Source organism: Tenrec ecaudatus, chromosome 2 (genome assembly GCF_050624435.1).
Source record: "Tenrec ecaudatus isolate mTenEca1 chromosome 2, mTenEca1.hap1, whole genome shotgun sequence".
NCBI classification, from domain to species: domain Eukaryota; kingdom Metazoa; phylum Chordata; class Mammalia; order Afrosoricida; family Tenrecidae; genus Tenrec; species Tenrec ecaudatus.
Genome location: NC_134531.1, coordinates 205,048,406 through 205,192,584, shown reverse-complemented (window position 1 = coordinate 205,192,584; position 144,179 = coordinate 205,048,406). Strand labels below are relative to the sequence as shown.

Genomic DNA, 144,179 nt, shown 5'->3' with positions numbered 1-144,179 from the left:
AGAATCGATGCATTTGCATTGTGGTGCTGGAGAAGAATATTGAAAGCACCATGGACTGCTGAAAGGACCAATTGATCTGTCTTGGAAGAAGTAAGGCCAGAGTTCTCCTTAGAAGCGTGGATGGCGAGACCTCCTCTTATCTACTTTGGGCATGGTGTCAGGAGAGACAAGTCCATGGAGAGGGACGTGCTGTTAGGTAGGGTAGAGGGCAGCAAACAAGGGGAAGACTCTCATGGGGACGGGTTGACATTGTAGCTGAAACAATGGACTCAAGCATGGGGACAACTGTGAAGATGCCATAGGACCGGCCAGTGTTTTCTTCTGTTGTGCAGGTCACTGTGAGTTGGAAGCGACTTGATGGCACCTAACAACAACAACACGCACAAATGACAGGTCCTGCACCAACCTGACAGGGGTTGCTGTTTGAGCCCATTGTTTCTGCCCTTGCCGGAAGCCATCTCTTTAAGGGCCTTCCTCTTAGTCACTGCCCTTCCACTTCACCAAGCATCGTGCCTTTCTCCATGGACCGACTTCCGACGACATACCCCAAGTACAGGAGATACAATTTTGCCATCCCAGCTCCTAAAAAAACACTCTGGCTGTACCTCTTCCAAAACAGATCTGTTTGCTCTTTTGACAGTCCGTGGTACTTTCAATGTTCTTTACCAGCACCGCACTCCAGATGCACCGGTTCTTCTCTGGCCTTCTTTATTTAATATCCAGCTTTCACATGCACATGAAGACATTGAAAGCATCACTGGATCAGTCACATCTTAATCCTCAGAGTGACATCTTTTCTCTGCAGTACACTAAAGAAGCCTTGTGCAGCAAATTTACCCAGCGCAATGCATTGTTTGATTTCTTGACTGCTGCCCCCATGAGCATTGATTGCAGATCAGATAATGATATTAGATAATATGGGGGTTCTTAGAAAAATATCTTAGAAAATGGGGGGGTTGTCTCCATTTCTCTCTGTAGCATTCTTGCTTCATGAGGGCCTTAGTGGAGGTCATTAAATGAAACCTGTTTTGTGCTACCTTCTGTCCTGATTGGTGGCCTTGGACATTGGGAAGCTGGTGGGTGAGGATGTAACTGGTCACTCGGTTCCCAAGCTGAGCTCGGATGAGTTGCCAAGCCCTCCATATGCCTAGGGGCATACTAATAATGATTTCCCCTGAAAATTATTCAATGATGTACAATGCAAAAGGATGTTATACTCGGGTAAGTAAAAAACCATCGCTAAGGTCCCAGTTAATATATGCATGAGCGGTTCTCAACCCGTGGGTCGCAACCCCTTTGGGGGGTCAAACGACCCTTTCATAGGGGTCACCCAATTTATAACTAGCAAAATTACAGTGGTGAATTAGCAACTAAAATATTTTATGGTTGGAGGTGGTGAGGAACTCTATTAAAGGGCCGTGGCATTAGGAAGGTTGAGAACCACTGGTTTAAATAAATAAGTAAGGTGTTAAAACATGTCTCTGAAATCAGTAGATGGCTGGCTACACACATTTTTTCCCCAGTAATATACTTGTCCTTGAGCAAAAAATTCAATAGAAGTAGCAGCTTCCATGGGGATCTGCTGGGCCCGTTAAATTCAAGGCAGTCAGACCCACTCCCCACTCTGTATGAACCCAAGGATAGATACTGGAAGCCAGTTGGAGGGCTCTGAGTGGTCTAGACTCTGGGTCTGATACAGCCTTTACATCTCTGGACCTCAGTTTCCCCTGGTGTTAAATGAGGGACAGCAGGAGGTCATCAGTGGGGCGATCACATTAGGGCCAGCTCTCCTTCAAGGCATGTTCTCACTCCCACTCCCACCCAGCACAGGCACAGCTGTCTTGGATTAGCCCGCTCAGCTCCCCGCACCCACCAGGCAGAGAATTAAGTGAACATGTCAGGCAAATGAGGAAACCAGAGCTGCTACCTCTCATCCCACATTCCTACCTCAGCGTCAGTACTGACTCCTGCCCTGCATCCATGCCCTACCCGGCCCCAGGTCCTTCTGCGCCTGCTCACCCTCAATCAGAACTGAAGCTGCTCCTGGCTCCAGAGGGCCAGGCACCAGGCAAGGCGAGAGCTCCCAATGAAGTAATGTAAGCACACACTTAGGGCATCAACAAACCAGGGGTATTAGTTGTCCAAAGCAGAGACCCATAGTTACCAAACAGATGGAACACAAGGAAAAATGAATTTGGCAGTGGAAGGGAACTGGCAGGGCACTAAATGAAATTGATACCAGCTCCAGTATGTGAGAATGCGCCAGCCAGAAATAAAGTTTATGCAGGGTCACAAAGGTGCCCATGCACAAGATTTTTTAAGCCATAAGACACCACCACTTCAACGCCTTCCTTGACATCTATCTTGCATGGTCTTCTCCATGTAAGAGAAGCTCCATATCTCAGTAGGGCTCATGGGAGTCTACTTCTTTCTAATAAACAAGAGGTGAGCTATCAACTCTAACTTTTGTCCTTCTTCAGGGACTGTCTCTCCTGACAACATGTCCAAGTTATTATAAGAGGAAGCCCTGCCATCCTTGCCTCTTAGGAACACTCTGGCCCTATTTCTTCCAAGAAAGTTCGGTTTCTCCTCTTAGCAATCCGTGGTACTTTCTCCAGAACCACAATTTAAATGAATGAATTCTTCTTCAGTCTTCCTTGTTCAATGGCCATCTTTCACATGCATAGGAGGCCATTGAAAATACTATGGTCACCTTGGTCAAGTGCACCGTAGTCCTCAAAGTAACATCTTTGTTTTTTTAATACACTAAGGAGGTTGTGTTCAGCAGATTTACATAATGCAGCATGCCTTGATCTTTTGACTGCTGCTTCCATAAGCTCTGATTGCGGATCCAAGGAAGGAAAAAGTCCTTGATAATTTTAACCTTTTCCCCATTTGTCATGTCGTTACCTATTGGTCCAGTTGTGAACACTTTTGATTTCTTTGCATTGAGTTGTAAGTCATTTTGTAGACTACGATCCTTGATCTTCATCAACAAGTACTTCAAGTCATGCTCATTTTTACCAAATAAGGTGGTGTCATCTGCATATTGAAGGTTGTTAACAAGCCTTCCTCCAATCCTGATGCCACATTCTTCTTCATATAAGCAGCTTCTCTGATAATGTGCTCAGCGTACAGATGAGAGGATACAACCTCTTTCCCCATCTTTCCTGATTTTAAACCATGCAGTGTTCCTGCATTCTGTTTGGACAGCTGCCTCTTCATCCAAGTACAGGTGCTGCATGGAATTCCTATTCATCTCAAACTTATTCACAGCTTGTTACGGTCCACACAGCCAAATGCCTTGGCATAGTCAATAAAACACAAGTCCACATCTTTCTGCTTTCTGTATACTCTGCTTCCAGTCAATGTCCATCTGTGGTAGTTACATATCTGGTGTCAATTTGGGACTTGAGAGGATTAAGAGTGAAGGGGTGGAGTCTAGTCTGTCAATTAGCTCATAGCCAATAAGGTCTTTGTGTGGGCATGGCCTTCTCCTGAGAATTCTGGGAACTCCTGTTTTTCCTCCCTGGAGGTAGGAGACACTCTCTTAGCTCACTCCCTGAAAGACACTCTACTGGCAAGACACATGGTACTACACTGATAGACCCCGTGCCCTGGGAACTGGACAAGCCCTGTGGAGACCCCTGCCAGCGCTGAGATGCTTACACCATTGGACCCACAAGACTCCCCACCCACTGGCCTGTGATCTTCTTGCATTCAGCACCGTTGCATATGTTCTGTGAGTCTGAAGAGGACTTTATAGATTAATATCAGACATATGGGCTGGACCTATGGCCTTGATCTGGACTGGGTAGGGATGTTTTCTTAATGTTCAACTGCTCTTGTATATTAAGCTCTTTCTTACACACACATGACTGTCTTTGGATTTGTTTCTCTGGTCTACCTGGACTAACACACCACCTAACCTCAGCAATGATAGCCTTGTTCCATACACGCTTCTGACTGTGACCTGAACCTCTGGCAGCTCCCTGTCAATGTGCTGTGAAACCATTGTTGGATGATCTTCAGGAAAATTGTACCTGCATGTACTATCTGTGATATTGCTGTAGAATTTGAACATTCTATTTGTTCACCTTTCTTTGAAATGGGTACAAATATGGCTCTCTTCCAGTCAGTTGGCTGAGTAGCTGCCTCTCAAATTTCCTGGCATAAACGAGTATCTGCTTCCAGGGTTTCATCAGCTTGTTGAAACATGAGGATTGGTATTCCAGCAGCTCCTAGTGCTATTTTTGGCTACTGTTCTCAGTGCCGCTTGAACGTCTTCCTTCAGTACCATTGGTGCTAGCTCATATGCTATGTCCTGAAATGGTGGAATGTTGACCAGTTCTTTTGGGTCCAGTGACTGTGTGAATTCTTTACATTTTATTTGGATGCTTCCTGCACCATTCATTGTTGTTCTTTTTTGTCCGTAGAATCTTTCAATATTGCAACAGGAGGCTTGAATTTTTCTTGATTTCTTTCTATTCCAGAAATACTGAGCACATTCTCCCTCTTTTGGTTTCCTAACGCTATGGTTTTGAACATTTCATTAGAATATTTGCTGTGTCTTCTTGAGTTGCCCTTAGAAACCTTCTATTCAGCTCTTTGATGTCTTCATACCTTTCATTTGCTTTAGTTATTCCACAATGAAGAGCAAGTTTAAACGTCTCTTGTGAACTCCGCTGTGATCTTGTCTTTCTTTCCTGTCTTTTGCTTCATGAGTGATGTTCTTCGTATCTTCCCACAGCTCATCAAGTCTTCTGTCATTAATGTTCATGAGATATTCTTGAAATCCAGGTGGAATAGACTCCAGGTCGTATTTTGGCTCTCATGGACGTGTTTTAACTTTCTTCAGCTTTATCCTGAACTTACATATGAGCAATTGATGGTCTGTTGAGTTTCCACATCATGTCTTCCCACATATGTAGCTCATTTTATTTTTGAGTATTCCATCTAGGGAAGTCTGTGTGCATAGTCATCTTTTTTGTTGTTGAAAAAGGTATTTGCTGTGAACAAGTCATTGTCTTGCAAAATTCTACCCTGCGATCTCCAGCTTCATGTCTATCACCAAGTCCATATTTTCCAACTACTGTTCCTTCCTCTTTGTTTCCAACTTTCGCATTCCAACCACCAATAATTATTAACATATTTTGATAGTACATTTAATCAATTTTCAACTGAAAATGTTGGCAGAATTTTTATAAATACATATTTATTTAGTGGAATAAGTGAGCTTATTAAGAAGGCATTTTGGTATAAAACACCAAATGGCCCCAGATAATCTGAGAAGCCTCAGTAGAATTCTTTAACTTCTTCATCACTAGCTTGAGAGGCTGGTGCATACATTTAAATATTATTTCTATTGACTGGATTTTCTTGAAGGCAGATAGATATAAGCCTTTCATGGACGGCATTGAGTTTCAAGATCGATTTTGAAATGCCCTTTTGACAACACCGTTCTGCTTGATGGTGTCAATCGTGGAATAAGAAATCATGATTTTCTGATTGGATCATAACAAACTAAATAACTGTGAGAAGAATAGGAATTTCAGGACACTTCATTGTGCTCAAGCAGCACCTGAACTTGCATGAAGAAGCAGCTGTCGGAACAGAATGAGGCAATGCCACATGGTTTAAAATCAGGAAAGATGCTGAAAGACCAGTCCATTTCAGCTCAGTAACGCCTAGGATCTCGATTTTTATGCTCTCGATTTCATTTCTGACAACTTCTAATTTTCCTAGATGCGTACTTCACACATTCCAAATTCTGATCGTTAGCAGATTTTTGCAGCTATTTCGTCTTACTTTGATTGATGCTCCATCAGCTAATGAAGACACCGAAGGCTGCACTCCCAGACATCAGCCTGCTCGTGTCACCGTGGTCAACTCCCCTCTGGGAAAGCAGCTCCTCCTGGCCATTTCAAGTGCCCTCCAACCCGAGGGGCCCACTCTCCGGCGCTCTCTCCAATAGTGTTCTGCTTCCACTCCTCGGGCTTTCAGTATCTGCCGATGTTTCAAAGTTACGCAGAAGGTGTTCAGTGGTTACTTCCTCGAAACTGGACAGCCAATTCTTCCTTTGTCGTCTTGCTTTTAGTCTGGAAGCTCCGCTGAAACCTGTTCCCTTTGGGTGACCCTGCTGGCGTTAGAAATCCCTGTGACAGAACTTCCAGTATCACAGCCACACTCAAGGCGGCATGGTCTGACGAAGTGACAGACAAATGATGGTTGACATAATATTATCCAACTACCACAGACAGGTTTTCTGAATAGGCAGTAGGTGTAGGATCCATTTTCAGAGAACCCTCTTGTATATCTGTATGTGCTGATTCAGCAACTCTAGCCAGGCGGACCAGCAATGTTCTTTGCCAGGATACAAATCCAAACTTGCTCATATCCTGGAAACAACCAATGGGGACTTCAGTACCGGATGCTGCATGAAAGTCAGGGAACTTGAATAAGTCAACTTTGTTATAAATCCAACCAAGTTTCCTTTTGACCACATAGCATGTGTGTACAGATTCATCTCCCTGATTTTGTAAACAATAACATTATAACTTTAATTTTTAAGTGTTTGGCATATACACAAACAAAATCTATTCTAAATTCCATTTAATATAATACAATACTAACATAAACTCAGCAAATGAAAACAAAGAAACAAAAACAAACTGACCGCCGTCAAGTCCACTCTGATTCACAGCAGCCCGACAGGACAGGCTAGAGCAGGGCTGGGGGTTCCTGGACTGTACACTTTTATGGCTGTAGAAAGCCTAGCCTCATCTTTCTCCCAAAGAGGGGCTGGTAGACTTGAACCTGGCCCGGTGTTTATCAGTCCAACATGTAACCCACTATGCCATCAGATCTCCATGTTTACTCATTGTCACAATAATTTTTTGTGTTAACATCCAAAGTTGAATGTCATTTTTATAAGTTTTGCTTTTAAAAGAAATTTTGCCTGATGGTGCCTGGCTATCAAAAGATATAGCACCTGGGGTCTTAAAGGCTTGAAGGTAAACAAGCGGCCTTCTAGCTCAGAAGCAACATAGCCCACATGGAAGAACACACCAGCCCGTGTGATCATGAGGTGTCGAAGGGATCAGGTATCAGGCATCATCAGAACAAAAAATCATATCATTGTGAATGAAGGGGAGTGCAGACTGTGGACACCAGACACATCTGTAGGCAACTGGACATCCCCTTACCAAAGGGTCTTGGGGAGGAGATGAGTCAGTCAGGGTGCAATGTAGCAATGATGGAACATACAACTGTCCTCTAGTTCCTAAATGCTTTCTTCCCGCGCAACTCCACTATCATGATACCAGTTCTACCTTACAAATCTGGCTAGACCAGAGGATGTACACTGGTACAGATAGGAACTGGAAACACAGGGAATCCAGGACGGTGATCCCTTCAGAACCAGTGGTGAGAGTGACGACACTGGGAGGGTGGAGAGAGGGTGGGGTGGAAAGGGGGAACCGATTACAAGGATCCCTGGGGGACGGAGAACAGAAAAGTGGGTGAAGGGGAGATGTTGGACAGTGCAAGACATGACAAAATAATAATTTATAAATTATCAAGGGCTCATGAGGGAGTGGGGAGAGAGGTGGGGAAATGAGCTGATGCCAGGGGCATAGGTTGAGAACAAATGTTTTGAAAATGATGAGGGCAATGAATGTACAAATGTGTTTTAGACAATTGATGTGTGTGTGGATTGTGGTAAGAATTGTGTGAGTCCATAATAAAATGATTTTTTAATTTTGCTTTTCACAATTGTTCAAATGTATTTGCTATGGTACCACCAGATTTTAAAAGTGATATCATTTTGTATTATGTCATTTGAACTCAACATAAAAGGAAATGACAACATTTAAGCGGAGCACAAAGATAAGAGCTTGCAGAAGAGAGTCTTATAGGTGGCCAAGGAAGCCTTATCTAATCAGGGGACATCGTCCCGTGCTCATCAAGAGACAGAAAAGAGGAGCAGACAGCCCTCAGTGGAGTCATTCACTCACTGCTCTCACCGGTCCTGACTCGTAGTGACCCTATTGGCCATAATAGAACAGTCCCTTTGAAGTTCCGAGATTTTTTACATCCTTATAGGAGCAGTGTGTACTTTGCATAGTGCACTATAAAGTGGAATCACTTAATAGCATTATGACACTATAATTGGAATGAATAAAAGTTGCCCGGTCCTGAATTATCCTCATGACTGAAAGTATTTTGGGCCCATCATTAGGGTTCGTGTGTCAATCCAGCTCGTTGAGGGTCTCCCCTTTGGCCTTTTCCTTCACAGAGATGATCGCCTCCAGAGACTGGTCTCCCTTGATGACGTGGCCAAAACAAATGACGTACTCTGGGAAAGCCAGCACCATGTCGTGAGAGCATCCAGGCAGCGCTCAGCAGAGAGTTTCACGTGACAATAGCACGTAAGTAAGCATGCGATCTTCCAGCCCCAATCAAACTTTCAGATGATGGCAGCCCCCGCTCCCCCGCAAGATTAAAAAAATAGAAAATAGTCTTTAGGTATTCTCAATCACAGAAATTAAAAAGAAAAAAAACCAAAAACATGTGCATACCTAAAGACACTTCCAAAATTAATTAACTTTCTTTTAAAAACATAATGAATTCAAAGAAACTTCTTCCATTGAATGCCCAAATTTAATGGCCATAAATCACTGCACTAGTACAAGTGCTAAAATTACTAATAGCAATATGAATTTACAGGATATAGAAACTCTGCATCCATTCCTTACTATAGTAAAAATACTAATAATGGTATAGAAAGTGAAACTATTTTATAAATTAAGTTATCACATCTGCAGACCCTGTAAGTAACAGAAATGCAGATCTTTTCTTTTTGGATTAATATTTCTTCTAATTAAGTAAAGATCTGGATTTGAAGAGGGTCAGGTTATTGTCAACAACACAGGACCATTTGGAAATTCAGGTTAAACGTTTTTGAAGAGCTGGCCAAGTTTCATAGCCAGAATGTCTTTCTAGGGTGCAGAGCTAATAGTGAAAATTATAAGAGGGAGTGGCTACCAGCCTCCTAAACCATCTTTGCGTATTGTTTTGCTTGGGAACTATTTATCCCTAAATTATTTAATTCTGTAATCACTACAACTGAGTGTAATAATTGGCATGACTTGAATATGAAGGATAGGCAGAAAAACCATTCAATTCACAGAGATTATGCGTTGTATTTAAACTGAGGCTTGGGCTTAATTCGTGAACTTTAAACAAATGGATGAAGAACATTAGCACTGGAAAGCCATTTTACAAGGTGCTCTTGGTGTTGGTATAATAACTGCTAAATGTGGACTCTCTTTTCAAGGAAGAAATAAAGCGTTTGAGTTAACACCAGATGAAAAACTGGGGGATTTATTTGATCTTGTTGCTCAGTTGATACATTTTTTGCAAGTTATATCTCAAAATATGGTAATTCAGGAAAGGGAAACCATCATATATGTCTAAAATAATATGCAAGGAATTAATAAATCTAGCAGGTGATAAAGTTCAGTCAGCTCTTTTCACTGAATTAAATACAGCTTGAAATTGTTGTTTGTCTCTAAATTCCACTTCTGATCTTTCTTACACAAAGCATCTAAGTATCATTTTAGGCTAAATATTTTCAACAGATGAAACACGTGCTGGTGGTTCATCCTAACACTAGCCTACAAAGTCATACGGTGAAGAAATTCCAGATCAAGGGCTTCCCTATTTGCATGAAGTTTGCAAAACTGAATTTTCTTAGTGCAGAGACCCACCCTATGACAATATTTCCAATATGTCAGGGAGTCTAAAACACAGGCAGCAGAACCGCTTAGAACAAAGTGAATATGGCTTTTAACTCACTTACTTTTATAGGACGTAGCGTGACAGATTACTGTCTAAAAGGAGCTGACTTTGCCCCTACTGTTCAGTTACTTTATCCATTTTTGGCCACCTCTACTTCAGTGTCTGAACAAGGACATCGTGCTTGGTAAAGTGGAGGGGCAGCAAAAGAGAGGACGACCCCTGACAAGATGGACAGACACAGCGGCTGCAGCAACAGGCTCGAATTTAAGAATACCTGTGGGGATGGAGCAGGACCGGCGGCATGCCGTTCTGTGGTCCACAGGATCACTGCAGGTTAGAACTGACTTGGTGCCCGCTAAGGACAACTAGTCACCAAGGGGTGAGTCTGCATAGAACATGTGTAGGAAGGACTGAGTATTGAAATGCATTTCTTTTTAAAAAAAATAAATCATTTCATTGGGGGTTCTTAGAGCTCTTATAACAATCCATACATCAATTGCATCAAACACACTTGTACGTATGTTGCCATCATCGTTTTCTTTCTGCTTCAGCCCTCGGTATCAGCTCCTCTTTTTTCCCCTCCCTCCCTCCCTCCCCCTCGGGAACCTCTGATAAATTATTATTATTTTCATGTCTTACACCGTCTTCTGTCTCCCTTCACCCACATTTCTGCTGTTCGTTCCCCTGGGGGTGGAGTGGGGTGGATTATATGTCAGTCATTGTCATCGGTTCATTTCTAATACACATTGGGAAACATGTGCTGCAGCAACGAGTACAATTCTGGAATCATATGTTCAGATTCTAGATGCCTTAGAAAATATTGCTGAATACCATACACGAACAGGGAATATGAAAGGAGCAGCTGAAAACATGGCTACCAACCTGCAAACAGTAGCGTAGGTATCTCTGTTAGTGATGTGCAGTAAGGTATTCAGTGGTGGGATTCGGCCTGTTTGCGCCGCTTCAGCGGAACCAATACCTAATTTTCTGTGGCGTCGACAAACCAGTTGTTAAAATGGCACTTGTAATCTAAGTTGGGGGGCTGGGTATCCCGCCCAATGTGGAAATAACAGATTTTTATTCCTTATTCTTTTTTAATGTTCACCTGTGCAACAGTGCCCGCTCCAGCCATACCCAAAAAAACCCCAAAAAAACTAACTCACGGCCATCCAGTCAATGCTGACTAATAGCACGACCCCGCTGGATTTCCGCGATGGCAACGATGTATGGGAGTAGAAAGCCCAGCCTTTCTTCCGAGGAGCTGCTGGTGGTTTCGAACTGCTAACCATGTGGATCACACCCACAGGTATAAAAATGTAGATGGAACTATGCTTGTACGATTTATTTTTCCATTTCATAAAATTCATTGTATTTTTGGTGAAATACCACATTGCATTCCCTGGCATTTGTTCCTTCACTAAACAAACATATGCCAGCAAGAGGAAAAGTGCCAACAACCAGAGGCTGGCACTGTGCCATTCATTTCAGCTTTGTGTTATGTCCCACAGTCCCACAAGCTATGATGAGTGAACATGCAATTCCTAAAATTGCAAAGAGCTCAAAATATCGTCTGAACAATTGCTGTAAGTTCAGCAGGAGCGGAAAGGGGGTTTTCAAAGATGATCATAATATGTTCAGAAAGGAGGAGTGGCCCGTTTCTAATACAGCGGACACAATAATGACTGCTGTGTGATTGGCCTACCTCTTGGAGAATGAGATCCTGCTCCTACAGTGAAAAGATGGGGACGGATAAATCTCACAGCCGACGATGCTCATGTAAAAGCGAAGAATTCTCCAAGTGAGGGTGCCAATCCAGAGCAATGTAGAGAGACGTAAGTGGACTCATGGGTCCTTGGGGGAACGGCAGGGGAGGTTGGGGGAAATGGGGAGCTAATAAAGAGTGCAAGAATGAAGGAAACGCTCTAGAACTTGATTGTGGCGATGAGTGTACAACTCCTCTTGATGTGATTGAACTATTGAATTGTACGACATGTGAAGTATATACCAATAAAACTGTTGGGGGTGGAAAGAAGCAATATGGAAATAGCAGTTTATTATTTTGGGGTCAGGTATTATTTAACATTTTTTAATTAATATTTTTTAAAGTTTTTCTTATAACAGTCTCATTTTGCGTATCTTTTATTGTTCTTACTGAAGTATATGGTTTTCCAATACTCCTCAGAAGAGCGTTTATTACATGAGCGAGGCTGCGCAGCCAAGGCCCCGGGGGATGTGACAGCCGAGGGCATGCCGAGCACTTCCCAGCTGAGGATGATGTGTTGTAGCGCATGAACCCATGAAGGATAAGAATCCGGATCAGCACCAAGCTGGTTCTGATGAGGTGGATGTCAGCCATACCTCTGTGCTCCATTTCTGGCAGCTGGCACCACCCCTGCCCCCCGGGATTCTTTCCGTCTGCTGGGTTTGACACTGTGCTGCAATAGCCAGAGAGCTCGCAGGCCATAAGCACAGTGACATGGTGACTAAAGTGACCGTTTATGGCTCAGGATGGGGATCAGGGAGCACATGGGCAAGGTCTGAAAAGCTCCCTCCCAGGAGGGAGAGAGCACATCCCTTCCTTCTAGCTGTACTTCCTTCGCAGTCCAACTTCCCATCAGCAGCTCTCTGCTGTTAGGCCTCATCTCTGCTCTATGCCAGCTCATGGCCCCCATAGCAGACCGCTCAAGTCCCTTTGCAGTTCTCTGCTGCTACTGGTCTAGCTCAGCGGTCAGCAAACCGAGGCTCTCAAGCCATATGCGGCTCTTCTGGTACGTACACGTGGTTCTGACGTGAAACTGAAACATGTTAAAGGATCTATTCAGATAATGGTGATTTCATTCCTTTGTAAAACTATGTTTTTGGTTCCTGAGTGATTTTTCAATTGTTGTGAAGGACTGGATTGGCCATTAGATCTCAAAAGTTTTCCACCCACTGGTGTCGCTCACTGCTAGGGTCGCAACTTGCTCAGCTCTCTGGGCTGCTCTCTGACCCCAGCCTCTCTGCTACTAAGTGGTCCGGGTCAGGCCACCCAGCTCTGTCAGCCTCTTTCTGCTGTAAGGCCTTTCCGCTGTCAGCCTCTTGGTCCCGACCTGGCCCGGCTCACAGCCAGTGAAGCAGCTTCAGAACTGCTGGGTTCCCGTGGATTCCCAGGTGGCTCTGCCAGTCTGCCGACCCAGCTGTCAGTCAGCAGCTTTCTCAGCTGCCACCGGCTCTTTTCTTTTTGGAAAGCATGTCTAGTAGAGGCCTTCAGTCCCAGAGGACACACTTCACTCCCAGCCCCCATCAACGAAGAGACCGCTGAAGATCTCTGCCTTCCAGCCAGTGACGCATCTTAGTCCACGTCTGTTACAAGGCAAAGGAGCCCCTTCCCTAGACCAGAGTTCAACCAACCTCAGTGTTCAGGACAGGTCAATCAACTCAGGTCGTGTAGAAAAGTATCGTCTGTCGGCAGAGACCAGTCCCCTGGGCAAAAGGACTGACTGTCTGGGTAGAAAGCGCCCTGGTGGGTCCCTCAGGTTGCTTCTTCTGCACAAAGGTAACCACTCAGAGGGCTCCTTGTTGTTGCTGTTGCTTTTACACCCCCGAGAGTTGGTTCTGCAGCGTAGTGACCCAATGGACACCAGAATGGCCCACGGCCCATCCCTGACAGTGGTTCTAGGTGAACCCATTGTTGTAACCACTGTGCGACGCATCTCCATGAGGGCCTTCCTCTCTTCCGCTGACCCCTATGTGCCAAGCATGATGGCCTTTTCCAGCAACGTGTGAGATGAAGGCTCAGCATCCTTGCTTGCAAACAGCATGCTGGTTGTTCATTCTGCTGGCTATCTGCAGCACTTCCAAGATTCTTTGCCAATGCTGTAATTCAAATGCATCGAATCTTCTCAAAAATTCAACCAAACACTGTCATCAAGACGGTGCCAACTTAAAAAAAAAAAGGGTGCCAACCCAGGTCTTCCTTTTTCATTGTCCAACTTTCACTGACATAGGAGGTGGTTGGAAATACGATGGTCATGGCAAAGTCAGGCGCACATCAGTCCTCAAAGGGGCGTCTTTGCTCTTTGACACCCTAAAGAGGTAGGTCTCGTGCACCCGATTTATCCAATCCAATGTCTTTTCTTGACTACTGCTTCCCTGAACATTGCTAATTAACAATGTCAATTAATGTTAGCTGTAGCTCCAAGCGAAATGAAACCTGATTCAGAAACGAGCCACAAGTTCGCAAAGCTCAACACAACTACTTGCCTTTTAAAGGATAAATCATGAGAGCCAGCAAGGCACGTCCAAAATGCACAAGCAGCATGCGTGATGAAGAAAGGCATTTCATTCCAACATGTGTGGGTCACATAAGAACCCACGTCCAAAGACACGTGGGGTAGGCGAGCCGTTAGGACACCTGTAAACAAGGCTCTCCCGGCTAAGGGGCACCCACCACAGAGGATGCTGCCCACCGTCTCAGAGCGCCTCTGCGTGGCCTCTGTGAGAGCACCGTGCCAGAAACAGCCCGCTGACTCCCCCCTTTACCTGAATATATATTTACTGACCTCGCTGGCGTTGGCTCCAGGAAATCCCGTCGAAAGCGTCATATTCCTGGCCAATTTCACCATCTCCCTCCTCTTCGGTGAAGCGGTCAAAGCCCTCTCCCTTGCAGGTCAATGTTAGCCATTTCGTGTAGACGTTTTTAAGTCAGCGTAATCCTTTTTATGAGAAAGTCAACATATTTTTAATGAGTTGACTGAAGCCTTAATTAATGTCCCTTGAGTAGTGTTCATCGGGAGGCATGCCTGCCCTTGATTCATTCAAAACACTGGCTGACTCCCCGGGTAGGCTGGGGTGCTGCTGCTGAGTTCTGCACCCCTCCCCCAGACGAGGAGGCTGTGGTGGGTGGCACTGCACTGGCCAAAGCCCCCTGGGGACTTTCCGTGCTGCTGGGAGAGGGCCGCCCAGGGGGGATGTGTGCAGGGGTGCACGGGACAGGATGCGGGGCCACGTGGGGCACGCGGTCAGGGAGCTCGCGAAGGCCTGCAGCCTTGATGGACAGCGGTTGCCTGGCACCCACGCCCAGAGGCCCCACCTCCCACTGGGGGCTGGGTGTCAGTGCTGTTGACAACAACATCCCTTCCCCATGAATGAAGGCCTGTTCTAAGCGGGCCACCCAGGGAAACCAGGAGGAGGGAGGCTTGGACCGGACTGGGTGGGGCAGCTGGGGCTGCTGGGGCAGTCAGACTCCTTTGGGGTCCCAGGCCCAAGACCGGCTCCACATCCTGGGGCGGGGGGGGTTGGGGGGGTCAGTCACCTGAACCCGACTGCTTTTGCTCTCTCCACCTTGCGCGCCCTTTCCCCTCGGAGAACTGTGGGGGGTGCCCAGTGCAGGAAGGGCGATGGTTTCTGGTGCTTCCCTGCTGCCTGCCAGTGGTGGGGCGCAGGGCAGTGGGGGCGGGAGAGGGGGGTGTCATGGGAGATCCCGCCCATGGCCCTCTGCGAGGGAGGCCCATCCTTTTCCACCACGCCACCACCAGGCAGGCTCCACACCTGCACTGGCACCGTCCCTGTCCCTCCTGGCTGCCCGCCCCTGTCCGCGCCCAGCTCCTCCTCCTCCGGAGCAACTGGGTTGGTGGTAGTCAATCCATTCGTCTAAAAGGCTGAGACAACCTCCACCCCACCCCGGGGCGGGGTGGGGGGGGCTTTCTTTAGCTCCCCGCCCATCTTAGACAGGAAACAGAGGCCCAGAGAGGGAGAGGGGACCGCCCAAGGCCCCCATGCTCAGCAGCAACCCCGCGTTTATTGCTTTTCAGGGCTGCAAGGTGATTTCCTTAGATGCCAGAAAAATACAGGGTGACACACCCAAGGGGACGTTTACAGACGACCCCTGAGGGGGCGCTGCTGGACAGGGCCCTCCTCCTTAGCCACATTCTTATTTCGCTGTCTTCATTGAAGAAGCAAAAAACAAACAAACAAAAAAGCCATATATATATATTTTAAAAACCGTTTTCGGGGGGAGCGGGGAGGGAGGGGGAAAAAAAAGAGGACCTGATGCAAAGGGCTTAAGTGGAGAGCAAATGCTTTGAGAATGATTGAGGCAGGGAATGTGCGGATGTGCTTTATACAATTGATGTATGTATATGTATGGATTGTGATAAGAGTTGTATGAGCCCCTATTAAAATGTTTTTTAAAATGGTGACAGAACTTTTCAAAATGTTGATCTTGTTGACCTGTACCTATATTCATAAAATATATTGGTTGTAAAAAAAACCGTTTTCCTGGCATATATAATTCACGTATACAATCCAATAGTTCAGTGCTATTAAAGAGCTGTACACGCAGCAGCACAATGGTGTGTAGAACGTTGTCTTCCTCCTTGCACTCGCGGTTGTTCGCTGCCTATTTCCCCACCCTCCCTTACCAGACCCTCACCAAACTACGATTACTGTCTCTGGAGCTTTTCTTATCCTGGATTTCACATATAGGAAAACACACAAAAGCAGCAACAACCACAAAGTAAAACAGACCAAAGCCGCGGTCGGAAAGAAAGCAGAAGATATTCAAAACTAGAACAAATTAAAAGTGGGAGATCAAGATGAGATGCTAAATTTCACCCAACTGCCTCTGCAGTGATGCACTGGCTGCGTGATAGCAAACCTAATCACATCTCTGGTCTCTGACCGAGGGGCTTCACCCGAGGATTGAGCCACAAGCATTTTCCCCAAGCAGGTACCAGCCACAGATTATCAACCCATCCAGCTGTGATTTACTTCTGAAAAAGTAATCTTCCAATCATTGTACAGTAAGCCTATCCTACATTCCCCTGATGGACCTTGTAGGGACTTCCCGGCTGGCTGTGTGCCTCCTGTACTCCACAGAGGCCCTGTCTCAGGCACTGCTACAGAACAACTCCCGTCAACGCCGACGCCGGTCTTGTCAGCGAGGGCTGAGAACAGTGGGTAAGCAGGGAGGGCTGAGGCCCAGACCTCATTCTCCTCCCCAGCTATGCGAGTTGAGAATCACATCTCCGGAACCGGAAGGGGTGTGAGAAGTTGAGGCTACTCCCCAAAGGACTGACTGGGCACGCTTCTGTTCTCTACGGGCACCCTGGCAGCAGATGGCACACACAGGTGGGCGTTCTTACACTAAGGCAAATGCCTGAGAAGAGTAGCTCTGAGCGTCAGGAAAGCCCAAAGGAGGCTACAGGCTCCTAGACAGGACATGTCGGGGCTGGGCCTCCAGGAGGCCTGGTGAGGGTGGAGGCCCAGGTCTGGCCGAGATTGCAAGGTTGAAGAGGCTGCAGTGGGCAGTAGTTGAGTTCAGACCGGCCTCGGAGAACTCAGGGTTCAATTAGCCCAAAGAATATTTGAACTGAAAGAGTTCTTTGTAGACATTCAGCTTCTTTGGAAAACACAGTGGAGCACCTGCCCCTTCCTGCCAGGACACCCTCAACTGCAGCCATAGCCCCTGCCCATTGAGTTCTCACTGGGGTCGCCAGCAAATCCCACCAGAGCCCATAGAGCACTCGTGGAGGGTGTGAGCATGGGTCTCCTCAGGTGAAGTGGGGAGCTGGGAGCTTACCTGCAGGGCCATGTGAGGCCAGACCTACAGGGGCGGGTGTTACAGGAACACGATTTCAGGTACTCACCACACAAGCAAAAGCAAGTGTGTGTGTGTGGAGGTGGGCTGGGGGAGGGAGCTCATTCTGCAAGAGGGGAAGACCACAGCCATGATACTGCCACCTGCCAGGACTCCGGCGACCAGCATGAGGTCACAGAAAACCTGGGGCAGAGGCAACGGATGAGAGGCCCACCCTTGTGTTGTCTGGCCCCTCTGTGGGCCATTCTGCTCGTCTGTCTTTGGGGCTGTGGGGGGATAGAGGAAGCACCGAATGTCAGAGTCTTTGTGGTAGGGGAAACCAGGTGGGGGGAGGAGGGCCCGCGCTTTGGAAGAAAGCGCTCCCAATCTCCAGGACTGCAGGGAGAAGCAGCAGGAAACAGAGAGGGCTCAGCCTGAGAGGGGAAGTAATCCTCCCAGCAAACACTGTAAGAGGGCATCGTGGAGGGAGGGGAGCAGCTTGGGCTGGAGGAGATGCTGTGGGGAGAGGAAGCACCTCCGCTGCGGAGTGTCTAGGAGAGCCAGGGAAATTCTAATAAATGATGTCATGTCTAGGTATGCTCGTTTGAGAAACACAAGTGAAAGGTACGAGCTAGTGTGAAGTCACTTTGATTGACATCCTATGTCTTAACCACTGCCCCTCTCAGGCTGGATCGTGTGGTGACTTAATTTACCGAGGATCCTCACATGTAAGGTATTGGGAAGCGGGGTCCTGCTTTATCCAGGCCTGTCGTGGTTATGGCATTACTGCGGGCTGTGAAAGGGTCAAATGTTTTTACTGGATGTGAAAGTTTGGAGGAAAAGTGAAAATTCAAATGGTGATCCTAAATCCAAAAATAGGGGTTGGAAAATGGAACTGTTTTCAGTGTCGAGGTGATATAATATGTAGATTGCCGGCTTTCGGTTCAGAACCATTGTCTGTTCCTCTGACCACTGATGTCGGCAGCCTCAACTGACAGCTCAGGTGATGGAGAGAGCATCTATTTTCTTCGAATCGCTCAAAGTGGTGCGAGTCACGTGCAAACCTGTGGTGTGTGACAGCGTTAGGAGTCTGCCTTTCAATGATCGGTTGTGCTTTGCGTGGAGAATGTTTAGTTTTTAACATTGTAAATGTTGTGACTGTGTGTGTGTGTTTAAATTATTTTATTGGGGGCTCTTACAGCTCTTATCACAATCCATGCATTCCTCCAGTGTGTCCAGCACATATGTACAGATGCTGCCATCATCATTCTCAAAACATTTTCTTTCTAAGTGAGCCCTCGATATCAGCTCATTCCCCGCCTCCTCCCTCCCTCATGAACCCTTGATAATTTATAAAGTATTATTATTTTTTCATGCCTTGCACTGTTGTCTCCCCTCACCCACTTTTCTGTTGACCGTCCCCCTGGGAGGGGGTTATATGTAGATCATTGTGATTGGTTCCCCTGTGTCCCCCCACCTTCTCCTTACCCTCCTGGGATCGCTACTCTCATTATTGATACTGAGGAGTTTATCTGTCCTGGATTCCCTGTGTGTGAGCTCTTCTCTGTACCAGTGCACCTGCGTCCAGCCAGATTTGTAAGATAGAATCAGGGTCATGATAATGGGGTGGGGGGGGAGCATTAAAGAACTAGAGGAAAGTTGTGTGTTTCATCAATGCTATACTGCACCCTGACTGGCTCATCTCTTCCTGTGACCCTTCTGTAAGGAGATGTCCAGTTGCCTACAGATGAGCTGTGGGTCCCCACTAAGTGCTTCCCCTCATTCACATTGATATGATTTTTTGTTCTTTGTCTTTGATGCCTGATACCTGATCCCATCGACACCTTATGATCACACAGACTATTGTGCTTTTTCCATGTGGGCTTTGTTGCTTTTCAGCTAGCTAGCCGCTTGTTTGTCTTCAAGCCTTTAAGACCCCAGACACTGTATCTTTTAATAGCCAGACATCACCAGGTTTCTTCACCGCATTTGCTTATGTGCCCATTTTGTCTTCAGCAGTTGTGGCAGGTAGGTGAGCATTATGGAATGCCAGGTCATTAGAACAAAGTGTTCTTGCATTGAGGGGAGTACTTGAGTAGAGGCCCAATGTCCATCTGCTACCTTAATACTTAACATATAAATATATGTACATAGATCTATTTCCCTATCATTATATATAAATATATTTACATAGGTACATGCTTGTATTTAGACCTTTATAAATTTCCTTTGCCTTCTAGTTGTTTGCTCTATTTCCTTTACTTTCCTGTTGTCCCACTATCATGTTTGACCTTCATTGGGGTTTCAGTTAATTCCTCTTGGCTATATTGCCCTGGATCAAGCCCCACCAGACATCCTACACCCTCCTTCTCATCAACTATAGATCACTTGTTGTTCCCTTGTCCCTGGGTTGGTTGACATCTCCCTTCCTTTCCCCACCTTCCCCTCTCCCATGCCCCCCTGCAACCACCAGTCCTATTGTTTTCTCCTCTGAGTTGTTTATCTCACTTATCTTATCTAGATAGACATGCAGAGATAATAATATGCACCAAAACAAGACAGAGCAAAACAAAACGATAAAAGAAAAGAAAACAACAACAAAACCAATGACAGAAAAAGAAAAGTATAAATAGTTCCAGGTTGGTTTGTTGACCTTTAGGAGTATTTTCCAGTCAAGTCTGGCCCCAAAGTCTATTTTTGGTATTCTCCAGGGACTTCATCGCTGTGCTCCCCTGGCTGCTCTGTTGCACGCCCTTAGTGTTTTGTCCCAGTGTGGTGGGGTCAGATTGAGCACAATTCCTGCACTGTGTCTCTAGTGTTGTCCCCTGTAGTGCTATGGGTTAGTGAGGGACATCATGTCTCCTGGTGGGGCCAGCTCTATGGTCCTCTCTGTGCGTTGACTGCTCTGAACAGGAATATCATCCTCTGGGCGTGGTAGGCCAGGATATGTTCCACTCTCTCTCCTTCCCTCTTCATTCGCTCCTGTGTGCTCTGATCAGATGCACCCCTCTCCCTGAGTTCTAGCGTCAGTGCTGTCCTCTGAAGTGAATTTGTCTTGGGGTTGGGTGCGGGGGTGCCCTCTTGTTGGGTTTGGGGCCTGCCCTGCAGACCTCTCTATTGGTTCCCTGCTTCATGCCAGTATGTTGCATTCACATCTGCTGCATCGGGTGTGGCCATGTATTTTAAGGGTTCACCTAATGAATATGAGAATGATTACAATAGTATAAACATGACTCCAATAGCTCATATGAAAGTTCAGGTTGAAGCTGAAGAAAACTAAAAGAAGTTCAGGAGAGTCAAAATATGACTTTGAGTCTATCCTATCTGAAATGAGACTATCTCCAGGATCTAGTTCAAAAACAAAAGAATAGAACTGACCCATCGAACACTAATGACCAAAGACCAGTTGAGTTGTGGGATAACATCAAGAACATCATACATGAAAGGGGGGGGGCATTTAAGATACAAAACAGAAATCAAAAACTAAAGTGGATGTCAGATGAAACTCTGAACCTTGCTCTTGATGTAGAGTAGCTAAAGTTACTCTAAATGATGAAGTAAAAGAGCTGAACAGAATGTCAAAGGACAGCTCAAGAAGACAAAGTAAAGCATTGTAATAAAATGTGCAAAGACCCAGTGTTAGAAAACCACAAAGGAAGAACACACTCAGGGTTTCCCAAGCTGAAAAAAACTGGAGAAAAAATTCAAGCCTGAATTGAAAAATCGAAGAGTGCTAGAGTTGCTGAGAGTCAGCATCTACTTGATGATAGTGAGAGAGAGATGGGGAAATACTGAATGATTCAGAAAACATCAAAAGAAGATGCTCGAAAGCCTACACAGATTCACTGTACCAAAAGAATTGGCCAGTCTTCAGTGAATTCAAAGGTAGCGCGTGATCAAGAAACAGTGGTACTGAAGGATGAAATCCAAGCTGCACTGAGGCATTAACAAGCAAGCAAAGAAACAGAAACAAGATTCCAGGAATTAATGGAATACGAATGGAAATGTTTCAACAAACTGAAGCAGAGTTGGAAGTACTCATTAGTCTATATCAAGAAATCTGGAAGACCTTGCCCACCCACTGGAAGAGACCCCAAATTGTACCCATTCAAAAAAAAAAGCATAATTCAACAGAATGTAGGGATTGTAGAACAATATCATTAATGTCAGATGAAAATAAAATTTTGTTGAAGATAATTCAACAGCAGTTGCAGCTGTACATTAACAAGGACCTGTCAGAAATTCAAGACAGATTCAGAAAGGGACATGGCGTGATATCATTGCTGATGTCAGATAGATCTTGGAAGAAAACAGAGAACACCATACAAATGTTTTACTTGTGTTTCATTAACTCTGCAAAGGCATTCAACTATGTAGATCTGAATGAACTATGGGTAGTCTTGAGAAGAAAGGAATCCCGGAACACTTAGTTATGCTCATGAGAAACGTGCACACAAGAGGCAGCTGTGTGAACAGAACATGGGACGATTACATGGTTCAAAATCAGGAAAGAACACACTAAGAAACATAATGAAAAACATCCACACTACAGAGTGCCAAATAAAAGACAAAGATCTTCTAAAAACATGGCATTTGTGCACATCAAATGACTTTGTTAAAAGAGTTCAAAGAGAACCCATAGATTGGGAAAAATATTTATTAATGATACATCACATGAAAGGCGAATCTCCAAAATCTATAGAAAAGTACATTTTTTTCTTTTACAAAAAAAGTTTAGTAAATCATTTTATGTCAAGCACATTTGTTGCCATCATCTTTTTCAAAGCATTTTCTTTGTACTTGAGCCCTTGGAATCAGCTCCTCATTTTTTCCCTCCCTCCCCCACTCTTCCACACTCCTGAACCCTTGATAAATTATAAATTATTTTCATATCTTACACCATCTACCGTCTCCCTTCAGCCATTGTGTTAGTCTGGGTAGACTAGAGAAACAAATTCATAGACACTCACATGTGTGTAAGAAAGAGCTTTACATACAAGAGCAATTGAATATTGAGAAAACATTCCAGATGAAGTCCATATGTCTGATATTAGCCATATGTCCAGTACCAGTCTGTAAATTCCTCTTCAGACTCACGAAACACATGCAATGATGCCGAGTGCAGGAAGATCACAGGCCAGTGGGTGGGAAGTCTTGTGGATCCAGTGGCAGTGGAAGCATCTCAGCACTGGCATGGGTCTCCAAGTGGCTCCTCCAGCTCCAAGACTCAGGCTTCCATCAGCATTGCTCCATCCAAGCATCAGCCTGTCAACAGGAATGTCTCACAGGGAGTGAGCATGTGTCCTGCCTCCAGAGACCTATTTATCTCCTTAGCGCCTCCAAATGAGGTCATTGAGCTGTGACCTGATTGACAGGCTGAACTCCACCCCTTCACTTGTAACAGTCACAAATTGACAACAGATTATGCAACTACCACACCCATGTTTCTGTTGTTTGTCACCCTGGGGGGGAGGGGTGCGTGTTAATACATCAATCATTGCAATTGGTTCTCCCTTTCTGCCCCCATCTTCCCCCTTCCCTTATGGTATCCCTACGCCCATTATTGTTCCTGATGGGTTTATCTGTCCTGGGTTCCATATGTCGAGAGCTCTTATCTGTACCAGTATACGTACTCTGGCCTAGCTGAATTTGTAAGTTAGAACTGGGGTCATGATAGTGGGGTCGGCGAGGGGGGAAGCATTAAAGAAGAATGTTGTGTGTTTTGTCGGTGCTATACCGCACTCTGGCTGTTCATTCCTTCCTTGTGACCCTTCTGTGAGGCGATGTCTCACAGAATTGTCTACAGATGGACTTTGGGTCTCCATTCCACCCCCAGCCCCCACTCCCTCACGTTCGCATCGATATGATTTTTTGTTTGGGGTCTTCTCATGCCTGATACCCGATCCTGTTGACACCTTGTGATCACACAGGCTGGTGTGCTTCTTCCATGTGGGCTTTGTTTCTTCCCAACTAGATGGTCGCTATTTATCTTCAAGCCTTTAAGACCCCGGACACTATACTTTTAATAGCCGGGTATCATCCACATTCTGCACCACATTTGCTTATGCGCCCATCTTGTCTTCAGCGATTATGTCGGGAAGGTGAGCATCATAAAATGCCAGCTTAAGTAGAGAGGTCTGAGGGGCCAGCCCCAATCCTAACTACCTGAATAGCCACCCCTAACCCACAGAAGAATTTACTTCAGAGGAGTAAATTGTTACTCAGAATGTACTTGTTGTTCAGAGGAGTAAATTGTTTTGTAGCACTGAAGCTACAGCTCAGGGAGAGGGACATGTCTGATCAGAGCACACAGGAGGAAATGAAGGGGGAGGAAGAGAGAATGGAGCACATCCTCCCTGACCAAGCCTTGAGGACGATATTCCCGCTCAGAGCAGCCAATGCACAGCGAGGATCATATGGCTGGCCCCACGATGAGACACAACATTCCTCACTGACCGATAGCCCTACAAGGGACAACATTGGAGAAACAGTGTGGGAATTGCACCTGACCTGACACCCCCGCCCCCCCCACACACACACCGAGGCAAAACAGTAAGGGTGTGCAACAGAACAGCAAGGGGAACAGAGCAAGGAAGTCCCGAGGGAGTACCAAAAATAGACTTTAGGGCCAGGATGTGGCACCCCGTCAGACTTGACTGGAAAACACTCCTAACGGTCAACAAACAGACCTTGAACTATTTGCAGGCTTTTCTTTTTTGGTGTTATTGGTTTGCTGCTGTTGTTTTGTTTTCTTTTGTTGCTTTGTTTTGCTCTGTCTTGTGCATATTATTATCTCTTAGGGTCTACCTAGATAGGACAGGCGGGATAAACCACCTGGAGGAGAGCACTAAAGGACCGCCAGTTCCAGTAGGACACGAGAGAAGCGGGGCAGGGGAAAGGAAGTGATGTTAACAAACCCAGGGACCAGGGAATAACAAGTGATCCAAAATCGATGACAAGGAGGGTGTCAGAGGCCTGGTAGAGCTTGATCAAGGGCAATGTACCCGAGAGGAATTACTGAAACCCAAATGAAGGCTGAGCATGATAGTGGGACAAGAGGAAAGTCAAAGGAAATAGAGGAAAGAGCTCGGAGGCAAAGGGCATTTATAGAAGTCTAAATACAGGCATGTACATATGTAAATATATTTATATATGATGATGGGGAAATAGATCTATGTAAATATATTTATAGGTTTAGTATTAAGGTACCAGATGGACATTAGGCCTCGACTCAAGTATTCCCTTAATCCAAGAACACTTTGTACTAATAATCTGGCATTCCATGATGCTCACCTTCCCAACACAATCACTGAAGACAAAGCAAGTGCATAAGCAAATGTGGTGAAGAAAGCTGATGATGCCCGGCTATCAAAAGATATAATGTCTGGGGTCTTAAAGGCTTGAAGATAAACAAGCAGCCATCTAGCTCAGGAGCATCAAAGCCCACATGGAAGAAGCACACCAGCCTGTGTGATCATAAGGTGTTGATGGGATCAGCTATCAGGCATCAAAGAACAAAAAAATCCTATCATTGAGAATGAGGGGAAGCACCGAGTGGGGACCCAAAGCCCATCTGTAGGCAACTGGACATCCCCTTACATAAGGGTCTCCGGGAGGAGACGAGCCAGTCAGGGTGCAGTGTAGCAACGATGAAACATACAACTTTCCTCTAGTTCTTTAATGCTTGCTCCCCCCACTATCATAATTTCAATTCTACCTTACAAATCTGGCTAGACCAGGGGATGTACACTGGTACAGATAGGAACTGGAAACACAGGGAATCCAGGACGGATGAACCCCTCAGGATCAGTGAAGAGAGTGGTGATACTGGGAGGGTGGAGGGAAGATGGGGTAGAAAGGGGGAAACAATCCCAATGATCTACTACATATAACCTCCTCCCAGGGAGACGGACAACAGAAAAGTGGGTGATGGGAGACATTGGACAGTGTAAGATATGACAAAATAATAATAATTTATAAATTATCAAGGGTTCATGAGGGAGGGGAGGGAGGGAGGGCGGTAAAATGAGGAGCTGATACTAAGGGCTCAAGTAGAAAGTAAATGTTTTGAGAAAGACGAAGGCAACAAGTGTACAAATGCTTGACACAATGGATGTATGAATGGGTTGTGATAAGAGTTGTATAAGCCCCCAATAAAATCATCTTTAAAAAAATAGTGTAAAAAAGGAGGGAAAAAAGAATGCCAGGTTATTAGGACAAAGTGTTCTTGTGTTGAGGGAGTGAAAAGTACATTTTAACTAGTAAAATACAAACAACCCACTCAAAAAAATGGGCACAAGACATGAATAGACAATTTATCAAACATACAGGTGTCCAACTACTAAACGAAGAAATGTTCGTGTTCCTAACCAATAAAAGAAACATGAATTAAAAAATAATGAGACAGCACATGGTTTTGCTGAGTCAGAATTCACTAGCCGGCACCCAGCAACAATTCAGAGGCTGCTGATGGTCTGTGGGCAGAGTGAAGATGTTGATAGTGTGCACTGACTCCTTATTTTGTTGAGTATTCTACCAACCCTTATCAACATGTTTCACCCAAAACAACAAAAAGTTCCTTCAGCTCTTAGGTACTCTGACTTGAAAAATGGAATTTCAAATCACTGGATTGATTCCTATGAGAATTTTAATGAAATTGTAGAAAACAAAAGATTGTTGGTATCGTGCCGAAATGCCACTAGACTCCGCTCATCGACTGCATACTCAGCAGACATTGCAAAAGTAACTTGAGGAAATTCCATTTGGTCGGTACACTTCTTACCAAAACAACAAAAATAAACTCACTGCCATTGAGTCAATGCAGAGCAGAGATGCGCCTGGGGGCTTCTGAGATCTGCACCTCTTTACTGAGCAGAGAGCCGCATCTTTTTCCCTTGTAGCAGCTGGTGGCCCAATGCATATGCACGACACCCCAGGGCTCCTTACCAAAGACATTGGAAGGCTCTATTTCCAGCCAAATGGCCTGCACATCTTATATATAGAACTGCTAAGAGGGAGTGTGATTTGCCTACTTGTGATTGATGCCTTCACATGAAATTTTAAAGTTTTCAGCTGCCTCAAACACGCAGAAGCGCTTAGTGGGACGTTTTACTTTATAGAAAGCCACCTACGCAATGAGTGTGATGTTTGCCCGCCATAGAAAAGATGCCAATATGTGCACTTGTGGTCAAACCCTATTTTCAAACTGGAATAAGGAGAATGACTTTCTCCTCGGAAATACATGAGAGAGAGGAGGAAGATGGAGAAAACAATTCCTGTACAGCAAAGTCCCCTGGACACTGGTTGATGATCCTTGAGGAGACCAGGAAGGTGGCCTCGAGGAACGTTCATCTGCAAGGTTGACAGGAGGGCCTGTGCAGGGCCGTACATAGGAGGCGGGCACTGAGCCCAGGCTCAGGGGTTTAGAGCTAGATTGGGCAGGGGTCACCGCTCTCCTGGCTGAGCAGGCTGCCCAGCTGTGGCCCCTGGGAAGGAAGAATCCTCCTCCTTTCGACAAGTGCCGCTACCTGACCCTTCACTATGCCCATCCCCTGCACATAACATGCCCTCTACCCCTACATGCAAACCACATCCACATACCCCCAACACACATACAGACACACCCTACACCCGTGCCCCCTTGACCCCCCATCTACATGCCCACATCCACATGCAGACATCAAGCACATTCATACACACAAAACACCCCCAACTCATTCTCATACCCAGGGTTCATACCCACAGACCACACACACACACAGCCCCTACTTACTCCTATATACCCAGATGCCCACATCCACACCCACCCATGCACACTCACCTGCTCCCAGCCCACCCCCATGACATATCCATGCCCCCCAAACACCCCAACTTCACACACTTCTATACCCAGTCAGATCCTATACACACACACACACACACACGCACACTGACACACGCACCTATCCACAAAGAATCCCCACATCCACACACATGCACCCCACTCACACACACTAACACCACCCTTGTATACACATATTTTAACCAACCCACATACTTCTATGTCCCTTAACACTTTCACACCCACAAACACACACACACACAAGCCACCACATACTACTATATCCAATCCAACGCCACCTACATGCGCATTGTCATGTTCATCCCCACCCACGCACACATACCTGTGTGCACACATGTATCATCCATAACCACACACAAACCACCACATAGTACTACATCCAATTAGACCCCCCCCACGCACACATGCGCACAGTCACGTATATTGCTCACCCCGTGCACACACACTTGTGTACCTGTGGATGCGCACACACATCATCCACACTTGCACACACACTTCATGAATATACACACACTCACACATGCGCACACAGACACACACCCAGCAACCTGTGCGGTGTCTATCCAGGACATGGGACACGGACAGCCGCCAACGCAATGAAGCTCCGTGGCAGAATCTCCCTGTCCCCGCCCCTCTGCCCACTGCCAGGCTGGCCTGTTTCCTCGGAGGGAGTCCTTGCTGCCAGCTCGCCGTGCCCACGCCGAACCAGCTTGTCCAGTGCAGGGATATTCCCTGGAACAAGGCAGGCGAAGGGCAGAGCTCCTGTGGGTCTCCTGGCAAGCCCTGAAGTCTTGGACCCGAAGGGACAGATGGTCTCCTGGCCCCAAGGTAGGCTCAGCTGGTGGGCTCGGCCGCCTCGGCAGAGCTGGCGGGAGTTTCCCCTGGCCCGGTGATGTCAGCGCGGGTGGGGAGCAGGCCGGAGGCCGCCTGCCTCCAGACATGCTTATCTGGGGCTGCACAGAGTGTGGGCAGGATCTCATGTGTCACCTCAGCTGCTGTTTCCAGCTCATTCTGTTGGGCTCCACCCTGTCTCCCCTCCCAGGGCTGGGCTTCCTGGAGGGTGTGGGTGCTCTCCTTCCCCGCCCTGACACTTACTGCAAACTTCCCTCATAAAGATAACACCTCAGCATCCCGTGCTTTTCTCTGTCCTGGGGCCTGTCCTTCATCAAACACAGAATTACGGCTCCCCAGAGGGGGCTCCCCACCCCACCTCTGACCCTCCACCCAGCTCGGTGCCTCTCCACATCCTAACCGTGTTTCCTGCCCATCCTCCCAGCCTGCTCAGGCCCCCTGCCTCACCCTGTCCTCTGTCCTTCCCTCCCACAGGCCAGGGGCTCCAGGGCCACCCGCCCTGCATGCCCTCCCACCATAGGACGCAGGGCGACCAAGACCCCTGACCAGCCATTGTCTCCAACAAAGCACTTCCCTGGATCCTTTGCAGCACCAGACAGATAGTAGCTGTAGGAAAATAGGTCTCAATCTGCACCTCATTTTTATCAGACGCGGAGCACACGGAAAGAATTAAGCTTTTAAGGAGGTATCATTTCCAAATCTAAGCAAAGCCTCTTTTTTGGGGTTTTGTTTTGGAACCTTCTCCTTTGCAAAGCATGGAAAGTCAATACTGACAGGTCTGCTTTCTCCTGAAATTGCACAGGACTTTATTTATGTACCAGGCTGGGCACTGACTGGGGTGGCATCTGGAGATAAACATCTGCTTTGGGTGAGCGTCTGTGATTTAGTCATGGCAGCCCGCAGTCCTGCAGCGGCACAAGAACCAGCTGTGCGCGCTCCCTCCAGAACACCAGCGCGGGCCTTCCTCCCCGCTCGCTCGCTCTGGTGAGCGCCAAGCCAACATGGAGCTTGCTGGCCGCCCTGCCCATGGTTGGCCTTGGCTGGTGCACCTGGTGGGCTCCCATAGGTTGGGACTGCAGGGGGCCCCCTGCCCGCTGAGCTAGGCCTCCCTGTGCGCCTCTCCGCCTCTTCGCCAGGAAAGGTAGCCTGGCCCACTCGCCTTCTCTACAACCTCGCTTCCTTGCCTCCTCTTAGGACCTCTTCTCCCCTTCCCACCTCATGCTCACTCTCTTCCTCAAAGATGCACCTGAGCTGGGGTTCAAGGTTTAAGGGCCGTAAAAAGTAATTCCCAGCAGCAATGCTTTGGGAAGCCCTTATCTCTGCTTTCTAGCTCAACGGACTAGGAACTGGGACTGGGTTGGGGGAGGCGGGGGCCAGCAGGGCCTGGGCCCAGAGCTGGGTTTGGCAGCTGCTCACCTGTGCTCAGAGCCCTGGCTCCGCCACACGGAGTGGGGACTGTGTCCAGACATGCCTGCCCCCAACTGACCACCATCAACCCGCCTCAGCAGCCCGCAGCCCAGGACAAGCGGACATGGCCCTTGGCAGAGGAGAGGCTGTTAGTGCATGGCCAAGCCATGTCCCACAGGCATCCTCGCCTGCCCAAGGCCTCCGGCCCCTGTCCCCTCTGGACCCAAGGCCCTGGCAAAGCAGGTGCTCTTCTTGGCACGTGCTGGGAACTCACTGTCTGCAAGGGCCTTCCCTGTTCCTTTTCTGTCTTGCTCCCTGTGGCTGGGCGGGTATTGTTTCCGGCAGGCAGCCTTGAGGGCAGTGGAGAGCTGGGTGTTCTGGTCTACCTGGCCTGAGCCAAGGAGGACAGATCAGGGGTGGCCCAGCTCCCCCCGCCACCTGAGCACCCAGCTCCCCCCCCACTCACCAGAGCACCCCCAGGCTCCTGCTCAGAGCGCCCCTTCTCAGGATACACAGAACAAGAAAGGTCAGCGTCTGGGGCACAGCAACAAAAGCCTCTTCAACCACTTCAAGTGCCCACGCTGCTCTCCAGCCCAGACACCATGCGAAGCCAAGAGCATTGCCAGGCTGGCCCGAGGGGGCTGGCCAGGCTCAGAGGCCACGTGACACACCAGCAGGCCCTTGACTGCGTGCATCCGTGGAGGCCCCTGGGCTGCCTAGGTTTTGCCTTTTGTGCTTGCTGGTTAGAAGACAGAGGGCATTTGTCCAGCAGACAGACCACCTCTGTCTTCCTTGCCTGCCAGTTTGAGACGTCAGGTTTCATGCCCTTGACCCATCCTCCCTTTAGAGCTGCCGTGGGAGCTCTCTGCCTGCCCTCCCCCGGCCCCTCTGCCTCGAACCCCTTCCCCGCCTGTGATCCTTCCACCATAGGGCCCCAGTGAGGCCACAGTGAGGCCCTGACACCCCTCCGTGGGCTCTGAGCTCCTTCTCTCTGGGTGTCAGGTCCTCCTGGGCTCTGGGGCTGTTTGCTGCACACCGGGGTGGCTGCCAGGCCCGGGGACAAGTGTGGTCCAGCCTACACAGGAGCGCTTTGCTAGGGATCTTCTACCTCACCTTCTGTACCAACTGGGGAGGGGAGCTTATGGCTCGTGTGCGTTAGAAGTATCGGTGCCCGGCATAAGTCTGAAGAAGTCCCCCCTGTCCATCACTCCCCGAGCAGACTGTCTCTATTCCTGGCTTTACTTGTCAAGCGCTGAGATACTCTCCAGCCCTCACCCCGCGCCCCCCTTTCCCACTGGAGTATCTGGTGACGGGCAGCTCACCACTTGTGTCAGAGGAAAGCTCAGGCTGGGTGGAGCTGACACTTTCCTGGGAATGAAGAGACTGGGGAGAGTCCTGTTGCCTGAGGGGCTGGTGGGGCTTAGCTCCCTTCTGGAAGATCTCGCTCAGGCCGGCCTGCCTTGTGGGTCTGAACCAACCCTCCAAAGCACAGAGTGCCCGGTTCTGCAGGCCACTGGTTGGGAGTATTGTGGCAGAGGGAAGGTGAAGGGGTCTCCCACGGAAGCCTGGGCAGGCAACATGCAGAGGACTAGGGGCAGGCTGCCACCCATTTCCTCCAAGCAGGTCAAGTTTAAGGGCATGGGGTCTGATGCTGGTGCCATCGGAGGCCGTGAAGCCCAGGCTGGACTCCTCAGCATGGCCATGACCCCACCCTTGGGATCTCGATCGCACTCATTCCGCAGTCTCACCGTCGCTAGGCTGGTCCAAGGAGATACCCATGTGAAAGGGGAAGGGTGGGGGCTGCGGGTTCCCCATACATGCCCAGGTCTGCCCCGGCCACTGTGAGTTGGCACCGCTCCAATTGCTCAAGGAGAGTGCCCTGGGATGCCTGGCACGAAGTCTGCCCACAATGACCTCCTCCGCCTCTGCCTGCGACTCGGCTGCTGTAAACACCACTCACCACGATATAGCCATCAAATTAAAACCATGCTCAACATGTGGAACAGTTCACGGCGTTTCCGTGGGTGGGGCTGTTTATCCACCCGAGCTTTTCTGACTGCAGTCAATGGGGCCGAGCCGCCCCTCCCCACACTCCAAGCTCCCAGCCGTTGCTGTGGCCACATATCCGTCCGGGTGGCGCCCTCTGAGCCGCCTGGGCCCTGCAGTCCCCGTCCATGTCACCTGGGGTTGGCTCCTAGGACCTCCGGCCCTCGGATAGGCAGGAGAGCAAAGGCAGCAAGCAGGGCAGGTCATCTGAGCTGCAGCCTCTGCTCCGATGGGCGTGATTTGTTCCTTCGCTCTGGTCAGTCTGTCCTCCCTTCGGTCCATGGGGTGTGCATGGGGTGCCCCACCCAGACCCCTTCACTCAGGCTCCCAGGGCAGGCATGGCAGTCTCTTTACAAGGCTCCTTTGGGATCATCTTCCTGACCTCCTACAGCAGGGCCTTTGGGCAGAGTGCTAGAGCCGGAAGCCAGTGGCAAAGGGCCCACTTCTCGTATGGGATGTGGGGTGTGGGGTGGGGTGAGGGCTTTGCTGGAGGCAGGAATTCAGAGGGGGCAGACTCTAAGATGTCCCAGAGTTTTGTCCCCCGTGTGCGCATAGCCATGGATTTGCTTTGAAGAGGCTTCGCCGCCGATGTCACTAAAGCACCCTCCAAACAACCACAAACTCACTGTCCCCCAGGCCTTTTGGACCCCTAATGGCCCTCTAGGACAGGGTAGAACTGCCCCGGTGAGTTTCCAAGACTGTCGGTCTTTATGGGAGTGGAAAGCCTCCTCATTCTCCCTGAGAGAGGCTGGTGGATTCAAACTGTTGACCTTGGGGTAAGTAACCCATGATGCCACCAGGGCCTGACCTAATCACAGTAGCCCTTTCAACATACATTTTTCCTTTGGAAGGAAGAGAAAGTAAGAGATTTAACACACAAGAAGAATATGACCTGCCCTGCCAGCTCACACACGGAGGGGGGTGCATGGCAAGGGATGCGGTGACTTGTAGGAGCTGAGAGTGGCTCCCTGCTGACACCCCTTCCCCCCACCCGCACTCCGGAGAAGCAGGGACCTGGTCCTACAACTGCAAGCAGCAGAGTCCTGCCGACCACAGGAATGAGCCTGAAACAGCCCCAGACAAGAGCTCAGCCCAGGTGACACCTTCCTCTCAGCCTTCGGCCCAGCTAAGCCATGCCGGGTAGTTGGCCCACAGAAACTGTGAGAAAATAAATTTGTGTAATTTTAAGCTGCTAATTTTGTGGTAATTTGTCACGCAGAAATAGAAAACGAATACACACGCTCACGGACCACAGTCAGCATTGGTGGTTAGCCCTAAGAATAACCGCAGAGATGGGCGACTAGAAGCCGGTGGGAGCCCAGGCTTGTGTGTCTGGTGGGGTTATCTCAGCCACTTCTTAGGCCATAGTCCAGCATCATGACAGACTTACTCCTCTCCAGGGTGGGGAGACCCAAGTGAAAGAAGATGTGGCTTGGCCATGGCAGTCCCTTCTCTACATAGAAAAAGCTCTGACTTGAGGCCAAGTCCGAACCTCCACTCGTTCTTGTCCGCCGCACTGCTCAGAGAATCCTTGGAGGAAACACTGGGCCACCTCCTCAGGAGATGCAGCTAGACCAGTGGTTCTCAACATGTGGGTCGCGACCCCTTTGGGGGGTGTGGGATGACCCTTTCACAGGGGTCGCCTGATTCAAAAGAGTAGCAAAATGACAGTGATGAAGGAGCAACGAAAATAATTTTATAGTTGGGGGGGGGGAATCACCACCACATGAGGAACTGCATGAAAGGGTCGCGGCATTAGGAAGGCTGAGAACCACTGCTCTAAACCGTTGGGTGTCATAAATGTGAGGCACTCAGTAACTAGGTTTCTAACCCACACACGGGTGCTGTGGAAGACAGCAAATCCACCTGAAGACTTAAAAAGTTCCCTGGCAAGGTCAAGATGCCACCATCGGGGACCCCACTCATCCCTCCATGCGAATCCTGCAATTAGCTGGCAATATCAAAGAGCCACTCTCCTGCCCGGCACCAGGATGAACCCAGGAACTGGAGTCCTGTCTTGGCACTGAGAGGCCGGTAGAGGACGGAGCTGGGAGCCCACAGGAGTGCAGGCTGATGGAATGTGGCGCAATCCGTGCCCCCACATGGGCAGGCTATGGGAGTATCCAGGAGGCACACACAGAGACGGAGACGAGCCAAGTCTACAATGCCCACTGGCCCCGCAAAAAGAGTGAAAACCCCAAGGGAGCCGAAGAGAGGGCACACACTTCCTTAGGGAAGAAAAGAGAGGAAAACATAATGGCAAGTGTCGGGGGCCAGCCAGCTTTAGGGACCTCCGCTTCCTCTTCTGTGTGGTGAGGACCCCGGCCAGGGGTCACGGGGAATCCCCAGCCATGCTGCTATTCTGTGGGCCTGACAACTTGCCTCACCAACTATCTCAGCAGAATATGAGCCCCAAAGCAAACTGACTGCCATCAAGTGGATGCCAACCCACCAAGGCCCTGCAGGCCAGCGTAGACCTGCCCCTGCGGCTTCTGAGACTGCGGCTCTTTTGGATGTAGCAGGCCCTCTCTCTGGTGTTTTCAAACTGCTGAGTGTGTGGCTAGCATCCCGACTCCAAACCACAGCCCCACCAGGGTCCCTCTCTCAGGTGAACGGTGAGCCCTAAAATGATATGCCAACCTCCTAAGAGCTTCGAGCTTAAATGTGACCTTATTTGAAAAAAGGCCTTTCCTGATACCCTTAGGCTGAATATCATGAGATAAAGATATCATTGTCAGATGATCTAGAGGACCCTAGATTCAATGATAAGAGTTCTATATGAGAGAAGCAGAAGCAGCGGTTCTGAGGCCAGCACACAGAGGAGACACACACGAGTAGAAGGCAGTGTGAAGCAAGATGCAGCCTCAAGCCAAGGAGTGCCAGTAGCCACCGGAAGGTGGATGAGGCAAAGGACTGGCTCCCCTCTAGTCTGCTGAGGGACCGTCGCCCGGCTAATTGGGGATGTCTGCCCTTTAGAACTGTGAAAGCTTCCATTTCTGTTATTGCCAAGACACTGAGTTGGTGGTGATTTGGTTCAGCAGTCTCAGAAAACACAAACATTTTGGAATTGGGTAATGGGTAGAGGCTGATAGTTTTTAGGTATACCATAGGAAAGGCCTAAACCCATTTCTCTCTATCCAGTCAATCTTTCCTTAGAATGACCCTATAGGGCAGTACAGGGCTGCTACTACAATGCATTCTCACGAGTAAAGCTTCGTCTTTCTTCCACAGAACAGCTGGTGCGTTTGCACTGCCCACCTTTCAGTTAAGAGCCCAATGCTTCGCCCGCTGTGCCACCAGAAATCATTTTTTTAAACATTTTATTAGGGGCTCATACAACTCTTATCACAATCCATACATATACATACATCAATTGTATAAAGCACATCCGCACATTCCCTGCCCCAATCATTCTCAAAGCATTTGCTCTCCACTTAAGCCCTTTGTATCAGGTCCTCTTTTTTTTCCCCCTCCCTCCCTGCTCCCCGCCAGAATTCATTTTTATAAAACAGATTGTTAGTAGAAATAGAGAGAACGTGCCAGTGAGGGCTCAGGAGGAAGTAAGGAGCATGCCATTGGAAAGATGGGCCTTGCCATAGAGGGTCAGAGAATTGGCTGGAGTGTGTCCCAACAGCTATGTGAAAAGCAGAACTTGTAAGTGAAGAACTTCAATGTTTGGTGAGATTTCCAAGCGAAATCTTCAAGGGACAGTGTGGCTTCTCCATGTTGTTTGTAGTAAAATGTGGGAGGAAAGGCATACATGGAGGAAGGAACTGTTCAGGGGGGAAAAAAGAAACCAGCCCTCGGTGATTTAGGAAAATTTCAGAATATGCAGAGGGAGGGGAAAAAGGTGAAGCTGAGGCAGTTCACTGAAGGAAAAGCAGTCTTCTGAAAGAAGGCCGCACTTTTCCAAGAGCGATTAGATGTGTGATTCACGACTGCAGTCACCTGTCTCAGCCAAGCGCAGGCACAGCCACGGAGCCATTCTGGAAAGCTGTGGCAGACCTCTGTGGCATGGCATGGATGTCCACGAGCGGCCCGGGGGCCCCGGGGTATTGTTCGAGAATGTCCCCTCAGCAATAAAGCTGCCAGCTCTAACGGAGGGAAACAGAGACCGGACAATGTGAAGGAGGGGTGCAAACTTCCCAAATTTCATAGGCAGGAAATGGGCTGACAGAGATCCTGAGAGGCAAACGCATGCTGCCCTCGAGAGAAAGGAAGGCTGAGGCTGGGCGGCTGGGCACAGAGGCAGCAGGGTGGGTGAGGAGCAGGGAGCAGCAGCGCACGCAGGCCTGGAAGAGGCAGCCCTGGACTCAGAGCGCGAGGCCTTGAGTGGCCTCGGAGCCTAACGGGTTTCCCTGGCTGGATTTCAGTACTGCCTGGGGACTCTTTCCCCCTGGGAATGTTGCCCTACACCTGTCCCATCATTGTGCTCTGGAAGCAGACTCCTTGATTTGTCGCATGGGGGCAAGAAGAGAGATTTTGCCTCAGGGTGGATCGTGCCCTGAGTTGCACACCTGAATTCAGTGATTTACATGAGATTTGGGACACTGGTGCTGGTATTTAGAAAGTAGTTGGGATCTTTAGAAAATACTTTGCACAATATTTGAGTAGATATTTAAATAAGACTTTACATTTATAGGGATGGGATTTTGTGGGGCACTGGAGTGGCTGCATTTTGCCTTGAGATGGCTGTGAATCGGGGGTGACAGAGGGTACACTGCAGGAGGCTGAACTGTTTCTCCAAAACGGGTGTCCAGTTACTAATCGCCGGAACCTTAAAAGTGACCTCATTAGGAAGCAGGGTCTTTGCAGCCCTGCATTCAATGATAAGTCCGTTCAGGAGAGGCTCAGGGGGGTTAAGGAGGACACACAGAGAAAAGTGGACAGCCAGGTGAAGATGGGGGCAACTGGAGCGATGGGACCTCGAGCCAAGGAGCGCCTGGAATGACCAGAAGCTGGAAGCAACAAGGAAGGATTTTCATAGTGAGGCTGTCACCTTTATTTTGGAATTCTAACCTCCTGAACTTGAGGTTATACATGTGTGTTGTTTCCCACCTGATTATGAGAACATGTTACCTTAGCCAAAGGAAGTTAACATGTCTGCTTCCTCGTCTGTATTGCTTGTGGCGGGTCAGTAGATGTGGCAGGCCCTGTTCTGTGGGTGACCTGAGAAAGCCCATCGCTGTTTTCTGCTTCTATACCATTGAGGGGCCAGGGAAATTGACGCAGGAGACCTAGCCTTGCTCCTGGTCTGTGGCTCTTCTTGGAGGGGAACTGAGAGCTGAGACGGTGTGCTGATGGACAGGGTCTAGGTGGTATTCCATTATCACAGGCATGAGTGTGCAGAAAGCTTGGGGTGCACACCACAGGTTAGCCATGCCAGGACCCACATGTCAGATTTGGGCTCGGACAGGATACAAACCTGCTCTTCTCAATCACCTCTTGTCCACATAACTCCGACAAGCACACAAAATGCCTGGGACTGCAGCTTGTTCCGTGATGAGGGCCCTCGACTCTGCTCATCTCTTCCAAGCCCCTTGGCAACCCCTCTGCCTTGTGGTGGTCATTTTTGCAAACTCCCTTTATGGAGTGGGGCTCAGACTCTGGGAGTTCTGGGTAGATGCCAAGCCCTTAAGCCAGCTGGTCCCTAAAACACCTAAGCTGCCTCCTAGCACACCCTGGTCCTCCCACGATAGCAAGCTATGTGCTAGGGACTGTCCTGTGTAGAGAGAAGAGTCAGTCAGTCCCCCCACCCCCACCCCCCTTCTCCGGTGTGGCCTGTCCCCTCAGATCTCTGTACATCTGACCTTGCTCTCCATGTTGGCCTTTGACCTACGTCATCATTGCACTCCGGATTCTTGCATCTCAACTCTTCAGTGTGGCAGCTGCTCGGTGGCTACGTGAACAAACCCCCTCTCCTTCAGAATATCACCTCTATTGGACAAGGCGTCCCAAGCTCCGAACAACTACTTTCAGGGAATTTCATGCCCTCTGCTCTCACATATATCGGGGGCCACTGAGCCAGTAAACTGCCCCGAGGGAGTAAGGTCCCTGGGTTGGCACACCGTCTTCCTACACAGTTTCTAGAGCACCTGCCGCAGTGCCTTCCAGCGAGGCTCCGCCTTACTGATGGTGACACTCGCTCTTGTGGACACTAGCTCCTCCTGGGGAGGACGAGGGGGCTGGTGGGCAGTTTTAGCACTCGTGCCACAGGAAGCCACCAAGAGCTGAATCTGGGACAGGCAGGGGAGTACCACCTGCATGGAGGGCAGGGGTGCAATGGGGCTCACACGGGTGCGCTGTAGTTTATACATTCCATTAAATAGACCCGTTATCTTAACTCCTCAAAACTAGGGCAAACAAACTTGGCTCACCAGGTGCTCTGGTCAAGGCTTCTGGCACCTGGTCCACTTTCTGCCATCCACCTGGCTCTCCAGACAAGCTGCTGTGGCTGCCCTGGCTGGCAGGAGCTGGGTGGCTGCTCCCAGACTCCCTGGCCTGGGGGGACTGCAGAGCTGCCTCCGGCCCAGGGCTGCCTGATTCCCTCTGTGGGTCCAAGCGCGGCCGAGGAAGGGGTGTTTCTGGTTGCCAGGACAGTCATGGCCCACCTGTGAGGGGCTTGCCATCTACCGGGGGGAGGTCCTTGGGACCCTGAGCCAGAGGTTCGTCTGTCACGCTCACAGGAGGACTTGTGTATGCCTAAGGGGTTTCCACGCAGGACAAGCCCCTGCAGTAGAGTGGTTGGGGAGAAATGCGTTACCTTCCTTCAGCTTATACGCCCTCCGAAGGGGAAAAGAATGGGGCAAATCTGGGGAGAGGAAGATTGAGAGTTTAAAAAATCAATCCCAAAGAACAAGACCTAACAGCAACTCTCGTGCCAGTCTGAGGCCTACGGTCAGAAGTTTGCTGGTATGCCGTCAGGACAGGCTTGCTGTTTTACACAAAAACCCCCAGAGGGCCTGGGAACACTGCAGTCACACATCATGAAGGAAGGCCTGCCACAGCGTCCCAACAAGCTTGCTCACACTCAAGGGAGCCCTGCAAAGCCAGGCTGTCCTTTGATTGCGGTGTGGTTGAACTCTCCACCTGGTCTGGGTCCCCTCAGCAGCAGAGTTCAGGAACTATCCACACGTCCCCAGGGGACAACAGTTCTCCAACATGGCTCTGCCAGACTGGCGAAGAGCCTCCTAAGAGTGGTCAGCATTTGCCTTTGCCCCCATATCGTTCTCTCCCCCCAAAGCAGCTGGTGGGTGAGGCAGAAATGCCCTTTGGGGACTCCAAGACCACCACAGTCACACAAAGGACCACCCTTGGCTGCAGGCAAGCCAGAGGACTCACCCCCTGGCTTTGCACTTTCAAAACGAATCAGGCAAAATTACCTCTTCGACAAATCACTGCTATTCCAAATTTCCAAATGGATGCCAAGAAGCTCGAAATATGTGAATGTGAAAATCAGTTGCAAATGTTGAGACTAACTACAATTGGAGTTTCTTTTAAAATGCCTCAAATTTGTAACTAATCATTGAAATGGCAGAAGTTGTGAGGACAAGGCTGGGGTCAGGTCTCAGACAAGGGCCGTGGCATACTCTGAAATGTGTCTGCTGCCCCAACTCAAACGAAGTCACCTTGGAGAGAGGGGATTTTGGCGAACCCCCAGGTTGACAGACAGAGGCTTTGTAGTGTATGAAAATGCCTCTAGGAACTGGTAGGGGTTCTCTCTGCAAAACGTTTCTCTTTCTTGGGGGTGTTGCTGATGGTTTGGGGAGTCAAGAGAAAATCCCATAAGGAAGCCAGCCCTCTCCTCCTCCACTCTTCCTCTACTGGCCTAGCTCGCCCTTCTCTGGGATTCGAAGACAGGTACAGGCTGGTCTGCCGGTGAACACACAACAGCCCAGGCACTGGGCCGGGAGAGCAGTTGTGAATAACCGCGGCCATGCGTGGTTTCCCCAGCCACATGCCTCACAGCTGGGCTCACACAGCTGCAGCAGCCCCGGGGGCAAGTGGCCTAGAGGTGGAATCCGGGGACTGCAGCGGTGGACTGGGCGAGGGCTCTGTAGGCAGTTACAGGCTGCAGGGCCATGCAGTGCAGGACTGCTCTCTACCAGAGCCCGGTCTCAAGCACCCCCTCCCCCACCCCACCCAGGGTCAGAAGGCTGTGGCTGCAGCACACCACCTGCATGCTAAGTGTGGTTTCCCCCTTTCAAAACAAACATCCAAAGAAGACGACTATCCGAGGACACGTGGGCTTGCAGGCAGCTCTCGTGTTTACGAGCTGCTGGCACCCAGGCCCACCGCTTGCTGGCCCCTTGGCTGTGGCGGATTTCCCGCTCGCAGCGCAGAGGTGGGCGGCCCCCGGCCTCGATCCTAAAGCAGTGAGTGTGGTCATTTCTAAAACCTGCTGCCCCCTGCCCGAGCAAACAAAAGGACCTGCTGCTTCTGATGAACCAACCGTCAAAGCCGTTTGATCACGGCCCCTGGGTGGTGTGTTATCACGGTCACACTGGACATGGGCTTGATGTTTAGTTATCCTCTCTACTGCGTAAAACAGCACGATGCAGGTGGGACAATAAAGCTGAGGGCGTCTGTGTCCATGCACACTGGGGGAAAGGAAGGGTAGTGTTTGGTGAGGCAATAAAGCCCATCAATGGGGTCAATACAAATGTCTGGGTCATGCACCAACGGCACGGCAGGAGATGCTGGGCCCAGGCCGTACAGCAGCAGGCTGATGGCATTGCAGCAGTGCCTGGAGGCTTCCGCTCACCTGTCTGCTCGCTGGCTGGTTGCCCTACTGCCACTAGAGCAGGAAATGACATCTTGTCAGGCCTACTGCCCAACTGAGCGTGCAGCCCTGCCTGGTCCCGGCCCACAGGCTCTCAGTGCTCCTTTGACCAGTCACTACAGCTCTCCACAGCACTGTGCACGTCACTCACGTGAGCACCAGCTCCATCGCCAGCATTCCCAGCTCCCTGTTCCCGCGCGTCTCCTGTACAGGACCCCTTTCCCCCCATCTATGCTGCAGAATCTGGGGCCTCCAGGCTAGGTCCAAGTCCCTTCTCTAGAATACCCGCTCTCTCATCCTTTCCACTCACTGCACAGGCTGCTGCTCTGATCCTGGAACTTCTCTGCCTTCCCTGGGCCTCGACCCCTCTCAAGAGCTCCCACCTCTCCGTAGGGATACGCCCCACTCTGTATCCCCTTGCTTGCTCGGATGCCCCCTTGCACAATCACCCAGGGGCTTTCTCTCAAGCAAACAACAGCACAGCCACAAAGCCCCAGGGCCCGTGAGGCAAATGCGGCCTAAGCCACTAGCCACTCAAACCAGGATAAAGGAACTTCATTTAACATCCCTACAAGGTCTCGCTGTGCCTCCCCATGGACAATTCTTCAAAGCAATCTGACAGGAACAAGTTTAAAAAGCGGATGAAATGGCATGCCGTAGTAATGATGGCAAAGGCCAGAGGCGCACTTCTGCACCCCTCCACGTCTGCCCCACTAGACCACGCATAACCCCACTTCCAGCCTCCACCTTTCACCCGCTGACACATATCCACCAGAGGGAGAGCATATGTGGTTAAAAAAAAATATTCCCAAACTAGCATTTCTCTTTTGTTTCTAGATAGAATGAGGCAGTAGAAGCTAAAGTCAGTTTATTTGTTTTTGTTTCTTTAAGGTGCAGCTCCTAATTTCCTTACTGGCTAGAAACGGGGCAGTGGAAGAGCATTTCAGGTGCTATATTACAGGATGGCCTAAAAGAGGATTCGACGCTGAGCTTCCCCTACAACATGATAATTTCCCGACGGAGAAGAGCGGCCCGCCCACCAGGGACAGGGACATAAAGCTCGAGCCTCAGGGAAGGTTCCACGGCGAGCATGGGGCCAGTGCTGAGTGGAAGGCATGCGGCAGAGCGTGGAGACCCCGACTACGATAGGCCTGGCAGCACTGAGATGCATGCAGTGTTAGGCATAAGCAGTTGCTTCCAGGAAGACTGGGATCTCCTTTCATGATCAGCAAAAGTGAGGAACAAGGAAGATGTGGCCCGTGTTGGAGCCAGTAACCTGGGGCCATCATGCACCCGCAGCAGCAGCAGCACAGAACCTCAGGAAGGGCTTGTGACCCCGGACAGCGCTTGTGCAGGGAGCCTGGTGATCAGCAGGGGTGCAGGCCTGTCCCTGACAGCAGTGCAAGAGGAGCCTGACCCTGGAAGGAGGCCCGTTGGCAAGGTCAGCACTGCCCTGTCCATCTTCCCTGGGTGTGTAGGCAAAGCCTCCGCCTTCTGAGCTGAGCCTCTGGTGCACTGCCCAGAAACCCCCTTTAGTGGAAGTCATGGTCACCCCCAGCTCCACCAGCCCCCACAGTTCTTCAGGGCGGAGATCGGATCAACAACCCCTTGATCCCACAGAATGGGACATGTTCTTGGACAGCCTTTATAAATATTACTTCCCGGGGCCTTCATCTCCAGGGGAACAGGCAGGGGTTGAGAACAACATGCTCAAAAGGGTCTTCATCAACAGTCCCGTCTGCATTTCCTTCTCCTCCTACGTCAGTTTTTTCATCCGCCGGTTGTGCTTGTCGATGGTCAGGGCTGCCCGGTCCACTGATGAGGCAATGACGTCCAGAGCCTCATCCTGTCGCTCAAGCTCTGTCTCTGTGTCCAAGGCCAGACTTTTCAGCTTCCGCAGGATCTGGGAGAGAGGTACAAAATGACAACAGTTGGTGCTTAAAAAACATACAAACAAACAAACAAACAAACAAATGTTCTCAGCACCTACTTCTTTCCATTAATTATATACTATTTAAGAAGCTTAATTTGGCGGTTTAAACACAGTTCTCCTGTGTTGGTAACCTGGGAGAGGACAGTGTGCTTCAGGGGGGCGGTGAGCACCTCTCCCCTAGTCAGAGCCCTCGTGGTGGCAGGTAAATTGCTCCTGGAGGCCACGCACCTGACAAGGGACTCGGTGTTGGCCCCCTCATCCGTCAGGCGGCTGCTGTCTGCTGCGGAGCCGTCTTGCGAAGACCCAGCTGCCCTCTGCCTGTGCCTCCCTGTGCTCAGAGGAGGCCAGCAGAGGAAAGGAAGCCTGGTGTCCCTCTCCCCACCACCAGCAGGTTGACTGTGTCCCCCTGGTGGGCATTGCCATTTCCCGTCACCGTGGCTACCTGCACACGCTCAGCGTGACAGCTGGCACAAAAAGCAGAGCCCTGGACTGGAGCCTCGTCATTTGGGTTTGAGTGCCTGGTCTCACCCAGGCACTCTTTTCATCACCTGTCTGCGCCCAGGCAGCACACTGCAGTTCTGAAGCTGGAAAAACAAGCCCCTTTCCTGTCTATATGCTTAAAATATTTTATGCACAAATATAAAATGCAAAACAAAACAAACACCATTCAGAGTGGTGGAGGAGCTCATAGCACACACACCCATCACAGGGCCTCAAGGTCACACGGCCTTCTGAGAAGCGCTGGAGCCCCAGCCTGGAAAAGGTGACTAGGGGCTTCCAGGCCACACCACACCCAGGATCCGCTCTGACAGACTGGGTGGGAGTGGAGCAAGCACCAAACAGGCGTCCAAGGCTGGTGGGGTTGTGGACACGTCAGGCTGGAGAGATGCTGGCTGAGCATGGAAGCCATTGAACCCTGAAGCAGAGTGGACATGGGTCTCACACTGGTACCCCTAGAGAGACAGCAGCACCTTGCGAGGGTGGGAGGCCACTCAGGTGTGGGGGACTAAGGAAACACATCCGTCTCCATTGCCGCTCCCTGCCCTCCCCCGCTCGTTTCTATGACTCATGTCATACTTCATGTATTTTCATTAAGTAACAAGAACAACCCTTTTATTACAATGCTATTGAGACCAATTGCATTGTTAAAAGTTACTTAACTATGCACTTCTACACACTTACTAAGCCTGGGCTTTAACATTTAATATACTCAAGCTGACAACAAAAAGGGTACATTTAAAAAGGACTCTTAATGCGCAACCACTTGCGATCAATGTTAAGACTCTCTTCAGGGAACGTTACAGATCATTGGCTAGGTCAAGAACACAGAATCTCAGGAACCCTCCAGCCACCCACCCTCCCTTCATGCCACACCATTGACTAATGGATCACTCCATCTGAAGGTGTGCTCAGCGCACCTCCTCACGGCGCTGACCCACACCAGCGCTGAGAACGCGTGGGGACTACTTTGGAGCAGGCCAACCTCTGCCCCACACTGAAAAGCAGGAACCACCCAGGTTCTCCCAGATGAGGCGAAGGAAGCCATGCATCAGGAAGCTCTGTGCTTCGCAGGTGGTGTGTCACTCAGTGTCCTGTGGCATTCCGAAACAGTGCTACTGCTGGGGAAGGCGCAAGCCCACGTCAAGCAAGAGTGAGCTAGGTGACAGGAAGGCCTGCCCTGCTTGCAGTCTGACCAGGAGGCCTTGGGCAGTGCACTCTTCATCTGCTTACCGAGGAACCCAAGCAAGACGGGGAGATGGTCAGGATGGGTGAGGAAGACAGGAAGATCGCCTTCTTCCAAAGCACTGGAGAGGCTCAAATGAGATCACAAATGTGAACAAGCTGTGAAAACTATAAAGCACTATGTAAGGGTCCTAGCAGCCAAGTCTCCAAATGTTTAAGCTAAAGGAGCCTCGGGCCACCAAGCCCAGCGCTCCACCCTCATTTTGCAGCCTGGGACACAGCTGCCACTCTTGAAGGGCATACAATCAGCTAGCAACAGAGGCAGGCCTGAGCCTCGAATATGGCACTGCCACTGTTACCTGCGCCATCAGCAGAGGAACAAGCTCTTGGTTCCAGTTAGACTCAGACAACGTTTTGCACCCTCTGGGAACTGGTGGAAACGCCATCAGTTGAGTCACTTAAAAAACTGGACAGAGTCCTGGAAAATATACTGTGGGGATCAATCTGGCTCTGAAAGAGGGGGACGGACTGGATGACCTAATACAGTAGGTCTTTTCCATCTCTCATTTCTATGATCTCATATGGCTGATGCCCAAACAGCATAATAAAAAAAAAAGAAGGGAAAGGAAAAAAACCCACGATTCACTATGTGAAGCAGGTTCTTCCAGGTGCCTTCTCTGGTAGGTCCTCCTTTCTCCTTTCCCTCCATCCCACCTGGGAAGCGCCTTCTCTGGCAAGTGTTTCCTTCTCATTTACCGCCGTCTCCCTCCTTCACACAATGTGCACAGACTGCCTCCCAGAAGGCTGCCCTGACCAAGACGTGCCACTTCACCTGCTGTTCGCAAAGGTGGCTGCACCTGTGTTCCATGAGCAGGTTACACAGCCAGGACAGCCTTCCCTGGAGTCTGCATTTCTTCTGTAGTCACTTTCAGAGAGCAACCCGGTTTATTTGAAATGGAAGCGTCTTTGACCTCATGGCTCCTAGCTGTGAACAATCACCTCTTTGTACCCCAGCTCACCACTGGGGAAGCAGGGTTTTTAGCAAGGGCGCCCACGCTGGCTCTCCACAGCCCCACTGACAGCCTTGGGTCCGACTGTGAATGTGAGACCGCTTTGCACCAGGGAGCTCAAAACCAGCTTATGCACAAGTTGTACTATTTCCAAATCCAACTGTTTTCTTTAGTAGATCCACCGATATGTTTTTGTTCTGACAATAGCAGTGCACACAGAAAACCAGCAAACAAAAATCATCTGTACCTCAAATTCAAAGCCGTGCTTCTCATCTATGCATTATTGGCAATGTTGGGGTGTGGTTGCATCTAGATTTTCCCCCATTCCTCACTATTCCCATGTAATCCATAAACTCTCATAAAAAATAAAGTGGTGATCAAAATATGATATGGTTTTATTTTCTGCTGGTTTCATCCCCTAGTTGGCCCAAGTGAAAGCTAAGCGTTATAGGACCCACACAACATGCCTTAACATTGTTCCAAGAACTTCACACATCTTATCCCAGTTAATCCTCAAGCTAACACTGCTTTACAGAGGAGACCAAGAAAGACCATGCAATCTGCTCCTGGGGGACGAGTTAACTAACGGGGGTGAGGGCAGGGCTCACGTGGGCCATCCGACCCTACCCATCACTGTGAAATGAGGCCTCGGCATTAGGGCTTCCGAGGCTATACTACGGGAACACCAGAGGAATTGAATGTGTCCTTGAAGATCATGCACAAGGACTCTCACCAAGAACTGGCAGGGAAGAATTCACTTACACAAGGCAGGCTAGGCCTAGGACCTGCACTGTCCTTTATAGCTGTGTGTTGCCCAATATAAAAGCCACACATGTCATTTAAAATTCCTTAGTACACACCATGTGAAATATAAAAAATGATGGGTAAAATTCTAAAAATGTTTTTATTTTACCCAATGTATCCAGAATACTGTCATTTTGTAATCAATACCATTATCAATGAGATGTTTTACATATCTGTCGATACTATGTTTTGGCAATTTGGTGTGTATGCTACACTTAGAGTTTCAACTTACTGGCCAAGGCTGCTGACCTGGTCAGCTCAGGCCACGAGCACATGACAGCACTCGCCACCCAGCGCCATTTCAGTGGCAAATCCTACATGCTTCTCAGCCTCAGCCAACCACTTTCTCCAAGAAGACGAGTGTGGCTGTTAGATTTTACGTCAACGTGCCACCTTCGTAAAAGTATGGGGTGAGGTCTGACTGCTCAGTCAGGTCACAGCCCAATGCTGCTTCCTTGAGGGTGTGGCCTTCTTTATGAGAGGGACATACGGGCTTGTCTGTCTTCTCTCTTTCTGCTTCTTGGGACTCCCAACCTGTCCCCAAGAGTGGCCCCTTGTGGGCGGCCCGCCCTGAGAGCTGCTGGCACCCTGCTAGGTTTCCACTGGCCTTATGTCCACGCACTCTGCACCCAGCAGCCTGAGATCTCCCTGATTGTCCACTCACTCTTCCGTGTCCCCGGCCTGCAGCCACAGAAGTCTGAGGAGAGCCCCAGCGAGCAGTGGACTTAGTGACTGGCCTTGGTCTGAGCTGGGATATGAAATCCCGGCTTCTTGATAGGAAATTACTACTATAAAGTTCGTCCTCATACAGAGATGAGTGTCACTGGTTTGGGCTCTAGACAACCCAGCCTAACATAAGGCGTTAACCCACTCTTTTCCAGTCCACCATTAAATAGTGGCAAAGCAAGAAAACCTGTATCCCCGTGTGTACACCTTATGCTATGCGCAAGAACAGCAGACACTTTACTGGATACCTAAGCCAAATCAAGATCGGTTTCTGCAGGGCTTTTTGATTTGGGAAAAGTCTCATTAAAAGAAGGTGTTCAAAATAGCACACATTCCAAATCATCTATTGAGACCCGTGGCGGGTCTGTAAATGTTACACTCAGAAGTCAACATTGTGAAAATCCAACAAGCACGCAAACGTACAAACAAAAAACAAGAGACGTCGGTATAGTTCCCCTGTCTATGAGCAAAGACGATTAATGAATAAGCCTTCAAGCGACTGGTCCCCTAGAGTCCTGGTCCCCGATTCCTTTTCCTTTAAGACAGGGATTGAAGGAATTCGACGGCATCGTGTGAATTCCATACAGCATGGAGTGGAAAGAATGGAGAGCATGAAGTCTGGCCAAACCTTAAAAACAGTTGTTACTTTTGTGGCCCAGGATGACAAGCTGTCTAGTCATCAATGTGTCATGCTGCCAACCTCTGAAATATCAAGTAGCCTCTCAGATGAGTCCTCATTGGGCTCTGAGTCAAAGCCCAGGCGCCATGCCCTCTCCCCACGTCGCTGTTACACTACTCAGCAGGCAAGTAACAGACTGTCTTCCGGCCAGGCTCTTACGTACAGACGAAGAAATCATCAGCTTGAAGGGGTTCTGCAATTTGAAGACATGAACTTTTACAAATACCAAAGTAATACATACTACACGCGAGGAAGCAACTTGGGAAAACCACAGCAACACCACGAGCTCTTCAACTCGGAGCCGGCACAGACGCTGCCCAGCAACGCCATCCAACACGACCGCGGAGTCCCTGTTGCCCGCGTCAAAGCTCGGGAGGGGGACAGCTCTGGGTGCTCCCAACAGCAAGCGAGCTGACAACACTGAGCACAGGAACTCAGCACACCAGGCTCACACACAGGGAACAAATACCCGCGGGCCTGTGGACAAAGCGGAAGTTGTTTTCCTCAGGCCAAACATGCAAGGAAGACGCTCTGGGCTTTGCTGACGACTGCCAGCCACCGTTGTGTGGCCTCGGTCCAGCTCTCTGGACGGGGCGAGTTTCTGCTTCGTCTCCACAGAACACCTCCAAGTTCACAACAAGGGCCACCCACGCAGTCTCAGTCAGCAGTTAACACTGAATCAGGTGCCCCAAAGAGAGCAAATAAGACTTTTTTTGCCTTCTAAACACTTCCACGTTATCACAAACAAAAAATAACATATGGAAAACACCTTAATGAAACAGAGCAGGTCACCTCACCAGAGAAACTGTGCTAAAACGTGTGCCCAGGCCATCGGGAGCCACTGAGTGTCATCAAAGTGTTCAGCTGGGCACGAGCGCCGTCCAGTTGTTGCGCGGCGCTGCAGTGGGGCCTGAGCAATCCACCGCTGGCGCTCTTGTGGTGTAAGCACAGCAGAGAGAGCAAGCTGCGCCGAAGAAATGGGGTCTCGGGGCTGCCAGAATGGTCTGTAACAGGCTAGTGTTGTCTCAACACATTCTGGGGGGGTGGGGGGGGGTGGGGTGTTTCTCTACCTCCTGATAAAGCTCTAGGATTTAAAGTATTACTACATTGATATTAAGCACCTAAAGTGTGTTTAGAATTAGCTAGACTGTCTGCCTGGATCTTGTTATTAAGCTGACTCAATGAAAAACTGTGAATTTTCGTGCAGTGAGAAATTAGCAACCATTTAAGAACAGAGCTTGGATAAATCAAGCTGTCTGCAACTCAAAATAGTTCTACCAGTTGGGGCCATTAATATGCTATAGAGAAGGAAAAGAGGGGGAAAATTGGCGTCCACCACAGTCAAAGCTCTGGGGACCATAAAGAACATTCTACGCTACAATCTGTCACATTCTGCACTCATAGACCACCCCCAAAGTCCACCCGGGCCCCCCGAGTTGCAGCATTCCTTGAGGCCCCCAACAGTGATTTGTGGCTGAAAGCACTGACGTGCTGGGGCGAGCACAGGGCTCTCTTCTGAAGGAAAGGCGCCCATCTAGGGCACTCTGCTGTGTTATCCCGCCTCACAGTTTCAGAGAGAAGGTTCCCTGGCCAGGAGTTGAACAGAACACTCCCAGTTGTACTACGAGGGCCACATCCGTCCGTCCATCCATAGATGAAGACCCTGGGCACTGTTTCGGAGGGGACTTTAAAGACAGTGGGACAGGCAGAGCTTACACTGTCCAGACTCTATCAGTCCTCACTCTGAGTAGGCTGACCAGTGGCCCTGAAGGACACAGGGCATGCGCACGGCCATTCTCAAAGACCAGCCACAAAAATGTTCTGTTACTACAGAGCGAAGATCCCGGGCACTACTCCGGCTCTCAGAGTAGCTCCCCATTACCAGCTCATACAGTGCCCATGAAGAGCACCACGTTTCAAAGAAAGCAATGCATTCCTCCTGCCAGTAACAGTCAACTGATATAAACTCAGCTGACATCTTTAAAATACTCAACCAGGTGAAAGTGCATTAAATTTGCGGATCGTCAAAGTCAAACACCTAGCTAACATTTATATAGAGCTTGCTATGAGTCAGAAGTTTACTTCACAAGGTATAGGCTCATGAACAAACCACACACACACACACACACACACACACACACACACGCCCCCTCCACCAAGAGTCTGTTTCTATTGTTCACCAACCCTCACACTTTACATGGGATAGACACAAAAGAGTTGTCCAAAGGTCCATATTACCAAAAACTCCATATTACTTGCTATGTATTTGTAAAAGTTACTAAAGATCAAGAACCATATATCTGGTAAGGGCCAATATATCTTTAAAATATATGTTAAAGAACAGAAAACATTTCACCAATAAAAAGATGAAAAGTTAATAAAAAATTGGCAAAGGGCATGAACAGACATCTCACAAAAAACTCAAAATGAAACCAAACTCACTGCCATAGTCAATACTGACTCATAGTGACCCTGCAGGACAGGGTCGAACTGCCCTATGAGTTTCCAAGACTGCAACTGTTTACAGGAATATAAAGCCCGATTCTCTCCCAAAGAGTGGTTGGCTAGTGGTTTCGAACTGACGACTTAACTTTTAACCACCACGCCACCAGGGTTCCAGCTCACCAGAGAGGATATTTATTCAAAGGCCAACAGCACGTGGAGAGATGCTCATTGGACATCATTAGGAATTGCTGTGAGCTGTCATGGAATGGCATCCAATTCATGGTGACCTCATACCTGCAAACTGCTCAGTAAGGCTTTCAAGGCTATGGCCTTTCAGAAGCAGACTGCCAGGCATGTGTGCTCAGGAGCCTCTGGAGGGGTTTGATCTGCCTGACTTTGGTTGCGCACCGTCCAGGGAGTCCTTATCAGCCATGGTTTTGTAGTAGTGTTGCCCTCGAGTCCCTTTGTGGTGTTGCCTTCCAACTCAAAGCAGCCCTCGATGACACAGCAGAACTGCCCGCGGTGTGTTCTAGGCTATAAACCTCTAAAAAGCAGATTCCAGGTCTTCTCTCCCCCAGAAGAACTGGTGGGTTCAAACCAGAGACCTTCCAGTTGGCAGACAAGCCATTCACCACTGCACTGTCACCAGGGCCACCTCATTAGCCATCAGAGAGATGCAAACAAAAACCACACCGAGATACCACCCCACCTTTCCTAGAATAGCAATGATCAAAAGCAGAAAACTGCTTCTTGGTGAGGCAGCCGAGAAACTGGAAACTTCCTCTATTACTGGTAGAAATGCAATATGCTACAAACATTGGGAAAGAGTTTGGTGGCTCCTGAAAAGGTTGGGCATTAAAAAAAAAAGTTGAAAAGAGGTATATGACCCAGCAATTCTAAACCCGTATGTTCATTGTAACACTATTCACAATAGTAAAAAACGTGGAACCAACTGAAACGTCTAATAACAGATGAACAGACACAATCAATACTGCTCACTACCCACTGCTCAAATCCAAGCGCACTGCGGGCGAGCCGATTCCGACTCCCAGCAACCCTACATGGGGTTTCTTAGGCTTTGCAAACTGCTACAGAACACACAGCCTCCGCCTTCTCCCATGGAGTGGCTGGTGGGTTTGAACCACTGATCATGTGCTTAGCAGTCCAATGCTTACCTGAAAGTGCCACCTGAGCTCCTGTCAATGGACTACTACTTACCCTAAAAAAGGAAATAAAGTCCTACTGCATGCCACATTGAAAGCATGACGCCACACGAAGCGTCTAAGCATCTCTAAAGCTCAGCCCCTCTCCATGAACTGAGGATCATTACAGTTGTGAGTTTTCCATTGAAAAACATGACACAATATATGTGTATATGTATATATATACCATATTAAATGAAGGGGGAAGTGCAGAGTGGAGACCCAAGGCCCAAGTGTCGGCCAATGGAGATCCCCTCAAAGAGGCGTTTAGGAGAGGAGATGGGTTAATTAGGGTGCGAGGTAGTATCGATGAAGAACACAGCTTTCCCCCAGATCCTGGATGCTTCCTCCCCCCAACTACCATGATCCGAATTCTACCTTGCAGGGCTGGATAGGACAGAGGTTGTACACTGGTACATATGAGGGCTGGAGGTACAGGGAATCCAGGGTGGACGATACCTTCAGGACCAAGGGTGTGCGGGACGATGCTGGGAGAGTGGAGGGTGAGTGGGGTGGAAAGGGGGAACTGATTACAAGGATCCACATGTGACCTCTTCCCTGGGAGAGAGACAGCAGAGAAGGGGGGAAGGGAGACTCTGGATAGGGCAAGATATGACAAAATAACGAGGTATAAATTACCAAGGGCACATGAGGGAGGGGGGAAAGGGGACGGAGGGGAAAAAAAAAAGAGGACCTGATGCAAGGGGCTTAAGTGGAGAGCAAATGCCTTGAGAATGATTGGGGCAGGGAATGTATGGATGTGCTTTATACAATTGATGTATGTATATGTATGGATGGTGATAAGAGTTGTAAGAGTCCCTAATAAAATGTAAAAAAAGAAAAACATGACACAGTGCCTATGAAACATTTCATAGTATTAGTTTTTATTAGCTATGAGGCAGAGATGGCTAAATTCATCTGGATCTATCATTTTGTCTCTTCTTATAGCCCATCCATGGAACAGTGTAATACACATTGCTAGAGGCCCCATATATGGCATGATCTCAATTATATGAAATAAGCAAACATATACAGAAACCGAAGATCTGTGATTTCTAGGGGTGAGAGAGAGTGGGTAAGGGAGAATTTTTGCCTAGGGGCATTATGCTTATATAAATGATGCTGGAATAATTTGAAAAAGTTTAAGAGATAATTGTTGTACAACATGAAGAATGTAAGCAATGTCACTGAAATGTACATGTAGAAATTGTTTAACTGGTGAATGTTTGGGTGTGTAGATTTTTACCAAAATCAAAAAGTAAATACAGGGAAATCCCAGCCTGCTGTTTGATGAACTACCCTCTAGATGAGACTTGAACTTTCTGAAAATGATGACTGAGAAGGCAGCAAATACTCAGCAGGAGGAAACAAATCCTCATGAAAATCTAAAGAGTTCCATACAAGCATCTGTTTCTCCCCACACATGGTCCAACCCTCGGCACAGCCTGAGAGCTCCTCGCTTAGATGCTGGGACACATGATACTGACAAGGCTCCCCCACAGCCACTCACCACTTTGGAGGGAGTTCCCTAAGCTCCAGCTAATGGTACAAAAGACCCCACTAAGCGCAGTCTGCATGAGCACCTGGGGTCCAGAAGGGTAGCCAACCAGGAGTCTCTGCGTGCCCAGGACAGCCTTCTGGGGGGTTCTGGCCACTGGCATGGGGGCTCTTCAGAGGACACACAGTCAGACAAACTGGCAATCTTCCACTCTAGGGCACATGGGAGCTTAAGTATAGTGACAACCCCATCCAGTACACTCAAATATCTGGATAGTGGTCAGGGAGAGATCCTAACCTGTTTAGGTGATTTTATAGGGCAGAGGAACCCCAGGGAGGCTGAAGGGTTCAACATAGGCCCAGTGGTGAGTCTGAGTGTGCTTTCAGAGGCTCTGGAGATGAGCCAACATGATTAGCAGTGAAATCAACAGCCCAACACATACCCATTATGGCACCAGGGCTCCTCGAGTCATTACTGGGATAGAGAAATTCAGCCACTGGGACAACAACTGATAGCAAATATTTCAGAGTACGGAACTGTGCACAACAATGAACCAGGTGTCTGGATAACATGGCAGGGCTAGGGTGGCTGTTACCTCAGGATGCTCCTGGGTTGGGCAGAGTCTCCAGCTCTGGTCCCACTCGAGCCTCTCCTGCATTGCGGCAGCTCTCCAAGACCGGCCCACAGGACCACTGCTCCTGACTGACCTGCTTCCAACTGTCGTGCAGAAACTCGAGACAGCGTGTCTAAAATAGGACGGGTCCAACAGCACACGGGCCGTGTGCAGCTTCAGCATGATTGCTAAGGACATTAGCTTAAGACATAACTACAAAGAAACTATACTTTGTACCCTTGAGAACTGCTATCCTGTTTCACACGTGGTCCTTGTATTCATCAAAAGACATTAAGAGCCCCCAATAAAATGGTCTTTTAATAAAAAAGATAATAAACACAAAGCGCACGCACGCACACACACGGCCTTAAGAGATTAATAGCAACTTAGAGTTAGCACTTCTCAATTCTGTTTATTTTGCTTGTTGAACTTACTTCTACACAACTCTGAATTCAGGGAATCACTACCTAAGGACCTAAGAAACATACTAATTCATCTTAAGAATGTGAGACAAAAATAAGAGCTTTTCTATTAAAATGTATTTCCACAAACCATCTCACTATCTAGAAGTTAGATTCAATAACCCATGTGCACTACTGATGTATCCAATACCACTGGAGGACGTCAGTTCTGTAGAATGTTACCTGTGCTTCGGAGCACATGCTCTTCATGTCAGGAGACCTTCTGTGAGTACAGGGCTCTACCACGTCATCCAGAGGTGCCCACGGTACCATGTGCATAAGCCGGCACTGGACACCAAACTGAAAAACCCTTCCACACATCCTCGGTCCTTCACATTTCTGCTTGATGAGGACGCTCTTTCCCTTTCTCGTCTCCTCCAGTGCCAACGACAAGTGCACATGGCAGGGGTCTTTTATGAGCCCCTGCCAGAGACAGGCCTACGAGGCCAGACCAGCTCCTGCCACTCTTGCTCAGAGCTAAGCCAAGAAGTGTCACTTCTAATATCCTGTCAACAAAGGAAAAGGAAAGCATTCCACAGGCTAATAAGAATTTTAATACGCATGTTTGATTTAAAACCAAACAAACAAAGTAATCAGTCATCCCACCCAAGGTGTTCAAAACTTTAGCAAAGTCACAGCTGTCACAGCCTGCAGCCCCAGGAAGGCTGGGGTCTGCGTCAGCGCTGCATGATGGGTCCAGGCAGATGGTGTGCCGTCTTACAGAGAAGCTGGGGCCTTGGTGGGCTTACGTCAGAGTGCCATTGCCTTCTTTACACTTACCTATATTTTCCTAACATTTCCCTACAGTAGGAATGCAGTTCAAGGGTGTTGCTGTGTTCCTCACCCAGCATGACATCCCCACAGACACTCTTTGTCCTCACCTGTCCACCCCCGAGGGTCTGGTAGCTTAGTTATCCCTTTCCTCTGAGATGGTCTCTAACTTGGAAGTGTCGGTTCTTGACTGCATATTCCTTGAGTGTGGGGACCTAGCCCAGTGCCAGAGCTTCCGTGTAACACATGCCTGTCAAATAGGCAAAGTCCTATCCATACTGCCTCATGCTAGTTACTTGTATGATGCTGTGCTAGTAGTTATTATTTATCTACATATGCAGATTTGTTCTCTTTAAATTGAGAGTTAACACAATGTAACCAGGAAACAATAATTCATGGATTCAAACCTTTATTGACTCCCTCCCCCCCACACCCTACCAAACAGTTCTGGCTGAAGGATACTTGTTGCATACAATTCTCTTACAGGAATTAAATAGGCAAGAACCAATTGCTTTCCTTCCTAATACAGATGGATTAAGATAACCCTACATGAGAGACACCAGGAAACCGGAGTAGGGAAAGCTGGACCAGGAAGGTAGGGTTACTGAAGAGGATGAAATATGCTCTGGAGTTCTCAGAACGAACCGTAGACGCTCATCATTCTCAAAGATCATTTTACCACAAGGAGAAAACCCCATCATTCCTTCTGTCCTAGAACCATTCCAGGAAAATTCCAGTTAACTGCCAGGCAAGGACATGTGGAACTTGGCTCTGCTAGGCCAGGAGATAGGATTTAGATACAAAGACCAAAACAAACCAAAAAAAAAAAAAAAAAACCCAACCAACTTGCGTACTCTACAGGTCTCAGCGCCTGGGCCTTCACCGTGAATGGTAAATGAGGACAGAGGCAGCTCCTCCCCAGTATGAGCCCCTGGAATTGCAGCTTTCCCAATTAGCTTTTCTTCACAACACTGTGCAACTAGCTTACTAACTTTCTCAGTGAACTGTGAGACTTTGATTGAGCTGAATGCGTCAATTAAATTTTTCTTTTAATTCTTGTGCTTATTGTTTATAAAGATATTGTACACAGTAGGTGGGATAAGTGTCTAATGTGACCAAACTGAAAGGTAAGACAGATCACAAAGTGACCCATGACCTAAAAGTCCTCTATGAGTCCATGGTCACTGTGTGCCCTTTGCTGTTGAGACTCAGCAGGAACATTTAGCAGCCATCTATGGCTGGACCCATCATGCAGTCTTGCTGCTTCTAGACATCGGTAGGTTCTTTAAGGGTTTTTGCACAACTGACGTCCCAGCCTGGGCTGCGTGACTCGGTGAGCTTTCCTTGCCTACCCATCTCCGTTCACGTCTGATACCCCACTGGAGTAGCCCATACTATGTTCTCATCCAGTGCCTGCTTGGTGAAAGGGGGAGCCAGGACAAAGAAACACCAAACGCAGGAAAGACAGACCAATGGAGATTCGAAAGTTTTTTGCAGAAACTTTATAGAAAATTGAAATTCCCTTAGGGAAGAGTCAAGTGCCATTTATCCTTTTCATTTCTAACTCTGTATCAAATATGTGCTATCCACAGATTTAGTCACCCAAAGAGCAGTTGTGCTAAGGCAGGAAAGGTTTAACACATCAGACATCGGAATGAGTCAGGAGACTGCCAAGCCCACTCCAATGAATCTGACTCCTCTCCCAGCCTCCTTTCCCATCTGCCCGCCCACCTCCAGTGACAGGGGAAGGCCAGCGCTGCAGTAGATGGGGCCTGACCACAGCCCAGAGGAGTTCTGCCTGCATTCTGTGTACCCAGAGCCTACTCCTGGGGCTCAGCCCAGGAGACCACAGCACGCTGCACTGAGCATGGGTGTCCCCAGTGAAATCATAGCAAATCTTCTCACTTAACACTCCCAATTGCAATTTAAAATCGTGGAGACATCGCATTTCAACATAATGACTTTAATAGCATTTGCCACAAAAACCACAGCTGAATGGAAGAGAATTTTCTTGCATTTTTGTTTGCCCCAGAAATTTAACTCATTCCTCCCTAGGCTTGAGCTTTGATTGCTCACTAAGACTTCTTTTCTAGCTACGAAGTGTGTGTTTGTACCTCAAAAATACAACCTCTTGTGAAACTAGGTTCTTCCTACAAGGAAGGAAGAGGAATTGGCTGACATTAATGGCCATGCCTCCTTCACACCTACCCTAGGAGCAATTCCCAAATCCATCATTCAGAGGCCAACGCTTCCTCCTGGGGCAGGCAGCCATACTATTTCCTAAGGCGGATGAGGTTCCACGTCTCAACCTCATGGCGTGTTATCCCCAGCATCAAACACTGCCGGACTCATGACATCCTTGATGACAAGTCATCATGCTCTCACAGGACTCTGCTCTCACTGCAGAGTCCAATTCTAATCCATTATTTGTACATTCATCCTGGCACCTCCCTGCCTCCCGCCGCCATCGCTGGCTTTCAGGGGCAGGAAGGACATATTCATACATGGCAGTAGAGACTGGTGTTTGGAAATTATAAGGCTCTCTTAGACTGTAAGATTTCAGTGAGAGTTCACAAGTAAGTCACCATTTACCCAGGAGCAAAGATGAGAGGGCAATGAGGGGCAGGGGTACGACACTAATGGAAACAGAAAGGACGGAATGCTGACATTGTACAAAAAATGTAAAAAATGTAACAGAAAAATTACATTAAAATTGATAAATGTGCCCCCCCACTATCATGACCTCAATTCTGCCTTACAAATTGGATTAGACCAGCGCATGCACACTGCTACTGATAAGAGTCTGCAACACAGGAATCCAGGATAAACCCTGCCAGGGCCAACAATGAGACAAGAGATACCAGGAGGATTAGGGGAAGGTGTGGGGAGAAAGGGGGAATTGATCACAAGGATCAACCTATAACCCCCTCCCAAGGGGACAAATAATGGAAAAGTGGATGAAGGGCAACAGAGGATGATGTAAGATATGAAAATAATAATCTATAACTTATCAAGGGTTCATGAGGGAGGGAGGGCGAGGGAGGGCAGGGGAGGGAAGGAGGGAAACGAGGAGCTAATATCAAGGGCTCAAGTAGAAAGAAAATGCTTTGAAAATGATGATAGCAGCATACGTGCAAATGTGCTTGACACACTGGATGAATGTATGGATTGTGATAAGAGATATAAGAGCCCCAATAAAAGTAATAAAAATAATTTTTGAAAATTGCTAAATGGGAAATGCAATTCTTTAAAGATGACTGGGACCCCATGGAAGGCCCTGGCAGCAACTTCCAGGAGCAGAGTGACTTGCCCGGCAACACACCCCACTGTCAACGCCAATAAGAAAATCAGTCCACACTCCAGCAAAACCGATTCTGTGAAAACCTTGAATGACCTCAGAAGTGGATTCTCCCTCAAATCTTCCACGTTGGAATACACCTTGTGTGACATCTGGATTGCTGTCTAATAAGACTCGGAGGAAAGAACCAGCCGAGTCCACCTCAACCTCTGACCTACAGAAAGGTGTTTTCAGACTCAATAAGCATATCAAAAGAAATGACAGTTTGCAGTTTGCAGGATTTACTAGTTACAGTTAGAAAGCAGAGCTTTGTGTCCTGTCATTAGTAAAGAGACTCACAAAAAATTGAAAATGTACTTGCGTAAGAGACTCCACAAAGTCAATGCTCTATCTACATCTTACTTAGGTGAGTGTGACTGGACTCTTAAAAGGCTCGTGAGTGGTTGTCTAAGGTACAGCAATGTCAACCTCTCCATGTCTGGAGGAAAAAGAGTGATGAAAATCAAAGGTGAATGGAACCCATCAGTCCAATGGGCTAACGGAGCACACAAGCATCAGTCTCTATAACCTCAAGAGCAGCCGAACAAAGTGGTGCCTGGCCACCACTATCAGCTGTTCTGAAAGGGATCACACTAGAAGGTCCTGGGGTTGAGTGCAAGAAAATCGACCAGGCTTCCTGGTCAGATAGAGACTGATGGAACCTTTAAGATTATGGCCCTCAGTCACCCTTTGGGCCAGAAATGAACTCACCCCGAGGCTCAATTGTTAGCCCAGACGATGTACAAGTCTGTGAGAACACTTGCAATCAAGGGGAAGAAGCACTGACCCGAAGACAAGCTTCACAAGGGCTAGCAAAGAAAGAACGACAGGAAACAGAAAACGTAGGCAGGAAGGAGGATAAATGATGTTACAGTCTGGGGATCGTAATCAATGACATGAAGCAAAACGTGCATTAACTAGCTTACTCTATATAAATGTACATGAACTAACTTACTCTGCAAACCTTCACTCAATTCACAATGAACAGATGGATTTTTAAGTGACAAATGATACATATTTAAAATATCCACCACACCCCAATAAAAGAGAAGACTTGAGCTCAAAGGAATTTGTGTGTCTGCAGACTCCTGTAATAAGAACTATTTTGAAAAACAGGTTTAAAAGGTACACAGGCTTTACATTCCTCCTGATGAAAGGTGCAGTATGGTCCATAAAATGAAGCCTGGGGCCCCGCTGAGCCTCCGATCCCCCTACCCACTGAGGGGCATGGGACAGAGTGCACACTGCCTGCACCACAGGGAAGCAGTCTGGCAGGCCCACACTGCCAACCTCAAATGAACACACAACTTCATTTTTTCAACAAATCTATGGGGGAAGGTGGGAGTGGGATAAGAAAGGAAGCGAGCGGGACCAGCAGATTAAAAGGCATTTCAGGGGAGGGAGGGGGGGAAAAAAAAGAGGACCTGATGCAAGGGGCTTAAGTGGAGAGCAAATGCCTTGAGAATGATTGGGGCAGGGAATGTATGGATGTGCTTTATACAATTGATGTATGTATATGTATGGATTGTGGTAAGAGTTGTTGGAGTCCCTAATAAAATGTAAAAGAAGAAAAGAGAAAAAAATGATTAGGGCAAAGACTGTACAGATGTGCTTTATACAGTTGATGTATGTATATGTATGAACTGTGAAAAGAATTGTATCAGCCCCAATAAATTGTTAAAAAATTAAAAAAAAAAAAAAAAAAGGCATTTCAGCCCAGTGCAATGTCACTGACTATGTTAGGATCTAGATTTGAGCAAACCAACTTTTTATGTGGTGATTTTTGGCTTATATGTTCGTTTGTTTGTTTTGAGATGGCTGGGGACATATGAGCACTCCTTTGTTATCTGATGATACCAAGGAACTGTTGTGATGTGTAGCAGAGTTTCCTTTTGAATCATTCATATCTTCTGGAGATACATACTAAAATATTTATGAATGAAATAATATGACACCTAGCTATGTGCTTCAAAACACATTTTACAGAGAAAAAGACAAAGACATTAGCTATTACAATGATCACATAGGACAAGTTGAAAGGATTTGTGTCAAATACTGTTTAAATGTCAACTTTCTAGGTAAGAAGTGGTAGGTCCGCCTCTGCAGGAAGCCCAACCCGAGGACCCGTGTGGAAGGCGCACACGGACATACGTCCGCCCTGCAGCTCGCACACTCGGCGCGTGGCACTGCCCTGTCTCTCCTTTCCCCAGCCACAGGGAGCACATCACTCCAGGCAGGCATGCCAGCACTCCCTGTAGGGGAGCGTCAAGCCTCACTCAATGGAGGGCTTGTTTTCAAGCTGCGGGGAGAACAGAAAGTCACATCAGCACTGGCATGTCACCATGAACAGCGGACGTCACCTGTCTCAGCTCCTGGGCTTCTTCCTCGGAAATGAACTGCTCGCTCATCTGTAGCTGGGTCTGGACTCCTTGGCTTCCTGAGGAGGAAGGCTCTGGGCGCATCCCGCAGTCCACCAGCCCCGAGGCTGGAAAGCAGAGGCAGACAGTCACACACTGACATCTTCTGGAGGATGCAAAGAGTGCATTCAAAACTTCACGGGAGAGACTGTGCACACTGTGGAAGGTCTTTTTAGCTCAACAAAGCGTTTTCATGTACATGGTTGTGGTCTGTGGTGGTCCTGAGCTGCTGAGTCGGGGCTGAGGCTGGTTAGAATCCCAGGTCAGTGAGGAGGAGATGCTGCCTGAATCTGCTACCAAGCCTCTTTTCTCAACCCACACTGACTGCCCGCCGCCGCCCACCCCACGTCTCAGTACAATGCTCAGGATCTAATTCTATAATTAGCTCTCAGAAGAGAGGCCCTCTTCCAAAGAGTGGTAAGTTTATTTTCTGAGAAATGACAGAAAAGCATGAAAACGTAAGCATAGCTGAATCCAGATGAAATACACATAAAACATGTTACTAGGAAACCACTGCACAATCTACACTGGGCTACAGAAGGCCAAGGCTCCTGAGGAGACAGGAAGTGGCCTCACTGGCTAGTGCCAAGTGAAGCCACATGGAGTAGAGGCGCTGCAGCGGTGGGCAGGAGGTGAGTCACAGCGCCAGGCTGCAGTCAAGCCAGTGCTCAGGGGGAGAACAGGGTGTTCTTGGGACTCCAGTGCTGCTCATTAACCTGGGGCTCCCCGAACACCTGTGACTAACCACGGGTAATCTCCCCAAAGAGCAGAAGGGCACTGGGCAATAAACAGTGCACATGGTACACATCATGTGTGGCCCGGCTGCCTCTTGCCTTGTGCCACCTGTCCTTTATTTAAAGAGCAACGCTGGGCACCTCCTGGTTCAGATAAGGGCATCAATTAAAGTCTGCCCTGTGCTTTGCTCCATAATACAGATTACTCCAGAGAGTCCGTTGTGGCCACGCTGATTTATTAGGATGGGGAAAAACGGAAGCAGGAAGCACTGGGCTGAGGATCAACGGTGTGGACTCCAGCAGCAGCAGTTCCTCCAAGCAGCCGCCTCTGGCTTCTGGAAGATTAGCTGAAGCAAGTGACCTCACACATCCTTCCCAGGGTCCTGTAGGCCCTGAGATGCCCTACATCAAAGGTCTAGCTGCCAGTGCCTTTCCCTATACCTGGATGAAATAAAGCAACTTGGAAATAGCTATACAACACACCACACAAAAGGAAGAGGAGGAGGAGGAGGAATAAAGACGATGGCTGGGCTTTTAGGGCAGAGGTCAAAGTGGGGGGCCACCCAAACACCTGAATGCAAAATCCTATCTTCTTCATGGGAGACCAGCCACCTCTAAACATGCATGCAAGCATCACGCTTGCCTACAGTAATTCTTACACATTCCCTGAGAAGGCTGGCCTTCTCCAAGGTAAACAAGGGCCAGAATGGGCATCAGCAGGTTGCTTGGGGATCCTGAAGAGGGGAGAGACTGAGGTGAGATGGAGGAAGTTCCGGAGCCAGGATACATGAAACAAGAACATGGTGGAAGAAGATCCCGGGGTTCCAGCCTGTGCGTCTCTGCCAGGGGTCTCCCCCCACCCTGCCTCCCCTAGAAAGGGGGCTCTGTCCTAAAGCAGCCTTTATTCCTTTAAACTATGGCCCCTGTAAGAAACATGTTCTACACATTGAGTAGATGTTGGATGTTGGACAATATCCTTAGTACACTCCGATGTTGCCTTTTCCACTCTATTCCCAAACAGCTGGTTCTAACCGATCCAACTGAATTCTCAATCCATGCTTGCAAAATACGAAAATTCCAGATAATAACCAAAGTCCCAGCCTACTCCAACATCCTAAGAGCTTACTAATTAGCCCAGAAACTTTCCAAGCATATTACCTCACAATGCCGCATGGTCTTAAATGATCTAAAGTCCCACAGACTAAAACGTGACCAGGAAGAGCACTTGCTAACTTTGAGCAATCGGTCAGAGGGAAGGCTGAAAGAGGCCACAGAGAAACTAGAAGAACACGCTATGAGCTGAAGGGAAGGCTAACTGAGGGGCATGGAACACGGCCTGAATTAATGTCACAGCAAAAGCTGCACTCACATCGCTACTTCCTGGAGGCTTTAGTGCCTTACCTCAGCCAGCACCCAGCACCCAAAGCTCTGCACCCAGCCTACCTCCTCCTGTCCTGGCCACACGGTCACCCCACCCCTCCCCTCGTGAGCCGTTCTTTGTGCAAAGCTTCCTGGAGAGCCACGTCTGGTTTGGAAATTAACTATATATTCTCTTAGAAAACCTCTGCTACTATGTGGTACTTCAGTTTTCATTCTTTCGCATGTTAACTTGCTTGGTATCTTATAGTTAATTATTTTTCAGCATCCTCTCCAGCTGGGTTCTCCCTGCCAAAAAAACAAGATTAAGAGCAAGGTCCACATCTGATTCATATTTATATTTTCTCAACTGTCATTTTGCCTTTTATTTTAACACCTAAGGAGAGAGCAGCATACTATTTCTGGATTTTTAATAAATGGGCTTATACTTTCATAACCAGAAAGCCAAAATAGAGGATTTTTTCCTTCTTCCTGGGTATTTCTTTTTAAAAAAACCAAGCAAATATATTAAGTCAGGGTTTTGTTTTTTTTCTTTCAAAACAAGTGTAGGGTCAACTGGGATTCTGTTCAAATCCATATTTCTACCATTTTCAGCACTCTGTTGATAACTGAATTAGCTCACTCAGAAACTTTGAAGATTTCAAAATACCTTTTCAATTTAGTTCAGTATAGGATGGGGTCCACCCCCCCTACCCTTAAATCATTAATAATCTCGGTTAAACAAAATAAGCATGAGTTGTTCAAGCGGAGAGGGAACTTGGGATGATCTCATTTTCTGGGAATCTGGAGCCTCTGAGAGGAGGGCCGAGCAAGGGCACAGGGCGGGCGGGCAGAGGCACTGCTCAGGCTCCCAGGCTCACCCCCGAGACACGGTACCACCGCGTGACAGTTTGCCTGGTGTGGAGAACAGACCTCCCCACTTCACTGAAGGTGCAGAGGAAAGACCACCACCGCCCACCCGGCCAAGCAGAAGCCTTGGGCCAAACCTAGTTCGTGGCTTCTTGCTGCTGACTGTGAGCAAATCTCTATCCTTTGCCTTAGCCTCAAATTCCTCATCTGTCAAACAGGCAAATACCTGGTTTTCTGGGGTCTTTAGTACGCACAATAGGGGGTGAAAAGTACTTTTTTAAACTGAACACACAAATACAGAATGTCCACACTGTTCAACACAAGAGGAAAACCAAAATGGGAAGAGACAGTGGTCTCAGTGGCTCTCAGCTAATCTGTCAGCAAGGAGCCTGAAGGCAGCAGGCTCGGGCCTCAGGGCTCCTGGCCCCCGGCGCCCTGCCAGGGCAGAAGCTGCTCAAGCCGCACTCTCAAGAGCCTTTCTACCCACCAACAGGCTCAAGCTGTGTGCCATCTGCTTTTGTTAGTTTCCAAAGGGAAGTGATTTCCTCCTAAAAGTAATTGATTACAATCATTTAAGATTCTCTGGGAAGGTGACAAACAGCAAGCAATGAATTTAAAAATCAACAAACAAACCCTTAAAATATGCTATTTAAGAAAGGTACCTCATCTTTGTGGTCTTCCCCAAAAGTACAAATCCAGTCTAATTATGGAAAACATCACGCAAACTCCAATTGATGAGCAGTCTATAAAACACCTGACTAGTGCACCCCCAACCCCTCGGGGTCATCAACACCAAGGGAAGCCTGAGAAACTGTCCCAGCCCAGGGGAGCCCACGGAGACATGATGACCAAATGGAACGTGAGACCCTGAGACAGGAAACAGAGATTCGCTGAAAATTTAGGAAATCAGAATGAAGTATGGACTCCAGCTAATAAAGACACAGCCACCTAGGCTCATGAGTAGTGACAATGAACCACTTTGATAGAGAGGTGGGGTTAACAATGGGGAAACAGGGCGGGGAGCATGGGATCTTCTACTGTCATCACATGTTTTTCTAAAAGTATTCTAAAAAAAAATTAAAGGTTACTTTAAAGATGCTACACAGAAAACTAGCAATTTGTAACCACCCTCCCCCCAAGGCAGAAGCTGTGCGCCTTTCTTCTATCCCCCACCATGCACCTGAAGCCCCCAGTCCTTTGCTGACAGTCAGCAGGGCTGCAGCACAGCGGGCTGGAGGGGGCGGCAACTGGATGACTCAGGTCCTAGGAATTTATTCAGACTCAGCCACAAAGGTGCTTATATTTTGAGATAACTACTATATTCTTAAGATTCAACTTTCAAATTGTCCAGCATGAGGTGGTCATTTTAAGTCTGAAATAAAACTGCTTTAAGAACATGGCTGGTGTGTTCTACCCTCTTTGCTCCTTAACAGTCAGGCTTGGTGTTGGTTTTCATGTTGAATAGCACTGTTTCCATGGGAACTCTACAGATCCATCAGACATATAGGAAGAGTGTGACCCAGGAGATGGTCACACCAGAGTAAGTTGAACTCTATATGCAAACCAGAACTTTTTAAAGCTGCAATGAAAAGTTGAGAAGATGGGGTTGTAAAGTATTCTAGGGATATAAGGCAAAATACAGACAATACAGAGTGTGGGAGAATACTGAAGCCAGAGGGCCTAGGCTCTTGCCAGATCACAGAGGTTTACAGATGGGCAGGGCGCCGTGGTAATCTGAACACAAACCTTGTATAGAAGAAGAAAGCCAAGGCTGAAGGTGAGGGGCTGTCTTGGGCAATTCACCCAGCTGGTACAAGGGCAGGGCTGGAACCAGACTATTCAAGTCCTTCCCAGACCTGCCCCTACACGATCCCATAATTCCCTTTGGACACCTATTGGGTGACAAGGAGATGACCGCACTCTCGTAAGTGCTCTTCAGTCATGGGGGCTGGAGGGGGTGGACACATGGTCCAGTCCTTACTGTCCCCAAGGGATCTGTGGGGAACAAGGAGGCCACACCTGTCCACGGGTGCTCCATATGCCCCTTGTCCTATCTAGCCAGCTGAGACTGTGTGCCAGCTAGAATGGACGACCCCCAAGCATGCATGTTTACAATGGGTTTAGGGAAAGCAATGTGAGGAGACACTGAAAACTGCCAGTGACGGTCAAGTGTTGCTAGACTGCCATCTTGTGGCCATGTTATACTAATACATTTCTGAGGTGTCCAAAAACAAATTATGGTTTCCACTTCCACTGCTTCTGTACAACTTGGAAGAGAAGAAATAACGGGGCTGGCAAAGGGGCATCATCCTGTACTCCCCAACTCCAATATAACAGCAATAAGGGTGACTTTGGGAAATCCCCTCTGGGAGCTGAGCTTGTACATGATTAAGTTTCTAACAAAAGAAACACTTTCTTGCATATTGGCATGTCCTCTGTGAGCTCTTTGCTCCAAGTGTGCAATAACTGTGCCCCACAGCAGCAGCAGCAGCAGCACCACCACCCCAAGTCAGGCAGGCATCACTAGATGCAAATCCACTCTAGCTAGTCCTGCCAAGGCAGGAAAACCCATCTGTCCTCCTGGGTGTGCATCCTCTGTGATGGCTAGTTTTGTGGGTCACTGTGGCCACTCTACTGTTCCCAGGTATTCAGACACCCATCTTGGTGTTGCTCTCAAGGTATTTTGTAGATGTGATAGGAGGCCATGATCAGCTGACTTTAGCAAGGGAGAGTATCCAGTATTTTGGTTGGTCCAACTCAATCACTGGCAAGGCTTTAAGAACAAAACTGAGAGATGAAATTCTACCTGTGGACTGAAGCTTCATCACCTGCCTGAGGTGCAAGCCTGCTTGCTGTGTTCCTATAGAATTAAGACATGCTTGCTCAGCCCCTCCAATCACCAGTTCCTCTGGTTGAACCTTGGAAGACAATAAGCAAATTCCCAAGAAGTCTACTTCCAAAAAGGTTCACATGCTCCCAGGCCACTTCCTTTAGGCTGTGTCTATAAGTTCCTGCGCTAAACCGAAGGACAGTCCAGTTGAGATAATACTGTGTAGGTAGGACAATGGGACTGCTGTTCACACTTCCTGCTTCTCTCTAAGCTAGTCTCCTGCCTGGATACTCCGACCTGGAGCCCACCATCCTACCTTGTGCTTTGGCCCTCCTTGAGGACAAGGAGGGTACGATGACAATTTCTTCTCCTCACGTATAAAGCATGGATGCTCCATGCCACAAGCTATACTCAACACATTCCATCTCACGGCTGTGCCACGCCTGATGAGAAAAACCGTAACCATGGTAGCATGAGGGGTAGGAGAACAAGGCTGTGGGCTCTGTTTAAAGGATTGCCTTTTCACAAGCACCATGGGAGCATATGGTGAATTCTCAACAAGTCTGAACTGATTAACTAACGGACAGTGCACTGCACCTGGCCCACATGCTTGGGATCTAATCTCTTGCTGCTGAGGCCCCGACAGGAGGAAGAAGAAAACGGCAGTGTGGGGATGGTCCTGGCACGGGTTTGGGATATCAGAGTCCCAGGCTGAGCTCAGCAGATGGCCTTTACCCACAGGGCCAGGGCCTTCAAATCACTGCTCAAACTCCCGGCTACTGAGTTAATTCTTAATGATAGCAACTGCATAGACAGACAGAGCAAACTGCCCTTGTGGGTTTGCAAGGCTGTAGATCTTTACAGAAGGAAATTGTTTCATTTTGCTCCTGAGGAGCGGATGGTCAGTTCAAACTGCTGGCCTCCTGGTTAGCTGCTCACTGTGTAACACTCCACTCACAGGGATCCTTCAAATCAAGGGGAACACCCCTCAGCGTGTGGGACTAGCACAGGCAAGCCTGCTCAACCTTTTTATGGGCGAGCTTCTGCATCCTGCCTTGAGTTAGAGATCCACGGAAAACCTGGAAATGCCAAAAAGTGTAAAGTTTTAAAATAAATATTTCCAATATTCTCATGCTAGTGGGATTGCATCTACTATCATATATATATTCATATATAAATGGGGGGCTTGAAGTCATCTTGAATAACAAAAATATTTGTACACTAGAAAACACATTGGATATTGAAACTGATGGTAATCACTTAAAGGAAAAAAAGGAAAGAAGCAGATGAGTACTAAGCTTATCTCTAACAGATATCTGGTAATCACGACTAATAAGGAAAAAAATCACTGACAATATAAAAGCATTATCAACCACAAAGCTAATGTGGACAATGATAACATATTTTATCATTTCAAGATTTCTTTTTTTTAAATCATTTTATTAGGGGCTCATACAACTCTTATCACAACCCATACATTCATCAATTGTGTAAAGCACATTTGTACATTCATTGCCCTCAACACTCTCAAAACATTTGATCTCCACCTAAGCCCCTGGCATCAGGTCATCATTTTTCCCCTCCCTCTCCACTCCCCACCTCCCTCACGAACCCTTGATAATTTATCATTATTATTTTGTCATATCTTGCCCTGTTTGACGTCTCCCTTCACCCACTTTTCTGTTGTCAGTCCCCCAGGGAGGAGGTCACATGTAGATCCTTGTAATCGGTTCCCCCTTTCGAACCCATCCTCTATCCACCCTCCCAGTATCGACACTCACAGCACTGATCCTGAAAGGATCATCCACCCTGGATTCCCTGTGTTTCCAGTTCCTATCTGTACCAGTGTACATCCTCTGATCTAGCCAGATTTGTAAGGTAGAATTGGGATCATGATAGTGGAGGAGGAGGAAGCATTTAGTAACTAGAGGAAATTTATATGTTTCATCGTTGCTACATCTCACCTTGACTGGCTCCTGTCTTCCCCGAGACCCTTCTGTAAGGAGATCTCCAGTGGCCTACAAATGGGCTTTGGGTCTCCACTCTGAACTATCCCCCTCATTCACAATGATAAGATTTTTGTTCTTATGATGCCTGATACCTGATCCCTTCGACACCTTGTGATCGCACAGGCTGGTGTGCTTCTTCCATGTGGACTTTGTTGTTTCTGAGCTAGATGGCCACTGTTTACCTTCAAGCCTTTAAGATTCCAGATACTATATCTTTTGATAGCTGGGCACTATCAGCTTTCTTCACCACATTTGCTTATTCACCCGCTTGATTTCAAGATTTCTTACCCACCCAACCAAACTCACTGCTGTTGAGTTAATTCCAATTCATATTGACCCTGTATAGCATTTCTTTTTTATTATTATTAAATACCTTTATCGAGGGCTCTTACAACACTATCACAATCCATACATTCATCCCATGTGTCAAGCACATTTGCACATATGTTGCCATCATTTTCAAAGCATTCTCTTCCCACTTGAGCCCCTGATATCAGCTCCCCACTTCCTATATAGCATTTCTAAGGCTGCAAATCTTAGTGGAAACTGACCGCCTTATGGAACCACAAAGAGTTTGAACTGCTGACCTTTGGACTACAATTAGCAGCCCAATACTTACAAGATGTCTTAAGCAGGGCTCAAACACAAACTTAAGGGGAGAAAATGGCAGATCTGACTACAGCAAAAAAATAAAGATTTATGTAATGGAAACCAATAATACAGAAGTAGTTATCGCCTCTTAAGTCAACAAAGGTTTCCTGGTGATACAATAGTGGAGTGCTCAGCAGCTGAGAAAAAGGTTGGTAGCTCAAACAAGGAAAGACATGTGACCTGCTCCTGCTGTAAAGACTACAGAGCTATCATATCAGGATTGACTCAAGGGCACCCGACAATCACAACAAAGTTAACACGGGGGTGGGGTGTTTGTGTGTGTGTGTGTGTGTGTGTGTGTGTGTGTGCTGGTGGTGTGTGTGTGTGTGTGTGTGTGTGTGTGTGTGTGTGTGTGTGTAAAAGAAAAAACAGCACGAGGCCAAAAAGCAAGCACATATCAGATACTTAAAATTATCAGCAAGCAAAGAAATGAAAATTAAAATAACATTAAGTTGCCACATGACTCGAGGATGGCAAAACTAAGCAGTCAGATACCAAACATCGAAGTCTGTGCTGCTGCAGGAACTTTGGTGGTGCAGTGGTTAACACTCAGTGGCTCGCCAAATGCTTGGCAGTTTGAACCTGCAAGCGCCTTCATGGGAGAAAGATGTAGCAGTTTGCTTCTGTAAAGATTTATGGCCTTAGAAACTATGTAGGAGTTCTCCTCTGTCATATAGGGGTGCTATGAATCGGAATCAACTCTGATGCCAACAGGTTCTTATTGAGCGCTCTGGAGTCACACTCAGCTAAGCTCCCACCACCCCACAGGGAGATATTTGAGAGCCTGTCCACTCCACCCTACCAAGGAAGCACAGGTTCGACTTCATAACGTAATACCTTAAGGATAACAGGAAATACATGAAAACCAATGTCACTTAGTTTTCAAAGACACGATACCCAAATACAAACCCAGAGATGAGCTGGACAGACCTAGATTAACTATCATAAGCTATGCAGACATGCTGAGTAAGTACGCATGATGGTGGAATGGACAGCCATTGGAGCAGGCAGACAGAAGATGCCTAGTGGCTCTCCAGGTGAGAGACAGAGTCTAAGAAGCTGGCTTCTCAAATCAAACAGAGAAAAGAGACGAAAGGACAAGAGGAGGTGAAAACACTTACCACGGAGCTTTCTTCTGTTTGGAACGATTTCACCAAAGCCACTTCTATCGAGTATACAATGAGCCTCAGTGGTATGACATTCACAGATGCCAAGCACAAAGGAAAATGGCTTGGAAATTTTATTTACAAATCTGAAGTTGCTTTAAGTGATATTCTACATGAAATACTTACCATTGGTGTGCTGCACTGGACTGCAGTTCTGGAAGGCAGTGCAGTACAGTGCACAGACTGTTCTGCTGGCTACTCACCTGCATGCCAAGTCAAGTAACCCTTCTCTGCTGGGGAAGAGGCTCCGGTGCTTCTGGGCATCAGGGCATCTTCTAAAAACTCAATCTTCTTGCTGAACTGCACTTCTAAAATTGGGATGACCTCTGGCATTTTTGCAGATATCAAACGAAAAGATATGTCTGGCTTCCCAATAAACCGCTGGCGTATGCTAATTTCATACGGTGTGTGAACCTTAATGTCATCGACATCATCTCTTTCAAATCTGTGAATGAGCAAAGAATTTGAGTCATGGACTTCCAAGCCAGACACAAGGATGATAAGCTTCCCTGGTTTCACATGAGCCTCTGTTTTTTGGGAAATAACAGCGGGAATTTTGATGACTATTCCTTCTTTTCCAAAAGCTTCAGAACTAGACACGGAGGCGCCTTCCGTGGGCTTTGTTTCTGGTGGCGTCTTCCAAAGCTTGGAACTAAAAGGCCACCAAGAAGGAGATTCCAGTTCTGTGAGCAATCTAAAACAACACACAAAACACAGAAAACTGGGGTCAGTATATTTGTAAATAGTGGCACTTCTTTTGAAAACTGCGGTAACCTTTATAAAGCTCCATACAATATTATAATATTTCATTTCCACATGCACACCATGAAACAGAAAAGGCTGGAGTTATTACACCCATGTTTGAGAAAATGGAGGTTCATAGCAGTAAGCTTTGTTTTAGACATACTGTTAATCAGTAGTAAAGACACACAAAAATGTACACCTTTGAACAAAAATAGTGTTCTTTCTAAACTATGCTGGCTTGACATGTATAATTTTGACTCAAAATACATCTAGACTTTTTAATCCCTAGAACAATAACCCACTAAAACCTTTGGAAATACTGGAAGTTCGGTATCTGCACTGTTCAATACAGTATTAGGCTCACATGGCTACTAAGTACTTGGAATGTAGCTAATCCAAATGAGTAAATAATTTTAAAGCCTAAATGTGCTTAGTGGCTACTGTACTTGACAGCATGATTTCTAAAAACACAAAGAAATATAGCTAAAAAGTCAACAGGAAAAATAACGTGGATAGTAAACCAACAATCGATTCAATGGCAGGCCGGAAAGAAAAAGCAAATAGCAATGATCAGCTAGCTGTACCACGAAGAAAAGCAGCAGCAAGCTAAGATGGTGGCACTAAGCTCAGTCATAGCAGTAATCATATTAAAAGCACATGGATGAAATGTGCTGACTACAAGGAGTCTTGTAAACCCGGGTCAAAAACAAACAACAGCAGATGCAATCCAATTGATTTCTGGTTACAAGAGAGAAACGAGAAGGATGCAGACAAAGGGTGACATCAGAGAGGGAGGATGCATCAAGTTAAAAGTGAGGTTGAAGATAAGAAGATGATCGGGGCAAAGAGGAGCATTACCTAATAAAAAGGTGAATCCAACAGTAAGATTTAACAATACTAAATGTATATACAGCTAACAATAGAACTTCAAAATTCATAAGCTACAATAGACAAAACTTAAAACGAAATACACAATTAGAGTTGTAGATTTTAAAACACCCTCAATGATTGCTAAGAACAAACAAATGAGTAAGAATGTAAAAATCTTGAATACTATATTTTCCAACTTGATTAATATTATAGAAATGCCACCTCCAAAACTGATGAATACACATTTTCAAGAGTATCCAAAACACTTATGAAACATGCATATAAAAAGTCTAAATCAATTTCAAAGGACTTTATTAAATATAGAATATGTCCTGTCCTCATATAAAATTAGAAATCAGCAAAATGATACCTAGAAAATCCTCATACGTTTGGAAATTAAATACTTTTTTAAATATACTTAAGCAAGGAACATTTGAACTGAGTGATAATGAAAACACAATGCCAGAAATGGTAGAGTAAAAAGAAAGCAATCATGAGAGAGAAATGTATAGCTCTCAATGCAAAAATTGTAAAACCTGGAAGGCTTCACAGCAGTGATCTCAGCTTCTACCTCAGTAAGTTCTGGGAAGTGCAAACTAAACCTAAGAAAGGAGGGAGCAACAAATCAGCAGAGCTGAAACCAGGAAGGAGAGACAGATAGATATCTATGAGCAAGGCAAAGGTTGGTTCTTTGATTTAAAAATTACTAAACCACAAGGGAGAAGTAATCAAGAGAAAGAGAGAATGTACATTACCAGAGCTCAGAATGAAAAGACCACCACAGGTCCTCCAGAGGGCATACAAGGGGTGTGGTAATTACACTTACACAAATAACCTGGACAGTTGACATGAAATAGACAAAATGCCTGAAATACTCACACTTAGTTAACGGATGCAAGGGGAAAAAGCCCTATAAAGAAATGGAAATTGTAATTTTAAATCTTATCATAGAAAAGAATATGGTTCAGGTCGCTTCCCTGATAAATTCTGCCAAGCATATAAAAAGAAATATAAATCATACAAACATCCTTATAAGAACACTTGAGGGGCAGGGAATGTATGGATGTGCTTTATACAATTGATGTATGTATATGTATGGATGGTGATAAGAGTTGGATGAGTCCCTAATAAAATGTAAAAAAAGAAAAGAGGAGAAAAAAATGATTAGGGCAAAGACAGTACAGATGTGCTTTATACAATTGATGTATGTATATGTATGAACTGTGATAAGAATTGTATGAGCCCCTAATAAATTGTTAAAAAAAAAGAACACTTGAACTGAGATTATATCTAACTGCTGCTTTTTCTTCTATATTTAAAATATTTCCATTGTATGAAACTATTTTTTAATATTATATCTCCCTTATTTTAAGACGATTATGACTATTAAAGCTTTTCTGGGAAAAAAATCCTCATAAGAATAAAGAGGGAGTGCTGTTCCCATTAATTGTACCAGACCACTATCACTCTAATACCAAAACCCGACGAGGGCATTCATTACAAGACAAGTACAAAGCAAAATCTCCCATTAACAGATATCACTTCCTTAAGAACAACTGGCAAATCAAATAATACATAAGGACAATAACATAATCATGATCAAAGAATACTGAGTCAAAGAATATGAAGTTGGTTGTGCATGTGAAATTTTATCAATGTAATTAATTTAATTAACAGGAAAAAATTGATAGTTTAACAATAGATTTCAGGAAAGAAAGAACAACTTACCAAAATTCAAGTGTCATTCAAGTGAAAGAAAGTAGAATTAGAAGAATGTTTCCGCAGTCCAATAAAGGACACCACAACCCCAAAGGACAGGGTCCAACTGCCTCAGTGAGCTTGGGAGACGATACCTCTTTTGGGAGCAGGAAGACTCACCTTTCTCCTGAGGAGCCACTGGTGGTTCCAAACAGCTAACCTTGTGGTTCGTGGCCCAACAAATAATGCATTATGCCATGCTGAGAGTCAGAATCAACTCGATGGCAGTGACTTTATAAAGAACTAACACCATACTTACTGGTAAAGAAAGAATCACTGTTTTCCCTCTAAGATTAGGAAAAAAGTAAGACCGTTGGCTACATTTCTGAACTATCTAAACTTTGAAATAATTTTTTTTTTCAAAAAACGACGTCGCTATGAACGCTTGGCCGCCACAAGCCAGCTATCCCTGTGTTAACTTTTCTGACACCTCCTGCTTAAAACCCAAAAGTCAGAAGGATCGTGAGGCCCCACTTTCACAGTCTGTATTCGTACTGAAAATCAAGATCAAGCGAGCTTTTGCCTTTCTGCTCCACAGGAGGTTTCTGTCCTCCCTGAGCTCGCCTTATGAAATAATTTCTTAAGAGACACAGAGATCCAATAGCAAAGAGAAAAGTGCTATTAGCCTAAAGCATTTAAGCATAATCTTACCTCTGAAAAATCAATGTCTGACCACAAAGCTATGCTGATCTGGTGACAGCCCCAAGAACCAAAACAAACTTAAAAATTGAAAGAATATATATACACACGTGTGTGTTTCTTAATGTCTATGGTATGCTTTTCAAGAGAGTGTGCTATGTGCTTTGGACAATGTACGAACACCGTATCATAAACAGGCAGCTGATCAAGTGCAGCTGCTGCCGCCACTACCACCCAGAGCCAGTGTCTGCAGTAGGGGCAGTGCGCTGCAGCAGGTGCCCTGAGCTGGGAGGGAGAGGCTGCACAGCTGCTGTGTGGGTGAATGAAACCAGAAGGAGGTGAAGGAGTAGGAGCTTCTGGGGGTTAGGATGCACCCCGAACGTCCACTGCTGATTCACTCTGGGCAGCATGTAGAGTCTTTAAAATTAGGAGAAAACAGTACACAAAAGGTAAGTTTTTTTTCCCCGCTAGAGAGAGAAAAAAACCCTATGGATCTTTGAACATATATATGGTCAGATGTTGCCCAGAGGTTCAGTGGTAAGTACCTGTACATACATATAGCTGTGTACCTGAGGTTTCAACAAAAGCATACAAATATGCAAAAAAAAAAAAACCCCAGCAAAGTGTGAGCTATACCTAAGAATAAAAAGGGTCAATAGAATTTGTTCCTGAAAGGACTCAGATGTTGAATTTAATACTTCCAAATTTCAGAGATGCTACTATAACAAAATCCAAAACATTAAATGAAACTACTAATTTAATAATGAATGATTCATTAGACATCACTAGAAATATATGTATCACAGAAATTACATAAAAATGAAAATTATATAAAACCATAGGAAACTGATACCAAGGGCTCAAGTAGAAAAGAATATATCTTGAAAATGATGATGGCAACAAATGTACAAATGTGAGTGACACAATGGATGTATATATGGATTTTAATAAGAGTTGTATGATCCCCCAATAAGATAATTTAAAAAAAGAAAAGAATAATAATTTATAATTTATTAAGGGGTCACAAGGGTAGGAGGGTCAGGTAGGGAGGAAAAAAAGAGGTGCTGATGTGATCGAGTGGTCCCGAAGGGATCAGTTACCAGGCATCAAAGAACAAAATATCATATCATTGACTGCACACCTCCATGATAGGATCGCTGAAGACAAATGGGTGCATAAGCAAATGTGGTGAAGAAAGCTGATGGCGCCCGGCTATCAAAAGAGATAGTGTCTGGGGTCTTAAAGGCTTGAAGGTGAACAAGCGGCCATCTAGCTCAGAAGCAAAAAAGCCCACATGGAAGAAGCACACTGGCCAGTGCGATCACGAGGTGCCAAGGGACCAGGTATAAGGCATCATGCAAAAAAAAAAAAAGATATAAGTGTGTATATGTGTGTATATGTATATATGTATATATATACCATATTAAATGAAGGGGGAAGTGCAGAGTGGAGACCCAAGGCCCAAGTGTCGGCCAATGGAGATCCCCTCATAGAGGGGTTTAGGAGAGGAGATGGGTTAATTAGGGTGCAAGGTAGTACCGATGAAGAACACAGCTTTCCCCCAGATCCTGGATGCTTCCTCCCCCCAACTACCATGATCCGAATTCTACCTTGCAGGCCTGGATAGGACAGAGGCTGTACACTGGTACATATGAGGGCTGGAGGTACAGGGAATCCAGGGTGGATGATACCTTGAAGACCAAGGGTGTGAGGGACGATGCTGGGAGAGTGGAAGGTGAGTGGGTTGGAAAGGGGGAACTGATTACAAGGATCCACATGTGACCTCTTCCCTGGGAGAGGGACAGCAGAGAAGGGGGGAAGGGAGACTCCGGATAGGGCAAGATATGACAAAATAACGAGGTATAAATTACCAAGGGCACATGAGGGAGGGGGGAAAAGGGAGGGAAGGGAAAAAAAAAGAGGACCTGATGCAAGGGGCTTAAGTGGAGAGCAAATGCCTTGAGAATGATTGGGGCAGGGAATGTATGGATGTGCTTTATACAATTGATGTATGTATATGTATGGATTGTGATAAGAGTTGTATGAGTCCCTAATAAAATGTAAAAAAAGATAAGAGGAGAAAAAATGATTAGGGAAAAGACTGTACAGATGTGCTTTATACAATTGATGTATGTATATGTATGAACTGTGATAAGAATTGTATGAGCCCCAATAAATTGTTAAAAAAAAAAAAGAGGAGCTGATACCAAGGGCTCAAGTAGAAAGAAAATGTTTTGAAAATGATGATGGCAACATATGTACACACGTGTTTGATGAAACTGATGTATGGATTGTTATGAGATAGAAGAGTCCCCAATAAAATGGATCTATACCAAATAAAAAACCATAAGAAATAAATTAAAATTCTCATTAAAAATTATATGCGTGACAAAGTGATGTCATTATGACATAGCAGCTCCCAGGGCCCAGGCCCAACAGACAAAGTAAAATGAAAACAAGCAGAAAGTCGCAGGATCAACGCTGTCATAGCTCTAGCAGCCCAAGTGCACAGCAAGCTAGCCAGGCCTGGATCGCAGAAGCATACAGTGACACACAAAGGGGAGAGGGCTCAGGGCAACCTTCTGTACCATTTTCCAGCTAATTTAAAACTGCTCTACAACAATAAAGTCTATTCATCAAACGGCAAGCAAGTTTTGGTTTTCTATGTGCCTGTGCCACATCCCCTTCCTGGCACAGTGACAACCTTAAAGCTGTGGCAGCCAGCATTGCCAACGAGGAACCCAAGTCCTTGGCTCTGAGGAGAAAAGATCTTATTCATAAACTACTGTGTGTGTCTGTTCTAACTTGTCTGGGAGCTACCTGAAGACTAACACCAGGGGCTACGTCGAAACTTGAGCAGAAAAGCTGCAGACATTGCCTGAACACTGTTAACTGCCTGTAGCTGCTTGTGGCAAAGAGTGGGATTGAGGAGTACAACAGACGGGGAGTACTAGGAGGAGAGCCCAGGAAGAATGTTTCTGGGAATGAGGGCATTCAAATATACCAGGGTATGAGGGTGGGTTTTAGAAAGCCACAGAATGCTCAGGACAAGATTCATACCCAGGCTCAAAAAGTAACTGAAAAGACTCTATGCTTTCACCTAGGGTAAGCCTGGCTAAGTATTTAAAGAGTACGCTAACACACAATGTGGAAAGAAAGTGGGGACATTACAACCAACCCAATAGAAAGATTTTTAAAGATTTTAAGGGAATATGAGAAAGAGTTGTATGTCAAAAAATTAGATAACTCAGAGGAAATGGACAAATTCCCGAAACACATAAACTCCTTTGAGGTGAAGTGAAATTACTTAGTGTGGCTCTTGGAGCTAGTGTCTTTGGAATGCTCGCCAAATGAACATGCAGGTAAGGTGAAGAGGGCTCTCACTCAGGGATTGGTCAGTTTTACGATTCCATTGGGTATAACGTGCTTATATCTTGTTGGAGGAAGACAGAGCGCCCATAACTCTCAAGAAGGAACTACAGCAGTGGAGCACGTGCCAGAGTCCCTCATGAAGTGGTGGCTGCCGCCGAGACAAAACACACTGCAGCACCAGGCCCCTGAGAAGGAAAAGGAGCAAAGGCCACAGAGAAAGTAAAGCTGAGCGAGTACCTTTGGGCAAGAGGCTGGCATGCAGAGAGGGGTGCCTTCTGGGTAATATCAACACTTGAAGAGCTTTGTAACACTTGACCGAGCAGAGCAGGGGCAAAGGGGTCGCGTGGTTGAGAGGCTGAAGACCAGAGAAAGACATGCCTGCCACAATGGCTGAGACGAGGAACTGCTGCACACAAAAGGACCACAAGCTGGCTTTCCTTATTCTGACTTGAATCCTGTTAACTTTCCTGATAAATCCCGCAACCGTGTCTGTTATCTGTGTTTGCTATGGTCACTGCAACAGATGCTGGAACCTAGCAGACAAGGAGAGTGACCAGGGTCAATCTTTATGGGAGCAGGCCATCTCATCTTTCTCCCTCAGAGCAGCTGCTGGGCTTGAACTGCTGGTTTTAAGGTAGCTGCTAGTTTTAATGTGTAGCCCACTACCCCACCCTCAAAAAGTGAATATTCCTGCAAAGGGAAAGAAAAGACATCCTCAAAGAATATTAATCTTCTTTTAATTAAAAATATTACTGGATAATCTTTAAAACCAAATCCTGAAGTCCTAGACTAGAAGACTTGACTTGAAAATTCTACCAAACATTTAGAGAGGTGATGACAGTCTTATATAAACTCTTCCAAAAACCAGCAAAGGGAGGAACTTCCTAACTCATTCTACAAGTCAAGCATTATCTTGGTATCAAAGCTGAAGACACCCCAAAAAAGAGAATTAAAGACCAACAGCTCTAGAGCGTCTCAAGGCAAAACATCTAACAAAACAATAGCAGCGATCAACTTTAGACACATATGCAAAGTGTTGTAAGCCATGATCAAGTGGGACTCAGACCAGTGGTACAAGGTTGAGTCAACATTAGAAAACGGAACAATGTCATATCCCACATTAATAGAACAAAAGATCTAAATGATGATCTCGAATGATGCTGTGTCAGAGTAGCCAGCCTCTAACGATCGTGGGCGTCCGCAGGAGCAATTGGATGGTTATGCTACATAAAGATATAAAGATGGTTATGCTATATAAAGAGAGAATGGGAGAAGTAAGAGAGAAGATAAAATAAAGGAGTCACACACATTTCGTGTAGCATGCTCACCTCTAGGACGGCCATGATCTCAGCAGCCAGGCCCATGCAGAGGGAGGGAGGAGATGGGAGGGGGCCTTTTATTCCTGACCAAGGCCTATATAAACTTAGGGGTGTGCAAGGCACCCTGATTACAGGTCAGCACATACGTCACAGGAAGGGGATGTACAATAGGCAAGGGGATGATCTGGGGGTGTAAAGTAACAGGAAGAGGAGGGATTAGGGGTACACATGTGACAAGATGGGCAGACTTAGACTCAAGATGGCGGCCTAACCTTGATCATCCTTGAGTGGGCTCAACCTTGTCTCTGGGTTCTCCTTCAGAGATGAGTGGGACCTAGTTAAGGTGGGACAGACTACACTGTCTGATTGCTCCAGATGGCTGATACCCCTCAGGAAGATTAACCTCTAAGCACTTGTGTTGACCTCCAAGTATAGTCATTTACCATGTGTAGCAAGCAGCGTATTAGGTATGGCATATATTTGGGAGAGACAACCTGGGGAAAACCCCTTTTGCGTTCCACAATGCAGAAAAGGTATGTGATAAAATCCAACACCTCTCGCGATAAACTGCGGTGCAGTTAATCATTTATGGCTTACACATCCTGAGTGTGTGCTCACACTCAATGAGGGGGACAAAGTGAGGATCACCACTGGATAAATTCCTGCATTTTCCAAGAGGGTCTGAGGAAGAGGAGGTGGGGAGGCTGCTGGCATTGCTGTACAATCCCTCCCCATACCCCTTAAACAGCTTCTTCCCTTCGAGATGTTAGGGTCCCAGGACTAGGACTGCAGCCGTGAGCATCAGAAGCAGAGCTTATCCTTCAGCAAGAAACTCACTACACCCCTAAACCGGATGTCAGAATTCCCTCGTGGCTGAGATATCCCACTAGTCTTGTACCTATGTAACGTCGGCCAATGTAAGGAGAATGGACTGAGGGGGAAGCACTTGCTAGTCTTGCTACCAGCCATCTGGACTGGCACAGCAGCTGAATTTGATGTCTCTTCCCAAGGTGGAAAAGCTAGGGTGAAAACAAAGGACACACTGGAGAAATAAAACTAAAGGAAAAGAAATGAGTTAAGCAGCAGGGAAAGTCTAACATACTTATTTCTCGATAGAGACTAGGGACAAGGGAATAACCTTCCCTCCGTTAAATTTTATCAGGGAATAGAAAAAGTAAAGTTGATATAACTTTAGTAGAACCCGAGCAGATTCAATGAAACATTCTTGTCTCTTCAGAGTCCTGGGTGTGTCCATAGTAAAATCATTAAAGGGGCTAGTGGGTTGGGAATGCGACATGATGGGGCAAGGGCGATGGTTAGAAAGGTGAGGAGTGGCCTTCAATGCAGGGAATTATTTGACTCTTCTGGATGGCTTTCTTCTTTTTCTCATTGCCATCAAGTCCATGCTGACTCACAAGGACCCTAGAGGATAGGGTACAACTGCCCCTGCGAGTTTCCAATACTGGAATTCTTTAGGGGAGTAGAAAGCCACACAGAGAAGCTCATGGTTTCAAACTGCTGACTTTGCAGTTAGCAGCCCAATCACTACAGCAGACACAGTCTTTACTAGTCCAGTCACATGATATTTTTCTGGGTCTCTGGGTAACAAAGGTAGGGGAAGATACTGATTGGCTTATGATTCAACTAGGAGTAATGGTTAACAGGGTTAATTATGATTGGCATCCTACTGGGTAAAAAATGAGACACCTCAGAAGGGGGTGGAGTAGGAAGGGTGGTCTCATTACCAGTAAGAGAAGAGCCAGGGGATCTTGCGTCCCCACGTGTGTGCGCCTAATCTCAGCTGGTCTGCCAAAGACCCCCTGAGCGCCAGCCCTAGCCCCCCGCGTGGCCCCATTTCTGCTCCGACAAGATGAAAGAGACGATCATGAATCAAGAGAAACTCGCCAAACTGCAGGCACAAGTGCGCATTGGTGGGAAAGGGACTGCCCGCAGAAAGAAGAAGGTGGTTCACAGAACAGCCACAGCAGATGACAAAAAACTGCAGTTCTCCTTAAAGAAGCTCGGGGTCAACAATATCTCTGGTATTGAAGAGGTGAATATGTTTACAAACCAGGGAACAGTGATCCACTTTAACAACCCCAAAGTCCAAGCATCACTGGCTGCGAACACCTTCACCATCACCGGCCATGCTGAGACAAAGCAGCTGACAGAGATGCTCCCCAGCATCTTGAACCAGCTGGGCGCAGACAGCCTGACTAGCTTAAGGAGACTGGCTGAAGCACTGCCAAAACAATCTATGGATGGAAAGGCCCCACTTGCTACAGGAGAAGATGATGATGATGAGGTTCCAGATCTTGTGGAGAACTTTGATGAGGCATCCAAGAATGAGGCTAACTGATTTGAGTCGACTTCTGGGAAGATGAAACTTCAGGAAGTGACTTGGAGCTGCTATTTTATATGACTGCTTTTTAAATTTGTTTTGTGTATGGATCTGATAAAATCTAGATCTCTAATATTTTTAAGCCCAAGCCTTTCGGACTTTGCAGCTCTTTTACGTTTCGCTTACACATGACTCATTCTTTGCAGCCAGATAACGCTGAAGAAGCCTGGGAATAAAAGTTGAAACAGAGGTTAATAAAATTCTTTGCCTAGTAAAAAAAAAAAAAAAAAAGAGAAGAGCCAGGGATGGAACATGTCCTCTGGATCCTGAGATACCTGTGCACTGACTGAACCTCCTTGATCCAGAAGCCAGCTTTGACACCAGAGAAATGACATCAAAGCTGCAGTGGAGGAACCAGGAGCCAGAGCATGAGATAGAGTGGTGGACTTCCAAGACTATAGAGCAAGTAAAGCTGAGTGCTTTGGGGAAGGAGGCTGGCTTGTGGAATGGGGTGCCTCTAGTCTCTGGACTGGGGGAGCAGGGTTTGCTGACTCAGAACTGTAGCTGAATAATGCCTTCAGGTTGAGGCTTTAGTAGAGTGGCCTGCCCTTTGGGCATTTATTGGCAGCCCTAAAAGAGCTCTGTAACATTGCCTGAATGGGAAAGAGGCCAGACCAAAAGGCTAAGGGCCAAAGAGAGGCCTGCGTGCAAGCACTGCACAAAAGAAATGGTCCTAACTGAAGAACCATCTCCTGAGCATTTCTCACCTGCATTAAATCCTGTTAACTTCCCTGATAAACCCTATAATCATGAGCATCCTCTGGGAGTTGTGTGACTATTGCAATGAATTACAAAACCCAGCTAAAAAGTAAAGAATGTTGGGGGAGGAATGTTGGAGGATTGAGGTATGCTTGACATCTGCCTGGTGGCAATCTGCCTTGGAAGCCAGAGGTCAGATGTGGTCCCCATGCTATTTCCTAAAATGAACAAGATAGGTTTAAGGCAAAAAGTCCTTAACATCATAAGGACATTAACAAAATAAAGTAGAAACCATAGCTAACATCATATTCAGTGGAGAAAGGGCGAACTGTCTTTTCAACATTAGGAACAAGACAAGAATGTTCACTGTTAATCAACATCATTCTACACAGCAGAGCAATTATGCTGAAGAGAGAGAGAGAGGAAGGGAGAATAAGATTTCCAAATAGTTCTCAAGAAAGTTTCAGAATTAAAAAATTAATTCAACAAAGTGGTGAATAAAATGTCAACACACAAAAATTAGTCCAGTTTTTATACACCAGCAGTGAACACGGAGAAAAGGAAATTAAGGAAACATTAACAGGCAGAATAACATCTAAAAGAATAAAGAATCTAGAAATACATTTAAGTAGGAAAGTGGCTTGTACACAGAAGACTTACACACAGGCAATATAATATGTGTTTTAGTAAACGAGTAATGTTTACATAGTGCTTCCTTTAGAAATCAAAGAGCTATGTGAAAGACATTCCATGTTCATGAACTGGAAGGCCTAAACTATTTAAGATGGCAATGCTACCCAAAGCAATCTATTAATTCAGTGAAATTCTTACAAAAATTATAATAGATTTGCAAAACTGGAAAAATTCATCATCAAATTTATGTATAAGGACAAGTATGTGTATTGCCCTTATGTTTATGTGTAGATAAGGCACTACTGAAGATGAAGCCACATTCCTGACTTCAAAACATACTCTAAAATCATAGTAACTAAAGCTGCCTGTCACTGATGTAATGGACTCTAACAGCAATGAAACAGAATTGAAAGTCCGGAAACAAATCCATACATCTGTAGCAGTGCTTCCTAATTCTGCCCCCTTAGGTGTGCTGGAAGCATCTGGGGGAGCTGCAAAAGAAACCTACACTTTATCCTGAATTATGGGCTATCGCACAAAAGTTTTTAATTGCCAAAGGGGCGCTGAGTACTTCTTTTTGGAAAGGGTGGTAGTAGGCCAAATAAGTTTGGGAACCTATGATCTACAGTCAACTGATTTTCAGGGGATGAAGTCTATTGAAGAGTTAAGAAGGAGTCTGTTCTATAAATGATACTGGAAAAAAACTGGATTTCCAAATTCAGAAGAAGGAATCAATCCATGGTTCACATCACAGACAAAGACCAATTCAAAGTTTACTAAGGACCTAAATATGAAAACTAAAATCATAACGTTCTTAGAAGAAAACGTAGAGTGTGAGCCTGAGTTACTTAGTTTTACCAATGCATTTTTAGACATGGGCTACTGGAGCACAAGCTACAGAGGCCAAAACAGATAAACAAGGCCTCAAAAAAATCAAATACTCTTGCAGACAGAATCTACAGGTTAGAGGAAAATTTTAGAAACTATATATCTGATAAGTGTCTAATATCCAAAATATACATATTTCTACAATTTAGCAATAAAAAGACAAACCAATCAAAAAATGGGTCAAAGACTTAAGAAGTTATTTCACCAAAGAAGATATTTCATGAACATGAGCAGGAAAAAATATTCAATGTCATTAGACCATTCAAAAAAACCAAACTAGCTGACACTGGGTCAATTTTGACTCCTACGTTATAAATCAGAATGGTTCCTTAGGGTTTTCTAGGCTCTAATCTTGTTGGGTGGGTTCCAACTGCCAGTGTCTACATTAACAGCCAAGTACAATTCATTTTACCACGCAGGGGCCACATGAGCCACTAAATCAAGCCAAACTCTGCTGCCAAGTTGATTCTAACTCAAAGCAACCTTACAGGACAGAGAACTCCCTCCCTAAGCCTTCCGAGACTGACCACCTCACAGAAGCATACTGCCTCATCTTTCTTCTGCAGAGCAGGAGTGTATTCAAACTGCAACCCAAACTGCTGCACCCACTACATTTGGCATTCCACAAAGCCAAACCAATGTCCTAGAGCCGATTGTGAACTGCGGGTTTCTGTGGGTTTCTGAGACTAAATCTTTACGGCGTAGAAAGTCTCATCTTTCTCCCACAGAGCTGCTGGTGCTGACAAAACGCTGAACAGGTGCCCTTATCTACCACGAGGGCTCCTGCATTAGTCGTTAGGGAGGTACAACTCAAACCACAATGAGATAGCATCCTATCCCCATTAAGATAGCAGTGATAAAAACAAACAGAAAATAGATACTAGCAAGGTGCTGGGGAAACCTAAACTCTCATTCATTGTTGGCGGGAATGCGAAATGTTACAGGCACTGTGGAGAACAGTTTGGCAGTTTCTCAAAATATTGAACAGAGAAGTACTATATGGTCTAGCAATTCCGATCCTAGGTGTATATATCTAAACAAAGTGAAAACAGAAACAAATAGAAACGTCCATTGACACAGTTTATAATAGCCAAAAGACACCAATGTCCACTGACACAATTTACAGTAGCCAAAGAAATAACTTTATATACTCATGCATAAACTGAGTTTTTCAGCACATTTTTATGCAGTTTTTGTGGTAAAATTAGGTACCTCGGCTGATATTCGGGTCGGCTTATACTTGAGTATATATGGTAACTGAAACATCCATTGGAAGTTGAATGAATCAAAATGGGGTAGATAGACTCAATGGAATACTATTAAGCAATGAAGAGAAATGAAGTCTTGATGCTTGTCACAAGGTGGACGAACCTAGAAAATATGCTAAAGTGAAATCAGTCCACCTCAGGACACTTGCTATAAGATCTCACTCATATGAAATAAGATAACATATAATAACCAAAAATGAATAGTAATTACTCAAGGTGGGAGAAGTGGGGGAAAAGGAGGCTTTTTGCTTAGGGGGCATTGACTTTATGTGACTGGTGGGGGAATAATTTAGAAAAAGCTGTCAACAAAGGTTGCACAAGATGAACAACGTAATCAATGTCACTGAACTGTGCGTGTAAAAATAACTGAACTGCTAAAGATTTTGAGTACATTTTTACTAAATGTTTGAAAATTCACCTACTTAATAAATGAAGAAGTGATACAGTAGACTATCACTCTGCATAACCTCAGCTGACAGCACAAAAAGAGAGTCAAGGCAATATGCTGCACTTCCTGATGCAAGAGCAATCAAGTCACCGTTGATCAAACCTCCGGGTCCCATGACCACATGACAAGATGGAGACAGCGTACCAAAGTTTTTTTTTTATTTTTTTTTATTTTAAATGCCATCAAGTAGAATCTAACTCCTGGAGACCCCTTATGTGTCAAATTAGAATGTGCTCCATAAGGTTTTCTATGACTGATTTTCTAGAAGTAGATCTTTCTTCTGAAGCACCTCTACAGACTTGAACTACCAATATTTTAAGTTAGCAGCCAAGTGTACTAATGGTTTGCACCAGCCCAGGCACTCTGTACAGTGAGTTTCCTGTTGCCATCAAGCCAATTCTGACTCATCGAGACCCCACGTGTTTCAGAGCAGAATTATACAGAGTTTTCAATGGCTACAATCTTCACGATCATCAGGGCTTTCTTCTGCAGTGCTTCTGGGTGCATTAAAACCTTTGGGTTTCTGAATAACAGAAATGTGGGTGAAAGGAGATAGCAGATGGTGTAAAATATGAAAATAAAAATAACATAAATTATCAAGGGTTCACAAGGATGGGAAGGTGGGGTAAAGAGGGAAAAAAAGAGGAGCTGATACCAAGGGCTCAAGTAGAAAGATAATGTTTTGGAAATGATGATGACAACCTATGTACAAGTGTGCTTGATACAATTGGTATATGGATTGTTATAAGAGCTTTAAGTGCTCCCAATAAAATGATTTATTTTTTAAAAATTAAAAATAAAATTTCTATTCAAAAAAAGAAAGAACAAACACAAAAAAACCCCATTCGGGTTAGTAGCTAAATCTAACCTATAGAAGAAGTCAAAGAATCTATGCTTGTCAAGAGACAAGTTTTCAGAAAAAGAAAGGAAGATGGAGCCTACAAAGAAGATAATGAACTTGTTGAAAAGGGTGCAAGGCCATAGTGAGAAAGGATGCACATGGGAACCAGCTGTGAGACGAGGCAAAGAGGAAAGAACTATAGATGGTACCACAGAGACCACTCTGAGGGCAGGGTGCCACCTGTGATGGAGGGATTTGCAGAGAGCCGGCAAAGTTCTACGTCTTGATCTCAGTGGTGGTAATAGGGGAATTCAAGTTAGGATAACTTCAAACTATGTGCTTGTTTTGTGTGGTTTTTTTCCATGAGATTAAGACCATTAACTACAAGTCCTCACCCTAGAACACACATTCAAGATGTCTTCCCTGAACCCCTCCCCCCCCCGTGACACCCCAGGAAGGCTGACTTGCTTCCTCCCTTCCCCCCCACCCCCACCCCCGATCACCTGGCTAGCTCTAAAAGCACGGTGGCCCAGCTATTCTCTCACTTGCCTCTCTTCTTTACTGTATGCTGCCCACTTTGGGGAGTTAACAAAGTATACTTCATTATTCATGTCAGGTGACTCATGTCTGGGAAAGTAATCAACGGCAAGGGGAGTTTTGAATATCACATGTTTCATGAATTACAGGTGCACATAAGTTAAACATTTGCAGCCTGGGGACTATTTCCCATGGTCCAAAGACAGAGGGGTCACACCTTGGACCAACCATTAAATATTTAACTATTTCAACTCACAACTTCTCATCTTTCTTAGAGACTAAACACACCCTGTCCCTATTTCCATAGCCTTCCACAAGGAAACCTTAACTTGTATTTTCTCCAAATCAATGAAGAGAGTCACACTTTCTCTCTGTGCTTCAGAATTTGACTACTTCATATTTCTGAACAATTCTTTCAAAGAGAACGGTCATCTACAATTTGCATTCCTAGATGACATGCCACCAGTTTCTTAGACCAACCCTTTGGTCAATTCTCTTTCTTAGACATGTTTCCTCATTTGTAAACCCCAGATCGTGGCCCAAGATCCTCTAAAGATAAAGACAGCTTCCGGATGACAAGTGAATTCAGTTCCTGGGTCTGTCTGTTTTTAAGTAGGTACAGTTCATGTCCAATTTCATTGAGTCAAATGTTTGTTCTTCATATATGGTACATAGTGTACCTTCTACACATCTCACTGCCATCAAACAATGGGATTCATACCAACCCAATAAGACAGGGTAGAACTGTCACTGAGTGAGAGACTATGACTCCTGAAGGGAGTAGAAAGCCTCATCTTTCTCTCCAGGAGCTGTTAGCAGTCCAATCAGTAACCACTATGCCACCAGGGCTCATAGAAAACTTATTAAACCACTTCTAGGTACACTAAAACATCCTTTACCTAATACAGGGCAATTAATTATTTAATTCAGCTCTTCTAGTCAAAGTCTCTAATACCCACAAAATGACCTTTTCCTGCATGGGCCTGGTAAGAAGATGAGGAAGGATACTGAAAGGATCACCTGTGAGTAAAGGCAAACAGGATTCCCTGGCATGTCATCCTATTGCGTACAAAATTAGTCCTCTAAGAAGCAGGAAGAGAGATCTTACTACCAGCAAGAGCCTGCACTGGAGCGAGTCCTTTGGACCCAAGATTCCTGCACAGTGACCCTCCTGGATCTAGATGACAGCCATACTATTAGAAGAGCAGCTGAGCTAGGAACCAGAGTATAGAATAAAGCAATGGACTGCCCAACCCATGGAGCAAGTTAAGATGCGTGCTCTTGTACAGGGGGCAGGCTTGTGGAATAGCGTGCCTCTGGGCACTTAATTGGAGACGTTGGACTTGCTGACCCACGCAAGTGGAGCCAAGTGTCTCTGGACCGAGGCTTACTTGAGTGCAGTGTCTCTGGGCACTTAATTCAGGGAGCTGGGTTTGCAAACCCCCAGAGCTTGAGTGAACGGCTTCAGGCTGAGGCTTACAGCTGAGTGGTATGCCTCCTAGGCATTTATTAGCAGACCTGGACCTTTGTAACATGGCGTGGGAAACAACTGCTTCGAGCATTCCTCACTGGCCTTACAACTTGTTCGCTTCCTTAATAAATCCTTTAATAATACATTTTTATTAAATAATGCGAGTCTCTGTGCAGCCATTGCAATGGATACTAGAACCTCTCACTGCTATCCAGTTGATTCTGACTCAGTAACCCTATCAAAACCTAGAGGTAAATGATAGAAAATTAATTAAGTCTGAGTATATAATATAATAATAGTAATGTGTTGATGTGGATTACAAAACAGCACCTATTAAAAAAGAAAAAAAGTACCAATTTGTTAAGTGAACCATATGAAGTACCTGCTATTTTTAGTGGACTGGGCTTTATGAACTAGAGGATGTACGTAAGTCAACATTTGTATCCTACAAACTGCCTGTATTTCCTATGACCCCAACATAGGGCCTTAGCTTGGACCAACAACTCCTCTAGGGCACCATAATTAATACAAGGAACTTCAAAAGCTTGTGGGAAAATTCCATCATCTTGTAATTCCATTTTCCAAGAATTTTTGAAGCCCCCTCAATGGGTTCTTGAAATTGGATGGAAGACCTTAATAATTTTCACTAACTTCCAATAAAAACTTAGCATTTCCTTCAATTCTGAATGTTTACCACCACACAACATTGTTAGCAGTATCTGTGAGTCACCAATACAAATCTTAGATATTTTCATATTACAATTTTAGATCACAAACTATTGCTATGCTCATCACTACTTCACAATTATTGTAGAAATAGGGTTGCTGTTTATATTATCTACTAATTCATAAAATTCTCAACTCACTGCCATCAAGTCAGTGCTGACTCACAGTGGCCCTGCAGCAGAGTAGAAAAGACTGTATCACTCTGCACAGCAGTGGAAAGCCCAGTCTCTCTCCCACGGAGCAGCTGCTGGCTTCCACTGCTGGCCCTGGGCTGCGCAGTCTAGCTCATAACCACTATGCTACGAAGGCTCCTATTGGAATGAATAATAAGAACCAGTGTTCCTTTACACATTCCTCTTTTTATTATAACCAACCCCACTGTCGTCTAGTCTATTTTGACTCATAATGAGTTAATTAAGGGTTTCCAAAGGCTACAGATCTTGACAGGACCAGACAGCCTCGTCTTTGTCCAAAGCAACAGCTGATGATTTTCAATGACCATCACTGCAGTTTGCAGTCTAACTGCTTTCTTAAATGCATAATTCTCCAGATTAAAGTGTCCTTCCTTAAAGCCCTTGAAAGATTTCTGGTTTTTAGGAACATATGGAGCACCAAAGTAATGTCACCTGTATTGGCAGAGGCATCTTCATGAGAGGCTCAAATGTCTTTCATAGGAAAACCTCCTAGGCTCTATCATGAGTGTTTGGGTAGAAGCGTTAGCAAAGTCCACACCGTTTACAAGGAACCGTCAGAGGCTATCACAGAACCTTGCTTAGGCAATCGGGTTCAAATTAGAATGTACGTTAAAATACAGTTTGTATATCGATATGGGATCTTTGCAAATGAAGACTTACAAGAAACTGTTATTGAAGAATGGAAAAGGAATGTACTTATATCTGAGAATTAAAAGGAGACTATAGATCCTCTACGAAGAGCCCTTGTAGTCCTGTTGAGTAAGAACTGCACTGCTAACCACAAGGTCTGCAGTTCAGAAGCACCAGCCATTCCTCTGCACAAGGCTGAGGCTGTCTGCTCCCTGCAAGACTCAGCCTTAAGAGCACTGCAGAGCAGTCAGACTACATCAAGATGACAAATCCTTGGCGCTGAGAGCTCACTCCAACCCCCTTGGACTGAAAAAGAAAATACTACATTTCCTGGCCTCCCAAATAATTCTCCCAGCTTAGGTATAAGTCCGTGTTAGGACATTCAAAATATATGGTTTTTAAAGTGCAATCTCAGAACCCTGGGAGGGTGGGGGGTTAAAAACTTTTCAGGGTATCCCAAACTAAACTCATTGCCACTGAGTCAGTTCTGAATCAGAGTCCTCAGAGACATGGACAACCACCTTCATAGATGTCCAAGGCTATAAATCTTTATAGTCTTTCTCTCTCAGAGAAGCTGGTGGGTTCAAACTTGTAACCCATTAAACCAGAGTCCAGGAGGTTAAAACTATTTTGGAATAATACCAAGACATTATCCGCCTTTTGCACTCTCATTCTCTCATGAGCACACATTGCAGCTTTCTACAGACGAAGTCAGTGCTTGCCAACGAGGGTGATACCACCCCTTGGGTACAGGCTGGAACAATCCAGCAGAGCTATAAAAACAGAGACCTATACTTTATCCTGGGCCATGGAACACAAGTGTTTTTTCTTAAATCATTTTACTGGGGGCTCGTACAATTCTTATCACAATCCATGCATATATCCATTGTGTCAAGCACATTTGTACATTTGTTGCCATCATCATTCTCAAAACATTTGCCTTCTACTTGAGCCCTTAATATCGGCTCCTCATTTCCCCCTCCTTCCTCACTCCCCACTCCCTCATGAACCCTTCATAATTCATTAATTATTATTTTGTCATATGTTACACTGTCCGACGTATCTCCCCTGCCCACTTCTCTGCTGTCCATCCCCCAGGGAGGAGGCTATAGGTAGATTCTTGTAACCCATTTCCCTTTACTACTCCCCATTCCCTCCACCCTCCAGGCATCGCCACTCTCTCCACTGGTCCTGAAGGGCTCATCCGCCCTGGATTCCCGGTGTTTCCAGTTGCTATCTGTACCAGTGTACATCCTCTGGTCTACCAGATGTCGAGGGAGCACTGAGTTTTTGTTTTGTTTTCTAAAAAGGGGATGGTAGGACTTTTGATGCCAAATAGTTTGGGACCCTATGGGCTCCATGATAGGTGATTACAACAGAATCAGATAAAAGAATTCAGATGTCTTCTAGTAAAGAGATTTTTTAAAATCTAAAATAGGGTACCACTCTTTTGACTAAAACCTTTTTGCTTTAGGAAATGTTATTTATCATTAATAATGTGATTTGTTGCTATTTATAAGTTTATAATTGTTTTTTAAAATCAATAAACATTTTCTTTCTGTTTCTATTTCTAAGTATAATAAATACTGAAACCCACATAAACAAAAGCACTTTGGAGTCTTGTATTTTTAAGAGTAAAAGGGTCTCAAGGCCAACATGTTGGAAAAGGCAGGTTGTCCATGAGCCAGATCACTTATGACCATGCTGCCATTTCTTAGTGCCCCTGACTTGACTTCTCCACCTCAGTTTCCACCTGTGTAAAATGAAGTTAATGGCAACTTACTCTTTCCTGGCTTTCTAAATTATTAAATGAAGTAATCCTCACTAAATACTTCAAAAGTTTTTATAACGCTGAATGTGTGCTCTATAGAGAACAATGGAAAAAATACAAAACACTAGTAAACAAATGTCAAGCTACAGTGACAATAAAAGTGATAACCTATACCTGTCAGCCACATCCAAGTCAGACTCGATCTTGTCCAGTCCTTGTATGATGTTATCAAACTGCTCACCCTGGTGGTGGAGAACTTTTGCTGTATCTTCCAACCGCTTCTGGGAACATGCCATCAAACCAGTCAGCTCTTTCCCCTTGGTCAAGGGGGTCGACGATGCCTGCACAGTAGCTCCTGGTTGGGACAACAGCAGCTCTCTCCAGAAATGCTCGATGATATTGAAAACAGCATTTCGACTTGGCTGTAAAGAACTAAACCAGTGCTTGATATGGTCCTTTTCCAGGATGGTGATAGAACTGAAGATAAAATGGGAGGCCTCTTTCTTGATCTCAATTATACTAGAAAGGGGGAAATTAGCAAGAACTGTACCAGTTTTATCCGTGGCAAATTTAAGTGAGAGAGAGGTTAATGACAGTTTCCCAGAGACCCATCGTTTCTCAGGTTCTAAATAGTAGGAGCATGGCCAGGTATGGACACAGATGTCTCTGCTCATCTGCTTCCTGGATCGGGTTGCCACCAAGGTCACAGCTTCTGCATCTAAAGGAGAAGATATAAAATAATGGGTAAGAAGGAATGAGAGGGGGAACAAAAAGAACAAAGACATAACAAGCACATGTAAAACTAGAGGCACTAGGAAATTAACAAGTTTAGTAGGTACACCTACTGTTATGGACTGAATTATGCCCCCACAAAATGTATTATAAATCCTAACCTCTATACCTGCGGTTATAATCTTATGTTCATGAGGAAGAATTAGTGTAGGATGTATCTTGAGTCAATATTTTTGAAATATATAAGATTAAACAAGTCAACAGGGGGACTAAGTATATATATATATATTATTAAATACTTTTATTGAGTGCTCTTACATCTCTTATCAAAATTCACATATTCATCCATTGTGTCGAGCATATTTACACATATGCTGCCATCATTTTCAAAACATTTTCTTTCTACTTGAGCCCTTATCAGCTCATTTTCCCCTCCCTCCCCCATTGTCCCACCCTCCTGAACCCTTGGTAAATTATAGATTATTATTTTCCTATCTTACATCACCCTCTGTCGCCCATCACCCACTTTTCCATTGTTCGTCCCCCTGGGAGCGGGTTATATGTTGATCCTTGTGATCGATTCCCTCTTTCTCCCCACACCTTCCCCTAATCCTCCTGTTATCTCTATTCTCCTTGTTGGCTTTTGAGGGGTTCATCTATCCTGGATTCCCTGTGTTTCAGGATCTTATCTGTAGCAATGTGCATGTTCTGGTCTAATCCGATTTGTAAGGTAGAACTGCGGTCATGATAGTGTGGGGAAGGAAGCATTAAAGAACTAAAAGAAAGTTGTGTGTTTCTTCGGTGCTATACTGCATCCTGATGACTCATCTCTTGCTTGTGACCTTTCCAGAGGGGCTTTGGGTCTCCACTCCATGCCCCTCCCCCCCCATTCACATTGGGTATGATTTTATTCAGGGTCTTAGATGCCTGATACCTGATCCCATCAACACCTCATGATCATACAGGGTGGTGTGCTTCTTCCATGTGGGTTTTGTTGCTTCTCAGTTAGATGGCCATTTGTTTATTTTCCAATTTTAGGAGACTAAGTATATTATAGCTTAAATCCTAAGTTTCCCAGTTTGAAACCAGCTATAGAAGGCAGTGGCAGTCCAAAACCCCTTTGTAGAGTCCCCACACAGATTGAGCCTCCATCAAATCCTTTCTGGTCATAAAGCAGGATGTAGATAATCTTGCCCCCTGGCAGAGTGCCTGGGAGCCAGAAGAGAGGCTGTCTCTTGGGGTTTCCTGGGCATGTTCCTGATGGAGATCACCATACTGGGGACAGTACAGGGAGTCCAAAAGTAATGAGTCATGCCCTGTAAGTCTCTCCTTGACTGCCTTGATAGGAAGGCCCTAGACCAAGCTTGTAAGCCAGCGGTTCTCAACCTGTGGGTCAAGACCCCTTTGGGAGGTTGAATGACCCTTTCACGGGGGTCACCCGATCCAAAACAATAGTAAAATTACAGTTATGAAATAGCAACGAAAATAATTTTATGGTTAGGGGGTCACCACAACACGAGGAAACTGTATGAAAGGGTCTCGGCATTAGGAAGGTGGAGAAACACTGTTATAAGCCCTTCTATCTAACATTAATGCATGTGTCCCAATCATGGTCCTGTTTCAGTAGTCCCACCTGTAATTATGATGGACTGATTCGCCACCAATCATGAATTTGTGGCAACTTCCTTTGTTCCAGGCCTTATTTAACTAGCGTGCTGTCTTGAATCCTCAGATGCCATTTTGACCTCATGCTTATGGCCTCCCTCATCTGGATGTGTCGGAATCTTTGTTCTTTTTAAGATAATAAACATTCTCCTTATACTTGAGATTGGGGTCTCCTTTGTACCTTAAAACACAGGATACGTGGACTTCTCCAAAGAACTAAGAAGCAGAAGATGAACAGACAAGGACTTTCCTCCAGAATCAACAGAGTGACACCCTCCCCTCGGGCCAGTGCCCTGAATTTGGACTTCTAGTCTCCTAAACTAAGAAAACAAATCTGTCAGAGCCACCCATTCGTGGTTTTTCCTTTAAAATAGCACTAGTGACCTAAACACTTGCTAGCCTGCTCTGGATTCTGAGGAGCCCCAAGACTACAAGCTGTTCTGGTTCTCTGCCTACCAAGGTTTCTCTTTGTGACAAGAATGATATTGTCATTTTCCCTATAGTGGAAGATCTGTTTGGCTTTGTCCTCAATTCCTACAGATCTCTAAACCCTTGGAACTTCCCCAGTGATGGGAATGACGTGGTTACTTAAGGTAGATCCCTCTGATCACATGATAGTTTATGCCAACAAGGTAACAGGTGGTGGAGACTGGCCAAGAGCAGAGGAAAGATGTACCACGTGTTATCAGTCAACCTCTGGGGAAGGGGAAGGGAGTTGAAGATGGACTTCAATCATACAGATGAGCTTCCATCAAAATTATTCATCCAACTGGGCCTACATAATGAGACCTCAATGAAAACTGAACACTGAAGTTTAGATGCGCTTTCCTGAATATTCTGCAGACATCAGTGTTTCAGGAAGATAAATGCCTGTTTCCTTAGGGTCACAGAATGCATGTCTATGTCTGGGTTGTAACCTTTCACCATACCTATTCAATCTTTATGTTGAACAAATAACATGAGAAACTGGGATATACAAAAGAAGAAGATGTAGTAGTCACCTAATCTGGTGTCAATTTAAGGATTAAGGGTGTAGGGGTGGAGTCTAAACTGTCCACCTGGAGATAGCCAATGAGACTTCTGTGTGGGCATGGCGTTCTCCTGAGAATTCTGGGGAATCTGGTACTTCCTCCTTGGAGGTGGAAGACACCTCTCTCTCTCTCTGCTACTCCCTGGGAGACATTGCAGAAGACAGGCCACATGGACACAACCAGACCTCAGAAGCCAGAGAGATCCCTGCCACTCCTGAGATGCTTACAACGCCACTGAATTCAAAGACTTTCTACCCACTTGTGATCGTCCTGCATTTGGCATCATTGCATGTGTTTTGTGAGTCTGAAGAGGACTTTATAGATTGATATCGGACATATGGGCTAATATCAGACTATGGCCTTGGACTGGACTGGGTTGGGATGTTCTCTCAATGTTCAATTCCTCTTTTATATAAACCTCTCCCTGATATACATAGGTGGCTGTGAATTTGTTTCTCTAGTCCACCCGGACTAACACAGAAGACAAATATAGCCTTGTTAAAAATGAGAACTGAAGCACTTGCTAATGAAAATCAAAGACAACAGTCTTCAGTTTGTGTTGTAATTCAATGTAAAGAAAATTAAAACCCTCAAAACTGGACCAATGACAATGTTATGTCAAATGAAGTAAAGGGTGAAGTTGCCCGGGATTTCATTTTACTGGGATTCACTTATGGAGACAACAGTCAAGAATTAAGTGATGTGTTGCATTAAGCAAATGTGCTGCACGAGACACCTCTCTAAAGTGCTAAAGAGCGAAGATGTCACTTTGAAAACTACATGGCACCTGATCCAAGCCATGCTCTTTTCAATTACCTCATATGAATGAGACATTTGAACAACTGATGAGAAAGAGCACACACATTGATGCTTCTGAATTGTACCATCAACTATGGGAACAAACAAGTCTGTCTTGAAAGAAATACAGCCAGAACACGCCCTAGACAGGAGGTTGGCAAACCTTTACCTCTCACACTTAGGACAGATTACAGCTCGCTAAAGTGGAAGGGCAGTGTAAGAGGAAGCCCACAGCCACTGTGATGACGGTGCAGGGCCAGGCAATGTTCCCTTTTTTGTACTCAGGGTGGCTGTGAGTCACAATCAAGTAAATGGTAAGGAACAATAGGATGTTTCCATATGACTTAAGGGAATGTAGAAACTTTCCTCACATTTTTCAACCACATGTTAATTTAAAAAATAGGCATAGAAAAAGTTCAAAAATAACACATCATTTGGGTGAAGAAGAACAGGTGCCAATAATATTCCAATTCTTACCATCGTCATTTAGTGATAACATTTATGCATTTTCAATGAAGTATTTATAATTTATTCTATTAGAGATTTTTATGGGGTTTCCAAAACTAAATCTTTCCAAGAGTAGACAGCCTCATCTTTCTCCTGTGGAGTGACTTGTGGGTTTCAACTGCTGACCCTGTGGGCTAACAGGCCAACAATTACTGATAGTGCTACTGGTATCCTTTATTATCACCATATTATTGTATTAAAATTAAAAATAAATGTACTAAAGGTGTACTAATAAAACTAAATTTCATTTATTGGCATTGGATGAAACCTCAAAAACATTTGATATCTTTGCCTTCAGCAGAAGCCCTAACATATTTATCACATAAGACAACTGACTGATGGTACCAGTCATGGTCAACATAAACCAGAATTATGCAAATTGGCTCTGCCCTTTGCCTACTGTATGATGCCAGACAAGTTACTTGGTCTGTCTACCACTATCTCTTCATCTGCAAGGTGAGGATAATCATCAAATTAATCCCAGGTGGCAGTTGTAAGGTGAATTGAACGGATATGTGAAAGGTGTACTTAGAAAAGCCCTTGGCATGTAATACAAAGGGACTTCAATATGTTTTTAGAAAAATGGAATTACAAGATACTGGGATTTTTCCATGAGTGAGTTATGGCTTCGGGGCCATATCCAACTTCCTCTGGCTCCCAAGGTCAACTGCCACAAGACAGAGGTCAGATATGCTCCACCCTCCAACTTTCCTACCCATTCTGATAGCAAAACTATCCCTCCCACAGCACTCTACCTTATCAACTACGTTTGATAATTCAATGCAATGGCCAAACAGAACTCACAGACAATACTCATGATTATGGGGTTTATTAAGGAAGTTACCAGATTACAGATGCTTAGGATACAATTGTGCAGGGCAGACTCTTCTCTGGCATGCAAGCAAGTCTCTCTGATCTTTTCCATGGTTGTACAGTGTTACAAAACTCTTTTAGAACTGCAGATAAATACACAAAGGCCATGTCACCCTGCTACTTGCCTCAACTCAAAGGCATTCAAAAATCAAACTCACTGCCATCAAATCAATTCTAATACTGACCCGAAAAGACAGGAGAACTGCCCCTGTGGATTTCAGAGACTGTAACTCTTAATTGGAGGAGAAGCCTCCTCAGGCCAACACATAACCCACTATACTACCGCAGTCAATCCAGCTCCCCCAGTTAAGTGCCCAGAGGTCTCTCACTCCACAAGCCAGTCTCCTGCCCCCAAACTGTTACTTGTTCTTTGGGCTGGAAAGGCCACTGCTCTATCTCATGGTCTGGTTCTTGGTTCTACTGCTGGTGCTCCTCTGGTGTCAAAGCTGTCTTGTGGATCATAGAAGTTCATTTCACAAGAACCTTAGCATCCAAAAGACAAGCTCCACTCCTGGCTCTCCTCTCTGGCTAGTAGTGCTATGCCCCTTCCTGCTTCTGAGATAGATGATTTTCTACCCAGCAGGACGGCAACCATAATTAACCTAACAATCACTCACAGATGAATCATATCATCCAGTCAGTATCTTCCCCAATCTTCTTACCCAGACCTCACAGGGAAATGAAGGTTGCTTAGTAGAATTAACAAAGGCTATGGCAAGAAGAGCCGTATTAAATAATTCATGGCATTGCAGGCCATGAATTATCATTTTCATACATGAAGGAATACCTTCCCCTCTTTTAATCATACATACACAAGTCTAACATGACCAGTGAGGTATATCATGTACAGACCTTAATCGTAAGGGGAGGAAATCTTAAAGAACTAGAGGACAGTTATGTGGTTCATCAGTGCCACACTGCACCCTGGCTGTTCAATTGTCTTGCTGGGTGGCCTTTGAAGAACATTTCTTGATGTAAAAAATCTTCATTTCTGTGGAACTCTGGCCATCTATCTCCACAAGCAAAGTCCAGTCCAGAACAAGCCATTAGAGGTCAGAAGTTTATAAGAGCTCACTGTATCAAAGATCTCTTTTCATTTGGTCAGGTTGTGGTCATTTCCACCCTAGCCATCCATCCTAAGTCAGCTGTAAGCTTCTAAACCAAACCAAACTCACTGTCATTGAATCACGTCAAGTCATAGCAACCCTGTAGGACAGAGTAAAACTGCCCGTGTGTTTCCAAGATTGTAACTCTTTATGGGAATAGAAAGTCTCATTTTTCTCCTGTGGAAAATCTGGTGGTTTCAAACTAATAACCTTGTAGTTAGCAGCCTAATGCATAACTACTATGCCTCCATGGCTCCAGCTACAAGCTTCAGAGTCCACAAACATCTCCTGTACTTCAAAGAAAATGAAGAAATAGTACTGGAGGCTGAGGAGTAGGGTTTCACCTGACCTCCCCTGGCTCCCATGGCTGACTGCAGCAAGGCAGATTTCTATGAAGTGGAGGTTAACATATCCTACCAACCTTCCTACCAACTCTGACACCAATAGTCCCTACTACAGGTCTCTCATATACCATATTTGTGTTTATAACTAATATATGTAAAGTATCTAATGACCTCTGCTTATTCACTAAGAATGATGTGGCAGTTACATAATCTATTGTCAATTTGCGAAGAATTAAGAGCGAAGGGGTGGAGTTTAGCCTGTCAATTAGGTGGCAGCTTGATGACCTCATTTGGAGGCGCTAAGGAGATGAATTACTTGCTTGAGGTGGGCCACTCCCTGGGAGACAATGCTGCTGACTTGAAAGCACATGGAACTATGCTAGAGCCCTGGGCTGGAGGAGCCACATGGAGACCTCTGCCAGTGCTGAGATGCTTACAAGGCCACTGGATCCACAAGACTTCCCACCCACTGGCCTGTGATTGTCATTGTGAACCAGTCTCTGACAACCACAGGGTCCGTAGGCACAATTGTACGGATATAATATATAAAGATCATAGTAAAGTCATAGAAAATAGGAATAAAATAAAGAAGTCACACACATTTCATGGTAGCATGCTCACCTCTGGGATGGCCACCGTCTCAGCAGCCAGGTCTGTGCAGAGAGGGGGAGGAGGAGAGAGTATATTTCCAATCACGGCATATAAACACTTTGGGGATGTGCAAGCCCCCTGATTACATCATAACAGGAAGGGGTTGTACAATCGGTATTCAGCAACTGGAGGAGGACAAACTAGGGGTGTACATGCAATCGAAAGGGGTGGCACTAAGGATACACATGTGACAAGATGGGCGGACCCTAGATTCAAGAAGGCAGCCTAACCTTGGCCCTCCCTGAGTGGGTTTGACCTTGTGTCTGGGCTCTCCTTCAAGGAGACAATCCACTATCCTTATCAGAAAGGAGTGGGCCCTACTTTGGGGCAGACCATAGAGTCTGATTGCTCTGGATGGCTGAATGCCCTTAGGGAGATACCCTCTAAGTAGCTGACATTGACCACCAAGTTTACAATCATTTATCATGTGTTGCATGCAGCATCTTAGGTTTGGCATATATTTCGGGGAGACAACCTGGGGGAAAACCTTTTGCACCCCACCTGTCATCTTCCTGCATTCTGCATTGTTTCATGTGTTTTGTGGGTCTGAAAAGAATTTTATAGATTGGTATCGGACATATGGGCTAATACCCGACTTATGGACTTGATCTGGACTGGGCTAGGATGCTTTCTCAATATTCAATCGTTCTTGTATATAAAGCTCTATCTTATACACATGTGTATAAATTTTGTTTCTCTAGTCAACCCAGACTAACACAAATGAGAAGTGTAGAAGAATATTTTCTTCCTTGAATCAATTTCTTTTGACAAATTCAGTGCAAGAGCAGTGAGAGCAGGTGAGAGAATCACCATGCCTGAAATCTGTCATATGGTCTCAGTAGTTTTCAACACTTGATCAGAGCTGACTACTCACAACACCTGACCACAAATACAAACAAACATGGCAATAAAGACTAAAAGGAAAACAGAATACTAGGATTTCAATTCCATTCTAGAAATAACAAATTTAACTTTTATGAGAATCAGATTCAAGTATTTCACAAATATATTCTAGAGTCTTTTACCACTAATGAAAACAGCATGGCACTACATCAAAACCTACTACACAGCCACAATAGTCAAAACAACCTAGTACTGACTCAATGAAAGAGATGTAGACCAATGGAACTGGATAGAAACCCCAGAAATAAAAGCATCCACCTACTGGCAACTGATTTTCAACTAAGGGCCAAAAACATTTTATAGGAAGAGAACAACCTCTTCAACAAATGGTTCTGGAAAAATTGAATCTCCATCTGCAGAAGAATGAGAATTGATGCCTCACCCGATGAAGAAAAACTAACTCAAAATGGCCTAGAGATCAAAATGTGAATCCCAGAGCTGTAAGAATCCTTAGTGAGAAAATTGGGACAAATGTAAGGGTCCTCGTGCAGGACATACACAGACCGCCGAATGTAATAAAGGAAGCACACGCAGTCAGAGACAAAATAGAGGGCTGGGGCCTCTTACAAACAAAACACACACATCAAAAGACTTCATCGAAAGAGTAAAACTAGAGTCCATTGATCGGGAAAAAAACCTTTAGCAATGACACAACAGACAAGGGACTGATTGCTAAAATCTATAGAATTCTGCTGGATTATATGAAGAAGGAGGCATCAGGATTAGAGGGAGACTTACTAATAACCTGCGATATGCAGATCACACAGCCTTGCTTGCTGAAAGCGTGAAGGGATGGAACACTTGCTGATGAAGATCAAGGATTTCAGCCTTCAGTATGTGTTACAACTAAAAGTAAAGAAGCCCCAAATCCTCACAACGGGTAATAACATGATATACGGAGAAAGGATTAAAGTTGTCAAGGATTTCATCTTACTTGGATCCACAATCAATGCTCATGGAAGCAGCAGTCAAGAGATCAAATGAAGCATTGAATTGGGTAAATCTGCTGTACAAAACTTCATTAAAGTATTGAAAATTAAGGAAGAAACTTTGAGGAAAAAGGTATGCCTGACCCAAGCCTCCTATGCATATGAAAGTCGGACATTGAACGAGGAAGACTGAAGAAGAACCAAGGCATTTGAATTGTGGTGCTGGAGAATAATGAAAGCACCAAAAGAACAAACAAACCTGTTTTGGAAAACATACAGGCAAGGGTGGTGAGACTCTGTTGTATGTACTGTGGACACGTTGTCAGGAAAGACCTGTCCCTGGAGAACTGGAGGGGCAGCGAAAAGAGGAAGGCTCTCAATAAGATGAAGTGGCACAGTGGCTGCAACAGTGGGCTCAAACATGAGGAAAATTGTGAGGATGACACAGGACCAGGCAGTGTTCCATTCTGTTGTACACAGGGCGCTCTCAGTCAGAACCAACTTTTTTCTTGAACCAACTTGATGACACCTAACAACAACATGTAAGCTTTATGTATACAAGGGAGTACCCCCACAAAAAATGAGAGCAATAACTAAAAGCTCCGCTGGATAAAGCTTTCATAGTGTGCATTTTTCCTGCTAGGTGAACGTATAGCAACTTGCTCTGTGTCAGTGCACCCAGTGGCGTCACCTGGGAAGGTTCTCTCTGGTCACAGTGAATTGTTTCCTGAAAGCACTTTCCCTTCAACCTCGTTTTTTGTGATGGCCGATTTAAGAGAACAGCATGCGGCTGTGAAATTTTGTTTCCAGTTCAGGAAAAATGCCACAGAAACTGCTTACAAGGACAGCGGTATGGGAAAAACTCGTGACCGAGTGATTTGCTCATTTAAAAAAAGGTGAAATGTCGATTGATGACAAACCTCGTTCTGGACATCTGTCAACGTCCCCAAAGTTGACAAAAATGTCAACTTGTAGTGCATTTGAAATTTGTTCCACCAGGTTCATACTGGTAATTAAGCTTTCTAATTAGAGGTTCTAAAAATATTGCTTAACAGTGTGCAACAAAAAAAGCCTAATTTGCGGCAGACGGAGGACTGGTTTTGCCACAGCGACAATGTACCTGCTCACAGAGCCATCTCAGTGCACCCATTTGAGGGCAAAAACTGGCATGCCTCTCTTACTCCACGCACCTTACTCATCTGACCTTGCTCCATTCAACTTCGTTTTGTTTCTGTGAATGAAGAGGGACATGAAAGGACAACGATTTGACCACGTACAAGTAGTAAAGAAGAAAACGAGGGAGGTGCTGTCAGGCAGCTAAACAAATGAGTGTGAAAAATGTTTCCAAGAATGGAATCACAGACTTGACAAATGTATTACGTGTAATGGAGATACTTTGAAGGAAATTAGGTTGTTTTGTAAAAATTTTTAAATATATAGCTTTGAAAAAAATTCCATTTTTTGTGGTACCCCTTCATATGTCCTTCCTCTGGCACATACATAATACCATAAATATTCACTGAGTGGGGCAGAATCGCACGAAGACAGGCTTCCTTAAGTGAGACTATCTCACAATGAATGGAATAAACCCAGGTGAACTTTAAAACAAAGTCTGCCTTAAGTGGACCTTACTCAAGTGAAAGAAACACTCAGCTGAGCACTTGACTTTTGCAATCCAGGGAAGGGGGTGGGGAGAGCAGCCAGGTACTTACAGCTCTTTGGTATGTTATGTCCACACTCCCAATAACGTAATGGTAAGTCACCTAATTGTGAGGTAACCAGTGAGCAATACACCTTTGTCTGCTAGTGCTATAAAGGTCTCTGCACAGTCATTTGGATTATGAATAATAGAAAAGGTATCTATTTATCTGGACGTGGTGAGAGAGGATATGGCACATCAATTTGAAAATGGTTTTCAAAAGTGTTTAATGACAGTGTGTGAATAGATTTGACACACTGGACACTTATGACCACAGGCCAGGTGAGCTGTGGGATGACATCACGATCATTCATCAAGAAAGCAGGAACTCATTCAGAAGATAGGGAAGAAAGAACTGACCAAATCCATCAGAAAAGCACTCTGAAACTTGCTGGTAAAGGTAAATAAGCTACTTTGATGGGAAGAAATAATGAAGCAAAAAAGCTGAACAGAAAATGTCAAAGGTCGGCTCAAAAAAGACAAACTATTATAAGGAAGTGTGCAAAGACCCAGAATAAGAAAACCAAAAGAAAAGACCACACTCCATATTCCTCAAGCTAAGAGAACTAAAGAAAGGAAATCAAAGCCTTGAGTACCAATATTTGATGTGTCTATAAGCCAAGTAAGTCCAAAGAAAGAAATCCAATCTGCATGGAAACAATAGTGAAAAACAAGGCTCCAGGGAGTGACAATACAGATTGTTTCAAGAAGTTGATACAGCACTGGACTGATGGAATATAAAATGTCTCGACAAGCTGATGAAGCACTGGAAGCACTTACTAGTCCATGTCAAGAATTTTGGAAGGCAATTACCTAGCCAACTAAGTGGAAGAGATCCATATTTGTGACCATTCAAAAAAAGGGTGACCTAAAAGAATGTGGAAAATATTAAAAAATATTAATACTACCTGCAAGTAAAATTTTCCTAAAGATAATTGAAAATTGGTTATAGCAGTACATTATCAGAGAGCCAGAAATCCACGCTGGGTTCTGAAAGGGGCATGGGACAGATGTCGGATGGATCTGGACTGAAAACAGAGGATACCAGAAATATAGTTGTGTCTTATTGACTGTTATCCATAACAAAGAACGTACTTATTCAGAACCTGGACTTAGAGGCAGTTATCTGAAAAGAACAAGGGGATATCGCATGGTTTAAAATCAGGAAAAGTATACATATATTCATTTTGTATATTGAGCCAGTAATACAAGCAGCTGGATTCAATGAGAAAGTGGCATTGTTAGGTAGCTTAGCCTAGGGAATTGGGAAGTCCATTTACGCATGCCCAGGAGAGCCAGCAAAGGACAAAAGCTGGATTTTCCCGCCAGTGGGCCCAGATGGGCGTTACACCTGGAGCAGCTCACCTGGGCCAGGTGACTGCAATTTAGCCAATGGGATCAACCTGGGGTCGTTCACCACGCCTCCCCCGGGAACCCTTGAAAAGGCAGGGACCGAGAGGGAGGGGGTCTTGTCTTGCTTGGGCTGGTCTACTCATCTTCGTGGGAGGAGAGAGATCCTTGCGTGTCCCGGAGCAGTCTCTGCCAGGCCGCATGGTCAAAGGAATCCTATGGGTGCCGCGTAAAACCTGATGCTTCTTTTAACTCTCATTAAATTCACTTGGATCACGAGCCCGGCTTCGGCGTGAAATCTTTCTCATGCGGAGCCAAGGACGGAGGCTGAAATCTAGTCCCGGAGAGAGAGAGACCTTACATATCCAAGACTTTACAGCATCAGGATTATAAGAAGATAATATTAAGAGCCTGCAGATGACACAACCTTCCCTGTTGACAGTGGGAAGGACCTGAAGCATTTATTCGCGAAAATCAAAGACTACAGCTTTCAGTATAAATTACAACTCAATGTAAAGAAAACTAAATCCTCACAAATGGAACAACAGATAGCATCATAATAAATAGAGAAAAGATTAAAGTTGTCAAAGAGTTCATTTTATTTGGATCTACAATCAATGTTCATGGAAGAAGCAATCAAGATATCAAACAACCTCTTTGTTTTTATATTCAACCGCTTTTAAAGTGTTGAGGAAAGGTGTCAACTTGAGGACTAAGGCGTGCCTAACTCAAGCAACAATATTTTCAATCACCTCATATGTGGGTGAAAGCTGGACAATGAATAAGGAAGACCAGAGAAAAAGTGATCCTTTTGACTACTATGTTGGCAAATAATATTAAATAAACCTTGGAATTCTACAGAACAAACAAATCTGTCTTGGGAGAAGTCCAGCTGAAAAACACCTTAGAATCTCAGTGGCGAGCTTTCATTTCACATGCTTTAGATATGTCATCAGGAGGAGCTGCTGGTCCTTGGAGAAGGATATCATGCTTGGTAAGGAAGGGTCGGTGAAAAAAAGCAAGACCCTTGGGGGAGATGGATTGACACAGTGGTTGCAACAATGGGCTAAAACATAGCAGGAATTGTGAGGATAGCATTGGACGGTTCAGGGTTCTGTTCTGTTGTACACAGTCCAAATCAACTCAGTGGCATCTAATAACAACAATTCCATTATGTTTTCAAAGTCTATGACAAACAAGGGCAGTGGGGGAGGTGCCACAGGCCTTTTTCACTATAATGTATTTCGTCTACCTGTAGCAATTTTCAGATTTCCCTAAAAACAACTTTGCCTCTTGGCACCCATGGCTAAAAAATAACTCCACCAAGCAGCCACACTGATTTAACTATAGTGACCCATAAAAACACACCCTGACTGTGGGTGAACAAGTAAATGTGGTGAAGAAAGCTGATGGTGCCCGACTATCAAAAGAGATAGTGACTGGGGTCTTAAAGGCTTGAAGATAAACAAGCGGCCATCTAGCTCAGAAGCAACAAAGCCCACATGGAAGAACACACCAGCCTGTGTGATCGAGTGGTCCCAAAGGGATCAGTTATCAGGCATCAAAGAACAAAAAATCATATCTTTGGCTGCACACCTCCATGATACGATCGCTGAAGACAAACGGGTACATAAGCAAATGTGGTGAAGAAAGCTGATGGTACCCGGCTATCGAAAGAGATAGTGTCTGGGGTCTTAAAGGCTTGAAGGTGAACAAGCGGCCATCTAGCTCAGAAGCAATAAAGCCCACATGGAAGAAGCACACCAGCCTGTGCGATCACGAGGTGCCAAAGGGACCAGGTATAAGGCATCATGCAAAAAAATATATATGTGTGTGTGTGTGTGTGTGTGTGTGTGTGTGTATACCATAGTGAATGAAGGGGGAAGTGAAGAGTGGAGACCCAAGGCCCAAATGTCGACCACTGGAGATCCCCTCATAGAGGGGTTTAGGAGAAGAGATGGGTCAGTCAGGGTGCAATGTAGTACCGATGAAGAACACAGCTTTCCCCCAGATCCTGGATGCTTCCTCCCCCCAACTACCATGATCCAAATTCTACCTTGCAGGGCTGGATAGGGCAGAGGATGTACACTGGTACACATGAGGGCTGGAGGCACAGGGAATCCAGGGTGGATGATACCTTCAGGACCAGGGGTGTGAGGGGCGATGCTGGGAGAGTGGAAGGTGAGTGGGTTGGAAAAGGGGAACTGATTACAAGGATCCACATGTGACCTCCTCCCTGGGAGATGGACGGCAGAGAAGGGGAGAAGGGCGACTCCAGATAGGGCAAGATATGACAAAATAACAATCTATAAACTAACAAGGGCTCATGAGGGAGAGGAACGGGGAGGGAGGGGGAAAAAAAGAGGACCTGATGCAGAGGGCTTAAGTGGAAAGCAAATGCTTTGAGAGTGATTAGGGCAAAGAATGTACGGATGTGCTTTATACAATTGATGTATGTATATGTATGGATTATGATAAGAGTTGTATGAGCCCCTAATAAAATGTAAAAAAAGAAAATGATTAGGGCAAAGAATGTACAGATGTGCTTTATATAATTGATGTATGTATATGTATGGATTGTGATGAGTTGTATGAGCCCCTAATAAAATGTTTTTTTAAAAAAACACACCCTGACCTCTGAGAGTAACAGACCATTAATAACTGTTGTTATTAGGTACCACAGAGTTGGTTCCGACCCATAGCAATCCTATGCATAACAGAACGTAACACTGCCTGGTCCTGCACCATACTCACAATTGTTCCTATGCCTGAGCCCACTGATGCAGCCACTGCGTCAATCTATCTCACCTAGCTCTTTTTTGCCGCCTTTCTACTTTACCAAATATGATGTCCCTTCTTCAAGGACTGGTCTCTCTTGACATAAGTCCAAAGTATGCAAGACAAAGTCTTTCCATCCTTGCCTCTAAAGAGCACTCTGGCCTTACTTCTTCCAATACACATCTGTTTGTCCATGGTACTTTCAATATTCTTCTCTAGCACAATTCAAATACATTGATTCTTCTACAGTCTTCCTTATTCAATGTCCAACTTTCACATGCATATGATGCAATGGTGAATACCATGGCTTGGGTCAGGAACACCTTAGTCCACAAAGAAACATCCTTGCTCTTCAAGACTCTAAAAAGATCTTGTGTAGCAGGTCTTGTGCAATGGTTTTTTATCTCTTGACTGCTGCTTCCATGAGCAGTGACTGGAGATCCAAGTAAGACAAAATCCTTGACAGCTTCAACCTTGTGGGGGGAGGTCAGATGCTCACAGGCATCCTCCCTGAGGGTGACCGGTCAGTTGCCAGACTGCAGTAGGCCCCACTCCCTGCTATTAAGGCAATGGACTCCGGCAGACATCTATTTGGTTCCAGTAGGTGGGTTTACACCCTATTGATAATGGTTCCTATGGAGATCTAGGGAATAGGTCAAAGTTCAGCAGCCATCGTTTCTAAACCTAGGATCTGCCCATCTTGTCACATGTGTATCCTCAGTCCCTCCTCTTCCTATTATATGTCCTCACCTGTAACTAGGGGACTTGCATGTCCCCAGAGAATATAAAAAGCCTGGGCTAGCATTAAATCTCTCTCTCCTTCCACGTGGACCATCATGCGGGGCTGAGGTGAGCATGCTACTATGAAATGTGTCTGACTCCATTTATTTCAATACTTCTCTCTTATCTCTCATGCTCTCTATAACTTTACTATGATCTTTGCTTATTATCGCTGTACAATTGCGCCTACCGGCCCCGTAATGATGTGTTAGGGGCTGGCTTCCCCTGACACAACTTTTCTCTTTTTATCATGATGTGACCTGCTGGTCCAGTTGTGAGCAGTTTGGGCTTCCTTACTTTGAGCTGTAATCCACACTGAAGACTGCCATCCATATTTTCCAACTACTGTTCCTTCCTCTTTGTTTACAAGTTTTGCATTCCAATCACCAATAACTATCAATACATCTTGATTGCCGCATTTCATCAATTTCTGAGTAAAACTATTGGTAGAATTCTTCAATTTATTTATCACTAGCTTTTATGTTTAGTGCATAAATTTGAAAAATAGTTGCATTAACTGGTTTTCCTTAAAGGTGGATAGATAAAATCTGATCACGGATGGCACTGTGCTTCACGATGGATTTAGCAAGGACCTTTCTGACAATGAAAGCCATGCCATCCCTCTAGACTGTGCTGTTCCTAGCATAGCAAATCATATGGTTTCGATTCAAAATGGCCAATACCAGTCTGTCTCAGCTCATGAATGTCTAGGGTATCGATTCTGATGTGTTCCATTTCATTTTTGACCACTTTCGATTTTCCTAAATTCAAACTTCGCACATTCCAAGTTGCAGTCATTAGAAGATTTGTGCAGCTATTTCACTGAGTGGTGCCCCATGAGCAAACAAAGGCCCGATGGCTCACTCTCACAGACTTTACCCGACTCCTGTCACCACAGTCAACTCCCCTCCAAGAAATCAGCTCTTCTGATGACTGCGGGGTCGGCCTCTGCCTGAGACGCTCTTCTGATGACTGGGGGTCGGCCTCTGCCTGAGACGTGATGGCCTCTTCATAGCTGATGGTGTTACAGAGGATAGTCCTAAAGACAGTTCCAGGAGAGCGACCTGTCTTATCGGCCCTCATGGGGTGGGGGGGTGGAGGGCAGGGAGTGAGGAGTGCAACAGATCAGTGATGGGAACAAAGCCACAAAGTCTCCGAAGAACCCCAAGTGTGAACTTCTGACTCAGGGGACAGCCCTGGGCACCACACCAGAACTGGTTGGGGGTTACTCACAAGGGGGCCACACTGAAAGTCAAAGGCATAAATGGGGCAGGGGGCTGCAGGAATAGCAACATGGACCTATGGGAAACTTGCCTTTTCAACACAAACGTGCCTCTATGTTATGAATCCTGTTAGTCTGGTGGCTATCTGTATGTTGGTGCTGGTCTGTTTTTATTTTGTTTTTATTCTTTTCTTTTATTATTATTTTGTTGCTTTTGTTTTTTTGGTGTTGATTTATACAAGAAAAGCAGGATATGCAATCTTATGGAGACTGCTGCAAGATTGACCGTTCTTGTGGAGCATGGGCGGGGAGAAAGGAGGGAGGTGAGCGAGGAGCCAACAATGATAGGTACAGGAGAATAGTAAGAATTCTAAAATGGACTGCGACGAGAGTGTAGCTTTTCTGGGTATGTTTGATCAATCAGGTTGTATCTGAGAATTACTGAGATGTGAATTACTTAACAGGCAACCGTAGTAGTGTGGTAGGAGGAAAATACAAAACCATATATATATATATACACACACACACATATATGTGCATATATATAAATGTACACATATGAATAACTGTTTATGTATGTATACATATGAAAAGGCAACATGGAAACATATGGACTTTGGGTCTCTACTTAAATCTTACCTCTGTCCAAGAACGGTTTGTTTTAATAATGTGGCACTGTATGATGCCCACCTCCCTGACCCGATCACCAAAGTAAAAATGGGTGCATAAGCAAATGTGGGAAGAAAGCTGATGGTGCCCAGTTACCAAAAGCTATAGTGTCTGGGGTCTTAAAGGCTTGGAGTTAAACAAATAGCCAGCTAGCAAGGAAGTAGCAAAGTCCACATAGAAGAAGCACATCAGCCTGTGTGATCATGAAATGTCGATGGGAAGAGGTATTACAAGTTCAAAAAACACACATCCAAATTGACATGAAGGGGACTGGATGTAGTGGAGACCCAAAGTCTACCGGCAAGCCAATTGGACAGTTCCTCTTGGAAGGACCTCAAAGAACAGAGGATAAATCCGGGTGCAGTGTGGCACGGATGAACCACATGACTGTCCTCTAGTTTAAGGTTTCCTCCCCTTACGATTATGGCCTATATGTGATACACCTCATTGGTCACGTTAGACTTGTGTACGTGCATTTGTTCATTTAAGATTGCTTGGTGCATGGCAGTCAAGAGAGATGACCCTTCAGGGACACTGAGAGGGGTAAGGGTTCCTGGTGGGTACAGGAAGTGAGAGGCAGGAGAGGAAGGGGGAAGAGGAGAGTTGATTGCATTGATGATTGTATAGCCCCACTGAATGGAATTGAACAGAACAGTAATGGGAAGGGAAGAGAAAGGATATATTGGAATGAGTAAGATATGAGTAAGAATTAAAATGTTATTCGAGTAAAAAAAATTCTCTTCATCAGTCACATTTCCAGTGCCCCTGGGACCTGAGGGGCCCATGTGCCAGCAGTATCTCCAACAATGTTGTGCTTTTGTTTAGGACTTCAATATTTGAAAATGCCTGGAAGCTGCGCAATAAGGTTTTCAGTTGCTACTTTCTCCAACTGACGTGGGAAGCAGTCTTTTTTCATGGTCTTAGTCTGGAAGCTCCGCTGAAACCTGTTCACTTTGGGTGACCCTGCTGGCACTTGAAATACCAGTGACACAGCTTCCAGCATCACAGCAACACACAAGCCACCAAGTATGACAAACTGACAGGCTAGTGCTGGAGACCCTTGGCAACAGGGGTCTTATCTGATTCATAGCTATAACTCCATTGCTTTGAGAGTTTGATAAACAGGGAAACTGAAGTAAAATCAGCAACTCCCTGACCCTGACCATTCTTGAGCAAGTACCTGAGAGAGTTATTCCATGAGCACTGAGTGAAATTACACACAAATTCCCCAAAGACTGAGTGAGCCTGGCCTTGCAGCGTCAGAGGAAGCACAGTGTAGTTCCAATTCCAGCTCTGCCACAACTTTATGACTTTGGAAAAGTTACTTCACTTTCTGGCACTCTGTTTCTCCGCCCCTAAAACAGCTAAAAGACTTCCAAACAGAACCAGTCACTGGCTCTACAATATTCAAAAATTCTAAAAGGAAATGAAAGAAAAATAACAAGGCCAAATCAGAAGAACCAAAAACCTTCTCATTTAGGGGACAAAGAATAATCAATATGAGAAAAGTATTCAAATTTAATAAATTCCAAGGAAGAAGCTAAAGGAAGATGTGGGCCCAACTGTTTCCTACCACAGATTTCCATGGCATGTCTCCCAACAAACCAGAGCAAACAAAACAAATGGAAGGGCAAAGTGAGAAAAACAGTCCTATAATGCCTTAAAGTCAAATTTGTAGCCCAAACTTGGACATGACCCCACACAAGCCCACCCCACACCCTTCCTTCCTAACTCTCACTGGTGATCTCACTGCCCCACCACCCAATCAGCACACCTGCCTGAACCTCTCCCCAGGCATCCTGCCCTTTCTCCCACTCCATTTCATGGGAAGCAGTGTCCCTGCTCCTATCCAGCGCTAGGCCTTCCTCTTGATCCCAGCTCTTCTAGCTCTAGCATCATCAACTTCACCTCGCCCACACCAGAAGTTGGCAAATATTTTCTGTAAAGGGCTGACGAGTAAATATGTTAGGCTTTGTGGGCCATGCCGGCTGTTACCAGTCAACTCTGCCTTTGTGAGGTGAAAGCAGCTGTCATCAAACAGTAAACAATGGACTTTAGCTATATTCTAGGTTTACACTTAGCCATAGTTTGTATACCCATGCCTAGATCATTGCATCACTTTATAAGTATGCTAACTTAATAAAGGATACTACCAGGCTCAGTACTTAGCCTGGATCCCTCATTTTCCATATCTTTTCTAAACACTTTATATCAAACTCTGGCACTTGTACCTCTCAGTCTACTGCTCTCCATTCCCTTGGCCATGGCTGTCCACGATGCAGTCACCTGCACAATCACTCAGTGGTCTCTCGCCTTGGTTCACTTTGACCCACCCCCACTTTCCATGCATCAGTCAATGGGATATTTAAATAACTGAATTTTTTTTAAATGCCACTCCACTGTCAAAAAACCTTCCCATCATTGTGTTATTATCAGGTGCCACTGAGATGATTCCAAGTCACAGAAAATAAAACACTGCCTAGTCTGGCAACATCCTCACAAACTGCTGTTTGAGCTTGTCACTGCAGACACTGGGTCAGTCCATCTGAGGGTCTTTCTCTTTTGCTCTTGGTGCCAAGCATGATGTCCAAACTCCTCACGATGCCCTAAAAGATTCCACATGACCGCCAGTCTTACCATCCCACCACTTTCTCCATTCTCCAGCATCCTTCCTATTCCTCCCTCATGGGCTTGCTACTTGCCATCGTCCCTGTCTGAAATACTTTCCTCCAGAACTTCCTTCCACCAGCCCCTCCTTGTCATCACAGCACTGCTCCCTCACGTCCTAGCACAGACCACTGCAAGGTGCTTGCTCATTTGCTTACGTTGTCAACCCTGTCTACACACTAGAAAGTAAACATCATGAGAAGAGAGCCCTGTGTAAAACATCATGAGCAATATGTGAACGAACTACAGGTGATATCATGTGGAAATGGCAGCTTGCGTCAACTGTGACAGTATTCTACCCTTCACATGCTAACCCATCTTTCTAATCCATGATTAATTTCTATAGCCCTTAACTGTGCTCTCCTGGAACCAGTGAAAACACTTAAGAGACCTCTACTGACCCAGCAAACAGACCAAGCTGACGACTTAGGGAGGGAAGACCATAGCAAAGCATCCCAAGGGTTTCTGATGTTCATCGTAAGTGATGCTCACGGAGAAGGCGGCACCGGTGGCTACAAGGGACTGCATTCATCATGCCCTGTAATTGATATAACGGATCTCTTTCAGTATTTCCCTCACACCTGTGCTCCTGCAGTGAGACTCAATATCAAGTAAACACCCTATTTTTAGTTAATTTCCAAAGTAACAGAATAAGCAACATTTTACACATCTTCCACTAACACCTGACCGAAAGAAGGCTGAGAGTCAGAACAGTGGTCGCAGTGTCTGCAGCAGCCATTGGCAGGCACTTTGCTTTTTCCATTACTTTCACCTCCTGCTCCCTCACACCCCGCTTTCCACTCTCTCAAAGGCTCCCATTTTCAACCTGGGAGGTTGAAACAGGAGATGTTGGGGTGTTTTATTGCAACAACATGGCCTATTCACATGGCATGCCTTGTGAAGTATCGTCATTCTAACTTTTCAGAGAGAGGCCTAAGATTTTACATCATTCTTACTGCATTTCCTACAAAGTGCTGGAGTCTAAACTCCCCTCCCATTCGTGCTCTTTTTGGCTCTTCTGTGACATCCCTTATTTGAGCAATGACACTCAAAATGACCCTGTCAACAGATTTTCTGATCCAGTAGGTCTGGGTGGGGCCCACGCATGTGCATTTTTAACCAATTCCTTCATGACGTTAGTGCTGCTAGTTCAGGGTCACCCTCTGAGAACTGCTGCTTTGGGTGATAACAGATCTGTGCAGTAGTCCGAACTCGAATTCCCAGGAGTTATGCTCGACGCTTAATGCATCTCTCCCAGCCTAACCTGTACAACAGTGGTAATGCTGAAAACATCAAGGGATCAATGTGTGGATTATGGAGGATAACGCGCAAAATGTTTGATCTAGAGTCAGTTCTGAAAAAATGAGAATTCAATCTCCTATTCTGAGTTATGAATTCAGATTCCCTCCAGCACTCCTGAGGAGCAAACAGAGGGCTCTGCTGGTCCAAAACATTCCCTTTCTTAGGAAGCTTAGTCTCAACCATAAAACTTTAGGCATTCCATGAATCCTGGAACTTTTCCCAGGCAAAGTTTATCTGGCATTGGGCAAATTGGCTGCAAAAGATCTCTTGAAAGTGTTACAAAGATGTCACACTGATGCTAAGGTGCATCCAAGTCATTTTTGTTGTTGGGTGCCATCAGATCAGTTATGACTCAAGAGTGACCCTATTTACAAAGAAATAAAACACTGCCTAATCCTGTACCATCCTCACAACTGGTGGTATGTTCGAGCCATTGTTGCAGCCACTGTACCAATCCATTTCATCAGAATCTTCCTCTTTTTTGCTAACCTTCTATCTTACAAGTCCTGATGCCTTTGTCCAGAGACTTGTCTCCTCTGATAATATGTCCAAAGTGTATGAGACTAGTCTCACCACTCTCACTTCTAAGGAGCATTCTTGTTGCAAGACAGATGTGTTTGTTCTTCTGGCAGTCCATGGGCCTTTCAATGGTCTTCATCAACACCGTAATTTTAATGCATTATTCTTCTTTGGTCTTCATGGTTATTTTCAATCTCCTAGTAACGTGCAAAGGAGCCCTAGTGATATACCGTTTCCCCGAAAGTAAGACATCCCCGAAAATAAAACCTCAGTTTTGCATCTCACTGAAATATAAGGCATCCCCCCGAAAATAAGACCTCACCGAAAATAAGCCCCCCCCCAGGTACTGTAACTCTGGATTCTGGACTGTAGCGGCGGGCACCGACCCACAGCTCACTGTTGGTCACAGCGCAGCCGTGGAAGTGCGAGGTCTCTTTTAATCAAACAATAAATAAATGTGTACCATATTCTTCATGGAAAAATAAGACATCCCCTGAAAATAAGACGTAGCAGATCTTTGGGAACAAAAATTAATATAAGGTACTGTCTTATTTTTGGGAAACAGGGTAGCTGATTACGCAGGCTACTAACCACAAAGTCAGCAGTTTGAATCCAGCCACGTTTCAGGGAAAAGATGAGGCATTCTATTCTTGTAAAGATTTACAGCCTAAGAAACCCACAGGGACAGTTGTACTCTGTCCTACAGAGTCAGAATTGATTCACTGGCAATGAACCTGGAATTTCTGGAAAATAAGCATGTAAAAGCTAGACAGTGAATAAGAAAGGCAAAAGAAGAAGTATTGATGTCTTGGAATGATGATGATGGTAAAAAAAAAAAATACTGGAAGTACCCTGGGCTACCAGGATAACAAAATCTGTTTTAGAAGTACAGCCAGAATGTTCCTTAGAAGCAAAGATGGCAAAACTTCATCATAGTCTTTAGATATGTTATCAAGAGGGATCAGTCCCCAGACATGGACATCATACTTGGAAGAGGGTTAGTGAAACAGAAAAATGCCCTAATGCCCTCAAGATATGGATCAACACAGTGGCTACAACAGGTTTAAACAAAGTCAGGAAGGTGCAGGACCAGGAAGTGTTTTATATTGTTGCGCATGGGATCACTGAGTCAAAGCCAACTCAATACCGAACAATGCCTATCTGAATTTCACATTTTTCCTACGAGGCAAATTTTGAACCATTCTTCCCAAATCTTCATGCAATTAAGAATGTACTGCCCATGCCTTTTCCATTTACCTTCAATAATCAGCATTTATCACAATGGAAAATAATTTTTAAAAGAATATCTAGACAATGTGTGGGCAGATTTTTGCAGTATATTGTTAGTTTTAAAAAGGTAGGTTAACATCTATGTGAGGTGCTGGCTAAATTCACACAGAAGCACGCCAGCCTGTGTGATCTAAGATTATAAATAATGTAAGACCAGTGGAGGACACAGTACTAGAACTTAAATTATGAGTACCCAGAGCACAAAGCAATGGCTGACAGTGAAAGCCCAAAATCCATTTGCAGAGTTCCCATGCTGATTAAGGCCAATGAATTCCTTTGGACCATGACTAGGGATCTAAATAGCCTTGCCCTCAACAGAGTACATCATAAAGGAAACTAATGCAGTATAATTAGGTTAAATTTTAACATCTTATTTATTTCTCTTTTGATCTATTTTCAATCTGTTTTTATTATTTGCTGCTTTCTTTAGGACACCTGGTGGCGTCGTGTTTATGTGTTGGGTTGCTAACTGCAAGGTCAGCAGTTCAAAACCACCAGCCAGCTCCTCAGGAGAAAGACAAGCCTTTCTACTCCTATAAAGAGTTAGTCTTGGGAACTCACAGGGGAGTTTTTACCCTGTCCTATAGGGTAGCTATGACTCAGATTGGCTCGATGTCAGTGAGTTTATTTTTGGACTGAGGGTTTACAGTGTTTTATTTTGCTACTGTTGATGAAGGGCTTTTTGGAGTGATTTTCTTTATATGAAATCCAAGACAGATAAATCTATTGAGACCATGACTAGAATAATAGTTTTTTTTAGGTTGTAGCAGAGGAGGATGGGGGGGAATGGGAAGCTAATGAGTACAAAAATGAAGAAAATGTTATAAAATTGTGGATTGTAAACTCCATATATTCAAACCATTGAATTGTATAATGTGTGGATTATATGTCAATAAAACTATTTTTTTCAAGACAGATTAAGAAGAGCAAACGTTCACACATATGTAACAAGCTATTCTGTAAATAGGTAGAGAGAATAAGTAAGTAAACTGGAAAGATAAACTCTATACAAAAAGTTTAGAAAGCCATCTCCAGTGAGGCTATGGGTGATCTATCTTCAGCACAAAAAGGCAGATTAGGAAGCGAAGCTCTCACATTCAGGATAATACAATCCTGGGTCGGCTCCGCCTGCCACAGATGACTCACCACCACAGTGCTCTCTGCTCCTACTTTAGACTTCTTTACCTGGGCTTCAGTCTGTCAACACTCATTTTCCTCCAAGGCCCTACAAGTCTCCTGACCCTGATCCTCCTCTCCTTCACCTTCCTTTATTTCGAATCCTCCCAGTTCCCCATCGGGGTTAACTTCCTACCTCTTGATCACGGTCCTAACCAAATCCACGCCAAGTTTCAGAGAACCAACATTCCAATAACCCTTCCAGATCTCAAGTTTAAGGGTAAATAAAATGAACTCTGTTAAGGAGACAATGACCACCCCCAGGATGTGTCCTTATATAATAGATTGGCCTTTTGATAAAGAATGAGCTAAACCTTGAGTGCAGATTTTACAATGCAAGAGCACAGGTCTTCCGACCCAGAACTGTAAACACACACCTCCAAAATTAACTCTCACGGGATGTACAGACAAGGTATGTCTATTTTTCTTTCAGGGAGGTAAACATTTTTAGGTTTTTTTCTTCTCCTTTGCTGTTTAAAAATGTGTGAAATACGGTGCAGGCGCTGTACTCCAATGCAGTCTGCTGCCAGGTTTACACAATTAAAAATAATCTGCTTTCCATGTTGATGAGGATATATATGTCCGTGTTAGTGAGATATAATTTTTCTTGTTCTCTCTTCAATATACTGCAATTTAAGGTTTAATTTTTTAAGAACCCTGACATGCCCGCCCTCCCTCCCAACCCAAATGTCCTGCCCACTGCAGGTCAACAGGTATGGTCGCTCAAATCCCTGTCCTCACTCCCCTGTGTCTTTATTCCGAGCGCTGCCTCGTCTCCCGCTTCAGCAACCCCGCTAGCCCCTCCTCCAGGCCCCCACCATTCACCGAGGTCCCCATCCTCCTGCACCGCCCCGGCCCCCCCCCACACACACACACAACACCCCCCCTCCAACAGTCCCTGCAGGGCACGACCATCCCCTCAGGCCCAGCAGCTCTTCCACATCCTCAATATTCCTCAAGACAGCACCTTTCGGCTTTGAGCCCCTTTTTCAGTCCTGTCAACACCACTGCATCTTCCCTGCCCCTGGGGCACTGGGAAAAGGGGCGTCGTCACCTTGGCAACGGCACCGGCAACGCCACCGCCACCCAGAGTGCGACGGGGGGCGGGGAGCGGAGAGGCCGGAAGGGCTAGAGCACGGACATTACCGCAGGTGACGCTGCTACTTACCTGAGGCGCTGGGAGAGTTGCGAAGTCGGGGAGAACCCGGGCAGACGCTGACAATCCAGTGGCATCAGACGCGACGGCGAGCGCGAGGGGGCCTTAGGCGCTCTGGGTCGCTCAGGCGCCTGCGCCGGTGAGGAGGCCGCGCGGTCTGCGCATGCGCCCGGCGCGGTCCGCGCATGCGCTCGGCGCGGCGCACGCCCTGCAGGGTCGGACGGCAACGCGGCCCACGCCGCTCCTGGGTTCCGCTCCGCTGGCGGCGTTCGTCCGACCCGAGTCGGCATGGTTTTGTACCCCACGTCTTCGTTTCTGCCGGCGCCACGGCTTTGCCCGCGTCTTTTGTGCCGACAACGTTTTTAGCATGTCTTTTATTTGTCATATCCCGATGTAGAGTAAGAAATTGAAAGACTGAGGCCGGGTTTGAGTCCCTGCCCCTTGCCGAGACTGTTCCAGGGCCCTTCCTCCGCCTTCAACAACCCTGTGGTGTGGCAACGTCGCCCCATTTTACGGACGCGGAACTCGGGGTGACCGGGGATGGACGAGGAGACGCGCGTGTTCGCCGAGAAGCACTTCCAAGACCTCCGGGATCGTCTGCCAGTCGCAGCCAGCCGGACCCCAGACTGCGTGGACTTCATCGAGAACCCCGACGCCTTCTCCTACAAGGACTTCTTTAAGGGCTACTTACTTCCCAACGTGCCCTGTGTTTTCTCCAGAGCCTTCACCGAGGACTGGGGCAGCAGGAAGTGCTGGGTGACGCCCGATGGGAAGCCCAACTTTGATTATCTGCTCCAGACTTACGGTGAGGACTGTCGGAAGGGCGGCGGGGCTTTCGGCTGGGTGTTCCTTGACTAGCACGCAGCGCGGGGCTGACCAAGACTGTGGCCCTTGCCCCCAGGCCCCTAGACCACGTTCAGATTGTAGGGGCGCGAATACGAGGGGCCAGGGAGGCAAGGCATGAGGAAGTAGCTCTTCGGGAGAATTATCTGGTATCGGTTTTGCAGTGAATTGGAGGGCCCGGACAAGGTCCGGGAGGATGGTCAGCTCTGTATGCAGAGCACAAACTTGGCGTGTCCCTCTTGTTTCAGGTGACATGGTTGTACCTGTGGCAAACTGCGGAGTTCAGGAATACAACTCCAATCCCAAAGAACACATGCCCTTAAGAGACTACATCAAGTACTGGAAAGAGTACATCCAGGGGGACTACTCCTCGCCCAAAGGCTGTCTGTACCTCAAAGACTGGCACCTGTGCAGGTAAAGGGGCCCCACGCATGGGCTACCTTTCCATGAACTAAATGACCCTTGGTGGCTTTCTGGTGACTTTTGGGGCTGCTAACCCCAAGGTCAGCAGTTTGAAACCACCAGTCACTCCTCGGGAGAAAGATGAGGCTTTCTGCTCCCGTGGACAGTAACAGTCTCAGAAACCCACAGGGACACAGCTGCCCTTCCCTGTCCAGTTGCCCCAGTGAGTGTGAGTTTTTGAAATGAACCTAGAGACTTCTCTGCCTTTGGGGCTGTCAACTGTACCTACCAGAACCCTTTCTTTATCTCATTAGGCATTTTAATCAGGGTACCAGAAAACAGTTCCCTTCAGCTCAATTTCAAGTGTTATTTTTTCAGAACATAGCCCTCGCATGCTGTTCTTCACCATGTTTGCCCAGAATCATCTTTGAGGATTCTCCTATACCCTCCCCATCCAAACTGTCAACATAATTATCTGCTTCATGCTAATCCGTCTCCCTTTCAGAAGCCCATAGAACCTTCCTCTCTTTTCCACTCCTTTTTCAGTTCAGACCCTGTCCTATCTTTCACTTGTTGCTGCAGGGACCTCGGGATCCCGCTCCCTGATACTAACCTTTCCCCCTCCCTTGCTAGGCACTTAGAAGGTTGTCAAAATGATCTTTTCAGTAGGATTGTGCTCTGCCCCATAATCAAAACCCCCATCACGTTAAGGTAACATTCAGAACTTTTCACGGTGTATCCCTACCTGCCATTGCTGGGCAGCCCCCCTATACCCCTCAAGACCCAGTTCAAATGACCCCATCCTGAGATGTTTTCATGAACAAGATGGTCTCCCACAGCACACACTCCCCTCCCCCCCCATCCCCCCAATGCCAACCCAGCGTCCTACTCTCCAAAGTAGTCCTTGGCTATGGTATCTGTTTCCCCAACCCATGCCTGTTCTTTTCATGACCAGACCACATGATCAGACTCCAGCCACTTGACACAGCCCAGCAGCACACAGTAGTTACTCAGTTAATATTGAGCGAACAAGACAATTGGATTCCTGTTGTAGTGGTGTGGAAATTAAGGCTCAAGAAGGTAAAGTGTGCATCGAACCCAGGCCCCTTGGATTGTGATTCTCAGGATCAGTGTAATAGTGCATGAAAAGTAGTTATCACCCATCAGCCTCATCTGATAGTGCGCTCCATGGTGTTCCATGCCAAGTGTGGACTTCTTATTGGCATAGAGTTTTAACCAGGGACTGGTCTAGCTTTCAGAGAGCTCATGTTCTAGTAACAGACAGATGTATGAACCCAAACACGGTCATGAACCTTGGGTATGGGTTTTAAATTAATAATGAGTCTCCTACCTGGCCCTCTGACCTGCCATTACTCAGGACTTTCCCTTCCTGATGAAGTTCACTGGTAAAACAGCAAAGGAGGCTCACAGAGCCAAGAAAAACTAATAAAATGTGTACAGTACATTAAGAAGCCCCCCTGGATAACCTAGAACTGGCCCAAGAGTGTCTGAATCATCTGGGTTTCTGCAGTGCCAGTTACTCACCGCCATATAACAAAAGGTTCCAAAGCCACTGTATTTGCTCACCTTTATTGTGTGCCTCCGCAGTTTGAACTGGGCTCTGCTGAGCCACTCTTCTGAGAGTCTCCCTGGATGCCTCAGTTTGTCATTAGCTGATGACTCAACAGGCTGAATGGTCTAAGGTGGCCCCACTCGCATAACTGGCAGTTAGCCTTGGCTTGTGACCTTGACCATGGGATCACTCACCTTACAATGAAGAGAGCTGTGGGCATGTCTCCACAGTGCTGTTTGTTTCTCATTAGTCAACGTCCTGTTGACCAAAACCGGAAGGCCCAGTCCAGCATCAGTGTAGGGGCCTGTTCTTCCTTCCATGTCCCATGTGTGCTCTCCACAGGGACTCCTCCACAGAGGACGTGTACTCCCTGCCCGTGTACTTCTCATCAGACTGGCTGAACGAATACTGGGACGCCATCAACGTGGATGACTACCGCTTCGTCTACATGGGGCCTATGGGCAGCTGGTAATGCTGGGCGCCCAACAGCTCCCCAAGGCTGCAGGGTCTGCTATCTTTCCTGCCCTCCTGTCTGCCTCAGGCCTCTGCCTGAACCTTCCCTACCAGTATGTCAGCCTTTGTCCAGAGCTTCTTGGAGCTTCCCATTAGCAAGGCTAACGAATTGACCTGTGGGTGTGGCATTCCGAGTCCTTCCTGTCTGATCCAGTTCATTCACCCTGCCTCCACCCCGAGCCTGGACGGCTTCAGTAGTCGTTCTGGGGACCAAGTGAGGGAGGTGTGGACTACCCCTCCCGCTTGTGTGCAGGGTTGTCAGGAGGGGAGCTCCTCAACACAGATGTGAAAGCTGGGGGCAAGAGGGTGGAGAGCCTTGTTCCATATGAATAAGAGGGGCTCCCCCACTTTACTCTGAGGCCTCTAGGATGTTGAGCCCACTAAGCTGCAGGCAGTCTCATCCAGAAAAACAAAAGACCATCCCCAAACCAGCAGGCACGAACCAAGAGCTCTCGCCACAGGTCACCATTCCATGCCGACATCTTCCGCTCCTACAGCTGGTCTGTCAACGTCTGCGGGAGGAAAAAGTGGTTCTTGTTTCCACCAGGGCAGGAAGAAGCCCTGCGGGATTGCCATGGGAACCTACCCTACAATGTGACCTCATCCGCACTCCTTGACGTCCGCCTGCACCCGGCATATGCTCGCTGCAGCACACCATTGGAGGTTATCCAGGAAGCAGGCGAGATGCTGTACGTGCCCAGTGGATGGCATCACCAGGTCCACAACCTGGTAAGGGTCGCACTCCCTGCCCCATGGGCTAGCCCAGACAAATCAAGAAGACACAGCTGAAGCTGACCAGTCACAGAGATGGAGCTGAGCTGGCTTGGGCTCTGGCTTCAGGCACCTGCATCCCTTCCCTCAGATGCAGGGAGCTTTCCATCTACCATTCACATGTGTCTCCCTCCACCCGACACCCATAGCCCACCTCATCCTGCAGTACCTGTCCTGGATGCCTTCCTGAAGGAAGCATTTCTCTCTCAGTCCCATAGTGGGCAGCCGGCTCCCAGGAAAATGCAATTGGCTGACCCCCGATGGTGGACACCTGTGGTTCATTCACACGGCATTGCTGAAGGCCTCCCCGCCACTCGGTCATTTTCCCTCCCACCCCCCTCCTCCCTGGGCCACTGGTAGGCAAGGGTTCCACAGACGGTAGCCTTGCCCCAGGCCTGTGCTGGCTCCCTTCACCTCCAGAGTCTGGCCAGCACTCAGACTCTCAGGAAGCTCATCCATGCTGGATTATCTGTGGACCAAACTACTCCAGACCTGCCTCCCTCTGCTCTATAAGCAAGCACAAAGAAGTCTGCTAATACTTTTGTGTGAGAGGGAACCCCCTGGACCAAGAGGGCAGGCCTCCATGGTCAAGTTCCAGACCTCACACTACCTATGGCACAGGGCATAGCCCCTTGATGCCTGCTCACTGCTCATGGACTAGAGGAGAAGGGCTTAAGGTGGTGCTCATCATGGGCTCATGGTACCCTTCTGTGCTCTGCCTTGTCTAGGACGACACCATCTCTATCAACCACAACTGGGTCAACGGTTGTAACCTGGCTCCCATGTGGCACTTCCTGCAACAGGAGCTCCATGCTGTGCAGCAAGAGATCAGGGAATGGAGAGATGCCATGCCCGACTGGCACCACCACTGCCAGGTATGACCAGACCCGGCGGTCAGGGGTGGGGGTTTCTATTCTCCCCTCCTCCAAGTTCTGGCTCTGCTGCCATTTACCTGCCATCATGAGCATATGCTCCAGCCTGGGATCCAGGGCCTCTCTCAGTGCAGCTCACAGAGAGCAGTGTGGGTCTCTGCCCTTTGCCTCCCTCCTCCTGCATATGAACTTGTCCAGGCAAAAGCAGACCAGGCCAGCTGTGGGCCCTTGCATAACCATGACCCGGGCTGTGGACATGTGGCAGAGAGGCACCAGGGCTGCGTGTGCGAAGGACTGTGGCGGCTGCAGCAAGTCACAGCTAAAGCCACTGTGTTTAGGAGATACCCCATATACTCAAGTATAAGCCGACCCAAATATCAGCCGAGGCACCTAATTTTACCACAAAAACTGCATTACAAATGTGCTGAAAACTCTGCTTATCGTGAGTACATATGGTAGTTTGTTATGTAAACTTGTACCTAAATTGTCATAACTCAAAACCTCACTGCCATTGAGTCGATTGACTCATAGCGAGCCAAGAGGACAGGCTAGAACAGCCCCTCAGCCTCCTCTTTCTCCCAGAGTGCGGCTGGTAGTTTCAAACTGCTGACATGACACCACTGGAGCGCCTACCCTAGCAAAGCTCGGAGCACCAGTTGGCTAGGAAGCTATCTGATTCGACCCATCTTTGCCGTGGCATATTGAAAGAGGCCGGGATCCAAGTTCGTTTCCAGATTCACTTACCGAATACACTTGTTTATAAGTTGAGGTTTTTCATGCATTTTTAATGCAGTTTTTGTGGTAAAATTAGGTGCCTCGGCTGATATGTGGGTCAGCTTATTCACATCTGATCACTGTGAGGCCACTGAGCCTCCTGGGGTATCTCTCATTTTTGACCCCAGATCATTGGGCTTGAAGGCAGAGGCCGGGTTTTGAGGGCCTCCGCAGTTTTCCGGTGCTGTCACCCAGCAGTGCCCACCCCTGCCTTTCTTTCTGGCCCAGGTGATCATGAAGGCCTGTACAGGGATCAACTACGAAGAGTTTTACCAGTTCCTCAAGATCATCGCGGAGAGGAGAATCCTCACCATGGCACCTGGGACAACAGCAAGGGCTGCTGCCAACACCGGGCTGAGCACCCAGCAGGCTGCTTTTGATGCCAGTCGCATCGCAGAGGTGTTGGTGTCGTTGATAGCCAACCCAGACTTCCAAAGAGTGGACGCTAGCGCCTTCTCCCTGCAGCCGGGGGAGCTCCTGAGGCAGCTAGAGGAGGCCATCCCTGCTGCGGCGAGCCTTTAGCGCTCCTCGGGGAGGGCATGGGGCGTGCACGCATGGTCCACTCTCCACCTCGAGGCACTGTCTTGGTAGATGTTGCCTGGTTGCAGGTGGCCCCTCTGTAAATAAAGTCCTGCCCTCAGATGTGCATCTGCCAAGTACACCCCTTCAGCTGCCTTTCATTTGCCTCGCTCTTTAAGGGTCTGAGGCAGTCCATGGCTGTCCACTGGCATTGCCAAGGCCCCTGAGGGCCTGTCTGGAACTTCTAATTGGATTGCTTCTTAGATGAGTCCCTGCCAGAACTGAGAATTCCTGCTCCGGCAAGAGCGGCTAGAAAGGAAAAAGGCAGACTGACTACAGCAAAGGGCCAGGGTCCCTGAAGGATGCAAAGTAGTGGGTCAGGAACTGGGGAGCACAGCCAGGGTATTGCTTTTGCCCAGGCCTATCTTTAGGACAGACCTGAAGATGTGTTTTCCAGGTGTGAGGCCCTCTCCTGAAGGCTCAAGTGCTGGAAACAGACTTAATTAATCTGGGCTTCAGTGCTGATTCATCAGCAAAGTCCCAATGAGCCACCAGTCTGGGCTCAATGCCAAACAACCCAAATGTCCAGCAGTAGATAACTTGGTAACCAAAATGTATATTCATACAATGCTTGATACTCAACCACAACAAGGAAGTCAAGTCTGGTATATGTTGCACATTAGAGTACACCTTGAAAATAATAAGCTATGTGTGTTAGTCTAGGTTGACTAGAGAAATTCAGACACCCGTGTGTAAGAAAGCTTTATATCAAAAAGCAATTGTACATTAAGAAAACATCCCAGTCCAGATCAAGTCCATATGTCCAATACCACTCTGTAAATTTCTCTTCAGACTCATGCAATGATGCAGAATGCAGGAAGATCACAGGCCAATGGGTGGGAAGTCTTGTGAATCCAGTGGCAGTGGAATCCTCTCAGTGCTGGCGTGACTCTCCACATAGCCCCTCCAGGTCCAGGGCTCTGGCTCCATCAGCACATCTCCATATGGCTTGTCAACAGGAAGATGAAGCAGAGAGAGTGTATCTGACCTCCAGTGAGCTATTCATCTCCTTTGCACCTCCAAATGAGGCCATTAAGCTGCGGCCTGACTGACAGACTAGAAGCCACCCCTTCCTCAAGTGAACAGTACATTATGTAACTGCCACCCTCTGTGAAAGAAGCCAGATCCAGAAACCATGTACTCTGATTCCATTGGGATGAAAGTCCGCCGTAGATAAGTCCATAGACAGAAGGCCCATTCCGTGGCCAGGGCCTAGTTTGGAGAGGGCGATGTGTGGGAACGCCTCGCAAGGCCCAAGTTTCTGTGCTGATGGACGTGCTCGGGAGCCAGATGGTGGTCATGGTTGAGCGGCATTATAAGTACATAAAGCGAGCTTCAACCAAAGTATGAAGGGGCTATGCTACCCCCAAACTGACCCAAGTGAGGGGCAGAAAAGCTGCAGTGCTAATGCTGCCATACAGTACAACCCCGGTACTCACTGCAACAGCGCTCAACAGATCGGGTTTCCGTGCGAACAACGGAGCTCAAAGCAAAACATTGGAATATGACCCAACGTGGGATTTTTGTAAACAAAAGCAGTTCATGTTTCGGTCGCTCAGCATAAATTGGCGTTGTTAGTTTGTGTTGTTTAAACCTTTTGCAGCTGTGTTCCAAGCGTTTTGCTATAATTTTCTTAGTTTTTGTGGCTTTTTGTACTGTTTTTAGATGAAAACCATGGCTCCTAAAAAGTCTTTTAAAAGAATCATCATGATAAGGAACTAGTTAGCCGTATTATTGATACTGACAATTTAGTAAACCCTTTTTAGAAAACAGTTAAATGCCAACAGTGGACCAAATAAAACACATTTAAAAAAAAAAAAGAAAGAAAGCCAGTCAGATCCTAGTGAAAAAAAGCAAAGAAGGGAGAAAACTGAACAGCAGTAAGCACTTGATTTTAGGGAAGGGGATTCCCCTTCCAAACAATTTATGTTATTTAACTTTGAAATTAATGTGTAATTTGTATAAAAAGCCATGGTTAGGGTAAAAACTTGGTGGTCGAGAACAGATTAATCTGTTTTCAAGTCTTATGCGAAAAATTGATTTGGAACTCAACTCCATCGCATCTCTACGCTCCTAGAATGGATTAGCGTCAAGGTCCGGGGTTCTGTAGTCTTGTTCTAGCTATTATTCTCTTGAATATGCATATCCTTTGATGCGGAAGCCCCATCCCTGGGACCCAATCCCGACAGAATGTCGTGTATTAGGATACATCAGCAACCCTGAAATGCCAACAGGAATAAATCGAGTTTGGGGCCAACTGCAACCCCCTACCTCCTTTCTAGAATATTCTGTGGCTGAGGTGGGAGGGAGGTTGGTGATATGCTCTCTGAGATGTCAAGTTGCCAGGAAAAAACATGAGCGTAAGCACCCATGCCCATGACCTGTCTGCCTATTTGGGCATTTAGAACCTTATTAAGCATAATGATATGTAAGACTTGGGGAAAGTGGGAAGATAGTAAGAAGAATGGGGTATCTGGGGCCAAGGAGTGAGCTTAATGATTAACAGTTGCAAAATGTAGAAATAGTCATGGCCTAAGGAGAAGTGAAAATCGTATAAATTACTTGGGTCCTATGTCTTGACAAATATGGGGAAAGTCACTTTGCACTTGGCCAACGCTGAGGCTGGGCTGTGACGGTGAGGGTGAGGGTGATGATGAGCTCCCTTTGTGACAGAAAGGTGGGTCCCTCAAGGTAGAAAGCCCGGTTAGGGATCTCCAGGGAGTCTCAAAGGTGGTGTCTGGACCCAGAGGCCCTCTCTGGCTACCTTGAAGCTCCCCTATGCCTGCACTCAGCCTGAGCCTGCTCTGGTCGTCTTGGCCTCGTGCTCAGGGGAGGAGTTGAAGACCCGTTGTCATCCTGTCAGGCAAAGACAGTGCCTGGCAGCAGACTTAGGCATCATCAGAATCCTGCCTTGCCATTGCCACGGGGGCTACCCCACATGACCTACAGGTTTGGCAGAGACAGCCTTGGGGAAAATAAACTGACAGTTCCAGGCCTCAGAATGAATGTTGAAAGTAGGTATCTCCCCCAATAGCTGCATTCCCACCCTGACAGCCATGACCTGGGAACGTGAACATGTTACTCAGCAAAGTGACAGATGGCTACTTGGAGGCTAAGCCCATCAATCCATCCAAGGCTGTGTCACTGGGGGAAATGGTGGATCCCAGATGGCAGGGCCCGGATGCAGTCAACTGCATCAAGCAAGGTAGCAGCCTCACAGAGAAGGCTTCCCCCAGGATCCGTGGTCCCATGGATATCCTCACACTTATCCCCACATCCATCACCCAAGAAGAGTAGGAAGCGTCCTCGCAGGCCACTCCAGCCCTGGCGTCAGCATCTGTGACACTGCCTTTAAAACTTGTCACCTGGTCTCACGTGTAGACAGCGGTCAACACCAGGTGAAAGGATTTCAAGAAGGGATGGGAAACAGCATGTGGTACAGCTCAAATCGGGGCTGGGTTCTGGTGTGATCTTGTTAAGCCACTCCCTTCTTGACCTTGTCTCCTAGACTGTACTCTGAGGGGTTCCACATGAAAAGCAGGTATAGCCTCACCCCCTAGACAAAGCGCTCCCTAAGTAACATTTAGAATAGATTTGTGCGCCTTCTTTCTAGGTGGTGGTCAGCCTGCAGAACTGAGGCACTAAGTTTCAGGATGGTGTCAGAATAACCAGAAACCCAAAATCAGTGCCATCGAGTCAATTCCGACTCGTAACGACCCTGTAGGACAGGGTAGAACTGCCCCCGTGAGTTTCTGAGACGGTAACTTTTGACAAGAGTAGAAAACCCAGTCTATTCTGCAGAACAGCTGGTGGTTTTGAACTACTGACCTCGTGGTTAGCAGCCCAACGCATAACCACAACACCACTAATTCCAATCTATCAATCCCTGAAATCTGGGCCTGCCTTTCTGCCTCCCTCCCCACCCTGCTCAGGCACACTGCCCACTTTCTAACCTCCTTGGACAAACTCCCTCTGAGTTTCTGCCTCAGTTGTGCTCCCTCCCAGACTTGTGCAGGGATCCCCCTCTTGTTCGTTGCATGACAGCTGCCAAGCAGGACAACTCTCCCAGCTGCACCCTGCCCGTAGGCCGCCTGCTCAGTCCTCCTGGCCATCAGCCTCTTCATTGCTAACAGCCCAGCTAGCAGACAATGAAGCAGCCTGCTCTGCTCTGCTGTTGCTACCTGACCCAGCCATAGCCAGAGCAGTGGCCCTCTCTTTGTCCCCCACGGCCCCTCTGGGCTTCTCATCTTCAATGGTACAGACCTTGACCTGTATCACAGCTCTTTTCAGGATGTTTCTCTTACAAGTACCCCAAGTCCGCTCTGTTCTTGGTTTGAGGTTCCCTTCTCCTGTTAAACCTGCTATTGGCAGCTTATATAACCAAACACATGGTCTAATCAGTGCTGATCCAGGAGCTAGAGAGGACCGCCAGATGGCAGTGTTGTAAGCTGGGCTGTTGAGGAGGATGCACACTTTGGGAGGACCCCACCTGCAGCTCTTTGGGAGCAAGAAGAGGCTTTCTACTTCTATAAAGAATTAGTCTTGGAAACCCACAGGGTCAGTTCTACTGGTCTCATAGGGTTGTTATGAGTCAGAATTGACTCCATGGCTTTGAGTAGGAGCGCGCTTTGACGGGTTTGCAGGCCTGAGAAATTCCTTGTCTTTAAACTTTCCAAAGACAAAGGACTGGGGTCCCCCAGAAGCTGTTGGACACCCAGGGTAGAAAGGAACAGGTGTCTGGGTGAGAGTTCTGAAGGGCACCAGCTGTGTGTGGTCTTTTTTTTTTTCTGCGTGTGGTCTTTTAAGCTCATTTTATCTCAGGCTAGCAGATTTTGGGTGTACTGTTCCTGGGGTATTTAAAACAGGAAGGTTCTAGATGGCTTAGCGGCTGCTTGGGTGATTGCTAGAGGCCACAGAGTCAGCCCCTGATGCCTGGAGACCTCTACATCATGGAATTAGATGCTGCTGCTTTTGTGAATCAGGCGTGACCCCCCTCCTCAGGCTTTTGCACCGAAGAATCCTTTAAACCTTAAACCTCGGACCAAAACTCTCCTCTGAGATCATCTAAACCAGTGGTTCTCACCCTCCCTAATGCTGCGACCCTTTAAAACAGTTCCTCATGTGGTGGTGACACCCCCCCCCACCATAACATTATTTTCATTGCTACTTCATAACTGTCATTTTACTACCGTTATGAATCAGGTGACCTCCAAAGGGGTCGTGACCCACAGGTTGAGAACCACTGATCTAAACCATAGTTGAGCTTAATCAGAGGAGAATGTTTGCGCAGGGTTTGGTTTGTTTTTTGCTTTTAAAGAATTCGCTTTATGAGATCAAAATGGTCAGCAGGAAAGGTTGGGGGAGAAGCGTGGGGAGCAGGGTGTTCACACTGATGATGATGAGCCCCGTGCAGAGCAATCAAGAAGGGCGGCGCAGCCTGAGGGGTGCGGGCAGCAATGTCAGTGACCTGTGCACACAGACAGGGTCTTGCTGTCTCCATCTGTGGAGCATTGGAGAGCAGCCGGTTGTCAGGGGAAACCAGCCCCTAACATCATTACGGGTCCAGTAGGCGCAATTGTACAGCGATAATAAGTAAAGATCATAGTAAAGTCATAGAGAGCATGAGAGATAGAAGCATAGAAATAAATGGGAGTCAGACACAATTCATGGTAGCATGCTCACCTCTGCCCCGCTGATGGTCCACGTGGAGGGAGAGAGAGTTTAATGGTAGCCCCGGCCCCTTTTATATTCTCTGGGGACGTGCAAGCCCCCTAATTACAGGTGAGGACATATGTCACAGGAAGGGGCTGTACTATAGGCAATACAGTAATGGGAAGGGGTGGTCTAGGGACATACACGCAATAGGAAGGGGAGGGATTGGGGTTATACATGTGACAAGATGGCCAGATCCTAGGTTCAGGATGGCGGCCTAACTTTGACCTATTCCCTAGAGCTCCATAGGAACCATTATCAGTAGGGTGAGAACGCTTGGTCTCAGGCCTCAAGGAGGAATAGTTTATTGTCCCCAGTAGCAGGGAGTGAGGCCTGCCATATAGTCTGGTTGACTAACTGCCCTAGAGGCCTACCCTGTAGTCTGGTGATTAACTACCCTGGGGAGGATGTCTGTAAGCGTTTGACCTCTGCCCACAGCCGGTGGGTTCAAACTGGAGATGTTTAGGTTCTCAGGCAAGTGCTTTAACCACTGTGGGTCTTCTTGTGAAAATGACAGCATAGGAAACCCCATGGGGAAGTCCTACCCTATTCCACAGGTTTGTTGTGCATCACAATACACCAAACAAGATACGCCTATCCCATCCGATATTCCTCTTGAATTCCACGTGCATGCCCCACACAGTGACTTCCCAGTGGAGGTCATGACGGTGAGGTCACAAGACCAAAGGACATAGGGGGCGAGGGGCTGACAAGAAAAAAAAAAAAGAGGTTGGAGGCAGTTTTTTGCCACAGGGCAATGGCATCCGGTCTCCTAGCTGTACGACCTGGGGAGGAAGAGACAGGCCGGGATGATGGGCAGAGTGTTCTCCCAGGTTCCAAGGGCTCTGTGCTGCCCCTCCCATCCTCAGGGAAACCTACAGAGAATGGGGCTCAGGGACCTGCCATCACCACTCTGGACCCTGGGAACTGAGTGCGCCCAGAGTGGAGGGGGGCTGTCAGAGAGAGAACTTCAGTTCATCTTTTAGGTTTGGGTGCTTGGAGTACATGACTCCAAGGGTTCTACAGAGGCGCCCAGGGGGATAGTGGGTGACGAGTTGGGCTGCTACCCTCTAGGTCAGCAGTTTGAACCCATTGCTCCTCCGGAGAAAGATGAGGCTTTCTGCTCTCCTAAAGAATGGCAGCGGTGAAAGCCCCCAGCAATTCTACTCTATCCTATAGGGTCGCTATGAGTCAGAATTGTTTGGGGTTATTTTAAAAATATTATTAATTGGGAGTTAATATATCTTATCATTCCATAGTTCAACCATGTCAAGCAGAGTTGGGCAATTGCTACCACAATCAGTTTCCAAACATTCTTTTTCTTCCGGGATTACCTTGACATCAGCTCCCTTGTACCCCCCCACCAGGGTATACCCCCCAAACCCTTATTCTGTTTGGAATCCCTATAGATTCATCCATCTTGGGGTTCATAAGCCTAAAAACAGAAAAACCTTTAACACAACTTCAAGCGGGTGATGACATCACAGGAGGGATTAGTATCAGAGGTTAAATGGTGAGACTCCGTGTGCAGAAGGCCACGGATGACAGTGGGAGATACATTTGTGGAACGACATAGGAACTACGCCTCCAGGAACACCCTCTGTCCACAATGGAGGGTGGGAGGAAGTGGTCACTAAGCAGAGTGCTTGGCAGAGAGGAGAAGATCAAAGGCATTAATCCTTCTTGAACGGTTAAAACTATGTCAGTCGATCCCCCTCGGATGCACACTGGACAACATTTTCTGCGGTTTTGTTTTGTTTGCATTCGTTCATAGCAGGGTTGTTTATTGTGTTAAGGATTCTAAATATGCAGACATGTGTGCTGGCTTTGGTAGTCCAATGACCACCTGCTGTGCCCTGAGGTCTTGGAAAATACATTCTATTCCCTGGAGGTAGTTCAGAACTTCCCCCAAAATAACTGAGAATCTGGGGGGTGGGCTGAACGACTTGAAGTTAAACAGCGTGGGGCAGCACCCTGGAATACAAATCTGAGGCCCAGGATCATGACCCGTCCTCACTGGCGCCTGGGGTGGGGGGGGGACGCTGGTGGAAGTGGGACGTGGCCCTGGCTATGGAGGGGGTGGCTCGTAAGTATTGTGAGTCAAGGCCAGTGTATGTATACAAGGATGGAGAAGGGAAAGGCTGCAGAGGTGCCCACACCACCTGCAGACCCCACCCTGTTGCCACCGTGGAAGGGCGTGGCTTTGGAGATTTTCCTGTCTGTTAGTGCTGGCCACCAGTGGCAGTGGGCTGTCCTGTCAGTAGGATGCTCCAGCTCTGCTGGAGTAAAGGAATGTTGCAGGAGACGTGGCCACACACCCCCGCTGCCTGGGATGAAAATCCCAGATCCTCCTCCCCAGAGAGTTTGCCCTGGCCAGATGCTGACCTTAAGGATCACTGATCTTATAGAGTGCAGCCTAAGGCATAACCACTATACCACTATGGTTTCTTGAGGCCTGGTGGCCTGGAGTAATTCTTCCCTCCTCCCTGATGGCACCAACCCAAAGCATAACGGCTCACAACAACAAGCATTGCTTATGACCGTTTCTGTGGACCAGACTGTTGAGCACGGCTTACCTGGTCCTCTGCCTCAGACTAACTCAGGAGGCAGTGGACTCTACTGGGAGAGGCTCCGTGTGTTATTGGCCAGATCCCATTTCATGTGAACCGTTGAGCAAAGACTTCAGTTCCCTTTGACCGTTCATTAGGCCCCTCCTCGGTTCATCGGGGCCATGGAGACAGGCAGGTTACATGTACATCGCAGCTGCTTCCCCAGAGCCAGGGAGCGTCCGATGAGTTTATTTCAGCCTATTTTTACAGAAGCGAGCCACTCAGTCGAGTCCACTGCAGGGTGAGGAAGTGAGGACTGTTGGAAGCCTTGTGGAGGCTGCCCCCCACTGAGTTGATTTGAGGCACCTGCATTATTAGATGCCAAATGTAATGGGAAATTATTGGAGCGCTTTATGCCAGCGGGCGAATATATTGAAGTTCCACTTAAGTATACACCCCGCATGGTACAGGGCTGGTAGGGAGACCTTGATAAAGGAGGGGTCCCGTGTAAGGAAGCCGAGATGTGATGTCAGTGAGGGAGCCCAACAGAACTCGCATACTTGGGAGCCAAGTGCCCACATCCCATAACCAGGTATCAACCTAGCTCCTTTGGGCAGAGACACACAAGAAGGCAATGTATTCTCTTGCGGTTTCCTAATTTTTCGAGGCTCTAGCTGTTTCCTTCCTGAGATTCAACCTTTTCTGAAGAAAAGACAGCTCAGTCCTCATCCCTGAAGGCTTTGGCCATTTACCAAAAGAAGCCCCCAAAGGTAGCACAGGCCAATCCAGGTTAAGCCCACCATTGTGATCCCCCTGGCACAGCCTCACGCCTCTCCCCCAGGCCATGCGAGGAGTCTACAGGCCAGGCCAGCCCTTGTCTTCAATGGGTCCCAGTAATGGGACAAGGACAAACTGAAGACAGAGTTGATGAGGCAAAACGTTTTCCAGACAAGACAGGGTTCATTTGGGGAGAGAGACAGGTGGGAGACATATTTTTGTTAGTATTGGGGAGGGGGTATACAGATGGTGAAGATGATGAAAATTATCTTGCTGTTTCTGCTGCTACTACTTCATGATTAACACTGCCAGCTCACTCAGGGCCCACCACACACCACCTCAGAATCCCTGGCTCATTCGTCTGGATCTGAACAGGAGATGGGACATGGCTGGGTCCTGGACATCCAGTTGGGTGCATTGGAAACTGGCGGTCAGAATGGCAAGAGTAGGTACATGGTTTGTATCCCTGTCCCCATCACCCCTCCCATAGGGTGCTAGCACATAAGTCTCTACTCATCCAGTTTAGACTCAGCTTTAGACACAAGATGGTCAGTGGGTCCCAGGCCAAGTCTGAACTTTCACCTGGATCGTCTTGGAGCTCCATGCTTTCCCAGTGTGGAGCTGTCACTAGCTCTGGCATCGATTGGGACATTGATGAGCCTGTGACACCTGGCTCCTCTCAGATCCTCCTTTAGCTCTCAGAGGGTGATAGCTTAGCCTCTGCTCGCCCAGCCCCCTCCTAGTCACTGCAATACTCTGCTTCCCTGGATAGTGAGGGGCAGGGGGTGGGGGGTGCGGGCATGGTAGGGCACTGTAGAACCCAGGGCAGACCTAGTTAAGTCGATTTCACAGGGTTTCTTGCTGCAGCGCCAAGACAACCTGACAAACAGGACCAAACTCCCCTCCTCAAACCAGGGCTTTCTCTTTCAGACTGCAGATTTCATGAGCCGCCAGAAGATCCATGTTTCCAGCTGAGCATATGCTCTCTAATTTGGGGGGTTTGTGGAACCTCACGCCCTGGGGCATGGCCACATGTCACACCCACATTTCACCATCTCTTGTTGACAGACATGGAATGGGGACTCCCCTGATGCCAAGCAGACATGAGGGGAACAGATTCATTTTCTTCCAGGAAGATAGCCACATATGTCAGCATTTATAAACAGATTGAAACACCACACTAAATCCTTTGTCATAAGGAGAGCCAAAGAATCAACAAAAAGAAATACCACTTTTTTATTTATTAACTCTGTCGATATCTTGAGACCAAATCTTTGACCCTCTAGCCAACAAATAATAATTGAGGATCTGCCACATGCCAGACTGTTCCGTTAGCATTATATGTTCCACATCCTTTTATTTCCAGCTATTTTATAATTTAACTGTTAATCCATGTTAATATCCTAAAATTCTTATTATTTATCATATTTCAGAAGTTATTTTTAGAATTTCCACTCAATTTGGTTTGATACCAATGTATTCTTATTTTATTGGCTGTTCTTACAGCTCTTATCACAGTCCATACATACATCCGTTGTGTCAAACACATATGTACATATGTTGTCTTCTTTTTCGAAACATTTTCTTTCTACTTGAACCCTTGGTATCATCTCCTCATTTTTAATTTTTCCTCCCCTTTGTCCCCTTGATAATTTTTTCCCCATGTTTTACACCGACTGCTGTCCGTCCCCCTGGGAGGGGAGGCCCAAATGTAGATTTTTATTATTTCAACCCCTCCCCACCTTCCCGTACTCTCATAGTATCACTGCTCCCATTATTCGTCCTGGGGGGTTATCTGTTGTGGATTTCCTGTGTTGTGAGCTCTTATCTGTACTAGTGTACACATTATGGTCTAGCCAGATTTGTAAGATAGAGTTGGGGGTCATGATAGTGGGGGATGGGGGACAGCATTAAAGAACTAGAGGAAGGTTGTGTGTTTCATTGGTGCTATACTTCACCCTGACTGGCTCTTTCCTTCCTTGTGGCCCTTCTGACAGAGAGGGCCCAATTGACTACGGTTGGGCTTTGGGTCTCTACTCTGCCTGCTCCCTCATTCCCATTGATATTTTTTGTTTGTTTTGTTTTGGGTCTTTGATGCCTGATACCTGATCCCATTGACACCTCATGATCACGCAGGCTGGTGTGCTTCTTCCATGTGGGCTTTGTTGCTTCTGAGCTAGATGGCCGCTTGTTTATCTTCAAGCCTTTAAGATCCAAGATGCTATATCTTTTGATAGCCGGGCACCATCAGCTTTCTTTGACACATTTGTTTATGTACCCATTTGTCTTCAGCGATCGTATCATGGAGGTGCACACAATTATATGATTTTTCTTTGTTTTGTGCCTGATAATTGATCCCTTCGGCACCTCATGATCACGCAGGCTGGTGTGCTTCTTCCATGTGGGCTTTGTTGCTTCTGAGCTAGATGGCCGCTTGTTGACCTTCAAGCCTTTAAGATCCAAGATGCTATATCTTTTGATAGCCGGGCACCATCAGCTTTCTTTACCACCTTTGCTTATGCACCCATTTTGTCGTCAGTGATTGTGTCACAGAGGATGAGCATCACAGAAAGCCTGGTTATTAGAAAATGTTCTTGAGTTGAGGGAGTACTTGAGTGGAGGCCCAACGTCAGTCTACTACTTTAATAATACTTTACAAATAAATATATGTACATAGATCTATTCCCCTTTCATTCTATATAAATACATTTACAGATATATATGACTCTATTTAGGCATCTATAAATGTCTTTTGCCTCCTGGTTCTTTCCTCTATTTCCTTTTACTTTCCTTCTGTCCCACTATCATGTTCGGCTTTCATTCGGGTTTTGGTAATTTCTCTCAGCTACATTGCCCTTGATCTAGGCACCCCCACCCCACCCCCAAGTATCCTATGTTCTCCTTGACATCAATTTAAGATCACTTACGCTTCCCTCATCCCTGGGTTGGTTGGCACCCCCTTGATAAAGGTTTATTCTATCTAGCCTGTTTCCATTATTTTTATTTCACAGTTTCTCATTTTTAAAATCTGGTGTCTATATAAATACACATCTCCTCACACTTCTTTGTAGGAACATCAAAGGAAATGAGGCCTGGTGAGGTGTCTGCTTTGTTTGCATCTTGCAAATTGAGGTTGAAACCAGAACACAGTGAAGTAAATGTGTGTGTGGCATAATGTCCCCAGGAATAAACCACCTGAAGGAAATGAATCATGAGTTGTGGGATAGATTGCAATGAGGTATGAAGGATTTTCCAGGGTCTGGTCTGGGAAGGTATTTGTATATCGGGCCAAGAACAGAACCAGGCTGGAGATTGTCCATTGGATTTTGTCAAAAGAGAAGAGAAAGCGATGAAAATCCAGAGCCCTAGAATAATAAAGAAAATAAATCTATATGAGAAAAGTGGAACTTCTTCGCTCCTGCCCTGAATGGGGAGCCACAGAAGGAGTTGAGGGCAGCAGCTGAGTCAGAGCAGGAGAATCTGGCTGGGAGCAGCAAGCAGGCCTGGGCCCAGGCCATCTAGCAGAGGAAGGAAGCAGTCTGATGGGAGTACTAGAGTAGTAGTCATCTGATAGGCTCGGTCAGGTTTAGGATTCAGGATGTGCATGTCAGCCCTTTCTGCTTTGAAATAAAAAACCTCTCCCCCCAAGCCCTCACCCTCAGTGTCACTCTGCCACCAGATCATCCTGCCTTCTCTGCCTAAAGCAGATAGGAGGAGGCAAGCCCGTGAGCAACTTCCATTTGCTCCCCGGCAGCAGGAAGCCCTGTGAATGCATGGGCCACCTTCTCCCCAACATAGTATCTGCTTGTCCGGATGACTGTCACCAGGACAAAGTATGGCCTAGCAGCGTCTGCTTGATGACGGCCAGTGGTGACAGCAGACTGGACCAGGGCTGCCTCTCACAGGCCTTCCCAGGCACAGGGGCAAGCAGGCCTCCTCATTCCCGGCCACGCAGCCACTATTCCACAGCCAACATTATGAGGGGGCTCTTACCTCTTGCTGACTAGGAATAACCAGGAAGAGATGAATTTTCCCCATGATCAAAAGTGGATTAGGAGAACGGTCTGCAGCCGGGGATAAGAACAGCCTGGGGGAGTCAGGTAGGAATGCTGTCCTGTGGTTCAAAGTCACCAGCTGCTCCGCTCCGTGGGAGAAAGGTGAGGCTGTCTGCTCCCATCCTGATCACAGCCTCCTCGGAGAAAGGGAGTCGGCTCGGTGGCAGGTAGACTCTACTCTTAGGTATCTTTGTGTCCCCCGAGCCTGCCACATGGTAAGCAGATCATAAAACATTTTTGAAATAATGAATTGACTCTAGCAATCACCTACCAACTGCCATCCTATTCCTATACCCCCTCGCAGGTCCCTCTTCACAATAAGGCATCTCCCTACGGCGGGATCCCTCCAGCTTCCCACCACGCCCTGATGTAAAAACAAATCCCTAAGTAGCTGGAAGAGAAGAGGCGGGCCTACAGAAGTGTTCTTATGGAGTGGAACGTAATGGAAAATAGAATGCCTCCTAAGGCTAAGTTTTGTTTTATCAAACTTTGGTGGCAGTTGGGGGGGCCGGGGGGAGGGAGGGGGCGGCGTTTAGTTGCATAATCCAAAGATCTCTTCTACATCAGTGTTGAATTCTTCACTCACTGTCCGGATTCCTCCATGAACCTGGCAGGGCTTCCTCTCAGGTGCTTCTGGGCTGGGATCAGGAACTAGAGGTCCCCCCCCGCCCCCCCCCCCCCAGCTTTTCCACGTCCTCAGACACAGGGAAAGGAATGTCCGACTTTCCCTTCAAAGCCTGCTCCCACCGCTCCATGAAGTTCTTTCTGCCCAGGGAAAGGCTGGGCTCCCCTCGCTCAGGGCGCTTGCCCGAATCTGCAACAGAGTCGGAGGTACTGACTGCCACAGCAGATGTCCTGCTTGCCCCCTAGCAGCCAGCTCGCTGCTACGCACACACGCACGCACACACGAGTGATTTCCTCCTTTGCGGTGCCTGGCAGCGGTATCTTTTTCCCCCACTCACGATGCTGATACAGAAGATACTGCCTGGCAGAATATGGTTCAGCCTCCGATTTGTCTACAGCACCGTACTGGTAATCAATCTCCGGCTGCCATCTTTCCAAGAGATGTGTCAGAAGCTTGATGCCACCTTTCGAAATGTCCATGGAAAGCTCGGCTTCCGGCACCCGCTGGGCAGGAGGTTTGCTCCGCTTTAGCTTCCCAGGCCCCGCAGGTGGTCCGAACCTGAGCGGAGAGGACCGTGGTGTTGTCAGATGCTGGGCTGAAGCCTCGGGCTCCAGGTGGCCACGCGCCCTCTCTGGGCCCGAGAAAGGCGCACCTGCGGTCGGTGCCGAAGGCGAGTCGACATCGCTGCACAGGCTGCGCTGGCTGCGCGAGCTCCCTTCAGCGAAGGCTTTGCACGGTGACTGACTCTCACGTCCAGAACCTCAGAAAACGCAGACCTTATTTTCTTTTTTTAAAAGATCATTTTATTGGGGGCTCTTATAACAATGCATAAATCAATTTTATCACGCATATCTGTACATAGGTTGCCATCATCGTTTTCTAAACATTTACTTTCTAACGGAGCCCTTGGTATCAGCTCCTCTTTCAACCCTCCCTCCTTCCCCCTCCCACCCTCATGAGCCCGGATGAATTATAAATTCATCTCTTACACCAACCGATGTCTCCCTTCCCTCAGTTTCTCTTGTTTGTCCCCCTGAGGTGGGGGTGGGGGTATGTGGCGATCACTGCAATCAGTTCCCCTTTCTCCCCTCTTCTCCCTGCTTTTCCCCCACCCTTCTGGTATCACTACGTCCATTCCTATTCCTGGATCTGTGTGTTGTGAGTTCTCATCTCTTACCTGTACCTGTGCACATGCTCTGGTGTAGCCCGCAGTGAAAGACAGGATTGGGGTTCTGGTAGTGTGGGGTGAGGAAGCCTCAAGGAAGCACAGGAATATTGTGTACTTCATCAGTTCTATGCTGTGCCCTGGTCGACTCAGACCTTCCTGTGACCCTTCTGTGAGGGGACGTCCCATTGTCTACAGATGGGTTTTGGGTCTCTGCTCTGACCCGACCTTGTTCTCAACAATATGTTTTTTGTTTGTTTGTTTTGGGTCTTCTGATGCCTGTTACCTGACACTTCATGATCACACAGGCTGGTGTACTTCTTCCATGTGGGCTTGTTGCTTCTGAGCTAGATGACCGCTTATTTAACTTTAAGCCTTTAAGACCCCAGACACTATATCTTTTGATAGCCTGGCTCCATCAGCTTTCTTCACCAGTTTGCTTATGTACCCATATGTCTTCAGTGATTGTGCCAGGAGGGTAAGCATCACAGAATGCCAGGTAGTTGGAACAAACCGTTCTTGCTTTGAGATAGGGCTTAAGCAGAGTCCCAAAGTCCATCCACTACCTCAGTGTATTACCATATAAATATATGTATATATGCTTATACCTCTATTTTTATGAATTAGTAAATTTATATAAGTGCACACATGTTTGTACTTCTATCCATAGCTTTGCTTCCTAGATCTTTCCTCTGTTTCCTTTTACCTTCTTCTGCCCCACCAACATGCTCACCCTTCTTCTGCCTCTTAGTATATCTTTTCAGCTAGATTGCTGTTGCTCTCATACCCACAGGATCCCTACAACCTCCTTGTTGATTTTAATTCCCTAGTTGTTCCCCTGTCTATGACGTTGTTTGCTCACTACTCCCTTCCACTGTCTTCTCCTCCCCCCAGGTCCTTCTGGAATTGTCAGTCGGGTTGCTTTCTCCTCAGGCTTGGTTCCCATGTCTATCTTATATAGGTAGGCAATTCAACAACAATGGAGACAAAACAAAAGAAAACAAGAGTGAATAAAAAGAGGGAAAAAATAACCAGCAAACCACTGTCCGCTGACCTGTGTGATTATCTCCTGGGGGTTCCGGGAACTTCCCTTCTGGCCTGAAGTCTATGTTGGGGGCTCCTCTGGGGCTTGGTGGCTCGGCTTTGCTCCCATTGTGGATCTGCTATGTTCCCTTCTTGGCCATTATTTTCTATAGACTTCTTCATGGTGGAGGCAATTTCTATATTGTTGGTTATTTTTTTATATGTAATCCATGTCCTGTAGTAGAGATTTTTGCCCTCTCCAAAATGGGCCTACTTCAAAAGGGCTTTCTCAATAGCAATGTGTCTTCAAGCTTCTATCAGACTGGAATAACTGCGGTTTTCAGAACGACGAAAGAGACCAGGCTTACTGGTCGAATGGTGTCTTGGTGGGACCTGATGGCCCTGAGTCATCTTCAAGTCTTACTGGTCAGATGTGTCTTGGTGGGACCTGACTGGCCCTGAGTCATCTTCAAGTCTTACTGGTTGAATGGTGTCTTGGTGGGACCTGACTGGCCCTGAGTCATCTTCAAGTCTTATTGGTCGGATGTGTCTTGGTGGGACCTGACTGGCCCTGAGTCATCTTCAAGTCTTACTGGTCAGATGTGTCTTGGTGGGACCTGAATGGCTCTTAAACATCTTCAAGTCTTACTGGTCGGATGTGTCTTGGTGGGACCTGAATGGCCCTTAGACATCTTCAAGTCTTACCGGTCGGATGTGTCCTGGTGGGACCTGACTGGCCCTGAGTCATCTTCAAGTCTTACTGGTTGGATGTATCTTGGTAGGACCTGAATGGCCCTGAGTCATCTTCAAGTCTTACTGGTCGGATGTGCCTTGGTGGGACCTGAATGGCCCTGAGTTATCTTCAAGTATGGAAGTGCACTCTCCCCATGACTCAATTTTCAGTCAAGCAGCTAGGTCTACAAGAGGGACACTAGTGAGATAGGCACACCTCAGAATACTCAACATTACCATCCAAAGAGCAGCATGTGCCCAAGGACAATGCTCAAAAGAGGTAGAAAAGGAGGAGGAATGGGAACAGGAAACACGCGGAAGAGATATCATGAAAGGTTACCTTGTGGGGACTGCCATCAATGAGCCGAAACAAAATGCGTACGAATTGTTGAATGGAAAACTGATGATTTTCCCTGTAAACCTTCAACCGATTCACAACAAAACAGAATAGAAGAAAGGAGAAAATTATTATTGTAAGGTAGTCGAGTGGCGACAGAAACCAAATTAGCCGAATTAGAGCAAACAGGCTTTATTGGGGAGAAAAACCCAGCCTGGGTGAAGTCTCATGGTCTACAGTGTCCAGGCAGAGGGAGTCACACCCCGGGCTATAGGAGTGACCTTTTTATTGCCGGGAGACATGTGGCTGGGCTGGCCGTGGGCCTGTATCTAGTAAGGTGGTCAGGGACTGGAAGGTACAGACATGTCCAGGTTCCTGACCAGGCAGAAGTGTCTGCCAGGGAGTGGTGAAACAGGCTCCCCTGAGTCCCTGGCCAGACAAAGGGGCCCATTCAGGATTGGTGAGCACAGGCACATCTAAGCCCCTAGCCAGGCAAGGGTTGATTCAAATAGTCAATATCATCCACCATATCAACAACAACAACAAAAGAACCACATAATTGTATCAATCAGTACGGAAAAGGCATTTGACAATATCTAACATCTACTCCTGGGTTTTTAAAAATCACAAACTATAATAGAAAGGACAATTTTCAACATTATAAAGGCCATATATGAAAAACCAACAGCCAGCATCTCACTGAAAGCATAGCCTCTGCATATGGGAACCACACAGGAAGCTCCTAATCCCCACTCTTATTCCGTATTACGCTGGGAGTCTTACCCAGAACTGTGAGACTACAAAAAAATCAAAAGAACCCAGATTGGCAAAGAAGTGCAATGCTCACACTTTGCAGATGATGTGCTTTTATGGGTAGCAAGCACCAAAGACTAGACCATAAATGATTGGAAATAATAAAAAGATTTGACGATGTGGCAGGATATCATATTAATACACAAAAATCTATCGATTCCCCTATATTGACAAAGAGATCTCTGGGGGAAAACTATCAAGAAAACAGTATCCCTTACACTAGCCACACAAAAGATTAAATACTTAGTTATAAACCTAACCAGAGAAAGACTTGTACAAAGAAAACTACAGAAAATTCTTACAAAAAAACCAAGAGAGACTACATAAATGGGAAGAATATTCATGGATAGCAAAAGTTAATATTATGAAAATGTCGATACTACCCAAAACCATCTACAAATCATCTATGAAAAACAATCCCAATTCAGATCTCAACTCCATTTATTAGGAAATGGAAACACAAATTACTAACTTTATATGGAGAGGGAAGAGACCCAGAATAAGCAAATAATTTCTTAAGAAGAACAACAAAGTAGCAGGCCTCTCACTTGTGGTTGCTAGGTGCCATCCAGTCCGTTCCGACTCATCGACATGGTGTGCACAACAGACCACAACTGTCCAGTCCACAACTGTCCAGTCCGGTGCCATTCTTAAGATGCCTCTTAGGTTTGAGCCCATGGATGCAGCCATTGTGTCAGTCCATCTAATCAAGGATCTTCCTCTTTCTCTTGCCCCTAGCCTTTACTAAGCATGATGTCTTCTGGAGAAGTTCCTCCTGATCACACATCCAAAGGACATTTTAGGCTGTCTTTCTGCCAAGACATCTTTGCTTGTTCTTTTGACAGTCAATATTCTTCACCAGCACCACGACTCGAATGCATAGATTCTGCTCTGGTCTTCCTTATTCAAGGCTCAACGGTCACCCGCACGTGAGGCCATTGAAAATGCCCTGGCTTGGGTCAGGCACAGTGTCGTCCTCAAAAGTTAACATCCTGGCTCAACACTTCAACAGATTTACCCAATACAAATCTTCGTTCAACCTCTTGACTGCTGCTCCCGTGACCATTGATTGTGGATCTAAGTAAGACAAAATCCTTCGCCACTTTTGTCTCCGTTTATCGTGATGGTACCTGTTGGTCCGGTTGGGAGGATTTTGGTTTTCTTCCCATTGAGGATTTTTCTTACAATATGGATTACAATGCAAATTGAAGGCTGCAATCCTTGACCATCATGAGAAAGTGATTCAAGGCCTCTTCACTTTCAGCAAGGAAAGTTGTTATCGTCTGCCTATCACAGGTTGTTAATAGCCCTTCCTCTAATCCTGATATTGAATTCTTTTTCATAGAATTCAGCTTCTCTGATTATTTTTGTTCAGCATGCAGATGAATAATTGTAGTGAGAGGACACAACCTGAAAGCACACCTTTCTTGATTTTAAACCATGCACTATTTTCTGTTTCCATTCCTACAACTGCCTCCTGATCAGTTTCCACCTGAGCACAGTGAAGTGTTGTGAAATTCTTATTCTTCTCAAGGTTGCTCACCGTTTGTATGATCCACACAGTCAACCGTCTCAGCATAGTCAATGCCTCTGGGACTCTCTGCTTGGAGCCCCAATCGCTCTGACATCAGCAAGGATATCCCTTGTTCTAGGTCCTCTTCTGAATCTGGCCTGAACTTCGGGCAGCTCCCTGTGCATGTACTGTTGCAGGCATTGTTGGATGAGCCCCACCACCAGCCTTCACCACCTCAGGCCCATTGACTTAGGTCGACTGTCGGTCAGTGCCCGGCGTAAGTCCCTCTGGAACAGGAGAGCGTGGGTCTCTCACTCCTACTCGATCTCAAAAGCGAGTACAGAGCCGCAGTCATCAAAACAGCCCGGTGTTCCTACAACGATAGATACCGACACCAATGGAACAGAAGGAGCTGCCAGAGGCTCGGGCTAGATTCCAAAGAGCACACAGAATGAGGGTTATCATGGCTGACATTCGATGGATCGTGCTAAAAGTGTAAAAAAAGTGTTTCCTTGTGTCTCGCTGACTATGCGAACGCATTCGACAGCGTGGGTCATGACTGGTGAACTGGAGCAGCCGGTCCTACAAACGTAGGACTCCTCAGGAAGCTTCGTGGACTGTGGTTTGCTTCAAGTTTAAGTCCCTGTCTTAAAAACTGTCTGAGTGCTTACACAGTTTTCTGAGGCTGTTCTAACAGAAATACAAGCGTGTGTCTTTAAAAACGAAACGAAAATTGCTCACAGCTCAGGAGTGCTGGCCCCAGGGGAAGGCCTCTGCTCTCTGCTCCCTCTGGGGAAGGTCCTTGTTTCGGTTCAGCGTTTTCCTCTGTCCCTTGGGCTGGCATCTCTTGTTCTCATCTGGGCTTCCTAGCTTCCAGTGACTCATCTGCTCATTGTTCTTTTTGGTTTTTTTCCCCTAATGTCTCAGAAGTCATTGGTTAAAGACATCCTACCCTGGTGTGAGTCACTCATTCAACCAAGAAAACCCTGTGCTAACATGGGATTGCATCCACAAGTCCGAGGTTGGATTTATAACATGTACTTTTGGAGGACACAATTCAATTCAGGGCACTCCCCGCCCTTGCTGTGTATTAGGACTCACAAAAGAGAAGAGTCCTGAGGTTTGCTCCTTCAGAAAGGTCTCTGGGTTCACCAGGAGGAGAACTAGGAAGACTGTGTGTACAATGCCCACAGCCTGGATGACCGGCGGGCTCCCAGGGAAAGCTCCTGTGGGAGGCCACCTAGCAGGAGGCTCCCTGAATAAATGGCTCCAAGTGTGAAGGGAGGTGGGAAGCGGAGAGTCATCACAGTGGCTGCAGAGCTGAAGGGTGGGGCTGCTGCTGGTGCCTGAGACGCCCCCACTTTAGAAATGTCCGCAGGTCACTGCAGGCTAGCCGGGAGGGCACAGCGACACAATTCAACTTTAAAGCAAAAACAAAACAGGTTTGGACAGTCTCGAAAAAACAAGCAAGTCAGAAGTTTCCAATCATAATGAGTCCATTTTGCAATGATGCCATGAGGTAGAGCAACCATGCACATTGGGGTGGTCAGAAACGCAACAGATGGATAAGATGGGGCTTACCAGAACTCATTACTCAGGTCATTGGGCCAGGAGAAGTACTTTTAAAGGTGACTATAAGGTAGTATGACAGGAGAGCATGAACTGCAGTGAGAAAAAATGAAACATTTCCACGATCATTTTCAAGATGCGGAG

At 46.5% G+C, this 144,179-nt stretch overlaps 3 protein-coding genes across 4 annotated transcripts; 2 read left to right on the top strand and 1 right to left on the bottom strand.

Moving 5' to 3' along the window:
- Nucleotides 1–41,140: 41,140 nt before the first annotated feature.
- On the bottom strand, nucleotides 41,141–116,985 carry SNAP47 (synaptosome associated protein 47). 2 transcript variants are annotated; one of them, XM_075542153.1, is made up of 5 exons: nucleotides 116,851–116,985; nucleotides 90,866–91,409; nucleotides 69,686–70,176; nucleotides 59,810–59,934; nucleotides 41,141–42,190 (listed from the first exon to the last, which is right to left on the bottom strand). In XM_075542153.1, exons 2-5 carry the CDS (start codon nucleotides 91,363–91,365, stop codon nucleotides 42,044–42,046), a joined length of 1,263 nt encoding a protein of 420 aa, XP_075398268.1. In that variant the 5' UTR covers nucleotides 91,366–91,409; nucleotides 116,851–116,985; the 3' UTR covers nucleotides 41,141–42,043. The 2 variants fall into 2 exon arrangements, with proteins under 2 accessions (XP_075398268.1, XP_075398269.1); XM_075542154.1 differs by lacking the exon at nucleotides 59,810–59,934.
- Nucleotides 79,957–80,821, top strand: LOC142439634 (transcription factor BTF3). Its single transcript, XM_075542155.1, has one exon. The coding sequence runs from the start codon at nucleotides 80,055–80,057 to the stop codon at nucleotides 80,541–80,543; it is 489 nt and encodes a 162-aa protein (XP_075398270.1). The 5' UTR covers nucleotides 79,957–80,054; the 3' UTR covers nucleotides 80,544–80,821.
- Nucleotides 116,986–117,058: 73 nt separating the features above from the next.
- JMJD4 (jumonji domain containing 4) lies at nucleotides 117,059–123,245 on the top strand. Its single transcript, XM_075542152.1, has 6 exons — nucleotides 117,059–117,643; nucleotides 117,930–118,095; nucleotides 119,999–120,124; nucleotides 120,631–120,898; nucleotides 121,669–121,815; nucleotides 122,815–123,245. The coding sequence occupies exons 1-6, from the start codon at nucleotides 117,379–117,381 to the stop codon at nucleotides 123,106–123,108; spliced, it is 1,266 nt and encodes a 421-aa protein (XP_075398267.1). The 5' UTR covers nucleotides 117,059–117,378; the 3' UTR covers nucleotides 123,109–123,245.
- Nucleotides 123,246–144,179: the final 20,934 nt, after the last annotated feature.

What these genes read in the sequence shown, in the direction of transcription:
- LOC142439634 (XM_075542155.1), top strand. Translation starts at nt 80,055, where the DNA reads ATGAAAGAGACGATCATGAATCAAGAGAAACTCGCCAAACTGCAGGCA.
- SNAP47 (XM_075542153.1), bottom strand. Translation starts at nt 91,365, where the DNA reads ATGAGCAGAGACATCTGTGTCCATACCTGGCCATGCTCCTACTATTTA. An exon ending in GACTTGGATGTGGCTGACAG is followed by an intron (nt 70,177 to 90,865) that starts GTATAGGTTATC and finishes GTGTTGTTTTAG; the next exon opens with ATTGCTCACAGAACTGGAAT. An exon ending in TTACTTGACTTGGCATGCAG is followed by an intron (nt 59,935 to 69,685) that starts GTGAGTAGCCAG and finishes TCTGCTTTCCAG; the next exon opens with CCTCGGGGCTGGTGGACTGC.
- JMJD4 (XM_075542152.1), top strand. Translation starts at nt 117,379, where the DNA reads ATGGACGAGGAGACGCGCGTGTTCGCCGAGAAGCACTTCCAAGACCTC. An exon ending in AAAGACTGGCACCTGTGCAG is followed by an intron (nt 118,096 to 119,998) that starts GTAAAGGGGCCC and finishes TGCTCTCCACAG; the next exon opens with GGACTCCTCCACAGAGGACG. An exon ending in ACTGGCACCACCACTGCCAG is followed by an intron (nt 121,816 to 122,814) that starts GTATGACCAGAC and finishes TTTCTGGCCCAG; the next exon opens with GTGATCATGAAGGCCTGTAC.